The 144179-nt window shown below is 39.1% G+C and overlaps 6 protein-coding genes across 6 annotated transcripts; 2 read left to right on the forward strand and 4 right to left on the reverse strand.

The window, feature by feature from the left end:
* The first annotated feature begins 200 nt into the window (after positions 1-200).
* On the forward strand, positions 201-12666 carry LOC139725085 (hairy/enhancer-of-split related with YRPW motif protein 1-like). Its single transcript, XM_071636174.1, has 5 exons — positions 201-286; positions 1389-1437; positions 5577-5660; positions 10740-10812; positions 11987-12666. The coding sequence occupies exons 1-5, from the start codon at positions 201-203 to the stop codon at positions 12664-12666; spliced, it is 972 nt and encodes a 323-aa protein (XP_071492275.1).
* A 16417-nt stretch (positions 12667-29083) lies between these two features.
* LOC139725117 (small ribosomal subunit protein bS1m-like) lies at positions 29084-30872 on the reverse strand. The gene is made up of 2 exons (XM_071636203.1): positions 30418-30872; positions 29084-29616 (listed from the first exon to the last, which is right to left on the reverse strand). Exons 1-2 carry the CDS (start codon positions 30870-30872, stop codon positions 29481-29483), a joined length of 591 nt encoding a protein of 196 aa, XP_071492304.1. The 3' UTR covers positions 29084-29480.
* Positions 30873-31026: 154 nt separating this feature from the next.
* Positions 31027-36402, forward strand: LOC139725086 (5'-deoxynucleotidase HDDC2-like). The gene is made up of 6 exons (XM_071636175.1): positions 31027-31146; positions 32854-32978; positions 33545-33647; positions 35186-35254; positions 35810-35948; positions 36305-36402. Exons 1-6 carry the CDS (start codon positions 31090-31092, stop codon positions 36400-36402), a joined length of 591 nt encoding a protein of 196 aa, XP_071492276.1. The 5' UTR covers positions 31027-31089.
* A 3605-nt stretch (positions 36403-40007) lies between these two features.
* On the reverse strand, positions 40008-93190 carry LOC139725096 (dolichyl-diphosphooligosaccharide--protein glycosyltransferase subunit 2-like). The gene is made up of 17 exons (XM_071636184.1): positions 93172-93190; positions 68036-68133; positions 64604-64797; positions 63244-63339; positions 61195-61303; positions 60531-60594; positions 59067-59187; positions 56940-57026; positions 56264-56371; positions 54582-54775; positions 53195-53404; positions 48264-48375; positions 44747-44944; positions 43586-43768; positions 42360-42435; positions 41673-41813; positions 40008-40856 (listed from the first exon to the last, which is right to left on the reverse strand). The coding sequence occupies exons 2-16, from the start codon at positions 68043-68045 to the stop codon at positions 41677-41679; spliced, it is 1899 nt and encodes a 632-aa protein (XP_071492285.1). The 5' UTR covers positions 68046-68133; positions 93172-93190; the 3' UTR covers positions 40008-40856; positions 41673-41676.
* Positions 78132-79463, reverse strand: LOC139725118 (uncharacterized protein F54H12.2-like). The gene has a single exon (XM_071636204.1). It carries the CDS (start codon positions 79461-79463, stop codon positions 78132-78134), a length of 1332 nt encoding a protein of 443 aa, XP_071492305.1.
* LOC139725119 (uncharacterized) lies at positions 84915-89113 on the reverse strand. The gene is made up of 4 exons (XM_071636206.1): positions 88898-89113; positions 88526-88789; positions 88267-88404; positions 84915-87494 (listed from the first exon to the last, which is right to left on the reverse strand). Exons 1-4 carry the CDS (start codon positions 89111-89113, stop codon positions 84915-84917), a joined length of 3198 nt encoding a protein of 1065 aa, XP_071492307.1.
* Positions 93191-144179: the final 50989 nt, after the last annotated feature.

Consider the following 144179-nt stretch of genomic DNA (forward strand, 5'->3'; position numbering starts at 1 on the left):
CCTTTGCGCTTCAATAGCACAAAAACCTTCTCTGGAGGAGGAAATTTCTTCAAGCTGTTCGGGGATAAAACGTGTGATCCAGCTCATGTTCTAACTCGGTGACACTCCGGACTTTGCTACCAGGTTTTTCTTCATACCGAAACAATTCCAGAGATCGAGACAATTTCTCACTTGAAATTTTTCGTCTAAACGACTGTCGCATGAAGCTATCGGTTGGTGCCTGGAATATGAAGAGGACGATGAGTGAGTCAGAAAGTGAAGAATTATTTGAGGACACCATGAAGGGGTAAGTAAGACAAAAAAGTGGTGGTTTCCAAACCAGTTACTTAAGTATAAAAACATGTTTTATCCACAACCTCAAACTACTTTGCACAATCAATTCACTGGTAGCTGATACCTGTCGGCACTGGTTAGGTCTTCTACGATTTGACGTTGAACTTTTCTCTGAAAATTATGAATACGTAATAAAGAATGGTAATACATTTTCCTTTCTCCTCCTTTCAAATGCAAAATAATAATAAAAAAAAAACATGAAATTGAATTTCAAAAGCCAAGAAAACTAGACGTCAAAAACTGGGATCTTAACACAATGATGGTAGACTTGCTTTGGAAGCCATTTATCGCTCTGAGAAAAAAAAAATAAACCGTGTTATGCGCGAGATATTGATTCTAAGTGCCTGATTGAAAGCAAAATGCCCACAAGGATTCCAAGTACATTCTGTTGTAAATATAACAAGTCCACATATTATACATGGGCCCTATTATCTATATACACAAATAAACTTGGGCTGTTTTTGTTTTCTTTATTGTGAATATTGCGTGATAGTTGTTGTTTTTTTTTTACAGAGCAATACAGTTTTAGGTGAAGCCCACTGAAACACGAATACTCAAGTAGAGACAACCAAGTTCTGTGGATTTAGTCTTTGCACACTTTTCAACACTCGTATTTGGACGGATTGTAAAGATGCCATTGTTATAAGACATAGTGAGAAGGAAGCTGACGTTACTAAAATAAAGAGTTATAAAATACCACAATGTCAAACGTAACTTGATCGTTCAATGTATGTCTATGATTGTTTCTGCACAATACACCTACTGTATTTCTTCTGGGTATACCTCAACGTAAATTCACAGGAATCTATACGTTGACATCAGCAGCCCTGCTCTTCCATTACCTCACATTGCTTGTAATATTTGTTAGCTGTAAAGATGTTTTTATCTCTTTCTTCTTTTCTTTCTTTCTCTCTTTCTTTCCTTCGTTCTTTTCGTGCTCATTGCTCTATGTCTAATGTGTGTCCCATCAATATTCTTTCAATAAAGTATAGTTATCATTGCTTGAGTTTAATAATAATTGTTACAATGTCTTTTTTTTTTGTGTGTGTTTAAAGATCACCGAGCCAGTCATGTCCTGTAAGCGCACGAAAGAAGAGACGAGGGGTGAGTGTAATTGCATTTGAATTATTCCTTCGTTTTTCTCTATAAAGCTCTCTTTCTGTTCCATGTTTATACTGACTATCCTTCATAATGATGTTTGCTATTGTGTCGGAGGTTTATCACATCTGAAACGATTTTATCATCCATTCATCTTTGCTCTTATTTCATTCTAAGTTGTCCGCTGTTTGTCTTATTTCTCCTTTCCATATAGGCAGGATAATGATGAATTGTAATTTCATTTGTGACTTGATTTTGTAACAATATTATGACAAAGAGAAATAGAATACAATTTTCTAATGTATGCCTGCATCAAGAGAGAGAACAACCCTTTTTAGAACAATCCCACTTAAGCTATGAAAAATGTACAAACTGACAGTGTAATGAATGCCGACAGGTAAGCCCATATTGTATAATAAATCTGTCCACATCATATTATATTTTGGTACGCGGACTGCGATGTTTTAAGCTGATTTACGTCCTGACAGTAACTCGAATGCATTTTACGGCCTCATTATCTGTGAGCATTATACACTCGAATGACAGTATTGATTTCAAGCTATCAGACAGGCTGCGACCCAGAGAATCTTCGGATTTCTTATTCTTGAATATATCATTTCATTTCATTTCATTTCATTTCATTTCATTGCATTGCATTTCTTTATTTGTTCAACAAATGTATAAAAACATGGTATGGAAAATCAACCCTTATTAATTATGCTCCAATTCTTATATGCTCCAAGAGTTCGGTATCATAAAGACTTGCAAGTGATTCTTAGCTAAGATCAGTACCTATATAGAAGGCGCCAGAGTTAAGAATTATTATAATATCAGCCTTAAAGGGGCTGATATGAAATCTGAAAGCGCAATTATGCCCAACTCGTGACTAATGATCTCCTTATTATATTATTAAAAGGAGATTTAAGAATGATCTTACATCATTTTAATAACGGCGTATATTATAATACATATTCTCCGTTTGAGTATACTAGAACTATTCCCTTATAGAACTACGCTTATGATAACGGATTGTCAGAAAGAAATAGGGTAAACCATCTCATCGAAGGCAGTATGTGCTCCAGACAGAATTCAGCCGCCATGATCACACTATGACGTCATATGACTCACATATTATCTGCAACACGAGGCATTCTTCTATAGTTGAATCCCTCTTAAAATCATTTCCTCTCCTTCTTCTCCTCATTCAAAATTCACTTGCACTTTGACGCCACTGCCTCTCATCCTCTGCCATCCAAACATTCAAATTCAAATCAAAATTACAATTACAATTCAACTCTATTTTCACTTTTTTTGCAACAGAAAATAATCTCCTAATTTGCGACATCTCTATCACAGTATTATATCCCCTCTATATTCTGCAAATCTTTCGATGCATATACCGTATAAAAACATATTAGTAACGCATATATTCTATATATATATATATATATATATATACAAATATGCACACATGACAGTATGCATGAAATATATATAGGCCTATACAGGGTTCGCCATTAGCGGTGGCCAGGGCTATTAAGAATTGATGTCCGGCCACCTAATTAAAAAAAGAAGTTACCTTTTAGTTCCCCGATCGGAGAACTGAAGTTCAAAATGGATTGTTATGTTTCCTTTATTACGGGTCCCTATATTTGACATTTCAAGATTTGAGTTGCCCGAAAGGGGCACCAGAGAAAACGATTAGTGTCGAGCCGTTTATACATTTACTGTTTTTTTTTTTGTCCTTTTTCTGCATTTTGTCATGTTGGATGCTGGACGGTGAATCTTATAAGTTTATACCTCATCCCTCATACCCTCACATCAAAGTCGCACAAATCACTGCCCGGGATTTCTGCTCCTCTCTACAAATATCTCGCCATCCAAATACCCTCTAGACTCAGGATAAGGCAAGTCATTTCCCAGTACCAGATAAAGCTTCGGTTACTTCTCGGTTTTCACGATGTTCGTCATGACGATCGAATCTCTGCAGAAGAGGCGGCGGGCATTTGCTCGAATTAGCAGATCCCAAATACCGTCAACTGGCGGTCCTAAATCAATGACAGTAATTAGATCCCCTGACAATGTTGTCATCATACACGCTTAGCGCGTCCATTTTGGGAGGCTTTTTAAAGAGGTGTTAGGGGTTCCCTTATACGCCATGATTATTCCTCCAGTAAATTAGCTTAGTAGGGCGGAGAAGAAGCCGCTAGCGAGGCGGAACGGTTGTTCCCACCCCACCACTCCGTGAGTGATACGTATCGTGCAGAAGACTTGGTAGAACGCCTAAAAGTTTATAGCTGACCCAAAATGAATGGTGGCGTCATCACTGTGCAAATGTGTTTATCTCGGCATGGATAGTGTGCAAATATGCACAAGATAGCAGTAATCAATTATAAACAGCAAATGGGCAGGTGTATAGGGACGTAATAAAGAGTTTTTTTGTTGTGTTTTTGTTGGCATCAAGCATTATGTTTTGTTTACTAAAATCGATAAATTTTGTCTCTCTGTCTGTCTGTTTGTCTCTTTCCTTTGTCATTTTGGTTTCCTCTCCCGACTGTATGGAAATATAAGATGATATATTTGTTAAAAAAAAAAAGTTGGTTGGCATACAGTCCTTGTTTACACAGTTATCCAAGGGGACTTAGGCCTTGTAACAAGACTTAAGAGGCATAGACTAAAATACAATGATAATTATGACAACAAGAATACAAAAATGACAATACATTCCCTTTCAAAGTACAATCTTGTTGAGTTTTGTTGCTAAACCTAGCTCTCTTTTCACTCGATGGACTTCACAGAAGAAGATCTTCTTCCCTTAGTTTTCATGCATCCTTTTGTCTTTCTTTGAAATTACTCTGCTACACACATTGCCAGTCAAAGAAAGATTAGTTTATAAACTTACAATAATTGCACACAAATGTCGCCATCAGTAAGCTCGTCATTATGTGCAGCAGCCCCTCCACGAATATTTATCTTCCAGACCACTTCGATCTAGCACCAAACAATTATCGCACCATACGATGTAATAACTAAATACTTTTATGATCACCGATCTTTTGATATTCGATACCTCATCGTTGGAATCAGCTCCCTAATGGTATCAGAGAATGTTCATCACTAAATCAGTTCAAGTCTTTATTAAAGTCTCATTTGTTTGTAAAGTAATTTCAATTATTATGTAAACTAATGATTTTTTTTAGGTTGATATATAATTTTCCTTATTGTTGTTTTTGTGTGTTCATATACATGAGTCTGTTTTTACTCGTTTCTAAAAAGTGCTTGGAGACTAAAATATAATTCACCATCTACAAAAATTGTTTTTTATTATTATCATCATTATTATTATTGTTATTATTGATTTCTTTTTTATCTCTGCTCAATATGTTATAGGAATGATTTTCAACGAACACATATATGAAGGCACGAATTGGCAATTCAAAAATATGCCCAAGTTAAAATAATGAATGTGAACTGGGCAAGAATCCCAGCTCGGTGCAGCTGCGCAAAGAGTTATTGGGAGGGGGGAAAATGCTTGCGTTTGTTTTCAACCTAAAATAGTGAAATTCTTACTATAGTATTAGTCATGCAACTGTGGTTTGCCTCCATGCACGATATGGTGTGGTTCCCGCATTTATGGGTAGCCTATTTTGATGTTTGCCCAGGGGTTGGCATCTATGGGCTGCCACTTGAAGCTGGCGAATAGATTGATCATGAATTATATTCCCTATCGCAAATCAATCTTCAAAGCTGATATTTCCAAAGCGTGGAAGCTGACATGTTTGCCTAGGGCTGGGCACATAACCACTTCGTTCTTCCCTTCGTTAAACAAGCGATGTACACTGTCCTTTTAAAGAGGAGAGAAAAAAATGTTTAATTATCTTCTCAGTAATATAAATTCAAAAATTGCAATTTCTTGTGTCTCTGTAGTACTCGGGTTGTCATTGGATAATATTGAAAATGTTCAATTGTCATGGGTATAATTTTGCTTTCCTTTCTATTCTAATAAACATTGAAACATGCTTTTTTTCCTATTCTAAAACACAAACAACATGTGAAATTGAAATCCTCCTATTATGCAACCTTGTATTTTGCCTGTTTTCACACCCTCTAATCAATCACTATGATATCTGTTGACGTCTCTCTAGATTATCGAAAAAAGAAGAAGGGACCGAATCAACAATTCCCTGACTGAACTCCGACGACTCGTTCCCGCAGCTTTCGAAAAGCAGGTGAGTTGCAGACCATCGTCTTACAAACCATTGTACCATGATGGATCACGTGGGTTTTACGAAAGCAATAATTGCTGAAAGGATGCGCCTGAAGAGCTTCAGAGGCCGAAACATTTTCCAGTTGCCTATTTTATTTTTCAATGTCGTTACAAAATACGATAATCCTTATATGATGGTGAAGTTCTATACATTATATGTTGCACGAATTATCAATAAAATTATAATAGTTCCTGTAACTTTCAAGAGTTAATCTGACCATTAAGTTTCCAAAAGAAGGAGCAAAAGTGCCTTTTTCCTCTTTCTGTACGGCATTCATGTCAATGTGTTTGGTCAGCAAATACTGTCATACGTCAACTCCATGACAGACTATTTTCTCTGTATCATTCTGCTTTCTTTCTTTCTCTGGTTCAGCATTCGATCTCGAAGTACATTATGATGAGTGAGCTACACGTGTTTGTGTATGCCAAGATAAATGTAGTATGCAAACAGTCTTTCAATAAATAGGCCACTGCGCCGGGTCATATCTTCAGTTATGACATCAGAGAGGTTTTATAGACTGCGGTGGGCTGACGAATTTCAAGAGCACTGTTATCTCAAGAGAACTTCTACCATCACTGGGAAGTGCGGGATTAAGTGGAAAAACCATACTACGTGACTTGATAAATTTATTATCTGGAAACATGTTTGAGTCTTCTGTATTGGAATGAGTGTTCACAACTGGATGTGTAGTGTGGTGGAAAAAAAAAAGGAGGAAATAAGATGCGTTCGCTGGTGTTCGCAAGAGCGCGTACCCAATTGGGCGTTGGTGGCATCAGCGAATGGCAGGTGGCGATATGCCAGGTTGTTGTTTGTTCGCGTCCTCAGATACGGCGTGACCTCCATCTAACTAAAGCCTGGCTAGCGATCTGTGACAATGACAGTCAAACACGGTCATTCAGCTCCGAAAAAAGAAAGGAAAAAGAAAAAAGAAAAGAAAATGAGCATTCGGGCAGGGACGAAATCCCAGTCGAAAGCAGTGCGATTCATTCGAGACCCACGGTGAATCTCGCAATCAAAATCTAGGCCAGAGATCGAGTGAGCCCGGGTACGCAAACCATGAAGTGTAATGTAGGATGATGATTCTGTTCCGTACGTCAAAATGGAAATAATTACACTCGTATAGATTTAAAGTGAATTCGTAAACAAGCATGATATAAAGTAAATTGAATCGCAACTCACAATTAGATGTACCTGAACGTTATGATTATTAAATTATCATAACGTTATGACGTTCAGAAGTTGTCAAATAATTACGTTTAAAAGCTTTGTGCTCAGTTTGGCGTCTTGATGCTGAATAATGCAAAAAATGGCTACCTGTTTGTAAGTCCTAGAAGCTTTTTGATGGGGAAAAATAAAGATCACCGTATAGGCGTCTTGATAAAGAGTATATAGTCTAATAATTCATGTTTGCGATAAAGCTCGTTGATCCCAAACACAGTACATGTCCTATCTTAAAAGCCGCATAAACTTCACCATTATATCAGTGTGGCAGACAAGCCAGTGAGTACTGCAGCAATGGTATAGACGCTTTGTCCGTGAACATTTCGTAGCCAGCGTTTAACCATAAAATTATTTGCAAATCGAAGTTTATACTCCGCCAATCAGTCATCTGACAAAAACCTGAAATTAACGGAGGGGCGAAATCAGAGTTTGTAGATCTTGATTTTGACCGACGGCGTCCTGCCTTTCGCATCGGGCGCGTGCCCGCCAACAATGCCTGTTTGTCATCGCCAAATGATTCCAGTTGAATCCGCGACTTCTTTACCCCTTTCAGACGACCATAATTCTAGTTTCATTGGCCAAAATAATTCCCCTCCCTCGATGCTCACCTCTCAGACAAACTCTGCCCGGAAGCAAATCACCATCATATCATGCGAGTAAAATCAAAACAACAAAGACCGTTATTTTTTTTTCTCTCCGCCTTTCCATCTCTTTTCTTTCAGAAATAGCAAATTTATTCAAACCCAGCGGTTTACTACGTGCATTCATTTTATGCGCCCAGTGACAAAAACGCATTCTGTATGCAGTCCGATATGTATGATGTGTGGCATACACATCATAGGCAATAATAGTAGGCAAATTTGTGGTTTCAAACTCTGGTTGAACCTTCCCTCCTCGAAAGCCCGTAAGGTCCAAGTTTGGTCGTACAAAGGAGGTGCAAGCAAGCTAACGAAAACAGAACGGGTCGAAGGGAAACACTCTCTACAATCCGATACACAAAGGGGCACGCGAAAGGCACGAGCTAAAGAATGGAGGAGGCATGAAAAGGAACTCTTTTTTTTCTCCTGTCACAAACCGCTTTTCAGATTTTAGTCTTCGGTTCTTTCGTTCTATTCTTCTGTTTTCTTTGGCGGAGTGTGCAGGTGTTGGGGATTTCTAAGGCAGAGAAAGAGAAAAGAACCAAACAGAGGAGGGAAAAAAAGTGGGAAGAAATAATTCCCCCCTTGTCTGGTCCTCACAAAAGGGACGAAGGGTTAATTCCATTGCGGCATCAAAATTATATGGCAGACATTTTCACCATCTAAGCGATAAGCATTTACGTGCGTACTTCACTCTCCTAGCCCTATAGCCATCGTGTTCTTTGTTAAACGGATTTCTTCGTCAGATTTCTCTGTTTCCTGTATCTTGCTTGAAAATCAGGTATTTCCCACCTTATTTCATACCTGTCACACTATACTCGTTACAACATCGAACCCTCTTCCACAACAAACATTCCCTTAAGTTAGTAGAAGCAATAAAATATTAACCAATTATCGCTTGGAAGCATGTAATGTCAAAAGACCATACTAGAGTCGTAATGCAATAGTGAATTCCAGAAGGGGTGTACTCTCACAAAGAAGGGGGATGGTGTGGAGGAGGAAAGGGGCATTGGGTACGTTGAGTCTTGACCCTCTTCCAGTAAGCGTTGGCAATGTACTCCTTGAAACGTGTGATGAAAACTTTGCAATATTTCGAATAAATTCATTCTCCAACTGTCAAAATTAAGAGTTTAAAATCACTGACAGCACGTACTCTCATCTACAATTTTTCAGCACTTTTATGATACAATGTATTGTTGTTTTTTGCCAAACAACACGGCTATATGATAATTATTATGTAGAAAGTTATTAAAGGCATTGTACAGTATTGATGGAGAGGAGAATTGGGCTTTTAACTTTTTGCGAGATACCAAGAAAACACTTCTGAAATAGTACAGAGCACACCATTTTAAGAGGAATTCAAAGTTTATTTGATTAAAATTGGGTTTGAAATGACTGAAACATCCAAAAACAAAGTAAAACAAAGCGATCGTAATAAAAAAGGGATCCCACACTTTATTAGAATCGCTCTGTTTTGGATATCTCAGCCATTTCAAAACCAATTTTCATCACATAAACGTTGAATTCCTCATGGAATTACATGCTCTTTCATATTTCATAAGAGATTCCTCATTATCTCACCAAAAATGTTAGAAACCTGACATTAGGTCTCAAACAAAACTATCTTGCATAATTATATATCACATAGACGATACTCCAACTTCAAATTAAATAGATGCAGGAAATTAGTTTGGCAGTGCAGATTATTGATTTCTTATTTCCGCGAAGAAAAGATACAATGTTCTTTAGTCAGGTGTTAGCGGTGAGCACGGCGGAAAGGGAGAACTTCAGGTACACTTGTATATAACAATTGCCTAAATTGTGAGCAATAATTTGAGTCATCTGTGTATTAGTATCATTCAGTGACAATATCTGCGCAGTGCCGTTTCACCTGACTCCCGGTGATACAAAAATAAAGGAAGTGAAAAGCTGGAGGTATGTCCCTTCACCCCCTCGCTTCCTCATGCTTTTAATTGAGGGCACGCGCTGGTTCTGTGTACCCAATATTTGCAACCTCGATATTTGGCGCGTGTACGGCGAGCGTGGTCTTTGTCTCGAACTACACACCGTGTCAAATAAAAGAAGAGGCGGGATGGGGGGGGGGGGGGGGGGAGGGGGTAAATGATAGGGTCATTGCGTTGATAGGGACCGTTATCTTGCCAACCTGTTGATAATGTTCTGAAACCTTTTTAATATGAATAAGGCGTGCTGCATTGTAATGTATGCTTTATGCACAGTGAGTTGCTGAAGCGCGCGGCCACTGGAGGAATGTGTACAGATCACTGGGAACATGAATAATAGACAACGAGCCACCAGAGTTAAGATTATGATTGAAATTGAAGCGGAGACACTGAGTTCTCAATCGTGTATCAACAAAGTGATATTCATTTTTTATTTCTATTTCCATTTATTTGATTTCCAACAAAAATACAATTGCATATTTAAACATTTGAAGGCAAACAAGTAGGTAGACAAATACGTTGGAGCGCGAAGACTAGAGTATACAAGATTTAATCGACGCGTTTTACGCTCCCTTTGCTGTGGTTGGTTTTTTACCTCGTCACAAATGTTTGATTTCATTTTACTATGCATGAAACAGTGATTAACAAGATCATATTTTGAGAACATGATTTAAGCTAACCCCTAATTAGCTGAATTAGCTGAAGAGTGATTACATATCTTAAAGCCCGTTGAGGACGAGTCCCGAGTATACTCGGGCAGGTGTCTATGGGAAATGCCTGTTGTAGCCAAATCAGTCCGTCCTCAACGGGTTAAATTGAGATCAACTGAAACCAGTCGTTGTCAAACACGTGTCTGTGTTGACGTTACTTTGCTGCGTTAAAGAGAGAGAAAGAGAGGCTAAGAAGGAGAGAGAAATGGGAAAGTATTAGTTGTTCAGAATCAACAGCAAATACTCGAAGTTCTCAAGTGAAATGACTGCAAATTCATACGCAAGTATAGAAAATGATACACAGTGACACACGGCGCTGTTGTCTCCATTGTTGAATAATAATTGATCGGATGTTAGGTCACATTATAATCATTTTCCCCGTACATTGTGTCACAAACTTCTGATTTTGTACCTGGTGGCTGCCCATAGGTTACTACTCCTTTGTTTTTAGGGAGGAATCGTTAACTATTTCTTCTAATCATTTCTCTAATTTTCTTCGTTCTGTGGCAGGGCTCAGCAAAGCTCGAGAAGGCTGAGATATTACAGATGACGGTCGATCACCTCAAATATCTCCATGCAAAAGGTGAGCAATGTTTCTGTTTCAAAATGATACCTAATTTCCACTTTCATCTATTGTTTACGCGATTGCAATCTCCCCCTACATTCAATATGAACGACGTCGCATGCAAGGGGATTTATTCTAAACTTTTAATATTGACGAAATATTCATAATATTGACGAAATAGTCAAATGCCCTAATAACAAATATCCTGCGTTACTTTCCGAGTTGTGCAGGGAAAAACCAATCGTATTTGCGCAATTCAGATCATAGTGTTGGACTACAAAATACAATCTCATGCACTCATTTTCACTACTCCAATGCCCGACTTTTCAAACACACTGTCTCACAAACCGAACGCACTGCATGTACCTGTCATTTTTTTAAACCATTTTAAAGCCTTAAACAAGCAACTACGACTTATTATTACTTTTAATGTACCTTATGTTGATATTTTGCATGATTTATTGTGATTATATCAAGACAATAGTCAACGCCTAATCAGAATAATGATTAAAATGGTACACCACGAAACTGATGCTGTTTTATAATACCGTTCTTCACTCCCTTATTGTTTGCAAGTAGGAATGAAAATAAGAAAGAGAGGAAAATAACAACAACACTGTGCCATCTCTTAAGTATCTTGCTACCCCCTGAGGACAGTGACCCCTCTCTATTTTTCTTCTCAAAACGCAAAAAAAAACCTTTTTGTTAAGCCAGATTACAAACCCTAGAATCAGGACATAAAAATGAATGCGGTAAGACGTTTAACTGTAAGTATCCCAGTGAGTAATCCGGCAAGATCCTAGTGAAAAGACCCCGACAGCTCATTTGTCTCGACTTTTGTTGACAAGCGAATTGATGGCTCACTCAGTGCTATACTTATTTGACGTTAAGAGCCACAATTAGGGGTACTGAAGATTAGTGACTACTGGTCAAGAATGCTTTGTCGACTTTTGTGAGTAGGGGAGTATTTTTTCGTTACTTGTGTAAATGTGAAAGTAATATGGGTGCCATCTTTAATCTTCATACGTAATTTCACAAAAGCTAATGATCCCTCTTGCTTAGTGCGGACTTCTTGATTCTGAACAAGAAGGGGTTGAATAAAGATAAACGTGCAGCTACTGGAACCAATCTCTTAATTGGAATCAATGAATTAACGAAAACTCCTAATCTATTTGACTCATTCCTACAATAGGTATCGACGGCTCGTTCCACCCCTACGGAGAGGCACACGCGTATGCCATGGATTACCGAGTCCTCGGGTTCCGGGAGTGCGCCTCGGAGGTTGCTCGCTACCTGGTCACCGTGGAAGGTATGGACATCCAGGATCCACTGAGACTGCGACTAATGTCTCATCTTCAGTGCTACGTAGCTCAACGTGAGTTCCAAACAAGGCAGCACTACACTGTGTCTGGACACCACTCTCAATTTCCTGCCCATACACACTCACAGACGCCCGCCCTCCCGCCTCCTCCGCACAGCGGCCAGCACAACTCTGGGCCTACCTCCGATCACCATCCACCTAGCCTCCCACCGGCCGTCACGTCGGTGAGCGAGAACTCGCGCCAGATGCTGCCGATGATCACCAGCACGAGTCAGGCGGACACGCAGCTACAAACCTCTTGTCACGGCAGACTACCAGGTCCCGCCCCTCCGACGGGCGTGGCCACATCAGCCCCCATAGGAAACACCCCTGGACAGCTAACGACGCCCTCTCTGCCAGCCATTCACTCACAGTATCCAGTCCCTTACAACACGTTGCCTGTCCTTTCTCCCAACGGATACACCGGAAGTCCAACCAGCACGTCCCACAATGCTCACACTGCCATTGTGACGAAACCATACCGTCCTTGGGGAACTGAAATGGCTTACTAAAAACCGACCCAAACCGGGCCTTGCTGCAACCACTCCAGCTAGCCAAGATTCCCAGTATTCATACGTGCTTCCCCCACTTTACTTGGAAAGGAACATCCATAGTGTCTCCAGCCCAGAAGAATCTCCAGCAATAATGGAAGTTCTGTTAGTCTTACCCCATCAGGCAAATGAGAAGCCCTCTTCAGAATAATATTATGACTCGTCAATTTTGCGGTTCAACTTTAATGACGTCCACGATACATGTGTAGTCATGATCAGGAAACTATCAGGACACTATTTCCCATCGACACTCACTGTGTACTGGACCAATTCGTACGCTTCATCGTCTTTGATAATTAAGATGATTGTACGTCTAGTTGGCGTTGTTAGAATATCAAAATTCATTTTTTTTTTCATTAATGTTACTCGATGAAAATTTTGTTTGCAGTTATCATGTTCAACATTCATTGTCCTTCTGATTCAAAGGGTGTTTGGAATTCAGGAGGAATTATGTTTGATGATACTGATCTGAAATTGTATGCATCATTGTTGAAGCACGTCCATGTTTCAGAGATGTTGAGCACTGCCGTCTACGCAACTGACTTTGGATGAGGAATTTGATATGACTGAAATGTCTATACGACCTCTGCAAAGTCAGGACATGTTGTTTTTTGCTTTGTACATTCCATTGAAGATTAACTACATTTTCCGTTTAAACGTTATGTGTGCCAAAAACCCAACATTCCTTGTCTTAGTTTCAATGACATTGTATTTCATGTTTTAATTCTTTGCAAAGCTGCCAAGCCCTCCATGGTTCAGAATGGGTTTGAGTTATAGAGATGCAATATGTGACTTACTTTTCACAATAAAAATTCAATCACTCAGTCAAAAAAAAAACTAAACACGAAAATATTTGCATTTAAACCGAAGTAAATGTACTGATTTATTAATCATTCCATATCAGATTGTCGTGTTTCCTGATTTGTTTGGATGATTTTTTTTTTTGAATTTACAGCGTATTTTTGTTGTTAATATTTGATTAGTTTACATCATGATTTTCGATGGTCTTGAGCGTCACATTGGAATGACGTATGATATAAGATGAATAGGATTGTAATTCCATTTTCTCCGAATGAGATGAGTATTTATCTTATAAAAAGAGCTGCATTGAATTAGCATGGATAGCATTTACAAAAATAAAGTTTATCCCTAAATCCGGGTCAAGACAACATTCCAAACCTGTTCAGCTCAACTTGCAATAGTATTTTGATATGATTGGGTTAATTCAACTTGTAATATCATTGGACAACCGTCCCTATGCATACCCTATCCACATTGGAACAAAACCTTGAATGGCCATTGCAATTATTAATCTAACTGTAATGACGAATACAAGTGTATTTTATATTTATACGCTATTATACGCTATTACCTCACTATTTATTTTCGATTTAACTTATTTGTATATATTTACCTTTTGTGTCTGCCTTCTCAAAATTTATGTTCAGAAGCAAAATATTTTTCTCACACTGAAGAATGGCGAATGGTTTTGAACTTAAGGAATAAGCAATAATTGGAGAGACAGACACTTCCCAATTGTTTATTTTTGTACAAAAAATGAAGCCAGCTTTGTTTTCTTTTTTTTTTCTTTCGTTTGAGTTGTGTTCAAGCCATTGCATCGCTCTTATGCGCATGTATTATTTATTAATGTTGAATGAATGATTTGATTATGAAATAAAATGAGTGTAAATTATTATAGAAGTCAGACTGTCTTTTATTACTATAATAATACGGGTTTTTTTAAACAAAGAAGCAATAGATGGGAGCAGTATATTATTATTGCAGTGATAGAGTAACTTGTCACAAAAATGTGATACCACCGAGGGAAGGGGAATGATGTTGATAAGGGTTGTGGTGATGGTGGCTATTATGATGAGTACTTATGTTGATGAGAGTTGATTACAATTCAGAAAATCCTGAGAAGGTGGATTTAATGTGATGAGTGCTATCATGAGAATTATACTGATAAAGGTGATGATAATGATGATGATGATAATAATATTAATAATGATAATGATGATGATGATAATGATAATAATAATAATAATAATAATAATAATAATAATAATAATAATAATAATGATAATAATAATAGGAAGAAGTAGAAGAAGAAAAGAAGGTCTTCTTTATCCAGAGTATATAGCCTCTTCAGTGTTGCCACTTCTCTACCAGTGGTCCATGCCATTACAATTATAATGGCAATGACGATGTAGCCATAAAAGGTGATAATAGTGTCGTAATAATGGCAGTAATACGACAAAGGTGTGGAGGACGCTGGTAATGCTAACAAAAGTGAAGTGATCAGAATTTACAAAGAAATTATCACTATACATGCTAAGAAGACGTGGATGAAGACAGAAGTGGTAGAATTATATTGACGCTGCTGCGGATGATTTTTTTCTGAAGGAAAGAAAAAAAGGGGGAGAATGGGCAGAGGAGGAGCAAAAAGAGAATTAAAAACAGAAACTGAAGCGTATTAATAGGAAATAATCTCATGCGTCGATTTAGAAGATGCTCATTTAGGATGGGTATAAATATCCCTTTTCAATGACGTTTGACTAGTTTTATTCAACAAAAATCAGCTTTTTCCTGTCCTCCCCCCCCCCCTCCAGTCCCATAATGCATTTTACTACAAAGTGAATTCAGGTTTGTTTGTTACTTTGTGTGTGTGTGTGGGGGGGGGGGGGGGCTAGGGGCTTTGGATTAACAAGCAAGAAGATATTTTCGTTCTCAACTGAGACTCAGCGCATCTTGTAATCTCTCAGTACCTCTGAGAGTACATTGATCACCTCTTGACTCCTGATCAAATGAGAAGATTGACACTGCAGCACGATTGTTCAAGTGGGGGCGTCATTCTCCGTTATGATCTGGCACACTAATATATACCCAATTGTATAAATTATATATGTAAATATATGTGTATATATATATATATATATATATATATATATATATATACATATACATATATATGAGAGGGAGAGAGAGGGAGAGAATGAAAAAAGAAAGACAAGCAGACTGAAAGAGAGGAGAGAAAGATCCTACATGTGTACAACAGAAGATTGGACAAGTGCTGCTTCATTAGATTGTATGCCAAAAACAGCAACAAAAACAAACAAACAAACAACAAAGAAGCCTAAGCATGAAATTCAAATAAAGAATATCAAAACAAAAATAGGGTAAAGAAAAGTTTATTTGATTGAATTTGGTTTTGAAATGGCCGAGATATATGACAACAACGGCATTAACGGTGCTAATAAAAGCTGGGACCAACCTTTTATTATGATTACCTTTCCTCCCTTTGTTTTCGGGTATCCCAGCCATTTCAAAACTGATTTCAGTCAAACAATTTTCAGTCAATCAAAGTGGTTTCCAATCATCTCGCAAAAAGTTCGAACACCGCATCTGAACCAAAATTATACCATCCCTTTAAACGCATCTGTTACACAAATTCTGACACATAACTTATATGTTTGTGATAGATATGGACCATGTAAATCTATAACTCATTAACAACTGCAAGCAATATTCAGGCATTCACAGTTTTTATCTAAATGTATCAGTACTGGAAACTTTTAGCAGGCAATTTTAATCATGTGGGAGGATGTTGTACTAATTAATAATTTTATATCATCCCTGCCCTGAATTTAAAGAGAGAAAGAGAGAGAAAAAAAAATGCTGATCAAAATGTAAATGATCTGGAGGTCTATAAGAGAAAACAGAAGACATTTCTGACGATCCTGACAGGCGGTTGTCTTCTACCTTGCACATGCGAATATCAGCTAGGTAAAATTAGAGGAAATATTCTGGAAGCAAGTTGTACATTTCAAGTTTCAAGTTTATTTAACAAATTCATTAAACATTTGACATTTTACAAAAGGATACAGCATTAAGAATAATGAATGGTTTGGGACCCCAAAAGAAGCAGAGCTTGTAAATGTGAACAAGAACTAAAAGGAGAAGAAGAAGAAAAGATAAAACGATATATTTTTCAGACAACATGAAAGAGACAGATACTCAACAGGAACAGAGACCCCCCCCCCCCCCCCACCACCAGAGAGAGAGAGAGAGAGAGAGAGAGAGAGAGAGAGAGAGTAAATATGAGCGGAAAGATAATTGAGGGAGGGGTAAATAGAGAGAGATTACTGTTTCAGAGATCTGGCTATCAATCCAAAAAAAAAAAAAAAGAGACTTAATCTGTATTAGCATATACAACTTAAAACAGAAAATAGCATACTTCGAGCAAAATCGCTAAAAATTTCTGGCTTAAATCATAAGCATGAAGCACAATTATGCCACACCCAGCGTTAAAAAGTAGACTTCTGATGGAGAAGAGGACCACTTTTCAACGGCGGCGACGGTGGCGAAGGCTGTATGCAGGTGCATTGACCTTGCCCCATTAGCCACTGCAGTCTCCTATATAGCCAGGCGAGTTCGCTCTGTCGCCCCTCTCCCCGCCATTCATGTCTGAATGCAATGCATTGTATACAGAGAAGGCATAAAATACTCGTTATTCTCTCGAAAATCCACTCATTATGAGAGAGAAAATCGTATATGAACTTGAGAGAAAAAAAATCGATATTTGCATGATTTCACACAAGCTGATTCCAGTGATCCTCGAATAATAGATGCCAGAATTTGACAGTCATTCCCACGCATCATCTTGTGTCTCCTCAGTCTGTTCTCACTCCTGGATTCCCTTTTTATTTATTTCCCTTTTATTACTTTATTTCCACACGGATGTTTCAGGTTGTGCCCTTCCTCTATCTGTTTTAAAGAGAAAAATACCGCGAGTTTATTCAAATTATTTTGAATCATTTTGACAACATCACCCTTATGATCATTATTATTTTCATTATCATTTTCACACATTATTATTATTAATATCATTATCATCATCATCATTATTGTTATGATGACTGTTGTTTTGATCATTATTACTATTATTTTCTATATCAGATGTTTGTTGTTTCTTTCTCATTTTTTTTTTTTTTTTTTTTTTTTTTTTTTGGCGTAGCAAATTCTTGAAGGACAGCTAGCCAAGACTGACACCAGCTGTATTGCTAACACAGAACAGTTTCATTATTAATATCATTGCAACTCCGTCGTCTTATACTGGCAAATGAATTCAAATATGAATCAAGTCAAACTTCAGGACTTTTTTTGTTTAATCTTATATTCTTTTCTTATAGCTAGAAGGTGACTTCTTCACTGTTTACAACAGATCATGGGAAAATTCAAATAATGTTCACTCTTTTGATCCTTACGTAGCTTTTTTCCCATGACTGATTTGATAATAAGCTTTATTTCAGAGAAATTGGACAGATGGCGAGAGAGCATGCCAGATGAGGCCAGTGTATGTGGCTCAGATCATGCTAGTCATTACAATGAATTCGGGAAGTCAAATCTGCTCTCATTATTTCTCTCTTCATGCATAGAACCATCAGTATTTCAATCAGTATCTTCTGACATCTTCACCTGTCGTGCTCCCATTCCCTGACATCTATGCAAATGACCACCAGCCGTCTGTTTTTCTTCCGTCTAATTCGTTCCCATTCTCACGACCGATGCATCACCATCGTGTGTGCCGTCTCATTGTCATCCATCATTACCCATATATTATCACCTTTAACCCTCATCAACCATTTCAAATCTTTATGAAATTTAGACACTAAAGAGAACCAACAAAATCTATTCTCTCTCCTCCACCTCATCTTTCCCTACCTCTCTCCCTCTCTCATTCTTAGCTCACAACACCAAACCCCGAACCGCATCTCACATCTGGTTCCCACGATACCAATCAGATTTTTTCAAATAAGAGGATTGGACAAAACGGAGTCTAGCATCACCATCCCGTCTCTTCTCCATCTCTCCCCCTCCATCCCTCTCCCTCTCTCTCTCTCTCAACCACCACACCATCGCCTTTTTGACTCTTCGGTTCGGTCGAGACGGGACCGATGTTGAAGGCATGTCAGCCGCGCCTTGCCCGAGTGGAATGAGACAAAAGGCGCGCTACGTTCCCACGCTCCATCCACGCGTCCGCCGCATCTATTCATCGCTCTTCGCAGCGGCTTGCAACCCCGTGAGAAACATCCTCCAAAGCCATTGTTCATCTCCTCGGGATGACTCGGGCAAAAAATCGAAGCTTCTATGTACCTAAACCCCCAAAAGTGATGGAGAATAAGAAAATAATTCCAGCTCCTCTCTCTCCCGTCTTACACTTAATGCTCTGCGTAATTGTTTTACGCCGCTCGTTCCCACCAATAGATCGCAGGCAAGCAGTCAACCGCAATGTAGCACAATGCAAATATGCATGAATTAAGAACCAGTGATGGGAAAATTCAATCAATGGTAGTAGAGAAAGGAGGTTTCCGATTGTTGAAATTTGTTTTAATGAAAGGGTAATATGCCTGTTTGCCCCCATCATTTCTGGTAAGTCCTTGATTGCATATCAGAACAGACCCGCATGTTTATAGACATTTCATCTCAAGAATAATAATACTATTTACCCGTTCGCCACTCCATCCCTTCACCTCCTACCCCCCCCCCCCTCTCTCTCTCTCTCCTCTCCTCTCCCTTGCACCTTGTAGGACAAAGTCACACAGCGATGATTCCCCGTTCAAGGTCTGTCGTTTTGTTTTACCGTTTTGAAGACAGATGTTTCACGTCTGTGAAGAAAGAACAAACAACACTTTTCATTGGCAATTTCAAATGATAACATTTTTTCAAGTTTGATTTAAGACCGTTCGTGCCCGGAACAAAGGATTATATATCTTGTTTCGTCTCATCCAGTTGATTGTTTCTTTTAAAAAAATATTCATAATTTTTTTCATTTTCTGTTAGGGTTTTCTCAAATCTGCACTTTTCCAATCATTTATTTGCTTATCTGCCGACTTGTGAAGAATATGACGACTATATTCTTTTAATCAATAAGACAGTCGAGAATTATACAGTTAACCCCCCCCCCCCGAAATACAGTGTATATATTATGTATATACAGTACATAACAATACATATCCACTTCATTAAACAAAAAAAAAAGTATAGTGGTAAACTGATGCAGTATGGCGTAGATAATGTAGCTCTCTGCATCAATCAAGATAAGAATGTGAACAGGAAAAACTAACATAATCAAATGAATATGACACGTGTAAATACACTTTATCTACATAGTTATTCTCCAATCTAAGTTGTAAATTATTAATGAAGAATTTTATCGCAAAATGAGCTAAATCCATTCTTAAAAAGTTGACATATTTGTGATTAAAGCTGTTAAAATCAAAGAAAATAATAAGAAGATACAGAATATATTTTCAATCATACCTTCAAGAATATTCCTTGTTCTCTTACAACTGAGGTACTTTTACAAAATGCCCCTTTTTTATTGTGCATGGGTGATTAAAATGGTTACAGCTCGTTATTCCGAAGGTTCGTTAATCCGAAAATGTAATGAGGTTTGTTATTCCGAAGGTTCATTAATCCGAAAATTAAATAAGGTTCGTTATTCCGAAGGTTCCTTAATCCGAAAATGAAACAGCTCGTTGTTTCCGAAGGTTCGTTACGGACGCTATATCACTTTGGATCATAGAACCTTCGGAATAACGAACCCTATTTCATTTTCGGATAAACGAGCCTTCGGAATAGCGAACCCTATTTCATTTTCGGATTAACGAACCTTTGGAATAACGAACCTTCGGAATAACGCCACAAAATGTTCGGATTAACGAACCTCTAGGTATAGGGAATTTGTGTGTTTCGTATTAACGAACCTTCGAAATAACGAACCTTCGGATTGACGAACCTTCGGAATAACGAACAGCACCCGACTGGAATCACCAACTAGGAAAACAAGACTTGTATAATAACGATGCAGTTGACATTGTGGCAGATAGGATTACAAAGAATGACACAATTAGAGGAGTTTCATTTTGTAAACATAAGGCAAAAGGAATTGAAAATATCGCAAAATGTAGATGACACCTCCATATCTTTAATAATTGTGCTCTCAAATGTATAACATTAATGTTATGAAAGAGCTGGACCAGTTTGGCAAAGTTGCTGGTCCAGTGATAAACAAAAGTGAAGCAAGTTTCACTGGCAGCTTGAGCTGCCGAAACAGCCATGGACTTTTTGTAAATACAGGCTGAAGTAATAGACTAATAACTAGTCTATAACTAATTATTTTATGCAATTATTGCATAAAATATGTTGGATGTTATACTGGTAAAGATTTTAATGATGCAGTAAAATTAAACTGAGAACAATGAGGAAACAAAGATTGAGATTCAGAGGTTGGTAGACAACACTGGAGAAGGAGGAATCCAACCCTCATGAAATTATTGTTACCAAATTACTACTAATTTCGTAAAGAGACAGTATGGTTGATAGAAATTAATAAGAACAAACAGGAAAGGATATAGTCTGATTTTATTTGAATACTAAAAATTAGAATAAAACTGATGATAGCGATATATTATATCAAACGTGTGGTTGAATCAAATAAAATAATCTGATACGCAGTTTATTCAAGCTATCACTTTAATATCAATATTGGGCAAAAGCAAAAACTCACCAATTTATAATTTTGCCAAAGAAGTAACTTTATTGCCTTCTTGTTGAAAGATATACTTAAACCGTAAGGCAAGTTGTATTGAAATATAATGCTTTAAACTGAAATGTGAATTGAGAGGACGCACTTCCAATTTAAAAAAAAAAATAAATGAATAATAATAATAGTAATAAGATTCGTGAAGGCAAAATAAAATAGATCAAAATAATTTGATTTTAAGATGTTGAATAATCTCATACCGGTTTCAAGAAAAAGTGTAACACGAATGGATTTCTCTTTTTCCCTTTTTCAATAAAAAGTTTAGGATAATTTAGTTGATATAGATAGAGATAAATCATTCGAACCATCAAGTTTGAGCAAAATAACAGTACGAATGATATTGCAAATTTATCTTTGTGGACTGTATACAAATTGCTGCATTTGAGGTATGAAACAGGAGAGGGTAAAAGGAACAAAGTATTTATCGTACATTCTATGTTATGTCTTTTCGCGCGAAACTAATATCCGGGCTCTTGAGAAATTCGCGAATGTTCCATGGACGTGAAAATGTTTGATTTTATAGCAGTCCTCGGTCCCGATCGAGGGAGCTTGCTTACAAGCAATCATTGCTTCGTAAGCGGCAAGGTGACACAAATCACTTCAATTCAATTCAATTCACTTTACTTTAATTCAATTCAGTTCAATTCAAAGGAAGTCGATAAAGCCCCCGCACGAAAAAGAATTTGTTTAGACCTTCTTAATTAACTTACAAAATGATTTCAACAGTGCTTACAGTTCCGACGAACTTTTAAGTCAGCACTTTTTCTTACAAACGTCCCAGAATATTAAATTACTTTGAAAGAAAGGAAAACAATTATTATAGAGCTCGTGCAAGATAGCTGCCAATATTTTTGATATAATCCGCTACCACCGTGCACAAATCAAAATTACTGTCATTATTGCTGAAAAAAAAAAAGAAAAAAAAAAGAGTGGGGGTTTCACCCACTCATGAAGACGGGGACCTTACCAGCCTATGTTAGCCGTATCACTTGATTTTCAAGAGCGGTGAATGTGAAAAGTAAGGAGTCCCCAAGTGAATTATTGTATTGATATAAGGGGTCGGGCTCCGGTGATGTCCGCGCTGCATCTTTTGTGCCTCCGTTTTGTGTCCCTGGACTATTTATGTTTCGCCGTTGTGGCGCTTCCAGAAATCTTTGTTCGCCAAGTGCTTCGGCAGAATACACACACGTGCTGCAAGCGCGTTGCTTGTCCACCTGTGTACATTGTTAATTCTGACCCATAGAGTGGGGGGGGGGGGGGGGGCAGTGCTGTTTCCTTGTATAGAAAGGGTGAAGGGATGGGAAATGGAGATCGGTCTGGTCGTTTGAATACACCAATATATCAAGTGCATCGTGATTACGCCGAAGGATTTTAAATGCGTAATGTGTGCATTTCAGTCCCCTCCGTCGGAGACGGCGGGGTTTTTGAGACTACTGATTAACGGTATCTCGTGTTTACCAACGATGGCGCAGTTAAATCGAACCCTGGTATAAAATATGAAAATATGTGATAATGGCAAATATATTAGTTAAGTCGTTAAATATTGACTTCGTAGACGCCAATTCGAGCAGCGACTTCTGTGAAGGGTTTCATAGCATATCTGAAGAAGCGCACGTGTTCAACTGGACGAGCGTCGGGGTGTGCAAACGCGATTGTTTTGAGGCTATAAAGTACTGATGGCGGAGAAAATCAATTTTGAAAGTTACAGAAACAGAACAAAAATATTAAAAAATCAACGAAAGTAACATTAAAGAAAAAAGGGAAAAAAGAGGTGCAGCATATTAATGAAATGAAATCATCGCCTGCTGATTTGCACATGCATGATTTACATGATTTACACATTATACCGCCGTCCATAATAGCTGCTGCTCTCTCTCTCTCTCTCTCTCTCTTTAATGCGAATTACGACATCTTGTGTATACACATACACACACAATGACATTGCATTATACATAATAATGTGTGTGTATTAAATAGGCACATAATCATATACAAATAGCTACATATATTATATACATATATCATGTCTCGACACTAACTTTTTTGTTTGGTGGCCCGATGGGGCCACCAAAATCCTAAATTTCAAATTTTTGGTGGCCCGAGAGAAAAATTTGGTGTCCCCCCCCAAAAAAAAAAACAATAAAGACATTAAAAGTCCTTTTTTTTAATGAGTCAAATATTTAAGATTTATGATAGTAAGAATTAGAAGTTGGACATATCTACTCATAAATAAACTTCAACAAACTTGCAACATTCACTCTCAGGCATTCATTTAGTCCTTTTCATCCATCCTTTGAACAAATTTAACTGCTAATTTCCGGCGCAAAATGTTACGAATTTATTGACATACTTTTCAAAAAATTTTGGTGGCCCGAGGCGGGCCACCAAATTTGCCCTTTTTTGAAATTTGGTGGCCCGACTTTCATTTTTGGTGGCCCCGGGCCACCGGGCCACCGTTAGTGTCGAGCCCTGCATATATATATATATATATATATATATATATATATATATAGTGTATACTCGGTGTTTTATCTACAAATACTGAATATGTTTGAATCTTTCTGACAAATGCACGTCTTATTTTATCTCATAAACTTTGTACCATGACATAATTATTGCGATTTACAAATGAGTAGGCGTCGTTTTGGTCTCTATAACCTCGCCCAAATGAAGTAGTGTCTGAGGGTAACCACTATTTGGGCACCCGTCCCGCTTCATCATGAGGCTATTCATCAGGCAGAAAGATACTGTAGTAAATGGCAGAACTCTGGATACGTGCCATAGAATGTAAAAACGTATTGCCGGGAAATATAAAAATCTCGAAAAATTGCATCAACGGGGAATACGTCTCGCCGGGAGATGGAAAAATGTTAAGTTTTGCCGGGAAATGTAAAAACGCTGCCGGGAAATGTAAAAATCATGTATTTCCACGGTATTACGGATACATGTAGATGATGAATATTCATGACGAAGCGGGACGGGTGCCCAAATAGTGCTTACCGTGTCTGAGCAACATGCACTGGTTGGGCAAGAAGGCCTCGAGTCTCAGTGATTACGTTTGCATATTCCTCCCCTGGCAACTAGCGGTATGCACCTAGAATCACGACATTCTTTATGAATTTTACTTTGTGTGTTTGTTTTTTTAAATGTTGAAATGCCAAATAAAATATATGAAGAGTTTGTTCGCAAAAGCCGATAAGCAAAAATTTTCTTATTATTCTCTTTATTTTTCTTGACCTTTAATCGCAAATATCTCTACTTTTCAAATATGGACTTATCGGTTTTTGCGAACAAACTCTTCATATAATAATAATAATAATAATAATAATAATAATAATAATAATAATAATAATAATAATAATAAATAATGATAATAATAATAACAAATCAATTTACTTTTACGTGTATGTTAAAAAAAATATATTATTATGCAATGTGATAGATTTGTTTGTTTTTGCAATATTAGTAGAATAATTTCTTGTTTAATACATTAAATGCAAAACAATGAATGTTTTCCCAAAACTGACGGACCACTCAATATGGTCACCTGGGGGTGTTTCATCAACGTTGATCAGCGCTGACAATTTCAGCAAAATCCTTGGTTTTGATTGGATGAGATGCTCTGGTCACTGACTGTTACTATGATGATTGTCAGCGCTGACTAACGTTGATGAAACACCCCCTCGTCTATATGCAAGATCATCCTTTGTTTGAACAGGGAGGTGGCACCTCCCTGGTTTGAACATGGCTGGATGATTCCATGCATTATTACGTCAGGCAAGATGCCTTATGTCACTAAGTCTCCCCCCCCCCCCCCCCCCCCCAAAAAAAAAAAAAAAAAAAAATAGAAAAAAAAAGAAAAAAAAAGGTGAAATTCCTCGCCAACTTAGAAAAAAAAAGACAAAAAAGAAAAGTCATTTGTACCCCAAGTATTGAGCCAGCTCCGAATTGGCTTATGGAAGTCAATCAATGTGGCATAACAGGTACTGTACTGGTAAACTCGCACGTATTGCTGAACGTAGATGGCGCAATTCATACTGAACAACTGTGCACCTCCACATCTTTACACGTTTAATTACACATCGGAAAAGCTGGGTAAACTGTCCTACCCGTCGTGTATTAGTAAACTAAAACGTTCTCTTACTACACCAGATACACGGTAACACCCTCAATAATTAAAACTTTATATTCCGTCCTCTACCCTTTCTTCTTCAGCATTCTCTCATCTGCTCTTTCTTTTTTTGTTCACTTCGTCGTTTTGCTCTCATATCTATTTATTTATTTATTTATTTATTTATTTATTTATTTATTTACTTATTTATTCATTCATTCGATAATTCATTCATTCATTTATTCATTCATCCATTTTTTATTCAATAGAACTTTGTTCATTTTTTTAGTTACTATTCTTTTTTTCGGGAGAGGCGGCATCATCTTTCCTTTCTTGTATTTCAATCCATTTTTGTTTTCTAGTCTTCTTCTTCACCAGCATTATTTCAGATCACTGTAATAAATAAATAAATAAATAAATAAATAAATAAATAAATAAATAAATAAATAAATAAATAAATAAATAAATAAATAAATAAATAAATAAATAAATAAATAAATAAATATATATATAAGTAAATAATTTAATAAGTAAATAAATGTGTTGCTTGAAGGTTTGCATGGTGAAGTAAATGAGGGAGAAAGATTTGCGGTGACACCATGTGTATGTAGTCCTTAACCGGATCGTTGTTTGGCAGAAGAGCCTAGAAAGAGGAGAATTGAAGAGGGAAGCGACATATGGCCGGGGTTGTAAGGAGGGCAAAAAGTGAAGAGTGGGGGACAGTAATGGGCTAGAAGTTGAAGTTGCACTAGTGGAGACGGTAGAGAAAGGAACAGAAAGAGTGGTAAGGAAGAATAGAGTGAGAATCAGGTAAGATGTTCGGACATCGTTAGAAGGGGAAAGATGACACAGATTGGAAGGATAGAGGAAGAGGGGCAGTTGAATGTTGGAGAATCATGGAGGTAGGAGAGAGAAGTGAAGATTCATGAATTCAATTCTCCTCTTTCTAGGCTCTTCTGCCAAACAACGACCCTGTTAAGGACTACATACATATGGTGTCACGGCAAATCTTTCTCCCTCAAGTACATAAATAAATAAATAAATTAATTAATTAATTAATAACAGCATTTTTAAAACTTGGTAGAGTAACTCTACCAAGTTTTAGAAGGTCGTCATCGAATCATCAAAAATCATAAAATGAATTACTGAACGCATTACGTAGGAAAGAATATTTTTTGAAGGACTATTTTGGCATCATCAAAATTATCACATATCTTCATTATCTACTTTCCTTTTCTGCAGATTAAATCTCAAATATGTCCGGTTAATAAAACTAAATGCAGTTCACTTTTTTTTTCTTGCAATTTCAACTGTCCATTATTATACTGTATACATGTATTTTACATCCAAAATCATATCAATATCTTTCCACTAAAAGTCTGACTCTTTAAATACGGTGTATTTGTGATCATTTCTCGAACCATATGCACTTGTATTTCCAGTAACCTTGAAAACTTCTATAGCTGGCAATACACAAAACGTACACTACACATAATGCACAAATAAATGTTAAATACACACCCACATTCACCTGCACACCCTATCCTAAACTCGCAGTTACCATCACTGCACACCAAGAATGCAGTTTCTCATTTACTTTGAGTTTGTCTCGCTACAGTTTGTCGCCTTTTCTTTATCCTTGTTTATTTTTCTTCGCCAATGCATTGCAATTTGTGCAGGGATACCATCAATAAATCAGTAGCATAGACTCTTGTGTTTAAAAGAAACCTGTAATTGATGAAAATCTTAATAGTTCTTATGTTTGTTTTTGTTTTTGTTTTTGTTTTGTTTTGTTTTGTTTTGTTTTGTTTTTTTTTTTGGGGGGGGGGGTTTGTTGTTGTCATGTTTTGTTTTTAAAAGGGAAAACTTTTGTGCATTCACATAACTCTTGCTGATTACACCTCTGCCAACACTGAAGAACAGTAAAATAAAAAGAAAAGTCAAACCAACAGAAAGAGTTTTGCATTACTTTTCAAACGTGAGTGGCAACACCCAGCTGGCATGACTTGCCACGACTACATTTATTACATGTAAGAGGATTAACATGTATGCTCATATGTAATACATGTAATAAGCAAGCCAAATAAAGGGTAGTGAACAATGGGCACTGCGTATGAGCGCAATTTGGTAATGAAATGGCTCCACAAAGATCACGGGACCAGTTTCGACCAATCACTGGCTTCAAAACTCATAAGCCGAAATCTGTGTTGGCCATTCTCTCTTTACATATGTGACCGTGCATCACAAAATGAACACAAAGTTTTTTGCATGAGGACCTCAAAAGGGTGAAACAGGTCAACCAAGTCAATCTTGAGTTTTTCATATTTTCTGAAAGAGCTATTCCTCGTCTAAGTTATTCATAACTTTGAGGTCATAAAAAGAACAGGAAAGTGTGTTTTCAATAGTTTTTCTACAACCCATTTTTTTTTTGTAGAGTAGTGCAATTAGGTCGTCTTCTGAAGTCCCTTTTCTTTGCTTTAAAATTCTTTACACACCCTTCAGTTTCAACTCTAATAACTTTTGAATAGAGCTACCACTTTACAAGTTGTCATTTATTATGGACAGAATGTGCTAATTGAGCATGCTCAATTTCAGCTTAAAGTGATAATCCCTTCATTGTTGTTGCTACAGTGGTTTACATCCTGATTTTTGTTCCATTCATTGCACAGCCAGCACGGTTTCTATTAAGCGCTTGAATAGACCCTTTACTTCAGAGCCTCTTTTCTCAGTTCACACCTTTCCAGAGTGTGTGCTTTTTCCCCAATATTTAGAGGGTTAAGAGAGTCCATTCGAATTGAGTTATACATCATTTTAAAGCTTAGAATCTGCTTTCAATAACTGCTTTTAACTAAAAATCCATGTCTGGCTACTTTTTGTTGGTTTTGTGATGCAGGGTCACATACAGCACTGGGTTAAAGGATTTTTATGGGATTTTTTTTGTTGTTGTTAGTTTGGGGCTTGTTTGCTTTTTTTTTTATAATAAAAAGCTTTGACAATAAGAGACAGCAGCCACAAACAGCCATCAAGAACATAATCGGGTCTCTGTCATTGCAGTTGCATACCAGTACACCATAAAGTACCATTCTAATTCATAAAATGAAGGGTAAGTACAATGTACCCATTCCAATCAGGTATCATTTGTTATAATCATGTGAGCTCTAATACAAGGTTATTGCTTAACTCCTAAAGTGCCATGGTGTAAACCCCCTGTGTGTCACATTATTTTGAGACTGCAACATGGTAATGCTTTGGGGAAACATGTTTTTCAAATCTATGGAACTTTACTAGATTTCTGTTATCCTGGGCATGTAATGAGCAAAGTTGCAGAAAAAAGAGGCAGGACTTTTCACACAAAACAGTAACAGAAACATAGAATTTACTTGTTAATCCAGTAGGGAACACCACTTGATAGTCAATCACAACATTATTAAAAATGCAAGCTACATGAGACAAGAATGGAATCGTGACAACCGCTTTCATTTTACTGTGGCATTCGGCGATTTACTGTATCAATCGGTTTGGGAGGGTTTGTTGCGTTTGAGCAGAATATGCAAACTTGGCACACCATCTACTGAGTCAGGCGTGCGAACATGGCATGTAAAGAGTTAAATGATGAAGATCTAGATAATATTACACTTGTATGTCAACAAGTTGTGAAGGGTAGTTGCTATACCTACTTATAGACAAAGACAACCTTTTAACGGAGAATTCCAAGGATTTGCTAGTCTTTTAGAACTATGCTGGGGCTCAAGTAGGTATTTGCATACAAATATTTTGATATACAGTGTACATGGCAATACTGAGTGGTTGTTGTGTTGTTTTACTTGGAGAGAAAGGACACCTGCACTTCCAGCCTGAAACTCTCCCTGGTCCAGGTCTAACATCATTTCACCGCATGATAGCTCAGTCTCAGTCTTGTCCGGTATCATGCAATCACAGTACAAGATTCTCTTGTTCCCCTTCTTTCATTTCTACTTGGTTAGCCCCAAGAACCGAGCGTCCACCTCTAGATGGGTCAAGTCCCATGTTGCACCAATGAAGCAGTCATTTCTCGGATCATTTCTGCTTGGCCAGCCCAAGGAGCTCTGCGTCCGCCTCCAGAAGGGTCAGGTCCCGCGTTGCACCCACGAAGTGATCAGTCAGTTCCAGGTCCTTTAAGCGAAGGCGAACCTTGGCCCCACGGTGGTACTTCCTGTAAATACATCAGAAAAGATCTTTATAGTGACTTGCACCTTTCCATATTTATACAGGGGAACATCTGTTTGTGTGTATACGATGTAGTTTTGGTCAAGACCTAACTTTAGGTTTATAATATATATATATATTTTTTTATGAGATGAGAAATCTCTCAAGAAATATGAAAGAGCATGTTCGAAGAGGGATTCAGCATTCATTTGAAGAAAATTGTTTTCAAAATAGCAGAGATATCCATTTTAACAGAACATTCAAACAGACTAATAAATAATAAAAGGAGGGACCTTATTTTTTACTATTAAATCTAGGATCATGTTTGTTTGTTTGTTTTTTTTAATGTCTCAGCAATTCCAAAACCGATTCTCATCTAATAAACTTTGAATTCCTCTTAACTTGGCATGCTCTGTACTACAATTTGTATGTCATAATTGGTTTCTTGGTATCTCGCAAAAAATTAAGCCCAATTGTCATCTCACCGATACTGTCTACAATCCCTTTAATATACTGGTGTGTGCCACAAACGATGCCCACTGCACTAGACTTTACACCTTTCACAGAACCTGTCCACAATACAAAACTGTACATCTGAGATCTATGCATGGCCTACTGTGTATACTGCTGTAGGACCTATACAGTATTTAACAAATATCTGGGTCCCTCCCTTAATCTGTGACGTGTTGCCCAAAATCAACACGATGCACACTGTAGAGGAGTGTACAAGTACTGTAGCAATGTGCCCTACGTACAAGACAGACCACATCGTAAATACATACACAATTTTATTTCATAATCCACTCACTCAGCATTTTCCTGGGGTCTTGTGCACACACAGTGGAATTTTCCTCCAAAGTCTATATACAAATCATCCTCGACAATGTGAAAAATTTCCCCCAGGACGATCTGATTCTGTATTGCACCGATGTGTACGTGAGAAGAGTTGCGGAACAACTCCGCGAACGGAATCTCGTCTTCCACCGGATCGCTGTCCGGCTTGTCTGCCGAATCTTTCCCGGTGTCAACTTGCGCGTGCCGGGCGAAGGCTTTGGCGAATCCACTCAGCCGCGGTCCTGTCACCGACGAAGATTCCGGAGTTTCATCTGAAGGTGAACTTACAACTGCCTCATTATCGTTGTCTTGAGTTTTCGTATCATCACTCAGCTGACATTTTGGTGAAAGCAAAGCCACGGAAGACCGACAAAACAACAATCTCCTACAGACTTGACGAGACACCATAGGCACGATGGAGACGGCCATCTTTCTTCACCATTATGTACGTGAGTACAGTTCACACACACCGACGCAACGGCCCACCCACGTGCGATACATCCATCGCGACGACCGTCGTGTGTGTGTACAATGTACATTGTAGTGTTAGTTGTGTTGTAACCTACGGATTGATATTACGTCGTACGGGATAAACAGCATGAGACCACTGGATTGAAAATCCGCAATCGTGTTTCAAGTCATCAACATGGCTCACAGGGTAGCAGAAACGCTGAAGTTTCTTCAGAATGTCGATGAATTAAAGGTTAGAGTCGATCAGTTATGTTAGAAAGTCATGATATCCGGACTATGCAGGTGCTGGTGCTCGTCGTTATTTAAAGTTCACAGTCCCACACCTTCATTTTCATGTGAGGTACACTGAATTAGTTTCAAGCTGTAGTGTAGAAAAAGCTTGGCTCGACCAGACGCCGTGCACTAGCACAGCCTGTCGCGTATGTCGCGACTAACACTTGTGTACAGCGACAGGGCTGTGTATAGTTATAGAAAGCTAGTCTAAGTTTACTAACAGAATACGTAAATTTACACGCTAATATTGTCCACGCCTTGGGCTACTTGGCCTATTCATGCTAATTGATTGTACGGCTACACTAATCAGTCACCTTTTTTGTATGCTGACACAAAATTGAACTTATCGTAACATACCGCAGATCTATAGAGGTCTACAGTCTACTTACAGAACTGCGACTGGCAGCCACTTACTTGCTCTGTATCTGTAGATGATACCGATTTACAGTGGTTTAACGTTAGACATATTACTTTATATGCTTGGGACCAGTTGGGTTAGAACGGTTGTGATGGTTCGTCTATAATTATACTATTAACATCTGATTAATAGACCTTAATTTGATGTGATGATTAGGATTAAGGGTTAGAGTTATGTGTGTAGTCGTAGACAGAATTTGTGCTTGGCTCAGCGTGCAGATATTTCAAAGGAACAATTGTCCGAGGAGAAAATGTCGTGGAACCATCGGCCATCTTTATTCATGATCTTTGGGCAAGGAATAACAGGAACACTGTTCAATAGGAACAATAGGAACACACAAATGCGGCATTCGACATTGGTCAACATCCCTTAAAAGAACAAATGCAATGGGTCATGCAAAAATATCATTCTACTCCGATGTCCAAAGAAACAATTATTTTGATTGTAAATCAATAAAATGGATGTATAATTGAATTGCTAGATATAAAGAAGAAGAAGAAAAAATCATAAAACAAAAACAAAACAAAAAAAGAAATGGCTTGGAAGACTTGCTGAACTTGTTTCTATCGGGGGGGGGGGGGGGGGGTATGTTGCACCACACAAAGGAAGTGTCACCACTGTGGGTGCGTCCCCCCCCCCCCCCCCACTTTTTTTTTTTTTTTTTTACCCTGGAGGTGCATAAGTGGCACTAGAAAGAAATAGAGACCTTGAAGTGTGAGCGCAGTAAGGTTATTATTATTATTATTATTTTTTTTTTTTTTTTGCTTGTCAGCTGAAGAAACCTGGAAGTGGAATGGAAGGAGAAAGATGAGCTGAGGACCTCTTTTTTTTTTCCTTGTGATCTTGTATTGGGAATATGGGAATATGGCAAGGGATGCCATAAACTAAGATAGAAAATATATATTGTCCTGGGCTGGCAGGCAGGCATGCAATGGTGATTTCTAACAGGGACAATGTGAAGATCAAGGACTGAAGAACCAATGTTAGCTAAAATGTAATAGAATTTGTTTGTTTTCACCCCCCCCCCCCCCCAATCCTGCACCATAAATGTAGGCCCATCTGTTGACGCATTTAGTATATACATTGTAATTTGTACTGGGGTATTTGTTACAGAAGTAAAGAAATTCTGAAGCAGTTGTTTGATACAAGTGTATTCATGATTGATTACTGCAGTGATTGTTTGGTTTAATATGGGCATATTCACAGTGTAGAATTTGTTTTGTTTGTTTATTTGTTTCCGTAATTCAGAATCAGCCTCGTCGAGGGTGGCTACTGAGAGGACTGTCCAATGTGGAGAGTGTCTCAGATCACATGTACCAGATGGCTGTCATGGCGATGCTTGTCTCTGACAAGATGAATCTTGACAGAAACAGGTGAAACGACAATAACAACAGCAGCAAGAAATGTGTGCAAATTTACCCCTCACTGTGTAATAAGACATTAAATTGTCAAGTCTCAGAAAGCTCTGTTTCTGTGGTTTAGCGAGCAGTAAATCATGCATGCTAGAAATGCATGATCTGTATTTATAAGGTACACAGGGCCTACAAAGATTCTCTCCCATTATCATGTTACCGCTCTTTTGTTTCAACTAAACATTTGATATTGTTTGTTTCCATATTGCTGAATTTGTTGAAGCCTAGTAAATACTAACTTCATACCTGATCCTTAAATTGGCAACACATTTGAAAAGACTGAAGTTCAAGCTCCTCACAAATTGGCGAATCCTTGAAAGTTTCTAAATGGTTATGTGCAGGATATAAAGAATTTAATCAGTTCCATTAAATTGTGACAGAATATTATGATATGCATTGAAATTCAAGAGTTGCCAATTTAATAAGAACACAATGATAAAATTTACTGCAAAACATCCCAGAAAGTGATGATTTATTAAAAGTTGACAGATGTTTTTGTTTTTTGTTTTTGTTTTTCCTTTGGTCAGGTGCATCCAAATTGCCTTGGTCCATGACATGGCAGAATGCATTGTGGGAGATATCACACCAGCAGATGGTATCAGCAAGGAAGATAAACACAGAAGGGAAAAGGTGAGGGCTTTTTTTTTTTCATGCATACAGCTGTACTCTGTTTGTAAGGCTTGGCATTGAGATAATTGGGTGTGTTCTTCAAGTACCGGTACAGTCAACCACACCCAAGTCAAATCCAATGGGACTGCTACCAGAGATTATTATAGGCAAGAATGTTCTGCAACTTGCACGATAGAATTAACACGTTTATATACTGAGGTCAGCCTGGGTGAGGTTGACTGTGCTGTTTTACCACACTGGCAAAACTATAAATGCTGGAATTCTAAAGAGAACTTTAGATTTGTGTCTGAAGGTGTCACTCTCACTCCAGTGTTGCTTGGTAACCATGAGTTGAGGTCATTTTACCTGTCTCTACACCACCCCTCCCCAAATTGTGACCGTGCACCTCAAAACGAACATAAAGTCGCACACACTGATTTTGCGTGTGGACTGAACATAAGTGAAATGGGTCAACCTAGCCGAACTTGAATTTTTCATATTTTCTGAAAGAGCGGGTCTTCTTTTACATTATGCTAAAATTTGGTATCATAAAACGGGCAGGAAAGTGTGTTTTTTTAGCAGTTTATCTCGAACAGTTTTGGTAGAATAGTGTGATTAGGTGTGTCTTTAGAATCCCTTTTTCATTCCTGAAAAACCTTGTCCACACTCTTCACTTTCAACTCTAATAACTTTTGAAAGGATAGTGCTACTGCTTTGAAAGTTGGCATTAATTATGGACAGAATGTGTTAATGAGGCATGCTTAATTTCAGTTTAATCTGATAATCTCTTCATTGTTGTTACTCTGGTGGTTTACTTCCTGTTTTTTGTCCCATTCATCGCACAGCCAGCATGGTTTGGTAAAGATTAAGCGCTTGAATAGACACTGTACTTCAGAGCCTCTTTTCTCAGTTTACACTTTTCCTGAGTTTGTGCTTTCTTTCCAATATTTAGATAGGTTAAGAGATTCCATTTGATTTGAGTTATACATCATTTTAAAGCTGAAAGTCTGCTCTTTCAGAATATGGTCTTAACTGAAAAGTCATTTCTGGCGACTTTTTGTTAGTTTTGAGGTGCAGGGTCACAATTGTAGAATTTGTATCCTGTTCAGTGTTGGAAAGATGAAAGGCAGGGAACCTTTTTTTTTTTCTTTCCAAATAGATGAATGTAAGAGGCTCGGATGTTGTTTTGGTGTCGTTTTTTTTTTTTTTTCCCCACCCCAGCAAGCATCATAGTCTGTTGTATGAACCCCCTATGAATTCAAACCCCAACTACAGAAGCATTGGGCAGTAAGGAAATCTCTTTTGTGGTTGTTGTAGTTGTAATATATTATGTCCCCTCCTCAAGTATTATATAAATTTTATGATATATATATCATGTATTCCTGTTCTGAAATTAGCATTTATAAGCACGGACATTGTACTGTTTGTTCTTATTTTGTTTTTGTTTTTCTTTCAATTTTGTATTTGTGCTGTTCTTCACATAGAGATGTTCATATGACAGGTTTGATAAGCAAAACATTGCTCTTGTCTTTATGATGATTGTGTGTTTTTCTTCTAAGGAGGTAATGGAAAAACTTGCCAGGCTAGCCGGCCCAGATGTGGGACAAGATTTCTATGAGCTGTGGAAGGTAATGGCATCTAAGCTGCCAGGTGTCTATGACATTAGATTACAGTGTGCATGGCTTTGTTCAAATGCTATTTTAAGTCTCAAATCCTAGCATTTAATAGCTGACTGATGATTATTTTGAAGGCATTCACCCAGGAATAACATTATATTTACACTTTTAGAGCAGGAGAGGTGTTGACAATCACATCATCAGCTCACTCATTTGCTTACACATATCCAGTGTTCAAGATAATTTGATAGCCTCCATACTTTTAATATGTGTGTGTGCATTTTTCTTCATTTCTGTTATTTCTTGGTTTTGCGTTGTTATTGTTGCTGTTGTTGTTATTGTTTTGTGTGGCTGCATGTATACCTTCCTTTTTGGTCAATTTTTCTGGCATGTACTGCCAAATAGTGTCTGTGCCATAAATGTGCTATGTTATTATAGTTCATTTGTTTGCATTCGAAAATCATGTACTAGAGTTCAAGATAGCTGGAATTGTAGCTGTGTGTGAGTTGCACCCTTCTGCTTCTCAAATCGACAATTTATGTTCTGTGTAAAACCCTCTGTTCAAAGGAATATGAGGAGCAGTCGACTTCAGAGGCTCGATTCGTCAAGGACTTGGATCGCTTTGAGATGATCCTTCAAGCATTCCAGTATGAGAAAAGGGAGGGGAAACCAGGACTTCTACAGGAATTCTTTGATTCAACACAAGGTAAAATTCCCTCAGTTGGTCTACCTTGCTAAACACCTACTTATGATTAATAGGGGAAAGAAAGAACATTACTGATGAGTATATAGCATGAAAGTTAATAACAGAAATAGTCGTTGAGACTTGATGGGCTCATTGAAAATGTTTCCAGATAATGAAAACAAAATTAGGTCCATGAATACACATCTGTTGGCTACAGTAAAGCAATATTTGAAGGGTGAAGGTGGTTGTAAATTGCCTGAGATTTCTCGAGTAACATATGAGTATCTAAGAAACTCTCTTTAAACTTTGCAAAAATAGTTGATTTAGTGTGCTTTTTCTGCCTTGTTTTATTAGTGGTCTTTGTTTTCTATTTACAGGCAAGTTCCAACATCCCACCGTAATTGAATGGGTGAGAGAACTGTACAAAGAGAGGGATACAGCCAAGAATTCATCCAGTGAACAGACCTCAAGTTGACAGATAGCCTACAAGTATCTGTCACAATAATGAACACTTATAATAGCTTCTCTTCTATGCTATTGATATTTCAAGACCAAAACTTGGATTTGTGTATAGCATAAACCTGGTGCTTTTATTTATTTGTTTAGAATCCCTTTCTGTGTGCTCACTGGTCATTTGATCTTTTGAGTCTACCTCCAGGCATTGCTTTACTGCACCATATCATTAAATCCCAACATTGTACACGAAGCTTTTTATAGTTGTAAAAAAATAATGAGTGCATCCATGTTTTAGAAGAGAGTGGTACATGCTTGTGTTTTCAGTGCAATGTCAATTTACAGTTGTAATGTGATTTCACATATAAGTAGTCATATGTAATGGCAGTTGCACTTCACTTTTAGGTTGGATAAAATGGATATTGTAAAATGAGCTGGTTAACAATGAGAGATTTAATCAAAATCGGACCTAAAATAAAGTTATGGAGTCTGAAAGTTTCCCATGTTTCCATAAATCAGTGAAATTAGGCAATATACTCAAATTGGCAAAGGCGCATGTACAAGCTGTGATGAAAGTGCTTATTTGATGCAAAATCAACTAGAGAAGCACTCTGAGAGCGCAGACCTCCGCCAAGCAGCTAATTTCCACCAATAATTCTGTTCTTCCAGAGATCAGTGATTTTCACCCATACGTATCGCATGCTACATAATCATCCAAATTCCCAAATATCGAGGGCTTTTGTTACGTCATCAACCTTCAGCTGCGCGGCGTGCCTCGCAGTAGTGGAGCGCACACTTTACTGCGCGTATGAAAACCTCAAAAATACGCAGCTTGAACTCCCAAGGTACAGACTGTAGGGTCAAGTTCATTGACCCTACCTGCCAAAATATCGAAAATCCTTCATAATATCCATAAGTTTCTGGATTACTGCTAAAATTAAATCATCTGTTCCTTGTGTCAATCTCAACCTTTCCTGCAAGTTTCATCCTAATCCGTTTACAAGTTTTTGAGTTATTTTGCACACGGACAAACAAACAAATGGTAACGAAAACATTACCTCCCCCTTGGCGGAGGTACAACTGTAATAAAAAGAAAATGTATCTTATTGCTTCAGAATCCTTGTCATGTGATAACCTAGCGACACTGATTTTGTAGGGGCCGACGAAGTTGTAGGGACTTTGCTATCATCAACCACAAACATGTAGTTGTATTGTTTGTGTGTACAAACATATGATAGAGTTGCTTTGGATGACATCTTCACCTCTTCCAGCTTGCGTCTATACAGTAACATGGGGAAATTTGAAGTTCCATTGCTTTCTACTTAATGTTTGAATTTGACGCGATGTCTATAGTTTAGTTTATATGACTTCATGGCATGCACTAAAGCCATGAATGAGGAATAGACCAAAGCTTTATACCTGTTAACACTCTAAAATAATTGAGTGATCTAGACTGTAAAACAAGGAATGATTGTGTACATCGTAAATTCATGAAATCCGTGAGAGCCAAGATTCGTGAAATTAGAATACACTGTACGTGTACACACAAAAGTTCTTGTCTACACTACACCTGCCCATGCCAAATGGTGAAAATTTCCTGCTGCTAGTAATGCCGTCTGCTCCAAATCACGGAAAAGAAAATGTCATGCCACGAAAAGATCCTGTTTTACAGTACATTGTATAACCTGGTACATAATGTTTGTGTATGTGCAGGTTTGAATTTCTTATACGTGTACAGGACTTCTGTCGTATAGACACAATAAACTCTTGTAACAAAGTAATTTTCTATGCCCCATATTTCAACTCTATTTTTTTTTTTAAACCATCATGCTGTTCAGTGTGACATACAATTGTAAGTGTAACATCACAAGAGATTCTATTTCACTGGATCATAATGAGTTATACATATATTTGAATGAGAGAGAGAGAGAGAGGACTGAACTTGGGGATCATTCACTTATGTATGGTTCTGCAATTGTATGTTCATATAAGGATAGTACATCGTATAGTATTTGTTCAGATGTGGATTCAGATTTCAACTTTGGGTGAAATAATTAGAAACCATGTGTACGAAATATCTACATTTTTATTTGGACCACCTTGTCCTACTTTGTGTCTGGATATCAGCCATTTCAAAACTGATTTTCATCAAATAAACTTTCATTTCCTCTCAGAATTGTATGTTCTTTTATATTTCATATATTATTTAAAGCAGTTTCTAATCATCTTGCAAAAGCTTAAAATCTAAATCCCATCTCAACCAAAACTTTACGATCCCTTTCAGTTGTTTGTCAGACAACATAACTGTCGTCTAATGTATAATGCTTTTAGAACCAAAATTCAACCTATGAAAATAATACCATTGCAAACATACGTTATCCTGCATCAAAAACCCACGTGAGTTGCAAGATACATATATAGACTCTGGAAATAAAGTGATTTTCAGCAGTAAAACTATGGGTCGATATAAAAATACTGCATCACAAAAGCAACTGCTCAAAAACTTGTGGGTTCTTAGTAGCTACGGCAGATTCTGAAAGAGCAGGCTTTTAGGTGATCTTAACTCATAATGGACTCGCCTAACCTATCTCAATATTGAAAAGAAAACCCACACTCTGGAAAGTGTGTTCGGGTACTCAGAAAAGAGGCTCTGAAATTTAGGGTCTATTCAAATACTTAATCTTGTCAAGCCATCCTAGCTCTGCAGTGAATGAGACAAAGAACAGGATGTAAAACACTGCAATGTAGGTGCAACAATAAAAGGATTATCAGATTAAGCTGCAACTAAGCATACTCTACCAGTGTATTCTACCCATGACTACTGTATTACACATACATGTACCAACTTTCAAAGCATTAGCATCATTCTCTCAATGGTTACTAGAGTAGAAAGTGAAGAATTCATAAAGGATTTTTATCAAAGAATGAAAACGTCTTTAAAAGACATACATACAATTCTTTGGAAAAAAAAAAGTTCCAGAAAGACTGCATAAACACAATTTCCCATTCATGTTATGATCCCTATCTTTACAATAAGAAGAGGAAGTGCTCCTTAAAAAAAACCAAAAATTCAATATCTTGTAGTATGGTGCATTTCACCTATCTTGTGTTCTTAACACATACACGCGCACACACTTGTACACCCACTCATATTAAAAGCTTCAGTAAGTGATTAAAATACAATGAACAAGGGAGATCATTGTGTAAAATTTAGGATTTTATTGCTGGCAAACAGCAGACAATCATCAAAAACATACATCAGACAAAGGGGAGGAGAAATCTCTGAGACAACGGTATGTCGTCGTCGACAACCAAAACATTTAACTGCCCACTACCTAGCCATCACTAAAAGTTTAGGTAGTCTCACTTTAATTTTTCCCCCTGTATTTTGCTTCATTTATATATATATATATATTTTTTTCTTTTAACCTTTCTCATCTATTGGAAGAGAACTGTGCATATTATGTGTAATACACTGTATGTCTCACTTGTACAATTTATATTAAAAAGCAGAGTTGACATCACATTTTGACAAAATGCGGGCCCACAGAGGAATTTAATTCTGGAGGCTCATACAGCACAAATATCACTGTAGCCTATTCAAAATAATTCAGATGAATTCATTTGTAAGTTCACTTTAAAACTCTTGTCACGGTTTTAATAGGGATTTTTGCAGATGGGGTCTGGCATGACACACTAGTTTGCAGGCACCCATGTAGTTTAATATTACGAATAACACCCAGTATGCAAAAAGGGCAATCGTTCACATGATGTTGTCAGTTTACAAATCCTATGTATCCTTACACAGAACCTCTGGACACAATTTTGAACAGCACTTCCACAAAGTAAAACACAACAGTCCCAGCCATTGAAATACACTGTATAGAGAATTTGCATATTGCTGGAAAAAAAAGAGAGACATACCCCAGCATTCATATCACAGGAGCTGAAATCCACCTCAAAGCTGGATTGTTTTACATTGAAAAATCTTACAGATGGGGAAGAGAAAGAAGAAATACTGAAAAGACGAAAGAAAAAACAAATAAAATCAGGTATTTTTCATAAGCTGAGAAGAAGAAAAAGAATATGTGCACCAGTGCATTCTTATCTACATTTTTCTATCACACCATGATACTACATAAAGAAAGAACTTATAAAAAAGTATTTTACTAGCCTACGGAAATTTGACATTCATAACTGAAGTCTATGTCATTTTTTGTTTTTATGCAAAGCAGTAACATGTTACATACTTATCCCGCTCCCCCACTCAAAACTAATATATCTTGCAGTTTTTACATTCATAATTGTCCATCCTCGAAATGTACATACCATGTATTTTGAAAGCTATTTCCTGAAGAACATCACAAATTGATTTCAAATTTTATTTGTCCTATCTCAAGAATGAAATAAATGCTAACACCTAATTCCTGTTGTTATCCAAACTATTTACTGCCAATGAACATCTAACGCCAGCACCTGGAGAAAAAGAAAAACAATATGGAGAGAGAGAGAAAAAAAAAAGAAACAAATATTAAGATTTAACTATGATATATTATGGCAATAATGAGTACGTTTACGAGAAATAAAAAACCAGGAGAATAAAAAGAACTTCCTCTAACAACTGAATTGTAAGGAACAAGAAAGTGGCAAACTGTGTGAAATGCATTGAAATTAAAAAAGAAGTATATCAATGGCCCTAAAAGAAAAAATATTTTATGAAAAATAACAACAAAACACCTCCACTAAATTTGAATGACTCCATTACTTTGGCAGCTACTACGTCAGGAATCAAAGAATTGAAAATTCAACATTAACTAACATTTTATTTCATCAACAGAAGTCTTCTTTGAAAAATTCCAACTGTAGCATTTGTGAAATGTATTCGTTATATCAAAATTTTGTTCCAGCCAAACAACTGATGTACTGTATAAACCATACTTTTGGGAGCTGAATTTTTACTTCGTTGTGAATAGAGTTTCGTTCAATTCAATATTTCTGTCATTGAAGTCTGAAACATGATGCTCACTATGCCATTTGCATATTCATATTGACTGTTCAAGAATAGTTTCCCTCCGAAATAGCCAATTTAAAAAAAAATGTGCATAACTTCCTTATTTTTCATCCAATTTCAATGAAAGTCATAGCCTTGAACTCGTAATATTTTACTCTTTCTTATCAGAAGAACTTATATTTGGACTGGATTTCCACTTTAATACTGTAATAGACATTAGCCCAATAAACCCGGAATATCTAATGTGGTAGTACTGTTACGATCTAATGGTGTTTACTTACAAGGCTACTTCTTTTGTGTGGCGATGCCGCTTAGCAACCTGTTTCCAAAGAAGAAAGTGACGGCTCCTAGGAGGGCCAGGTATTGCAGGGTGCTGAACATGTTCAGGGTGGTCCAGTAGCAGTAGTAGAGTGCAAAGATACCTGCAGAGACACCCAAAATAATCGCTCATTCATTCTCTTGAGGTTGGAGTTATTGCAAAACCCGCATTATGGTACAATCAGTATCACATTTTCAGAACATATCAGATTGAATAAACCGGCCCTATTATGTATTCAGATTTTATGCATGCGTTGTTAAAAAAAAAAGAGCCCTAACAACCACAAAGCTGTGCCAGAGTCTTGCCCTACCTAGCAACAACAGAGCAAATCCCTGACTAACAGAACTTAACCCTAACTTACCTGGGCTATTTAGCGAGTTACAAGTGACAAGTTGTCATAGATGTCACAAGCTACTGAAATCCTTGCATCTGATTGGCCGAGAGCAAATTTGTCATAGAATTGTGGCAGTTGTCACTGATGACAAGTTTTATGAAATGGGCCCCAGATGTCACAGCATTCTACTCTAGTGGTAATGTCCCAAAACTCTGCTCAACTACCACCACAATACTGTACATGGGTTGGACAATTTGGTCACAAGAGTATCATGAAAGGACCATCCTGAAGGGACCATTTCTAGAGATCTCATACCTCCTAGACCGAGGTGAAAGCCCAAGGCACTTGGTGAGAGGGAGAAGTTCTTCATGTTGGCTCCAAGCTTGGCCCACTGAGGAAGAAAACAGCAGAAATATTAAACAGACAAATGTTTTCTACAGTCTGATTGTGTTACAGATATTAATGCTAATGACATTCAGATGTTGAAGAGCATTCAAAAAACCACTGGTCCTTGCTACAGCGACAGTAAATGACCTGGACTGAAGAAGCTGTGATAAGTCTGACCAGATAGAGTTACATCAACAATTAGCATCATGAGAAAGAACAAAACAAAACAAAACAAAAACTAAACACATAAATTCAGATTGTAAAAGTAAAATGTAAATACAACTGACTGTCACTTGGTACTTTATCAGAGATCAACAAAATAAGATCAGGGTTATGGGGAAAAGAAACCTCACTTTTATATCCAAGGAGAGCTGGCACAAAAACGGGTAACCCTATTGCTCCTTACTCCTGCCCCGCTGGCCCTGGCTAAACTAGAGACCCACTGAACTGCTGTTAGTGCCAAATGAACGGTTACAACTGCTGCACTGAATGTGCAGTATTCATCCATTCTACAGATACTAATAAGGCTGATATTACTGCAATTATACCCCTTAAAATGTTGAAATCCCTATGACCTGAATGTTTTCACATCACATTTTACTATTTTGACTCACATAAAATACAGTGTAGGTCGAAAGTGACCTGTGTGTACGGTCTTTTCATCACACACAGCGATCTCTATAACAGTCCCACATACACAGATTTGTGTAAGTTCTCCACAAAAGAAGCCTATGGCAAAACTGTACACAATACACTGCAGTCTGACTGCAAATAAACATGGACGGGGCCACCACAACTTATTGGACTTTGAAAATGCTTTCCTGATTGAATGAAGGTGAGGAAGATTTCTTTCACACTAGATTTTAATAGTTTCCTTACACTGTCAGCCAATCACAAATGAGTTTATAGAGTGGTAGTACCACAGCTTTTGGAGTAATCTGTCAATCAAAATAGGGCCAACTGAATCGTCCGCAGTAATGCTGTTGCAGGCTTTGGGCTGATTAAATTTTGACAGAGATAGGGTACAGAAAATCTGCACACAATGCTGGATCAGCATTAGATTTACAGAGTAGATCAAAGATTGTTGGATGGAACTTCCTCCGTCAGCTTCCCAAGGATTTTAAATAGTGATAAAGCCAGGTTAAGAAACTCACCAGAATGACGAGGAGTAGGAGGGGTGCGAGGACCAGGGCTGTGAAGGTGTTGGAGACCAGGGAAGGGGGGCGTTTCTCAGCCTGGCGGAACATGTGGTTGATCTCGGGCTTCTTGGTGTACTGGCTGCCGGCGGGCGTGGCTTGCTTGGCCTCCGACTCTGGGAACTTCAGCGCGACTTCAGCCTAGCAAGAAACAGACAAATGCTACAGTTAAAATTTTCTGACACCACGGAATGGGAACGATAAACATACAGTAGGCTCCCATTATAACGAACGAGGTTAGAACAAAATTTCTATACAACGAAGTGAGACTTGAGGTCCTAAAATTATTTAGAGAATATCCATATCTCTCCATACACTATGCACTCCTGTTAAAACATTTAACAAAGTACTTGGGAGGAAAAATATTTTTTCTTTAAATCAAAAGTCTGCTCCAGCTGCTGAACTGTAAAGTATACAAAAACATATTGATGATAATCTTAGAAGCTGAATTTTTACTTTGTTTTAGCAAGAATTTCATTGAAACTATGTTTCTTTTCATGGGAATTCAATAACTTTATAATGAAAGAAAACTGCTGGTCCCAAGAACTTTGTTATAATGGTAACTGTCATAAATCACGATTTGCTGGCAGAGGTAATAAGGCTATTACAGGGGAACCTGTAAAAAGAAGTAATTTCACTCCTTTCCTTTCTTTATCTCTGTGTTGTTCCTTATTTTGTTTGATGTTGCCTCCCTATTCATGCTTTTCCTTCAATGGTTGCCCCCTTGGTCCTTCAGGATCATTAGTGACCCTCCTTTGCCTTTTGTCTCTCCACCCTGCTACTCTAATCCCCTGCCCTTTACCTGTTGGGCTCCTTGCCTATGACCTCCTACCCTCTCCTTTTGTTTTCTTTGTTCTGTGTCCCTAGCCTGTCCCTGACTATTCTTGTTGTGTGAAGTCCTTTAATATTACTTAAAGTGATTGCTGTCCCTGCCTGTTTGTCATTTTGCCTCAGACGAAGATTCTGCCAGGATCAAAAGCTCAGGCCCCCTTTGACTCCATCAATAATTTTACCTCACAATCTTTGGGCATCTGTGTAGCACTACTATCATATCACATACGTAGCTATTATAGACATTAAAAAATGGTACACAAACAGGGTGACTTCACGCAAACTGACCACATTCCAGAAGTAGGGGTTCTGAATGACCGCATCACCGATGACCAGGTCAATGGAGTAGCGTCCAGATTGGTCCTTGAAGTATTCCTTGCCACTCTCGGCCACGTCCAGCAGGAACTTGTAGCTCTTGTCCGAGTCCACTTCGGCTGTGAATAGCACCTCCTGCTTCGTCTTCATGTTCATCACTCGGACGAAAGCCTGCAAGAGTTGTTGAAGTAATAAATGTAGGCTTGGCTACCGAGATGGCTTAATACTATAGTGTTTCCATGAGAGCAGGTAGAACAAATGTCAAATCAACACATAGACAGCTGCTAAAACTAGTGCAAATGTATTAAAGCTGAAGTAACAAGAGCTTCATGTAGTAGGAGTAATATTAACTGCTCTTTCACTTTGCATACATGTCCTATAACTTTCATGGCATATAGGTTGTATAAGACAATAACAGTAATCTGTTGATGAACTATATGGTACTCATTTCTTCTTCTTCTTCTTCTTCTTTTTTAAACATGGCTATTACTCTTACAGAGAATAATCTGTGTTTATGAACATAGGTGAAGAGCAGTCAATTTTAATGAAAACCATACCATGCAAGAATCATCAATTTGAAATGTACATCAGTAAAAAGTCTTGATTTTGGCAGAGATGACACTGCTGTATTCAGTGCCGTATGAGGAAATGGAGTGCTCTTCAATATTGATAAGAACATTAATAACATTCCTGTTGTTGTTGTTGCTGTTGTTGTTGATGTTGTTGTTGTTGTTGTTGTTGTTGTTGTTGTTGACCTTTAGTCTATTACTAGTTTTGTTTAGGTCAGCTGTTCCTCGAGAGCCTTGGACACACTCAATGGGAGAGGAGATAGTCCAGGATTTGGCTCATCGAGGTTCGATCTCCAACACCATGGAAGAGACACACCCACGCATTGAGTCAGGGTGGCCTCATGGTTACGTTGGTTGAGGATGGAGACTAAAATACAATCGCAACGCTCTATGCACTAGACTTCCCTATCATTGACTTTCAACTCTCCATTCCATATGTGACCCTCTATCGCAAGCCTAACAAAAAATTGCAAGCCCAGATTTTATGTCAGGACTCAAAATACAAAATGTAGATGAAATAGGTCCACTTAAGTCAATCTTGAGTTTTTCATACTTTCTCATTGTGCAATTCTTGTACATTTTCTGAATGTTTGGATCATAAAACAGATGGGCATTGTGTTTGTAGCACTTTTGGAGAACACTTTCTTTTTAATAGAATAGTGTGATTAGGTAAGTTTTAGAGGCACCTTTTTGTTTTCTAGAAACACCTCAGATACATTGTACTCTTCACTTTGAACTCATATAATCTTTAAACAGGTGATGCTACTGCTTTGGAAGTTGCCATTAGTCATGGATAGAGTGTGTTGATAGAACATGCTCAATTTCAGCCTAATCTGATAATCCCTTCATTGTTGTTGAGTTTTACATCCTGTTTTTTGTCCCATTCATTACTTAAAGGACAAGTTCACCTTCATAAACATAAGGATTGAGAGAATGAAGCAATATTAGTAGAACATATCATTGAAAGTTTGAGGAAAATCAGACAATCCGTTCAAAAGTTATGAATTTTTGAAGTTTTTGTGCAGTACCCGCTGGATGAGAAGACTACTGCAGTGTATGAATAACTTAGATGTCACATGCGTACAACAATATAAGGAAAATATAAAGAGAATTTCACAAAATTCCATCTTTTGAAAAAAGTACACATTCCCCTGACTCCTTACCGACAAATGTTATGGGTAATATTATTCCCCCTGCCTTTAGAAAGAGGCAAGTCCAGTGCTCTTTTATCATGCGAAAAAAGTGAAAATATGTTGAATTTTCTTTTACATTTTCTTTATACTGTTGTACGCATATGACTCACAAGCTGTAGTAGTCTCCTCATCCAGCGGTTCCAACACAAAAATTTAAAAAATTCATAACTTTTGCATCGATTGTCCAATTTTCCTCAAACTTTCACTGATGTGTTCTACTAATATTGTTGCATTTTCTCAATCCTTATGTTTATGAAGGTGAACTTGTCCTTCAAACTACGGCTTGGTAAGATCATACACTTGAATAGACCCTACTCATCTTAGCCTCTTCTCAGTACACACTTTTAAAGAGTGAGCACTTTCTTTCCAATAGTAAGATAGTAAGGTTTACAGGAGAGTCCATTTGTAAGGACTTGTACATCATTTAAAGTTTAAAGTCTGCTCTCTGAGAATTTACCCTTAACTAAAAACCCATGTCTGGTGATTTTTTGTTGGCTTTGTAGAGCTGGGCAACATATAATTACCTTCCATTTTACATAGAGGAAACGGACTTTATACCTTTATACATTTAATGAAGGAACTGATAGTTGCAATTCTCCACACTGACAGATCTCGGTTAACCCTATACTTACCTGGGCTATTTAGCGAGCTTGAATTCCTGGGGGGGGGGGGGGGGGGGGGCCATTATGGCCCCCCTTCAGATCTCCGCCGTTGATCACGCGATCGCCGCAAAATTTTGTGTTCACATAAAGCCGGATGTAATCTACAAGACTGTTAAGTTAAATTTTCAAAAAATTTGCATTTTCTATTTTAAATTAATTAATTATTCAAATATATGCAAAAAACCTCATATTCGTCTGTAATTGGCTTATAAAAGCTTATGGAATGCTGATTTTTGGTGTAAATATTCCTAGTGACATTCCGAACATTTGTGCGTAAAAAAAAAAAAATCAGTATCAAAATTAATTTCTTATGTTTTTTATTGTTTTATCAATTTTTAATGTATTTCTTTGTTTTTTCCAACTTTTGTTTTTGTTGTTTTTTTCAGCAGAATTTGTCATACACATATTTTGAAGCATAATTATACTAAAACAAATTGATTTCAGCCATTAAAATAAAAAATATGAATCTTTATATGAATTAATTGAAAAAACACAATTTGTATTGACTTTGTACACAAAATCATGTTTTTGAGCAATTTTGGGGTTGACGAAAATTTTTTGAAGGGGCGTGGCTTCGGAACGGTATGCCCGGGCGCGACAAATTTGGTCTCAAAAGTTGCGCGAGACTTGAAAGTAAAAAGTCAGCGAGTGGCGCGGTCAAAAAATTTTGCGCGCCGGAATGGTCACGGAATTCGTCGAGGGGGGGGGGGGGCATAATGCCCCCCCCCCCCCCCCCCCCCCAGGTAAGTTAGGGTTAAGTGATTGTTTTCTATACCACTAAAAGAATTATAAATTATGGAAGACAACAGTGAAAACATCAAAAGACTACAATCAATGACACAGCTCCTTGCTGCACAGTATATCCCAATGGAAGTCAAATACCAAAATCCCTGGGATGACGCCTACTCTACAGCCATGTGGTTGATCAGCTTACAATTTTAACCTGCCCCCTTCAATGCACTCAGCTCTCACAGTAGCAATAAAATACATAATGTCAAAGTTTATATTACTGAAGGAATCCCCCCCCCCCCCTAAGAGGTCAAAGATTACTTGTTAATTCCCTCACCTGGTGAGCCTCGATGGCCTGGCCAGACTTGTCCTTCAGGCCAAACTTGAGGACCAGGTTCTGGTGGTGGTCAGCCTCCAGACCCTTGTCCACTTTCTTTGGGTACTGAACCCTGAACATGGAGAAAATGGCATTTAGATGTTGGCATGGATGAATCAAATTCCCTGAAAAGTTACAGGGAACCACCACAATACAAATTCTGTGCACCTTGCATTTCTTTGGCTAGTGTGTGGATAACTACGCAAAAAAAAAAAAAAAATGAAACTACTGACACGTGTTCTATGTGTAAGCAAGTACGTAATCATCAGAACATGCAGCAGAATCTCTTGATCCTACACATACAGTGCCGACCGCGGGAAACGTCACGAAAACCCCTAGGGCAAATGCGGGAAGCCCTTTCGTCCGGGCGTACTAGGTAATACGCGGGCGTTTGGACGCGTACAGACGAGGGAAGTTGCCCGCACTTTCACGCTCGTCTAAACACCCGCATTTGCCCGAGCGCTCCAGCGCGGAATTAATGATATGAAAATCAAACTCTCCCGTCAACCATCGGCTACATGAAGGAAATTAGCTGAAATCGAGTAGATGCACACTTCGTATGGCAACACTCAGGATGAGAAAATAGACACAGTCAAAGAAGAAAGACAGAGACAGGAAACTTGTAGGAAATTTATAGGCCAAGTCGTGATTACCGTCAATGATCAAATCACTGTCGTGTTTCTGAAGACGTCATTTGGAAATTTTGTGTGGTCAGAAGTAAATACTAACATTATTCACAGGTTGATTAATCTGGCTCTAATACAGTGAGCTGCAGATGGATAAAAGAGGCCCTCTTACCTTTCTATGAATTAAGAGAATTTTGTTGGACTCACTCTAATGGTTCAAAAAGTTGTAGTTTGTTAAAGTTATTTTGCTGTATCCTATTTCATTTTAGTTTAGTTCATGTTATTTTGGTGGGCTTAGGTAGGACTTACACTAAGGGAATTATCAAATTATGCACTACATTATATACTAGGGGGCAACTTCAGTTTTAGTAAAATGTCACAAAACTTTTTTAGTGATTAATATAAGCCACAACATATAAATAATAGCGATTGAGCACTGGTGCAGTACCATAATCATAAGAAAATTTTCTTTTCAATTTATGATTGAATTATAATTTGTTATATTTATCACTGAACCACAACTGCATCTTTTCACTTAACAAATTAAAGGTTTCAAGCATCCTTTGTGTTCATCCTTGATATTAAACATTGTGTTCAATTATGGGGCTGCACACTGTGCTCTTGCACTGTAAATTGGCACTTTATGATTCAGATTTAAATTCAGTGTCAATCTGGACAGTTTGTTATTATTTTCTTGTGCATACATGTGCACATAATATTTATGTACAATACTTGTAAGTAATTCACACATATTATCAATTATTGGCATATTTAGGAAGGAGAAAACAGAGAAATCTGTCTTGCATGATATCAACAAAAGAAATACAAGAAAATTTGAGTATTGTTGACTGGATTTATAGAATTGTACTTGTGTAGGGCTATTCTAGCGTAATTCCGTTACCGTGTGCCTTACATGTCATTTACCTGCAGAGTGTGAAATTCTCAACTTGAAAGTAGACAAATTTTGATGGATGTGGTACTTGCAAGTTACGAGATCTTGACTGACATAGTTACAACTTCAAATCACAGTCGTTAGCATGAAAATTTTATGTTTTTTGACAATAAAAACTCATTTGGCACCTATACACTTGTAGCAGTTCAAGGTCAAAGGCTAGAGAGTACTTATTTAGTGGTTATATTATAGCTAAAGGCATAAACAATCTTTATCAAGACATTTCAGAATACATGAGTACCAAGAATGTGTATTTTTTCCTGTGTATTTCAGAAGGCGTAATTCCGTTACTATTTGTGTAATTCCGTTACCACTGATTTTACAGGGAAAAAGCCTGCTGCTGGGAAAATGTGATGAAATATTTGAAAAGCAATACAACTACATTGAAGTTGACACAATCAAAGATGAAATCAGACAACAACCTACAGTGTATGTGTTGTAGATTTCAGAGAAACAACTCCCAAAGTCAGAGTTGAAGTTGTGACTCAATTTTCTGGTAATTCCGTTACCATCGCACATAGACCTCCTTTGTAACCAACCAAGTGAGAACATTTAACAAGTTTGTATTTGGGGTGACAGTGTGAGTGCCTCTGCATCTTTTAAATGTATCAAGAGAAGGCAAAGTAATCAATCCAGTATACAGCATGAAAGAATATGAGCCAAAATTCTCTGATTTGTAATTCCGTTACCGCGGAATTGCCCAAAAGCAATCATGTGACATTAATCATTTTGGCATCTTCCGGAGCCGAATGTTATTGCTATTTATTTGCGAAAGTACATAGCAATATAAATTATAAGCAAGCATCCGACATTTATTTAAACATCGTACGGAGTTGAATATTATTATCATTCATTTCCGAAAGTCGAAGGGAGCTGATTGTTATTGTTATATTTCGAACGTAAAACCGAATATCAGACATTTATTTTATCATCGTATATACGGAGTTATTTTGGTTATTCATTTCCGAACGTCACAACAAACATGCGTTATTTATTTTAGCATCTTCCGGAGCTGAATGTTATTGCTATTTACTCTTGAACATAAAAGCAAACATCAGACATTTATGTTATCATATACACGGAGTTGAATATCATTGTGTTCATTTCCGAACCATCGAACGCAGCTGAATGTATACTGTTATTCATTTCGAAATTTAAAAGCGAACATCCGACAGTTATTTTAGCATCGTATGGAGCAGAACATTACTGCTATTCACTTCCGAACGCAAAATCGTATATACGGAGTTGAATATTTTTGTTATTAATTTCCGAACGTCACAGCAAACATTCGACATTTATTTTAGCATCTTCCGGAGCTGAATGTTATTGCCATTTACTCTTGAACATAAAGGCAAACATCAGACATTTATGTTATCATCGTATACACGGAGTTGAATATTATTGTGTTCATTTCCGAACCATCGAACGCAGGTGAATGTTACTGTTATTCATGTCGAAATTTAAAAGCGAACATCCGACAGTTATTTTAGCATCGTATGGAGCAGAATATTACTGCTATTCACTTCCGAACGTAAAAGCAATCATCTGACATCTATTTTGTCATCTTCCGGAGCCGAATGCTATTGCTATTTACTTTCGAAAGTACAGGCAATCATCCGTCATTCATTTTATTATCGTAAGAAGTTGAATATTTTTGTTATTTATTTCCGAACGTCAAAGGGATCATTCGACATTTACTTTAGCATCTTCGGGAGCTGAATGTTATTGCTATTTACTTCCGAACGTAAAAGCAAACATCAGATATACATTGTATATTTTATAAACGTATATACGGAGTTGAATGTCATTGTTATTCATTTCCGAACATCAAAGCAATCATTGAACATTAATTTTACCACCGAACGCACCTGAATGTTACTGTTATTCATTTCGAAATCTAAAAGCAAACATCCAACAGTTATTTTAGCATCGTATGGAGCAGAATATTACTGCTATTCACTTCCGAACGTAAAAGCAATCATCTGACATTTATGTTAGCATTTTCCGAAGCCGAATGTTATTGCTATTTATTTTCGAAAGTAAAAGCAAATATCCGTCTTTTATTTTATCATCGTACGGAGTTGAATATTTTTGTTATTCATTTCCGAACGTCAAAGGGATCATTCGACATATAGCCTACTCAAGCATCTTCCGGAGCTGAATGTTATTGCTATTTACTTTCGAACGTAAGAGCAAACATCCGGCATTTATCTTATCGTCTTACGGAGTTGAATATTATCATTCACTTCCGAACGCCAAAGCAAACATTCGGTATTTATTCCAGTATCATACGGAGTCAAATGTCACCGTGATTCATTTCTAAAATCAAAAGTAAACATGCGACATTCATTTTTGCGTCTTACGGAGCCGACTGTTACCGCTGTTCATTTTCAAAAGTAAAGGCAAACATCCGACTTTTTTTGTAGCCCGATTGGGCCACCGAATTTTCAGCAATGAAATTTTGGTGGCGCAGGTCGTTAAAAGTCGTGAATAGCGAGATGATCGTAACCGATGTCGATATGTTCTAATAATTATTGATACTTGAGTGATGAACGCATGTGCACAACTTCCGCAGGTGTACTTCTTTAGAAAGTAGCGAACAATCAAGGCAGTGGACATCAGAGTGTGATTAAATCGAAAAGAAACCCCTGAAATCGGAATTTGATGAAAATGGGCAAAGTCGGAACTCCATGAAATGTATTTTGATTGAGCGGTCAAAATAAAGCTTAACGGGAATGTGCCCTTGAATACCCTCGTCCACCCTCGTCCACCCTCGTCCAACCCGCGTCAATCGAGACGCAAATTCCCGAGGATGGATTATCCGTGCGGGCGGATGGACTCGTCCACTGAACGCGTATACCCGCGGGTACCCGCGGGGATACGCGTCAGTGGCCTCGTCCAGATCTCGGAAAAGCGTGACGTTTCCCGCGGTCGGCACTGTAGATTGTCCAAGGAAACAAAAAAGGGGGCTGTCAGACCAGTGCCAGTGTCATGCATTGTTGAAATTGAAGTTGAAGTTTATTAACTCAACGACCCTCATGGGGTATGGGAGTACAATACCAATTGCAAATAATTATCATGTACAAAATAAAATCAATTCAAATAAAATTTAACATATTATCATGTATAACACAAACATATACAAGATATCAGCATATCAAATACAATTTGCATAAAAATATGATATTAATAATTCTATATACAAATGTAAATCTATCTCTAAAACATTATGAACGATGCAGGCACTGTCTGACGCAAATAATCATACAAAGGATACATAGAATATACTGTAAAGCAATTTTTATGTGACTCACTTCTGTGTCTTGGCGGTGATGGACTGGTCCTTGTCCACCACGCTGATCTCCACGCTCTCCACGGTGACCTGGGTCGTGACCTTCACTGTGACCTCACCATCTGCCAGGCCAATCAGGCGCGAGTCTGCCTGGGTGGGCGTGGCATCGAGGGTGACCTGGTAGAAGTCGGGGGAGAGCTTCGACTCCAGGAGGTTCACTTGGAACACAGACCTGAGAAACAAGGTCACATGACAAGTATTTTGAATTAGAAATACATTCAATTTTCTGTAAATTCAGAACCTGATTTGCGATGCTGCATTCACTCATAATAGATAATTGTCATAAGTATGGTGGTGCACAGCTTTACACAATTAATAGGGCCTGATTGAATACAGCCTCTTTGAATATTAAAGCATCTTTCAGTAAATGTAAAATCCTACTTGTGTGCACAAATAAAGACTATTCCTTATTTGTTTGATAACACACACCGATCACTAATAGGAGTGGTCCAAGTTATATATTAAGGCCCGATTGTAATACAAGTACAAAACTGCATTTTAGGGAGAACCAATGCAAATAGCTGGTGACCATTTCATTCTCTATCCAAAATTGCTTCACTGTAGTTGCAGCTTGATAGAGCAAGTGTGCAATCGTGTTTTTTGGCCATTGCCAAAATAAGCATAAGCAGTCAACCAATCGAGTATCTATAATTTTTGGAAGTGTTGTATACAATGTAACATAATGTTGACTTTCAAACTGATGTCATCGCACTGTCAAGCACGATTACAGTCTTTTAAACCAAACCATAAATTTAGTATGCTGTCTGAGGGGCCACAGTTCCTGCTGGTACTGCAGTGTATTATGTCACATCATGCTGGTAGCACGTCATTAATAGTGGGAGACCTGTTTCAAACCTGTTCAAGTGTGACAACTACGTATATTAGCACAATGCCTGAAAATGTATTTGGGAGGTATACAGGTGTAAGCGTATCTATAATTGCTCACCATTTTTGCTCATTAAAGTCTTTATGTGCCAGATTTGGAGTGTTGGAGCGCTGCTGTGAAGAATGCATATGTCATAAGTTATTTTCATAAAAACTTATACATTTTGTAGCAGCAAGGTCATTCACTACGTAGGTGCACCTAAAGTATCTACAGATGTCCAAACAAAGGGAATGAACTCTTGGCATTGTGACATATGTCATGTTACGCACATTTTTCACATGCTAATTTCTGACACACTTTTGGTACCCTTTTGGAGCACATCGGGAAGTGGTCCACTTTTGGCTCAGTTCAGTTCGGTATGGTACATTTTAGGAGTATTCCTGCGCTCCTCTAGCGCAGGTATGGTATGATTTGTTTCGCATTAAGAGATCGCTCGAATGCACCCTAGATTTGACAAACTTACGGGTCACTGGTGGCTGAAAGCGGCAGGTTGCTAGCGGCAATGTCCCCCTCACTCTTTGATTCCACTGCCGTGGCGACCACCGTCAGCTTGCCCAGGGAGGAGGAGAAGAGGTTGGAGACGCGGACACGGACGTTGGGCTCCGAGGAAGTGACAGCCATCGGCCCGGCCAGAGAGAACACTACTGGGATTTGATACTGGTTTGATTGAAGGGGATTCCAAAGAAGACAAGCATGAGGATTAATATGCGAGATAAGAAGCATGTGTCATGGTAGCAGCCTTACTAGCCTATTAACCCTAAAAAGACTGGGCTATTTTGGTAGCTCGAAAGACTGGGGGGGGGGGGGGGGGGGGGGGGGGGGCCTAAAGGGCCCCCCCTTAAGATCTCGGCCGTGGATCGCGCGATCGCCGCGGAAATTTGCACAATGGTAGTGTGCGATGTAATCTACAAGATCGTATATTTAAATTTTCCAAAATGGTCTTCTTTTATTTTATTTTGATTATTTAAGCTAATTTATGCGAGAAATCAGACTTTTTGATCTAAATCAATAAATAAAGCTCCAAAAGTGCTCATTTTTGGTCTAAATATTCTTTGTGGCATTCTTAGCAAATGTACTTGAAAAAAAATTCGGTATCAAAATTGATTTCTTATTTATTTTATTGTTTTATGAATTTCTTATGTATTTCTTTGTTTTTTTGACCTTTTGTTTTTGTTGTTTTTTCCAGCAAAATTTGTGGCAGACCCTTTTTGAAGCATAATTCTACTAAAACAAATTAATTTTAGCCATTGAGAGTAAAAATAAGCATATTTATATAAACAATGTGAAAAAACTCAGTTTGTATTGACTTTGTACACAAAATCACATTTTTGAGCCATTTTTGGTCTCGCGAGCATGTACAAAAAGTTATGTAACTTCAGAACCGCACCCCCGGGCATCACAAATTTGGTGTCAAAATGTGCGGGAAACTCGAAAGAAAAAAGTCATAGAGCATCGCGGTGAGAGCATTGGGTGTTGCAGAGTAATCGCGCGAAATGTCGAGGGGGGGGCCTTTTAGGCCCCCCCCCAGTCTTTTTAGGGTTAAACTAAATAAAACCTCACTCAAAATTTTTATTCTATCCAGCTTTTTCCGTCAGATGCAGGAAATTGATAAGCAGTCAGTTCTTTCTGTACAAAGATTTGGTTAAGTCGTTAGGAAACTATTGCTGCCGTATATTTGATTTACTCATTCCATCATCATCAATCTGTGGGTAATATTCACACCCAGTTCCCTCTGATGGTATGTAAACCAACCCAAAATACCCAATGTTGTAATAAACATACAATTACTATTTTTAGTATCAATGCAATTAAACAAAACAACACAAAGAGGAAGCAAGTAGGAATATCATTAAAAAAATGAGTTTTAGTAGCATTATTTAAAGTCAAAACAATAGACAGCTAGTAATGCACTCCCGTTTTAAGGAACATGGTTATAATAAAATTTTGTTTAAAAGGAAGTAAAAAATTTCAGACCGCAACTTTATCAGCTCTGTGTATTTTATTGTCTATCTGCTAGGTGCTAATGAAAATACTGGTCCCAAGGACTTTTTTATATAACGGGAGTTCACTGTACAATGATAAGATAACATAACATAATAGAGGATAAAATGAAAGAAACAAAGAAATAACCAAACATAGCATTACCTTATTATCTGACATGGCTTTTGTGCCAGATAAGACGTAGTATGCATTACGTACACTCTGCGTCGACTGTCTGCTGACAATATAGTTTCCTAACATGATGGCTTGCTCCTGTAAATGAGGAAGGCAAAAAATGAAACAATTGATTTAACCAGTTGCAGTCACAATACATATAACACAGCAAAAAGGTAAATGTCATACACATGAAGCCTGAAATGGGACCTTTACGCAAAATGAAGGCCTACATGTATCTACTACTTTGAAAGGCCCTTTCACCAAGGAGTTATAGAATTTGCAATTCTGGTGACACGACAAAAAGGCTAATTGAATATACTTTTGACCAACTGGAAACACAACCTGTTACCACAATCTACAGAAGAAGCCCCTTGGTATTCATATTCCATTTAACTATGAAAATAAAAGGTAAGGAATTGAGACATTTGTCATTTTTTCTTTCCCCTCTCAGAAATACTGCATCAAAATGCCATGGAAATCTTAATGCATTTCTTTGCCAGTTGGTAGTGTCAAATTAATTTTCTTTTGCTCATTTTTTTTTTTTCTCATGCCCCAGAAGAGGTACACAGAAAATAAAAAAACCAAACCAGGCTCACACGAAACACAAATTTTCCCTATATTCTTCCTCATCGTCTACTAGTTTAACACTTCATTTAATACTCACCTTGGTAATAACAGGAGGTTTATTAACCACTCCAGAAAGTTTATAAGCTCCTTCCACAAAAAGAGATGTTTGTTGTAAGGAATCAAACTGTAGGAGATGCAATGAAATGCACAAAAATTAAAAAGTGGTATTCAAAAGATTGTTTTATACTCAAGAAATAAATCCAACACCAAGCTATTGAGTCACAATGCATTACTTTCCCACTTCTCGCTGAAGAAAACAGCCACACGCAATTCTCGGCATCGCCAATACGCAGAAAACTTCTGCGTACGCTGAAGAACCCTGTCACAGATGCACTGTGGGATTCCTCAGTGCCATTGTCGCTTCCGGTTGTCATGCGAGCGTCCCAGTTCCCATACAATTCAATAGAATTATTTGTCTGCTTTTACGCTGTTACTCCTCTTTTCTTGGCTATAATTCAGTGTTAAAGGGGCTGTACAGTACTGGTTGAGGTGGGGATTCATGTTTTTTACATTCCTAAGTGAGATAATGAGAAACCTCTTATGAAATATGAAAGAGCATGTAATTTCAAGAAGAATTCAACGTTTATTTGATGAAAATTGGTTTTCAAATGGCTGAGATATCCCAAAAAGTGATAATAATAAAAGACTACAGGTCACAACTTTATTAAGATCTCTTTGTTTTACCTTGTTTTTGGATATCTCAGCCACTTCAAAACCGATTTTCATCAAATAAACTTTTGATACCCCTTAGAATTGCATGCTCTTTGACATCTCATAGAGTGGTTTCTGAATATCTTGCAAAATTTTAAAAGCTAAATCCTCACCTCGACCAGAACTGTACACACCCTTTAAAAGAGTTGAAAGCTTCTAAATTTTACTGATTTGCAGTTACTAGGGTCATAGTTCACAACTGCAAGGCTTCAATGTGCTGGTCACATGATGGAAAGTAAAGATATCTTCAACAAAAAATACCCCCGGATAAAGACCGAACATGACCCGAGTGCATATGCAGCCAAAACCGGGCAAGTTTGTCCCGTAAGCTATCCCATAATGCATCTAAAATGCTGCTCTGCGTACGGCACCTAGGTATTGGCGATACCGAGAATTACAAGGTATTGACTGAGAAAAGAGGCTTTGAAAGTTCAAGGTCTAGGCAAGTACTTAATCCTCATCAAGCCATGCTTTGTGCAATGAATGCAATGTAGAATTCCATAGTAATCCCAATTAAGGGATTATCAGATTAAACTGAAAATTGTCACACTGTAAAAGTATGTTCTATTCATGACTACTTCAAACTCTCAAAGCAGCAGGAGCATGCTTTTACAATTTCTCTGTCTTTTTATGATTCCAGACTTTTCAATTATGTAGAAAAAAAGAAGTCCTTTTCAGAAAATATCAACACCAAAAAAAAAAAAAAAAGGTCTACAACATTGACAAACTTGAGCAGGATTCGAACGTACAACCTCCTGATCACCGGACAGGCGTCATATCCACTATACCACTGAGCTTTCACCCAACAGCAAGTGTTGGTTCTAATCCTCATAGCATGCAGCGGGTACTGCGTAATTATTCAAATTCATGAAACTCTTCCATCAAGATGTTTTCATTGCAACTGATTGACAAACTGCCCTACATCGACGTAAATAAGCACTGAATTGATCAGTGTTTTACAAGTAGCCATGATTAAAAATCATGGGCGTACATACTTGAGCAGGATTCGAACCTACGACCACCTGATCACCGGACAGGTGGCATCTCCACTAGACCGCTGCGCTATCGCCTGACAGCAAGTGTTGCTTCTAATCCTTATAGCATGCAGCGGGTACTGCGTAATTATTCAAATTCATGAAATTCTTGATCAGTGTTTCAGTAGAGGCCTTGATATTTTTTTTTGTTTTTTAAATCATGGCAATTAGTACTACTTTAATAAACACAGATCAATTCAGTGCTATTTACGTTGATGTAGGGCAATTTGTCAATCAGTTGCATTGAAAACATCTCGACAGAAGAATTTCATGAATTTGAACATTGACAAATTTCAACCATTTTGAGACCTGTAAAATCAGGCTTGTGCAACTTTTTGCTTGGTTTGTGATGCACGGTCACATATCAAAACACAGTGGAGCCTTTTCTGAACAAAAAGGCACAACAGCATACGACTTACCTGCAAATATTTCTCCCCCACTTCGTCAGCCTGAGCGACGATATCTTCGATGAGGTCATGGAACTTGTCAAGGTTAGTTTCATTGGAGAGCATGGAGGCAACGTGCAGGGCCAGGCTGGAGCTAAGGAACAGGAAAGAAAGAAAAGAAGGGGTCATCCAACAAGACCAAGAACCATGAGAAATACAGCCCACGAGTTCGACACTAGTCAAATAAAGCCCATGAGACTGACACTAGGTAAAAAACAGCGCACAAGTTTGACAGACACAGTCGGTATCGTGGGCCTTGTTTGCTTTAGTGTCCGACTCATAGGCTGTATGACTTGTCGGCCGTATAACTTGTAGGCTGTATGACTCGTGGGTGTTGGTCTCATGGCATGCACCTGAAAAGAAGGTGGCAAAGGATAGTTTTTGTCTCCTCTTTCTTACCCCCCCCCCCCCCCACCTTCAACCAACCCACTCTCAGGCAGTCTACCATACACATATGCTTGTTTTTAGAATTACCCCCTTCAGGAATGAAAATGGGACAGGATTGTGGCCCCTTTCCTTCTGCTCCTTTTCATTCATCTATTCATGTGACACAATACAGAGTCATGTTCCAAGCTGTGGAAATCTTTACCCAGGGTAGCCTCTTCAGTATTGCCGCTGCTCTACCAGATGTCCCTGCCATTACTTTTACTGTAAAAGTGGATATTTTCGTGCGACTAATTTTTCGCGTGTTCTTAATTCCGCGGAATCAAGACACCCCACACAGGAATATTTGGCAAGCAAAAAATTTCAACACCGCGAGAATTTCCACTTTTACAGTACCCTAGCATTGCTAGGAACCCATTTACACACCTGAACATTGTAAGTGAAAACATCTTGTCCGAGGATGCAAGCACTGGGTGAGAATTGAACTCGGGTCCTCCGATCTGGTGTCGAGAGTCTTATCCACTATACCACAGTACCCCTGCACTAGTTACAGCAAATGGTCACATTATGGCTGCTTTTCCATTCCTTTTTAATATCACGGATGGACACTGAGCTTAGATGCTAAAACAGCTTCAATAGCAGTTATCTGTAAGTATAGAATTGCTAACTAGCACCTGAATACTGCACGTAGTTTGCATTTTCTCAACTGTTTCCATCTTGTTTCAAGCAACAAACCCGTTCTCTCTATAATTCCTCCATTACGATACTGACAATCCCACATGCATTTCCATATACTGTATACGCAGAATATTTCGCGAGGTATTTATTTTCACAAATTTCGCGAGTCGGGTGAAATTCGCGAAAATAAAGACACACAAAAATATTGACTCTCATCCCGATATAAATGTGATGTACACGTTTACACTTCTTTGTTCACGTCAGGACTCCAAATCGTCGCGAATTCCTGATTCGCAAAAATTTAGGCTCGCGAAATATATGGCGTATACAGTATTGGTTTCTAATTAAAGTAATGTTATAAATTGTATGTGTTACCTCAAAACACTGTCATCTTTTTTCAGTCCAGCATCCAAGGCCTTCACGACATCGGCTGAATTGACTATGGCGTAGAGGTAGAGAGAAATGGGAAAATGAGAAATATTTCACAAAACGGGAAATGCACTAAAGACAATTCATCAGTGGTTAATATCCCAGTCACAAGCCACCACAATGAATGTGATATATAATTAAAGGGATTTTAAAGAAGTAAAACTAGCGATTAACCACCATGGGGATGATACGTATACCAGGCACTTAGGTTTAATACGGCAAGTAATATTTTGGCACATCATTCATTTTGCAACTGTCAGCCCACTTTCTGAAACAAAATCTCAGAGAATAAAATTACCATAATGCACATGATGTACATAAAGACAATGATCACTTTTTTCAAAAAGCAGCAAAAGGTTGTTCAACTGCTATAACACCAAGTCATTGTTTCATGATAACACTGTTCCTTGTGTCAAAGCACTTGACTAAAAAAAAATTGTCAGCAGAACATACAGTATTCGACTGCACCAATACTGCACCACTAACCTCACGCAATGGGAACCAAAGAAGTTGAACTCGTCTCTTAGAAGATATGCATTGTTGGCGGGGAAAGAGCATGAGGGAGGGGAGGGGAGGGAAAGGGAAGTGTGGGGAGAAATGATGAACTTACTCGTGAGACCAAGGGCCGCCAGAGCAGAGACAGCATAGAAGACTGTCGCTACATCTGAGCTGTCTGTGATGGCGCTGTTGAGGACCTGCTGGGCATTTGTCAACGACACCTTTAAAAGACACATGAAAGGACACATATGAGATGTGTAATATAAACAATCTATATTCTTTTGATCTTTTTTTTTCCTCATTTCTGATGTTACACACACACACAAAAAAAAATGCATCATTAATACAGATGCTGCCGCAACGTCTCTGAGACATCTTTTTAGTCATGGAGATGACACCGAATAAGTCTCTGCAAGGTCGCAGAGACATCTATTAAGAAATGCAGACAAAACTACTCTCCACGACTTGGCTGCGACTATATACAGGATACATGACAGAGACATCTCTTATTAAAGCTGGAGAATGGGAAGTGTTTCTGAGCATGGCTTCATCTCCGAAAGGTCATTAATGGGTCGATGGGGGTTGTGGAGACGTCTTTGAGACCTTGTAGACAAGATAAGTCTCCAAAATTTGGCAGCGACTATGGACTTGGGAGACATAGATGAGATACAATATAGTGTATCTCCTTGACCAGCTGGAGACTGGAAAAAGTCTCCAAAAAGAAAGCATGTTCCACAATGTATTCTCTCGCAATTCTCGTACACCAGTCTGGTCTCCAGGAGACATCGTGGAGATGTCTCCACAAAACAACTCACGACAAGCAAAACTTGATTTATGGATGCCACTGCATGAGCTGCTGTTGTGCATACAATTTTTGCACGAGAAATTCTTGTTGCAACTAATGCGGCAAAAACCAATGGGAAACACATGTACAGGACAGACTTTTGAGACCACTGTGATTGAAGAAGTTGTGTGGTGCTGTTATTTGTACCGTAAGCCCGCTTGCTCAGATAACTAGTATGGGTGCCAAAGTGATATTTTTCGATAGTCGAGGGTGCTGAATTTGAATGTGGATGGGGATGATGCAACTCTGGCATCCGGAAGGGTTTTTCAATATCAAAAATGGTCCCCAAAATAGCCTCCACAATCTGAAATTCTTATACATTTCTACATAAATGGTAAAGAATTGGACACACAGACAAGTTATACTGTCTTTGGAGGGTACTGAATAAGAATTCAGATGATGAAACTTTGGAACTCTTGAGAATTCTGAGATATTCAAGATGGCCATCCAAAATTCAAATTCCTGTACATTTCTTTTCAGATGATGCAAAGTTGAAAAGACTTGATGGTTTTAAGCTATTTGTGAGGGTGTTGAATCTGATTATGGATATGGCAACTTTTGTGTCCCTTAGGGTTTTGAGATATCCAAAATGCCTGCCAATAACAGATATGAAAATAATTGATACTATAGGCTTACTTTATTTTGAGGGTGCTGTATCAGTATCCGACTCAGATTGATGCTAGTTTTGTATCAATAAGCATTATGTCATGTATTATCTATTTGAAGATTTCTACCAAAAATTGAAATTCAAATTGAAGTACTTCATTATAAATGGTGAATAAACCAATACAAAAATGATGGTGTTACCTTCTTTAAGGGTACTGATTCTGAATATGGTTGATGCAACTCTTGAATCCGTAAGAGTTTTTCGAGATATTCAAGTTTATTAATGTCCATTTTGGCTGTCATCTTGAATACATCAAAAACCTCAATGATGCCAGAGCAGCATCAACCAGATTTGAATTTGGCACCCTCGAAATAGGTAAAACCATTCAAAACTTCAAGCAGACAGTAAAACAAGGTTCAGCCTCTAGCACCCTGACTACAAGCCAAGTAAAACGTATAAGCACAAAATACTTCGATGGCATGCATCCTAACATGTCATCATGCAGAAAATGTATGTACTTTTGTGTGTTAGTACAATGTAGCTACATACAAAAGCACCTGGATAATTCACACAAAATGCAATCCCAGTTATTGAAGCTTTCTATGTTTTTATTGGCTTTTATGTTTTATTTCATTACCACCCGGTATTTTTTTTTCTGTCTGTTTCCCTGGCTGCAATGCAAAGAATTGATAATTTGGTTGAAAACTCACCTTGCAATTGCCAAGCGCCTTGGCTGCTGTGGTGGCATGGAAGACTGACTGAACGCTGCCAGCATCTAGCTCTCCCTTCAGATAGTTACATGCCTCCTAACAACAAAATATCACAAGACATTGAATCATTGGCAGCAAAAACAAGATGTGTCACAAATCCAAGACCCACATATCCCATTTCTACATAGTGGTTTCCTGGCAATCTTTTTATCACAGTCTTTGAAAATTTACCTTGTGTTTCGTAAAGTAGAATTAGAGAAAATTATCTCTTTTGAACTCTTATGGTTAATCTATACATACATCACATTTTTGTTGAGGTTTCCAAATGTCCTTAGCCTCTTGATTTCCATCTGTATTTGATTCTACAAAGGCAACACATACATCAAGAAGTTATAGATCCCCTTTTTTCTCATATTGGCAATGTTTCTGCACATCCATCAGTTTTGTTTTTTTACCTGATTTTGTGAATTTTACCACATCAATCTAATAATAATTTCATATTGATTCATTCAATGAAATTCAGAGGTGTCAATGATGATTATTTCTGCACCCAAATTCTCACACACTTGATGGGGGTAACTCTGCAGGAACTATTACACTGGATGTATCAGGTACAGGCGTACAAGTGTATGATACAAAGTGCCCTCAACAGGTTCAGAAGGGGGGATTTTCAAGATTGAACTGTTGACCACTTGGTTTGTTTTTGTTTTGCAAGGCATTATAAAAGAATTGTATTCCATCTGCTCAATACACCATGGGAAGGGGGTAATGTGATCCCCAAGGTAAGCTTGTGATACAAAATGGATACTCTCTGATTAGCAAAATACACATAGCTGTCATCCCTGTATACTGGTATTAAAGTTTCATGTAAGCATCCTCATCAAAGTCACGTTAAAGGGGAAATCCAGTCCAATAGTCTGATAAAAAGGAGCAATTTAATTGACAGAAATTGGATGAAAAATAAGGAAGTTATGACTTTTGAAGTTTTGCTAATTTCTACAAAAACAGTTCTTATAGAGTGGATATGAATATGTAAATGAGTGAGCTAACCATGCGGAAACCTCACAATTTTCCTTTGATCAGATATCAGGAATATGAAATAGCATTTTACAGCAGGCAAAAATACAATGTACTTCCAAAGTTGGGGAGATTTATTATCTTAAATCCTCTACGGGCTATATGTATTTTCTGCCCATAAGTTTGTGTACAACATTTGTGCACAATTTACTCATTGGCACAAAAAGGTAAAATCCAGATATGAAAACAAAAATGACATTTCTACAAAGCCTCCATGCAGAAACATCTTGACACTTGGCAGCTTTGACGAATCTCAACCATAGAGGGCAGCAAAACAACACACCTGAGCCTGGGGCACGGGAGCACTAAGCAGCTTGAGGCCAAGGATGGCGTAGTGGGCGCTGCTCAGGTCAGCATAGGGCCGGGCCTGCTCGAAGATGGTCCTGAACCGCGCCTGACTCTCCGGGGAGAGGGTGGACAGGGGTGTCAGGGCCTGACCCACCACAGTGAAAACCAGCACCAGCAGCAGCACTAAGCCTGCAACAAACAGGTTTAAACAAGAAAACACTTTACAGTTAGCGATGGTTCATTCAAATGACCCCCAAACTTAAAACCTTCAACAACAACAAAATGTAAGGCTAGATAATCACCCGCTTTAAATGCATAATTTACAATTTGAAAATGAAACATAAACCCAGCATTAGTGCTTTTAAAAATAGTTCTAAAATGTGACTTATGGATAGAAACTACAGCAAAAAATTTGAATTTATACAAACAGATGTAGATGTATTTATAATCAATGTTATTTGTATTGTTAAAATTAATGCACAAAATGTGGATAATAAATAATAAAGATGTTCTCAGACTATACCATCTACAATTACGGTTTATTGAGCAAAATATTGATATCTCCTTATATCTTAGGCTTTAATGCAAAATATTTATATGGTAGGATATTTTGTGATACAACAGACCTACACATATGCATCAAATGCGATATCTTGAACATTTTTCAAATCACTGCTCCCAAAGGCAAACAGGACCTTTAAAAATGTAACCATACAGTGTACTTGCTTTGACATAGAAATAAAAGCCACCCACCCCAAACTGTTTTATAGAAAATGTTCTTTTGCTGTAAGGTACAGATACAGTAGTTACCATTTACGCACAATCTATGACAATGCTCATTACAGCTCATTGTTCCATTGTGTTTCTCTACAATTAATGATCCTTATCTGTTGCTCATGTGCAGGATATAAATCCAAACCGGCTTTATAGGGGTGATGACTACATGTATACTGTCAATAACTTATAGCATTATACAAAATGGTAGCAAGAGAATACTGTCCAAGGGGTGTTGGACAGTACCAAAGAAGAAAAAATTGAAGATTAAGCAGCAGTTGGAGCAGAAGTATTTGTAGCAGAAGTACATTTTGTAACATACAAGAATAGTACAAGTAGTACTGGTAATAACAATGGCAGTGATTTTATAATAAAGACAATGATTATATCATACATAGTAAACTGATGTGTTATTAACCATAAAAATACTGGGCTATTTTGATGCAAGACTGGATGGGGTGGGGTTCATTCAGCTCCCCCAAGATCTTGGCCGTTGATGGCGTGATCGCGAGGAAAACTGGCATTTTTTTCCATATATATGCTAATTTTTGCATATAATAAATTAAAGATTGGCTGTAAATCTGTAAAGGTCCTAAACTACTGTCTAGGTACTCTTTTTAGGATTCTTATTGAAGGTACAGAAAAAAAAGCAGTATCAATTTTTTTAAATGTATTTCATTGACATTTTAAAAACTTCTTATGTATTTCATTTTTTATACTTTTTTTCTATTTTTTTTGTGATGGAAATCATAGGCGACACTATTACGATTATAAACATGAAATTAATTGATTTCAATCAGTACAAGTAGAAATAATGATGCATTCATGAATTTTGGCTAGAAACAGAATTTGCTTTGGATTTGTACATGAAATCATGTTTTAGAGCAATTTCGGGTCTGACATGCACTTACAAAATATTGCAGAACTACAATGTACGTAGCCACGTGTCGCGAATTTGGTCTCTAAAATTGTGCAAGACTTAAAAAGAGTCATGAAACGTCGCGGTGCAATATCTTTTTGTTACAGATTGAGATTTATCATGAAGCACGTCGAGAGGGGTCGCATAAAGCGCCCCCACAGTTTGGGGTAAAGCTTATATTTATGCCAATGCTGAGCTGCTGTTGCTCAGTGGATAAGAAAACGGATTCTCAATCTCAAGATGCTCAGTTTAAAACCCAAAGTACACAAGTTGCGGCAGCAGCAGCAATGCCCTAATCATCACTGCCTCAGAGATGCCAAGTTCAAAAAACTTTTATGAGTGAGATTTTTATGACTCGGCGTCTCGGCGCTCGCGCGCATGCGCACGCGAACGAGGAGGGTGTCCCTCTCCCATGGTAGGGAGCTTTTTTAAATTATTAGCTCTTAATGAAGCGATCTGATGCATACTTAAGTGACTATCTTTTACTAATTTTGAAAGGCAAAAGGGAAATATACCTTCAATTGCAATTATCACTTTAATCCTTTGAGCTATGCTCCTTATTTTTGACCCAAATTGCAGACTTCACCAGATGCGTGAGAAAAATGGGTGACATGCGTGAGATCGTGAGACAGACCCTAAATGCTTGAGTCTCACGCAGAATGCGTGAGACTTGGTAGCTCTGCTGCCTGCTGCTTATCCTCCAAAACTAAAAGCAAATTAACACAAAGACTTGAAAGGTTTCTTAAGCAGTTCAAACGGATGCTGCTGCTACAAATAAATTCACAATTGCTGTCTTGCTTTGTTTGTTTGCCATTTTCTCTACACCCCAAAATGCTTTTGCAGGTTAAAAAGCGATATCAAACACGTTTGAAAACGTACATATTTATAATTATATGGCACAACACACTCAACAAAGCTGCAAAGCAAATTCATTTCAGAAACAAATCAACAGTCAACACGATTCCATCAGTAAAAGTTGACTTTATATTTCTATAATATATGCCTTATTCCAATTCTTCCAACAATGCAATAGTACTGGAAGAATGCACTCGATCTCGACTACTCAGTCAACCATGGAATATCCTGATACACAATTTCCAAAACATCTGATTTTTCAACCAGTTGATGGAAGTGCAACGATTACAATGTCAATGGAATGCGCCAATGGGGAATTGGATGTAAAATGATGAAACACACAAAACACATAACACAAAATAACTTTCAAATCAAACAATTCATTAATTTTACTACTTGTACATGAATGCTGTTTTCAGATCATTTCCCCTTTTATTCTTCACTCCTTCCTTCGTTTCCCCTGTTTACTAAACGAAGTTTGTAATTGAGAAATCCCAACATTAATACACGTATATGGGACTTAGGTAGACATCGTACGACTGTACAGTAACTGGCCAGCAAAGGGTGGGAATGAACACAACCGCCTACGTGTACATCTTGCGCTCAGGGGTTGCCGTGAATTCAACACGTGGCAACACTTCCGTGGCTAGCGTCCCCTCGCACAGGACTGGCCTAGGTAGCGGACAGCCCAGTGCAGCCCTCATAGTTGATGCTAATGACACATCGAAAAGCAGCAGTTTTTTAACCTTTCTGCAGGGTATGACGCTCCATACAACGGGACAACATTATCACAAGTATTAGGCATTATTATCATTCACACTCATATGCTCATACACACACTCATCTTTGACAAAATGATGACAAATTTCTTCACTTTACCTCTCGCCATTTCGCCGTTCAGACAAGTACCAAGGTGAAGAGGTGCATTATGGGTTTCTCACCGCTAGCTAGCTGCTGCTGCTCCACAACCTGAAAACCTGTGCAAACGTCAAAGTGATAACAATTACATGTACGGTGTTATTGGCTCCGCTGACAGCTGCAGCAGCTGTTGTTGAGGCATAATCATGATTCAAAAATTATAGACCTTATTCTTTAATTGTCTAATCATCAATTAAATTTGTTTGTTCTTTCCATTTTCTTTATGAATATCACTTTCACAGGAAAACTATGTCAGAATTCACTATTATAAGGGATAATAATAACAGGTCAAATAAAAATGATACGGAAACCAATAATGATGATACAGGTTGATCTTAAGATTTCGAGTAATTAATGATTGTAGATTCATTTTGAAAATTAAACACTGTATTACAAAGCACTACTATGTCATTTTTCATTATTCCTCTCTTTTTGATCTCCTTTTGATCTTGCGTACTCAAGTTCATGTTTGGTAGGAAGGCTGGTCATAATGCAGTCACTGTCGAGCGCTGATCGTGGCCAAGGATCAAAAGAAGGCCTATTTAACCCTATAAAGCCCAAGAGGGGGGGGGGGGGGGCGCACAGACTGTGCCCCAACCATAATCTTCGTTTGCCACCCGCGACTCTTACACCCTTTACCCGATTTCAACCAATTGGTGACTTTTCCTAAAATATTATTGCAAACATTACAGAATTCCAAGAATCTTTCTTGAATGTATTGCATGCTTTAAAATTGGATAGACATAATGTTTGATTATGGGTGATTTTAACATCGATCTTATTGATATTGGAAAAGATTCAGAAAACTTTCTAACTGTCATGCATTGTATTGGATTGTCTCAAGTGATCCTTTTTCCAACTAGATTAACCCGAAATTCTGCTTCCTTGATTGATCATTTGTATACAAATATGGACATGTTTAATATACATGCAGGTGTTATCGAGGCTGATGTTTCAGACCATCTTCCAATTTTTACTGTCTTTGAAAAGTATGTTTTATTTTAAAAGTATCGTCCCAACTTTTGGGAAAGTTGTACGATCGTATAAACATTATGATGTCGATTTATATTGTTTAGACTTAGCAAATGCAAGGTGGGATTATGTGTATAAGTGTAAAGACTAGAATGATGCATATTCTGTATTTTATGGTATATTTCGGGAAATATGTGATAAACATGCTCCATTAAGAAAGAACAATAGTACTAGTCATTCAAAATGTTACCCTAAAAATCCATGGGTAACAAAGGCGATTTTAAAATCAATTAAAAAGAAATACAAATTGTATAAAAAGTATAGGTCATCAAATTTTGATCTAAAATATGAAAGGGAGTACAAGGTATATCGAAATATTTTAACTACTGTTTTGAAAAATGCCAAACGGGCTTATTATAGGAGTATGTTTAATGATAATAAGCAAGATTTGGGTAAAACACGGAAAATAGTCAATAAGTTGTTAAATCCTGGTAAAGAACATACTGCAAATTAGAAATTGAAGAGTTGGTGGTTAATAAAGATGATGAAGTTAAATCTTTTTTTTTCTGCAAAAGAAATAGCAGAAGAGCTTAATGACTATTTTGTTACTGTAGGAGCAAAGTTGGCCACTAAGATTCCTGAAACACAAATTAATCTAAAAGAATTCTTGGGAGGAAAGAATAATAAATCGTTATTTTGGAGGCCAGTTAACAGAGAAAGAAGTGTTCGATATCTTATTCGCATTAGATTCTAAGAAATCACATGGATATGATAATTTACCAGTAAGATTATTAAAGGATGCAGCAAGTTTTGTTTGTAAGTCATTGCTTTACATTTGAAGACCTGAATATTATAAGAACGACCCAAGTCCAATTTTTGGCCAAATTCAGTTTGACATGGAAATTGTAGCTTATGCATAGACTCATCTTGTGTATAAATGATAAATCCTAGTTACCCCCGGAAGTGCCTGAAATGAATGAGTTAAATCTTATATTAATGTAAGATTGAAGGACTTGGGTCATTCTTACATTCATATCATAGCGCCCTCTCTCATCCTTCTCTCATCTCTATAGCAGAATATCATGAATATGAATCAAAGAACGACCCAAGTCCACCACACAAAATGGCCTCTCCACAATTAATGTAAATGTTAATTGTCATAATAATATAATTTGTATATACAATGCTGCCTTCCCATCACAGTTAAATAGAATATTATTGGACAATAAAAAAGATATGAAGTTTTTTTTTCAGTTTACTCGAAATGGTCTTCCATGGACTTGGGTCGTTCTTATATTCATATACTCATTTTTAATTTGTCCTTAGAAACTGGAATTTATTCTCAAGTAACGCCAATACATAAAAAAGGACCAAAATCGGACCCTGGAAATTACCGACCTATCTCCGTTCTGCCAATAATTGGAAAGGTTTTAGAGAATTATTGTAAATGATAGACTGGTTGATTTTTTTGAGTCCAATGATATTTTTTATAAACACCAGTATGGCTTTCGTAAAAGATACAGTACGGAATTGTCTTTAATTGATCTTGTAAATACACTAATGACATCACTTGATGAAGGAAAAGTAACAATTGGTATCTTTATAGATTTTAAAAAGGCTTTTGATACGATAAATCATGATATTCTTCCATGTAAACTGGCTCATTATGGTATTCGTGGAATTCCACTTCAATGGTTTGCTGATTATCTGTCCAACAGATCTCAGCTGCTATCTTATAGAATGGTCTCGACACCGAAGACTATAACTTGTGGTGTCCCGCAAGGGTCAGTTTTGGGGCCTACACTCTTTTTGATATTTATAAATGGTTTGCCACGCTCTTGCTCTTTCTTTAAATTCAGATTGTTTGCCGACGATTCAAATATTTTTCATACTTATGCTGCTCGCCAAAAAGAAATAGATGTGAATGAAGTAAATGAAAACCTGCACAAAGTTCAAACATGGTGTAATGCCAATAAAATTACAATCAATTTAAATAAAACAAATTATATGGTAATAAGAAGAAAACGCCAGTTAGTTGCGATGAGGGGTGCAATAAAACTTTCTGACACAGACATTGATGAAGTGAGTGTTGCATCCTTTATCGGAACTCAGATTGATTGTCATCTAACTTGGAAACCTCACATTCAATTGGTAAATTATAAATGTGTTCGAAGGAAAGTAGGTGTACTGTATAAATTAAGACAGTACGTTCCGCAGCGCATTCTTGTGCTTTTGTATAAATCTTTTATACAACCACACATATATGGTATTGAGGTATGGGGCAGTACTTATAAATCTCATTTAAATTGTATACATATTTCTCAAAAAATGAGAGCTGTAACATTTTCGACTTTACGAACACATTCAGAACCATTGTTCCAACGATTCAAACTTCTAGATGTTGTTTGGTTACATAAGTTCTCAGTTTTAACATTTATGTACGATCTCTGCAATGGAACTATCCCGCACCCTCTGTATGACTATTGCCAAATTGTGCATCATGCTTACAGGACAAGAACAAGTGAAAAAAGAATGTTGTACTTACCAAAATTTAGAACCACACAGGGACAATTTTCGATTTCTTACTTAGGACCAAAACTTTGGAACACATTGCCACGAGAAATGCGTGAACAAAGCAAAAGATCTACATTTCGTAAATGCCTTGCAGATTTCCTTCTCTAATAGATATTATATACTGTATCAAGTATAATTAGTTTTCTATGTTAGAAAATATATGATGTACATTGTATCTAAATATTAACAGCCATTTCAACCAACCATGTAATAATTTTTCGTTTGTGTTTAGCATTTTGAAGATCAAGGTGACCAATCTCGACTAGCACGTGTGCTAACTTTTGGTTTCCTTGTTAACAACAACTTTGTAGAATTACGCTACATGTATCACATTTAAATCTCAAATGTCTTCATTTAATCATGTTATTGTAAAGGAGTAATAGATAAGTATTTTTTTCATATATGTATGTAAATACAACTGTATAATGCATGACGCAAATCTCTCGTTTGAAGAGGCTACACCCCAGTAAATAATGCCAGTGCATATCTTGGCAATCAATGACTTAAAGTCAAAGATATAAAACACCTGTTTCTTGACCCTGGCCTAATCTAAGCATCAGTCATCGCCACAGCGCCACAGGAGGGGGGGGGGGGGGGGGGCACCGCGAGAGGAGGAGATTGTTTTGGTTTTGGCATGGGCCATGTAGCTCCATGATGCGTGTGTGTGTGTACGTGTGTGTGTGTGAGTGTAGACATTCAGCGTATGCAGACAGAGTATGCCTGTACTGTAGTGACCGGAACTATTGTCATTCCATTTTCCTCTCCCCTTCTCCCTCCCCCATCTCTCCCCCCTCTCCCTCCCTCTCTCCTTCTCGCTCTCCCTCTCCCTCTCTCTCTCTCTCTCTCTCTCCCTCTCTCTCTCTTTCTCAATGATCCAGTCAGCAGGCTGATTGTAACCAGGGAGGTAGTCTCACCTCCCCGTTGTAACTCACTGCCAAATAGCACATTGTCAGCACCGGTGTGGTAGGAAGTAATGTCCGTCAGGAAAAAGACTCCGGGGGACCTTATTTCCGGGGTCGAATTTAGGAAATAGTATCCTAGGACCAAATATCCGTTTCGCAAGGACCTAATCGCCGCCGAGGGGATCGAATCGCCGGGTTTGTACGAAGAAGCCTATTCGGGGGGCCAAATCGCCGCTGGGGGGGGGGGGGGGGTGTCGAATGGGCGGATTTATACGCAAATTCGGGGGGGGGGGGGGGGGACCAAATCGCCGCCGAGAAAGGACTTGATCGGTGGGTTTAGAAGAACAAGCCTACTATTATACTGTAGTATTCGCTAACGTCAAAGTGCAAGGGACTTAAATTGGCAGGTCAGAAGGATGATTTGCCGCTGAGGTGTTGTTATTTGATTTGTTTAATGGATTCAAGAAATAATAATATAACTGTTCCATAATAGTCCCTTCATGGTGGGGTTATTGATAAATGTGATTCCTAGCAGTAGGCTACTTTAGAGTTAATGATGGGAATTGGGCTCTTTTGGCATAGGGTTAGGTACGCTTAATAACAACACCCCCCCCCCCCCAAACTAGTATGATTCTCAGTGCAAGACCAATTATTGGCATAAAAAAAGGGAAATCATCACCTTTTCTCCAAACATGCAATCTATCAGCTGTTTCTCGACAGAAATGACAAATCCAATAACACTAATAACATCCTGCAGTAACAAGAAGGTAATACCAGGGGCCGCAGAAACGAAGTTGATGCTATTCAATCCTTTGTCGAAATTATCTCACAATATAGGTCTGTTATCATATTGTCTTATATTCTATATACAATGTTATATTTACCTCATTCTCTGTTGCCTGAGAAATTGAAATGTACATACTATGTTTTTGTCGAAAGACGAAATAAACTTTGAATGAATTAAATCCATTTTATTGACATACAAATTATGGGCAAAATATGCAAAGAAGGAGCTGCCATGTAGGGACCTACTTCTAAGGGCAGTATAAATATCATATTGTCCATGAATGTTTTCACTATTTTTATAATTTTTTTTTTGCACTTCATCGTATAGGGAACAAACTGATTATCAGGTGTAGAAGTCAACGAAGTAGGAAATTTGTTTCCCTTCTCTGCATGCTCCTGATCATATATACGGTATGATATCTTTTACCGCATAATCTGGACGAATCAGATCATGAACAAAGGATTATTCAATTCAATTTGATTCAATTCATTTATTTTCATTCTTCTTTTTCTAACAAACATAAAACAGAATAAATCAGGAATTACATCATGAACATAAACATTCGCCTCTGCAAGAGATACAGTTTAACATAAGAATGCATACTGGCAAAAATGCAAAGTCATGTTTTAGTAAAGAAAACAAATTGAGAGGTCCACTAACAAGCTTGTATACTGTTAACCACTCAAAGAATCTTATGAATTACTTATTTACAAATACTTATCACAAATATAATTTACGACAGAACAGAAAAAAACAGGAGAAACACACGACGTCTTGACAGAATAGATGGAAAGAACGGAAGGAAAAAAAGAAAAAAGAGAATGCCTATACACGCTGAACAAGGGAAATGGAACAGGAAATTGGGGTGCTTCAGAGCTCACAGCTCACAGCTTTGGAAGTATCATTATAGCTAAATCATTGCGAAATAATGAATTTAGTGACTGACTGATTGATGGTGTATTGAACCCTGAGGTTGATGAGACCTAGCTAATAAAGAAAAAAAGATATCAGAGAGGATTTAAAAGAAAGAATTTCAACTTGCACTTAAAATAATACAAAGATGAATATATTTTTTTGCTTCACAGCTTAATGAATTCCAAAATCTGGGACCGGTGTAAATGAAATGTATTCTGAGCCAATAAAGTTCTCAGGAGGGGTAAATGAAACTCATAGATTGCCTAGTGGGATATTTATGAAAAAACTCGTTCCGTGGGAACATTGAATTGAAAATATTGGGAAGTGCATTTGTGTTGTAATTAAACACAAAACTTGCCAAGATGAAAAAATAAAGGCACAAATCTTTGATTTTCAAAATCTTATATTTAGTGAAAAATGGATCTGAATAAGAACGTGGCGGGATTCCACAAATAATACGAAGTGCTCGTTTTTTTTCTTTTGTAACAGTAGTTTATCTAGTATATAGTTTGATGGGCACATTTTATACCCCATGCTAGGAGTCCGTAATCAAGATAAGGTAAAATTAGAGAAAATACAACCGCAACAAACAGGGTAATTTGATATGAAACTTGAGTCTATCAATGATATCAATATTAGTCGAAATTATGCGGCCTCCAGGAAAGTTTATCGTCCATCGTGATACGTGCAGAGTCATCAGAAATAACCTATGCGTAAAGCTTCTGGAATTGCTAAAAAGCATATTACTCGGTTTTCTGGAGATTAAGTGATAATTCAGTAGCTCTTATCCACTGAAACACTTTTTCTTCAATTCGGAATTAACGATTCGAACGAGAGTATCTGGATTTTGGCGAGAGAGAATAAGGAAGTCCAATCGCCCACAAATGCTTGAGTGAGCACGAACAATGGGTGCGTGACGTCATCGCATTTGCATAACAATAGGTCGCATTAGCATAACAATAGGTCGCATTAGCATAGGAGGTTAGGGCGCCCTCTTCGGTAGCTAGGCAACGGGTAAACAAACAAATCGCGTGTTGATCGGTCGTCATAGCAACAAGCAAACACGTCTCTCGATGAAAAGAAGTATTAAAGGAGTTCTTTTGTGCAAAAGTTATTTCTGGACGCGAGAACAATGCACGCGCTGTCGCGATTGTTCGAATGTTTGCTTGACAACCAAACATAGATGGCGTGACTACGTCGATCATCATTGGTCGATGCATTTTGCGGGAACTGATACGATTTGTCAAGACGGTACACGTGATCTACGCCTTAGCAACGGGAGAAGCGATGTAGCGGGTATAAAACGGCGCGCCGTTCAAATCCTCAGTCATACCTCTCACTCTGCTCTTACAACAACGCGTACCAAGCATATCAGCGACGTCTGCAGCTCTCTGTTCCTACTGTATAACGTAAAATGAATCCAGGTATCTACAGCAATGCGTCTATGGCCATGGAACTCGCCGAGGCTACTCTCGCGGACGAACAGCGAGAAAAGGGGTGGCAGGTGGGCTACAGTGAGAGGGAGGAAAGAGCCTACTTTTTTAATGCGGCTCTGGGCGCGACTCAGTGGGAAAGTCCGGCCGACGGTGTGAGTAGCGAGACTGACGGCCCTCGAGCCGGCCCCTTGATGGAGCAGAGGCCTTTGACTCCCACACCTCCAGCCGGTCTGATACCTCCCCCGACTCCCAAGCCAGCAAGGTACACGAAGGACGTGTTCAGATTTCCAGAGTCAGCAGGTCCCACCAAGAGAAGGATGAACTCGGTAAGTCAGATTTATCAGCTTATTTGTAGGCGAAGTTGTTTAAGGGTAACTCTTCATATCGATATTATTGCATTTGACTCATTGCTAGCTATATTAGCATCTTGAGTAACCCCTGCGTTGTGTTTGATCTCACCATGCGCAGGTCTCCGAGGGTGTTGAGGATCAATCAACAGCACGGAAGAAACTGAAGCTGAACATCGAGCCAGCTCAGGCCCAGGATGTGGAGAGTGACATCACGTTCCCCCCAAACGTGCATCCTGTGAATATAGGGGGTAAGAGATTTGCAGTCGTCAAAACTTTCAACAAGGCTGTGTACGTGAACCTCCGCGAGTACTACACGGACCCCCTCACAGGCTCTCGAGCTTTGGCTGGAAGGAGGGGCATCAATCTTACTCTCGAGAACTGGGAAAAACTCTATAGTAGAATGAAAGAAATCGATCGTGCTGTGGTCGAAATGAAGAGGAAGGCCGAAGGAACGGATTGCTGAACATGGCCAGTCAAGCAATTTGTCAGATACGTTTAAGTAGTATTAATTAGATATTACTCTTGTGGACGGTAAACCTAGATATTGTATTTCTATTTCTTTGTTTGTTTATTTTTTCTATCGTAGATGACATCAAGGAGTTCTGCAACCTCATGGAAAGTTTCGTAATTATACAACTTTTCGCGATAATCAGCGCATTGGGATTACCTAGCCCTTTGGACTGCGAAGGTTGCCAACAGAATTACCCTACTTCGTACCACGCATGCGTAAACTTCAAGATGCCGTACCATTGGGACCGGGATAGAATCGCAAAACATATGGTTAGAGGCGCTCATAAAGTGAGCAAGGCCATCGATAATGGCAGACTTTTCAAAAAGTGGACATTATTCTTGAAACATGCCCGTCCTGACTTAGCGGCTCTCGATGCTTTCCCAGCTGACGCTGTACATTGGGACAGAATGGTCCGAAACAGACTGTTTGAATATAGCGTGAATACCGATCAGTTCCTGGATGGCTATCAGCTGCTATACGACAAGTGCAACAGTTTTGACTTCATTTCGTTACAAGAGGTTATCAATATACACAACCCTAGCGAGAAACAGAAATGGGACAGTAATTTTGAGCAAGAGTACGGGAAGACTTATGGTTTTCTGGTTTCGGTAGACCATGATTTAGCGGATGAAGAAAATGAGGATCATCCGGACGAGGAAGAAGGAGAGTCAGGGCATTGATACATTGAAATATTCATCGCTGTATGACGTAACTTTTAAGCGAAATATTGATCGTGTCAACGTGTGTATTTAATCAATAAAGCGTGCCGTGAAGAACTTGAAACATATCTTTGATTACTGTCTTGTATTTCGTATTTCGCATTTCGTATTTCCAAGTTTTGCGTATTTGACCGCTGAGTGACCGAGTGTGTGAATGTGTGTGCGTATGCGTCTATATATATATATATATATATATATATATATATATCTGGTATATATATATATATATATATATATAATACATAAATATATATATATACATCTGAGATACCACTTACTCTTAATCTACGTATAAACAAGACGCGTGAAATGAAAAGACAACAACACGAGGTTCGTTCTATGTACATATCACTCTTTTTTTATTATTTTCCAATCACAGCAAACACAGCAATGATTTAACACTATGTTGGGATCATGAACCGACTTGTTCACTCGATAGTAATGGTCGATAAAGTCTCTGACGTAATGGTCGTTGTGATGGGTGTCCGAACTGAAATGAGAAACTATGTTTCCGAGAGTGCTTCCTCGAGAGCGATGGATGAGGTAATAAATGACGTATTGTCCGCACACTGTTGACAATTCTCCCTGGATACGGTGACGGTTATAGGTTTCCGCGCCAATGGTATTCCTCCTCAAAAATGTCTCGATGTTCTCCGTCTGCACGTTGTTGCCGTAGGAATCGAAATATTCTCCATTTCCCCTCCCGTCGAAGTAGACAGCCACCCAATGGCTTCCAGGTAGCGAGGCAGGGTCCAAATTTACCACGTAAGCCGATGGTCTTGGTACGGGATCAGTGGGTAAGAGATCGGCCGGGTAGACCCCTTCAAATATCCTTCGGGTCCCCCTGTCATGACGTAATACTCGGCGAATTTCCACGCTGTCCATCCTCGTTTACACCGTGTAGTCAAAGAGGACGTTCCTGGCTCGATCAATTTCCAGAATGTTGTCAAACTCGGCATAAACTACGATGTTCATGCCCTCGGTCAGTTGGTTGTCAAAGTGCATTTCCAGCCTCAGGTTCCCCTGCCTCTTCAGGCTGAAGTGTTGGCCGGATGACAGATCGGGAGAGAGGTCGAATGCGTAGAGTGCGTAACCTCTGTCGTAGTCCTCCCGACTGATGTGGTTGCCTGTGTCCTTGAACATTTTATCAGTTCCGGAGAACAGCGTCTGGTAGGCTCTGATAGAGTTTAGCCCCGGTGTGTCTCCGTAGGAAGGGGTGATGGGTTTGGACGGCACTTGCACACCGTCCACGTACAAGGACAGGTAGTTCACTCCAAAGTGTTTGAAGTTGAAGGGATTGTGGCTGTAGCTGCCGTTGAATGCCTTGTTGTTGACGCAGCCTATGATGATGCGTTGCGGTATCTGTCCCAGAAAGAGGTGGTCCTGCTGCAGAGTCATTTCGCCTCTTGGCACGGAAAGCACTTTACACGTCACACGACGCACGGGGTACTTTGCCGTGCCTTTCTCCAGAGCCTTGGCGTGTCCCAGCATGACGGATGGAGCTACCCTGACCTTTCTGACAAAGAGGGAGCAGTCCTGGATGACGATTTTGTAGGCCGCATTTTCCGTGGCGGACATCAGGCAGAAATCGGGTTTGGTCCTGATGAGTTTGACGCGCATATCAACCCCATTCAGGAGGTGTTTGGGTTGAAAGAAGAGATCGTTGTGTAGAGGACCGATCAGTTCCACGCTTTTTGACTTCTTGATGAAGGCGTGTCGCTTTTTCAGGCCAAGGTTGATTGAGTCAGTTGCCAGGGGATCGTTTTGATCCATTTGCCCAGAAGTGTCTTTGTAGAAGAGTGCGGTGGTCAGCTGGGTCTGTTTGGCTTCTGGTCCGTACTGTAGCAGAGACTCAATCATGGCGCGATAGGGATAGGTCGGGGTAGATGGCGTGATGACGCGGTCATTAAGACTCACATCCACTTGAGAGAAGAGCGAATGCAAGAACAAATTGACCGGTCCTACCTGATCGGTATCGACCAGATTGTCGCCATTGGGCTTTGTCACCTTGGCCTTCACGTAGAGTTGACTCTGCGACAGGTCCAGATATTCGCTTCCAGATCCCGCTACGTGGAATTCGATGGGTCCTCCGTCCGAAAACTGAGCCACGGGGTGATATTCCACCCATTGGCCCTGCTCTATGCTGGTTTGTGTGGGAGGGATGGTGAACAAATCCAACTCGGACTTGACACATTCGCACGAATCCTGATGTACGAATGCCATGGTTGCTGTATCTATACGTCCTTACTCGTCAAAGATGTCGGGAGATCTTGTCTGAACGTGGGTTCTGGCTCGACTGATGGTTCCGGGATGACGTTGTCTCCTTTTATTACGATGACTCGTGGTAGGCTGGCGCTTCTTGCCCGCTCTGCGTCTGGCTTTCCTTTTCCTGGGCATTCGAGATGCAAGCCGTTTGGTCACTGCATCCGCCGCGAACTCCACGCCAGCACCCAGAGCTTCTCTGGCCAATTTCTTTCCTCCGCTGGACAGAGCTTTTTTCACGATAGCTTTCCCACCTCTCTTGAATAGAGGTTTAAGCAGGGGTAGAGCAGCACGCAGACCTCTGGCCAGTAAACCTCCGATGCCATAGCCTTGCTGTATTATACCGCCCGAATACACCGGTAATCCGTGACCGACTTGATGCGTGTAGTAATCTGCGTACATGCTCGGAGATACGATACCCACCATCTTGATGGCACTATTTTGACGTCCGTTTTCTCTCAATTCAAGAAAGATGGAGACTTCTTCCGAAAGTGTAGTTTCACGACGACCTTTCCACGTTGAAATGGAATTTTTCTTCCGGTGGAGTCCCTTATATCGATTTCGATCGTCTGGAATAGCTTCCTGGCAACCGGTACGTAGTGGGGGCGTTCGTACATGATATTGATGTCTTTCCCGTGTCTGTCTCGAACCGCAACGGTGCGTAGCAACGGGGCCCGGGCATCCCCCACAATCTGATGTTCCACGATATCGCTGTATACGTAGAGATTGTGGATGAGATCCAAATCTACGGGGTAACTGGCCTTACAGGAATGATGTATTCCCTGGTCATCTTCGAATCCTAGCATAGCTGCTAATGTACCCGAGAACTTGACGGCGACTCCAGCGTCTAACATCGTGACGTAAACCTTCTGAGAAACGCTGTTGTAGCCCAACTCAATTCGTCCACGAAACCTCTCCGGTACTAGCGTGAGCATGAAATGTTTCGCATTCTCGTAATAGCCATCTTCCAGGGGGTAATCAATCCAGGTTTCGCCATCATTCGTGCTGTACATAATGCGGGAGTGTGGGTCCGAACGGACGTAATTGTACCAGCGATGCGGATAATGTATCTCCACCAGTCCGGCTTCCCATTCTCCCTCTAATATCACGGTACTGGGAAGTTTGACCTTGAATGCAGAGAGGGTGTTTTCGGGATATTCTCGCAACGAACTATTGCTAGGCAACGTCACGTAAAAGGACGAGGCAGATGATGAAGCCATGGTGACTCTTGTCCTTGTGAGCCAAAGTTGACGGAGGCTTTTGTTTTATTACAGTTTCACGATGTCAGTGACGTAACTGTTGAATTTGTCGGGATATCCCTGCCACTTCACCAGGTATTCCGTGATACCTCTTCTTTTCCGTCTGCCGATGATGCGTTCGATCTTGTACACATCATCGCGGGGTGGGGTGACCTTTTGAAGCTCTTGGGCGTAAAAGGTGCCATCCACGCGTTCTCCCCCATAGTCTTCCAATCTGTACACGGGAGGGGAACGATCCACAATGCCGATGACTTTGAAAATTTCTTCGGTCCATTTTGGTAAGTAGCCTTTTCTGAATGGTTGGGTTGTCATGGCGATCCTTACTCGATCACCCTGCTTGAAAGGATGATTTTTCCGCTTCCGTCTCCTCCGATTGTACAGGTCTCCGTACAGCGTCAACCACACATCTTTTTCGTTGGTATCACCGACTTCCACGGGTGCTCTCCCTATGCTCGAATGCGTCCTCCGATTATAAGCGGAGACCAAGCGATCGATAACATCGATGTATTTGCGGGTGTTCTTGCTGGTAAAGTATTTCCACATCCTTTCCTTCAGAGTCCTGTTGAATCTTTCCACCACGCTGGCCTTTGTCTCGTTATGAGTGGTAAAGAAAGTGATTTCGCTGTCTTTAAGCAACTGCTGGAAGGCTCTATTGGTGAATTCTGTACCCTTATCCGACTGCAGCTTGTGAGGCTTCCGCCCTTCGGCTAGTATTCTTTGAAAGGCCTTCACCAAGGTTTGACCTTTCTTGTCCTTCAAGGGTATGACCCACGCATACTTTGAAAATATGTCTATGCAGGTCAACAGGTGTTTGAAACCTTTGTTCCAATTGGCCAGGCTCTGAAGATCTACCAAATCCACCTGCCATTGATGGTCAATGCCGTAGACCACAACTCTATTCCGTCTGAATCTTCGCCTCAGGCCTTTGTGTAGTGTGTATGTTGGCTGCTGACTCAACCAATCCCTGACTCGGTCCCTCCTCACGTCGTTTCTTTCGCTTTTGGCAGCGCGGTAGACACCCTCCACACCACCAAAGCCTGCGGGATGATGCGGATCGTAGTATATCCTCTCCAGCAACTCTTCCATCTGGTGTGTCGTTGACGCGTATGTTGATATTTCCCTTGCAACAGGCCAGAGCGCATCTCACGCGTTTCAGTTCCAATCCGATGGATGGAGTCCAACACCCCATGTTTGTCCGTGAAGTCTTTGTTACGGAATGACATCGTATTAAGGGGGACGCTTCCATTAATAGGGAAACCAGACTGGTGAGGTTTCGGGCTTGGCTCTGCGTTTCTTTTCCGACGATGGTAAATGAGATGCCCTTGCGTACATGTCACGGGATTCGTCCAAACTGATCCTACCACGCGATGCTATCGAATGTTCCCTGCCTTCTCTCTGCATGAAACGCCATCGATCTTCGTTCCCAATCAGTTCCTGCGGTGGCCGCAGAGTGGCCAGAGCGTGAGCAAACTTCTGCCAGCCGTGGGGGTTGAACGATTTTCTCTTGCGCAACATATCATTAATCAGATCGATGATGTGCGTGCCTTCGATTCTCTGACCACCAACGATCAATTCTCCAGCCTCGTTGAATCGGAGAACCCGCGACGGTGCCTCTTCTACCAATGTGACCAGCTGTTCCGCCTTCTTTTTGAACGTTTTCGGCACGCTCTCAGCCACCTTCTGGACCCAGGATGTAGCGCTGGATTGTGCTCCGGCTGCATCCGTTCCACCTGCGGCTAATCCCGTAGTTTCCGTGGCTGATGGGTAGGGCGTGGTTTCCACTTTAACGGCCATGGGTTGGTTCAGCTTTTGATGCATGTTCACATAACTCAACAAAGCTTGCTGATACAACTTTACTCTCTCATCAACCGGAATATCACGTCGGCGCAAAATGCCTTGCATTTGTTCGTCCAGTCCATCCAGACCTTGATAGGTGGGTGCCAGGCTGTGTTGATGGGATGCGTGAAGCTGTTGGGCCACGTCATGAGGAACAAGCACCATTTTCCGAGCATGCTGCATGTTTGCGAATTATTTCTTGGTCCTTCTCTGTCTACGACGAGCTATACCCTTCTTGATGCCCCCTATGACGAGCTCGCCCAAAATGCTGAGCACGGGTACAGCTAGCGCGCTGATAAAACCTCCTTTCTGATTGACTAGTTTCTTTTTCTTCTCTGTCAGCGAAACGGTTCTGCTTCCGAGAGTTCGAAGAGTGTTTTTGTGACACCGCAAGTTCCGCTTCTGCTGAGAGGTTAGCGGGACGTTACCGTGCAAAATGTTCAGCGCGCATTCGCAAAGACATTCCACGAGGTCCTTATTTGCACCCTTCAGAACGCCGTTCCTCTGTGTGCGACTTCCCTTTGCCAGGACGTGGAGATAGGGAGCGTTTGCCTCTAGTCGCTGGGACATGACGAATGACGCTGTCGATGCTACTCCGACGATATTTATTGCTAAACTGATACGTGGAAGCTATGATACAATGTTTTATATCGATCCAGTCAACTCGAAACGAGTCACTTCATGACGTAGGCGATGTTCTGTTCCCCCGGGAATATATTACTCCTCAGCCGCAGACGTTCGTCCGTGTCTGGCTTTAGGTCGATGACAAGATAGCCGTAGGGTTTAGAAGTGGCATCCTTGTATGCTTCTTGAAGAAATTTCCCATTTTGTGGATAGATCTGTTTGGCGAGATGAGTTATTTGCGAACCATCTCTGGGATTCTTGAACAAGATCATGTAGTGCGCGTTGAGACTGATGGTCCGACTCTCTTTGCCCTGGTGAAACAAATTTTGACTGATCAGAATGACCGACAGGTTTCTGTGATGACTCCCTTTGGTAAAGAGATGAGAAACCCTTTCGTCCTTGTTGGCTTGAGACATGAGATCGTCGAGAATGATTAGATTGGAGTTCCGACGATCGAATAAGTTTTCCATATCGTTAGGAATGCCTTCGTGCAGCTGTACATATGGCATATCCCTCGCCATATCGCCATACCCCATTTGGTATTCGCCATAACACCACACAATCGTCTGAAAAGGTTTGTCCACCAGTTGTTCATGATGTTTGATGAGTTTAGTAACAAACTGCGTCTTTCCACACCCCGTTGGTCCAGCAATAACAGCCGTGAATGGATGTTTTAACCTCGTGTCCATCACGTCGACTGAATGGCTTTTAGTTTTAACAGTCTCTTATATGACCTCGTAGCTATCCCGTGAAACACCCCCTCACCCTTCTCCCGACATACATTACGCACGCACGCACACACACACACACACGCACGCACGCATTAACGATACATGTATGTATAATGTTCTTTTAGTTGGTAGCTCACACGCACACACACACACACAGACACACACACGCGCGCACGCATTAACAAGTCACTGTATACTTTTCTTTCAGTTGGTAGCACACACGTAGGCACACACGCAAACGCGCGCACGCATTAACAAGTCATGCCTGTATACTTTTCTTTCAGTTGGTAGCACACACGCAGGCACACACACGCAATCATGACACACCCACACACGTTTACACACTTAAATACACACACACAGAGCGATGTACGCACCTTCGCACCGACAGACCGACACAGGCATATACGTTCTGGAGGCTTCGAGTTCAAAAAGAATGAACGAACGACGAGAAAAAGCATACGATTCAAATTTCTTTTATTAGATATCTCATTGAACGTGGCACATTTCTGTACAATTTATAATTCACATATTACAGAAAGGTGTTTTACATACATGCAATTATTCTAACAATGTTGTAACGGCTGGATAAGTGCATTGAATGTCGGCATCATAACGCGAATTGTCAGTGGAGTTGATGGAACGGCAACACAAGGGACCCGCAAATTGCCTAGTGAAATGGCAAGACTATTGACAGGTTGGCAAGGGACAAGAAGATATGGCAAGAACGAAATCGGCATAGAGCCAGCAAAAAGGCAAAGAGATAACAGCGATAAAAACATTACACAGCGTTGCACGGGGTACGCCTCATTCAAAATGTGCGCATCGATAAAATAACAAATCGCAATTCATGCCGTGAAAATATTGCTATAAATAATAGTTCAAAAACCATCGTGAATGGCGCTTAAGAAGAATAGAGGCAAGAGGGTAAAGAGGGATAGTTGAAGATTAAGCTTTCGGATTCAGTATCCGTAAGGAACAGTATTGTAGTCGTCTATTCTGACCCGTTTGTCGTAGACAACGCGATGGATTTTGCTCTCCGTTCGCGTCACGACACCCGCGTCCTTCGTGCGCGCGATTCTGTGGGGGTTGGTGACTGTAGTGAGGCCGCGCTCACCCCGAATCATCTCTTTAAAACTGTCAAAGTTGACAAGTTGCGCATTGCGATGATTCAAGGTGATTCCTCGCACCTTACAAGCCCCCACAACTTCGGCTTTCTCTTTGCTGGAAAAAACTTTGTAGGTGTAGTTTTTGGGGCCTAAAGCAATGAGTTCGGTAATATAACTTCCAACCCCAAAATCTTTCTCCAGCTCGTCCGTCATGTCACCCAGGAAATTTCCCGTGGGAACATCATCTACATCGTCGTTTTTGAGGTAGATGATGGAGTCCGTGTCAGTGTACAGAACGTTCTTCTGCAGCTTTTCCAAATAAGTGTACAATTTGAGTCGTGCGTGGCAAGTAGTGAATGCTGCCAGCACGACGTTTGTATTTGGGAGCACTTCTAAAAAGTCGTCCTCGGGGACATATTGTATTTGCGCGAGGTTTTCGTGCGGAAAGTCAACGGTCTTGACCTCTACAGTCGGGTTAGTGAGGATGGAGAAAAATCTCTCCGGACTTTCGCAGTATTCGGTTTTTGTCAAGTTGTTTCGCTGCCCCAGTTTGCCCCAGAAAGAGTTGAGGCAGATTTTGGAGACGGCGCGCAACCCACCGTTCTTTTCAATTTTGCTTTCGTCTAGCAATACCCCCTCTTTCTTTTCGTAGGAATCGATGTAATTTTTCCTTGCCTCTAAAATGTCGGCATTTAACAGATCAGTTTCCGAAAGACATTCTGAGGGCCATCCGCTCGACTCTTGTTTGACCTTTAGAAAGAGGTCGATGTATTCGCTGAACAGCCCTCCCTTTTTTGTTTCGGGGTTGTATTTTGTTTTGCGAGGGTAGTGCCAGACTTCGTAGATGTCTACGATTTTGTAGCCAAGTTCGACGGCTTTTTTTAGTTCCTCACTAACCCAGGTAGAGAGCAGGGCCCTTTCTTCATCGGAATGGTCACAGGGTGTTGTTTGTTTGTCATTGGCGCACGTTCGACAGAGAGGAAAGAGAAGTTTGCCCTCCTCACTTCTGTAGGGGAGGACAGGATGAAAGAGTTGGCGTGGAGGACACACCATACATTTTACAAGTCCGAAGTAATTGCCAATATCGTCAAAGTTGTCCGTGATCACGGTGGGATGTCCTAGCGGAAATTCGGCATACTTGCAAACCCAAGGGTATAGACTACAAACATCGACATACTTTATGCGTTCATCATTCTGTACCCTATGGTACAATTTTAGCGCATTTGTTCTCCCCCCATAAAATGCTTCGCGCGGTTGGAGGGGTTCCTGGAACTGGAGAGCGTCAACAAAATTTGCCACCGCCAAATCTTCCTTCATCATTTTCCTGAATTGGCACTCCCACATGGTTACCACCGTGTACCCTTGCTTTCGTATGACGTTCAGCCGGTACATGGTGCGGTCATATACATCTTGGACCGTTTCATCGGATCCCGGCAGAACGACATCCCGTCGAGGGTAGCAGCGTGGACAACCGTGCCACAGATCCCCCAAAAATTCGTAAATGGTGTTCGTTGTTCTGTCGTAACCATCGACGCGAAACCTGCCAATGCGATGCTCTCCCCCGTTCCTAGCATGATTAATGCGTACGTCGTTTTGGTGGCTAATCCACTCCAACCATTTCAACGCCAGAAGAGAATGCCGATCCTTCCATCTATACCCGTGAGTAGGTATGAGACCTATGGAATTTGGTTTCAGAAATTTGGTCCTAAACACGGTGTTACAAGCCGAAGCAATGGTAATGTTTTTGAAGGGGTCGATATTGCCCGTTACTTTCATGAAAAGCGTACGAAAAGCCATACAGCCCTCCATGAGAATTTGGACGTCGGAACGACAGTATGCCAGAATTTCGTCTTCAAAATCAAAATGATCGTTCCTGTGCACTGAGTACCAGGCTTCGAATTCTAACCGCTTATTTTCAGACATCCCATCTGGATCGTAATAAGATTTGTCCGGAAGTGCTCCCTTGTAGTCTTGGTTCTCGGTCTTGTTGAAAAAATGAGGGAAAAACCCTTTCTTTAACTCTTTGAGACCAAAGGTAGAGGGAAAAGAAGAAAGAGGCATGGCGAGAAAGCTCAGAGAATCAATGACTTTTACATCATTGACTTTAAGGCTGAGAATCTTAGCACCATTCATGATGACTTCGGGTACAATGCCTTGTCTGTGACAGTATTCCTGAAGAAACTGGGTATCGTATGAGCGGGCGTTGTGAGCGATGGCAGTTACTCCCTCGTGATCCTCCTCCGTGCCAAATAACCATTCGCAAAATTTGTCCAGCGTGTCGTCCCCTTTGAAAATGTGTTCCCTAATGCCACAGGTAGTGCAAACGTTGCCCCCCTTATCCGCAAAACAGTCTTGACACACTTTCAGTGCAATGCACAAATTTGGAATGTGTTTAAAGACAGGCCCGTGGTCATTTTGCGCCACTTTGTCATCCTGTCTGCATTCGAAATAAAAAAAAGACTTATTCTTTTGGTTCAGGTTGGGATCGGGAAGAGTTCTCATAAAACACTGATGCCCTTCTTTGATCACCCGTGTTTTGCATCGCTCGCAATATCCCATCCTACAATCGTGTTTTTCTGATTTTTCTCTCCTTCTGTCGATTAAAACGTTGCACTTCTTGCACCTGTGCAACAGTTGACAGATGGATCGCTACGGCGATTTGGTAGCCTTTGTCATGGAGATACATCTGGAATTGTTCTATTTCCGGTAAACCGCATTTTTTGGTTTTGTCCACTCCAGCCGCTTCGTACAATTCCGTGGCTTTTAGAGTTTGTGTTTTAAATCGAGCTGGTTCCGTAATATGGCGAAATGTTTGCGGGTCCTCACTTTTATTGGCATGGGCCATAGCCACGGCTAAAGCCCTCCCGCAACAGAGATTATCTTTGTTCGAAATTTGAATGAATCTCTTTTTCTTTGCGATGAAGCGGTCCAAAGGGATCGTGTTTTCGCTAGATTTGCCTCCCTCCGGCATCTGAATGTGGACAATCTTTAGATTAAATCCCCCCAAAAGCCGAAAATCTCCGTTGGACTGTATAATTTGCTCAATGATGGACAGGATTCGTTCCACCACCAGCTGATCTTTTCTCGTCAGAGGTATACCCGCATCCTGCTTCAAATTGGGAGAGGATATGACAAAGCCTACCTCATCGCCATTATCAAAGTTTGCCGTTACACGCGTTATGATGCTTTCAAACAATGCACTTACCACATCGTGTACAGCGTAGCGTGCCAAAAGGGTCTCTAAAGGGCGTATCCTCAATCTGTAATCCACGATGCGCCCTCTGAAACGCGGCGCCTCCCTTTCTTCCCTCTGCTGAATGGAGTAGAACTCTCTAATCCGTTCCTGAAAAAAAAATGAATAACCGACATGAAGATATATCTCGCCATATAATACATACATACACATACATACATACAGATGTCATTAGGTAATCTAAATACGTATATCTGATGCCCACACTTACCGAAAGATTTTCTGGCGCATTGACATCCCTCTGCGAGACATCCCGATCCGATATCTGGCTGTCGGAAGGTTGGTCGGGATTCTCGGCACTGGTTGACTCCATCGGCTCGGAAAATAAATCCCTTTGCGTGTCCACGATAGAGTCAAGTTGAGAGGGAGCGTTGAGCGAGTTGTCTGTCGGTGAATGAGAGGATGGTGGGAAGGACTCTTGCGTGCCGTATATATCCTGGCTGTCCAGAGTCTGAGATTGTTCCCACGGTGTCATCTATGTCAATACAATGATAAAAGAAAAAAAAATAGGACAACAGTGAGGCTGTCACAACGCACTATCCTATATGAAGCGAATAAATATGTATTGTGAGCAGACACTTACCACCACGTTATCACCTTGGCCAGCTTGGGGAATATCGGGATCGGAGTCTTCACTCTCCAGCTCGTCCCAGTTGAGGAGTCTCCTGCGCTGCTCCACCACTTGCTGCCTCTGTTCCCTCCTCCTTTGCGCATGCCACCTCCGTCTAGCGCTCGCCATATATGTAGTGTAGAGGGCCTGATGTTCGCGCTCGTCTTGGCTAGTCCATTCAGGAGTCATGTTTCCGGACATACTAGACACGACAAGGCAAACGGAGAAAAATCTGCTTACAATTTTTGTCACGATTATAAAAATCAATAGCACTCACGATCATGCGCTAAGATGCCGAGAACGTAAATTATGAATGTCTTTGAGACCATATGTTTTTCATGCTTACAACAGTACACGTATACAAACGCTTGACGTAGAAATATTGACCTAAAAAGTCACGTTATCTTACCATTATACTCCCTACCTCAATCACAATCTGCATACGCCTTAAGCGTACATACTTGGCTTTATCTATTTTAACTGTCAATCTCGTTTGATACGGACAACACGTTCTCGTCTCACCTGTTCAACGATGTAATCCAACGAATAATGTGTAAAATCGATACACTTTTCTGAGTGCCAACGTTCACTGCAAGTCAGAACTTGTCCCGATGATGTCTGCTCTTCCAGAGTTGCTTCGTCGTCAGGCTGCGGAGCTCGAATGATGAGGCCGTTGTCAAGACGGCGATATTTATACAACTTTTATGTTTATGTGCCCGTTACCTATGGTTACAACAAATACCACTTGATGACGGTTGCTACGGATGATGATTATAATTCCTATTGATCGTCATCCTGTACTACCCACATGCACCACTGGCACTGACCCTTGTGGAAACCCCTTACCGAAAGCTGTCTTTGTTCGCCCCTATAATCCCTTTGCACAGACACACGCTTTAAGATTTGGAGTAAAGTAGGGGTCAGTACCATTTTTGGTCCAGGAGTTATAATGTCTCAAACTTGAAAACTCACTATATAAAAATGACCACTTTAGCTGTGACCAAGACCTTGTTGGTCATAAAAAAGTCTGCGCGCACCAAGACTACTACACGCACCACCGGTACTGACCCTTGTGGAAACCCCTGACCGAACGCTGTCTTTGTTCGCCCCTATTCACGCGCTCTGGGTCCGAGGATTCTAACAATAGAAACGATTTGCGATATCGATTACTTTCTCCTTGGCCTTTTTACGCACGGAGCTCTTGCCTTCATACACTGTAGCGGTCTATTATCGATTACTTTCTCCTTGGCCTTTTTACGCACGGAGCTCTTGCCTTCATACACTGCAGCGGTCTACTATCGATTACTTTCTCCTTGGCCTTTTTACACATGGAACTCTTGCTTTCATACACTGTAGCACTCTACTAGACAGTGATGGTGCAGACAGTTTCACGCTGACCGTGCCTCGAAGGCGTCTCATTGCCATGGAAACGTACATTCTGCAACGTGGAAACTACCTCTAACTTATACCCGCATCTCTTGTCTACGGATTTCGTGTCCTTTAATCTGCATCTCTTGTCTCCGGATATCTCCGACCAGAGTTACAACACATAGTTGTATACATAATCATCATGAACAACGACCTTCTGGAGCCGGTAAAGGTCATCGCCCTAATATAAGCTGTGCTTAGTCAATTATGCTGCAAACAGTTTCTTGCTGATCGTACCACGAAGGCGTCTCATTGCCATGGACACATACATTCTGCACCGTGGAAACTGCCTTTCCCCATACCTACATGTCTTGTCTACGGATATCTCGTGTCAGAGCTGGTTTTCCCCTTATCTCATAGCTGTATAATCGTCATGAACAACGGGTTGACGAAACGGACAAACGTAGGTAAGTCCCATTATACCCGATTTGCTCCATATCCGAGTCAAGAACGCGAGCATTATTTTGCCGTGGCAACCGAGAAATCATTCAAACAGGCGCCATTTTCCTCTCTTGTCTCTTCTACAATAAAAAACCGCCATTTATTCCAGCCATTATTTAAAAAAACCGTCATTTTTCGAATATTCTACCATTTTCCCGCCAAAAACCAACCGCTATGTTGTTTGTTTACCCGTTGCTTAGTTACCAGAGACGTCCATGACCTTTCTGCGTGACCTCCTATGCAAATTATCCCATTGTTATGCTAATAACGTTACGTCATCGCACCCATTGTTCGTGCTCACTCAAGCATTTGTGGGCGATTGGACTTCCTTATTCTCTGGCGAGAAAAGAAAATATTTGAGTCATCAGCAAAAGGTTAATGAGAGTATGTCACATGATCTGCAAAAGCCATTCATGTAAATAACAAAAAGTAAAGGTCCTCTAACAAGCTACCCTGTGGGACGCCACAATGAATCCTATAATAGACGAGTTGTTCTCGTTCAGAGATATGTATTGTTTTCGATTTTGTAGGTAATTCCTGAATCACTCCAAGGCCTTCCCCCGTATGCAATAATAAGACAATATTTTGTGAAGTAAAATGTCATGATTAATTGCATCGAAGGCCTTGGAGAAGTTCAGGAAGATACCAATAAGATGAGAATGATTATAGATAGTATGCGCGGTGTGTGGTCAATAAACTTCAAATGGACATGAACGGTGCTGTGTTTCTGACGAAACCCAAATTGAGAATTGGTTAAGAACATTCATTGTTCTTGTAAATATTATGAACCTAAGACCCTAAGAATATGAACTTAACTAGGGAGGTGTCTCACCTCCCTGACCTAACTATTATAGTGTTGATGAAGAATTCAATAAGTGAATACATGTATGTACAACTTGCATCTTTTCCACTTCTGCCCTTGATAATAATAATAACAAGTTCTTATATAGCGCATTTCAGACTTGAAAAGAATTTCAATGCGCTTTACAAACAAACAAACAAATTATACCATAATACAAAATGTAGCGACAAAAATTACAATTTACCAAGCACAATATATTACCTTACAATCATTATTTTTAAATATACGTACATTGAAGGTCAGAGCTGCCAGTACTACTGAAACATGACTTCAAGTTTAACAATCATAGGCTATTTCGTAAAGATAGGTTTTGAGTTTTTGTTTGAAATTGTCTATTGGCATCTGACTTCTAAGTGGGTCTGGCAGAGAATTCCATAGAGTAGGTGCAGCAAAAGAAAAAACCCTGTCCCCATAAGACTTCGTTCGAATGGTAGGTACAACAAGCAAGTTTCGAGCAGAGGATCGGAGACATCTAGTAGGCTTATATGGGGTTATGAGTTCTGTAATGTAGTGCGGGGCTGTTCCGTATAGTGCCTTGAAAGTAATGAGGAAGATCTTGTATTGAATACGATATCTTATAGGAAGCCAGTGCAGATCTTGAAGGATTATGTGTTCACGTTTCTTGGCAAGTGTAACAAGGCGGGGAGCGGAAGGTTGATAAATATTAGCACAAGAGGAAACGGCTGAAGGTTTATTCACCCCAACGCTTTATGGTACCATACCCAAGAAATAGCTCGAGCAAATCTTCGCTGACAAATAAAACGAAATTTAAGGTCCATAAAACGGGAATTTCACAGGCAGATATTGTACTCAAAAGCAATATGTGACTGTGCACCTCAAAACGAACATAAAGTCGCACACACTGATTTTGCATGAGGACTGAAAATAAGTGAAATGTCTCAAACCTAGCCGAACTTGACTTTTTCATATTTTCTGAAAGAGCGGGTCTTCTTTTACATTACGCTAAAATTTGGTATCATAAAACGGGCAGGAAAATGTATTTTTTTAGCAGTTTATCTCGAACATTTTTGGTAGAATAGTGTGATTAGGTGTGTTTTTAGAATCTCTTTTTCATTTCTCAAAAACCTTGTCCATACTCTTCACTTTCAACTCTAATAACTTTTGAAAGGATAGCGCTACTGCTTTGAAAGTTGGCATTAATTGTGGACAGAATGTGTTAATGAGGCATGTTTTATTTCAGTTTGATCTGATAATTTCTTCATTGTTGTTACTCTGGTGGTGTACTTCCTGTTTTTTGTCCCATTCATCACACAGCCAGCACGGTTTGGTACAGATTAAGCGCTTGAATAGACACTGTACTTCAGAGCCTCTTTTCTCAGTTTACACTTTTCCTGAGTTTGTGCTTTCTTTCCAATAGGAGAGTCCGTCTGATTGGAGTTATACATCATTTTAAAGCTTAAAGTGAAAACTAAGTTTCGGTAAGTGCTTGAGAACCCGTCTAGGACCATTTCATTTTTGCTTGCAATATATCGAAAGAGTCCACTAAGAAACTTACCTGGCTGACGCGGTTTGCCGGAATGATGAGTCGGTTTGGAGTATTTTGAGAAAAAATAATAATAGTAGGAAAACCGACTTTAATTCCAGAAGGCTCCAGACTAACTCGGTCTCGGGAAAAATTCGACCCTACTTCAGACAATTTACACGCAGTAAGACTACATTTAGTGATCGCCACATACTGGCCACTGCATAATACCAAATGAGGCCTAACTGAATGGACAGGAAAGTGCGTGCTAACGTAATCATGTACAAAACAAAACAAAAATGACAGCGCGCGGTCCTGAGTTGCTGAGACGCGCGGTCTTTGGAGTTTTTGTTGTTGTTTATCAAGCGCCTTTGGTTGAAAGTTGAAAGTTTATTTACTCACAACCCAAACTCTGGGTATCGGAGTCCAATGAAAAACATATAGCACATTATAATATCAATAAATAATAATTGCAAATAACTCTGAAAAGTGTACAAAACAACTATAACAAACAAAATAAGAATGAAATGCGATTGATGAAAAGAAAAAAAAATGTACAGAAATATACAATATATACACGATATATAGTAAAAAAAAAACAAAGAAAGGGAAATATGACGAGAGAGAGAGAGAGGAGAGAGAAAGAAGGGATATATGGAGGTGAAGAGGGAGAGTGAGAAGGACACAAGACTGGTGAATTAACAAAGGATATACGAGTGACTTTTGGTTCAGGAAAAAAAGAAAAAAACAGAAAAAAAGAAAACACACAAAGACATATGGAAATGAATTCATACGCTAAGTGAACAAGAAGGAAGGAAATATGGACGAGAAGAAGAAGAAGTAGAGAGGGGAAGAAAAAAGGAGGAGAGAATGAAAAGACAAATAAGTTACAAATCAATTGTAAAGAAGGCACAGCCTGTAAAAAAGGCATGTAGTATTTGCAAAAAGGATAAAAAATACTAATAATCTAAACATGTGTCATTATATAATTACAAAACTTGGATAAATTGGAAAGGACTGTTTTCTTTTGACAATTAAATAATTGATCCATCTTCATAGTGTTGGGGTATTTCCAGTAATATTTTTTTAAGTATTTCTTTCGTTGTTCATTCGCTCCCATAGGACAACACTGTACAATCAAAGGGACAACCATTACAACTCATCCCGCCGTCAAAGCGAAGCCGAGTAATCCCCGAGTCCGAGTTTAGCCTGACCCCGTTCGGGTAAGTTCTGAGACTCAACCTTTTTGGTTAATATTTCGCATTTTCGTCGTTACCCATCGAATATCTTGTAATAACATCGTTATCCTGCACATTTCCTAAGCATACGTTCACATTAATTTGGGAGCGAAATTTGACAACTTTTGCAGGCGTACCAGAACTTTGTTTGGGCTTTAAAGTCTGCTCTTTCAGAATATGGTCTTAACTACAAATTCATGTCTGGCGACTTTTTGTTTGTTTTGAGGTGCAGAGTCACGTATGTAAATGCCTTCATTAAGTCTTTATCAAATTACCATTCAAAAGTATTACGGATTGTGGGAAAGACACAAAGAAACTGTATAAAGCTGTTATTGCTTTAACTTTTACCAAAATACCTCACTCATGGTGATCAGACTGAGCTTGAAAATTGTTTTAATCAGAATTTTGTTGGTAGAATCCTGGCAATTCAACAGTCTTTCCAAACTTCCATCGTACAGTAAGATGACATTGTGTGTGAGGCCAAGTAAGAATTGAGTGAGTTACAGTATGTCACTATAGATGGTATAGAACATTAACTTATTAATTAAGAACTCACCAAACAAATCACGTGAACTAAATACAATCCCAACAGACAGTGGCGTATCGGTGTGGGGGGCAAGGGGGGGGGGGGGCACTTGCCCCGGGCGCCACTTCTTCGGGGCGCCAAAAAACGAAAAAGAAGAAAAAAAAAGGAAGAAGAAGAAGAAGAAGAAGAAGAAAAAAAAAAACACCCTCGACCCGACCGGGGGGGGGGGGGGGGGGGACGGGGCAGTAAACCAAATCAAATAAGATAAAAACAAAAGACGATGATGACGCGGACAAAATGACAATGTATATTGTGTTCACACATGTCATTTTATATTTAACAGGCAAAATGTTTCACGTAGCAGCGGCTGCAATTTCTTTTATTCTGAAGAGATCGCCGATTGGATCAAAGGAGGGCGCCAACGGTTTCGAACATGGGGGGGAGGGGCAAAAAAACAAAACAAAATAAGAACAAAACGTAATGATGACGCAGAAATATACAAATTTCGGCTCACTCGCTCGTACTAATTCAGAGGATTTTTTCAAGTCCTCTGTTGGTATAAATCGTTATCTATAAGGCCGTCACTATTATTATTTTGACTAGAATTGTAAGATTTAATAAGCAAAAATGACAAGAATTCCATGTTTTGTAAGCTGGAAAACAAACATTTTCGGCTCGCTCGCCTAATATTTGTCATAAAAAATATAAGAACAAAACGTGATGATGACGCGGAAATAGGGCCTATGCAAATTTCAGCTCACTCGCGCGTACTAAGATGGAGTATTTTTTCAAGTCCTCAGTTTGTTGGTATAAATCGTTATCTATAAGGCCGTCACTATATCTTGATTAGAATAAGCCAGTTCGTAATTACCTCATTTACACATTGGTACAAATTACCTTTCTTTTTTCTCAGCTGGTTAGGCACTTCACTCGTTTTCAAAGGGGGCATAATGCATAAGCGTGTCCGACGTAACAATTTATGGAATTCATGTTTTGTATTTGAATGCAATAACAGCCTATTTCCTTATAGCGATGATTGCGAAATAACAGTCTTGTTGTCAGGTGGATGTGCTGGCAAACCTCATTTTTATAAGGATCACATGAATAATTATAGCATCACGGATGCTTATCTCAATGAATTTACAAACCAAAATGCCTGTTGGTAAAAATGACCTTTTTCTGCTCATGCGCAGAGTGTAATTACGAACTGGTCTACTGTAAGATTAAGCTAAAATGACAAGAATTCCATGTTTTATAAGCTGAAATACAAACATTTTCGGCTCGCTCGTTGCGCTCAATCGCCAAAATTTATTACATTTAAATCACCCTCAAAAGACGTCAAAAGCATATGATATGAAAAAGCAAAAAGTCTCTATCGGGATGGGGTTTAGGTTGAACACTTTTTCAGAAATTAGGGGCGCAGATTTTCGCGCTTGCCCAGGGCGCCGTTTTCCCTAGATACGCCACTGGCAACTGATTTGGTTAAGAATTTTAGCACAGTTTTGGTATTATACCCGTTATTATAAGAATCACAAACATGCAAGCCTGAGATAAGGTGTATTCTCACAGGATTGTAAAAGAGTTGCTATTTATCAAAATTTAAGAAATAACAATAGGTTTGGAGTTTCTCTGAGACTACCGTCTAATCTCACTTTTATTCTTTTTGAGTAAACTGCTTGAAAGTTGTTGTTTCCAATCAGAATTGACAACTATCTGCAAGATTGGTTTTCTTTTATTCATTTAGATCTGCAATTTAGCCTGGTCGAATTATGTGGAAACACTGTTAGTCAATTTAACATACATTATTGTGCTCAGAGAATTGGATTATGGGAATATCACTGTTGTTATCATGCTTGATATGAGCTCAGCTCGTGGCACAGTAAATCACGCTATGCAGACTCAAAGGTTGAAATATTTGGGTATCGAGGAAACCGTTCTTGATTAGTCCCATTTCTCTGAACAATCCCAGTGGTACGTCAGAATCACATTTGTTATTTCACCCCTGGTCATAAAGCTACTGCACAAGTTTGGCAATGTTTGATGTGATACCAAAGCCAGGAAAGGGTATTGTTGGAAGCCCGCTATCCTTTTTACTTGTGCGCAATAAATCAGTGAAGTGTATTTCGCTAACATTGTAGTAGTTATCATTGTTATGCAGATGATATAAAACTCTTTGTGTCTTAAAACCTATACTACGTTTACCGTGTCATCTGCCAATGCAAAACTGTCTTGAAGAATGTTTCCCAGACCTGAAAATCTAGTTTGCATCCAATGACTTTAAGCTGACTAATGGTAAAGCTTAATTTTTCTTATTTACTATTAGATTCAAATGACATGCTAAGTAAGAACGACTATCACGAGAGCGCCTTATGTTCACATTGCTAGCAATTTTACATCATTCCATCAAAAACAGTCCGTTATAGGTGTTATAGGGGTCCAGGAAATGTCTTTTCCAAATCATATTATTCAAGTTCAGCGGAGTATTAGATATCATGCAGTTGCATAATTTAAGTTTCATAAAAAAGATATTCTCTAAATCCGCAAAATGAATGCCTTTTCTTTTTTTTTTCTTTTTGTATTTTCTCATTTGGATTTTTTTTTCGAATTTGCTGCTATGTAATCTCCACAGGGAGATGTTATAAAACTTCAACAATACCAAAATTATCCTCCCGCCTGTCACAAAAAAAGTTTGATTACAGTATCGAGTCATATCACCAATCTTCCGTTCTTTACGTTGAAAAAAAAAATCATTTTTAAGATTCTGTTATTAGTACATCATTCAGTTCACTATCTTTCCCCGCATACTTGCAAGTCTCTGTACGATTCCCAAATACACATTGAAGCGGAGACGAAGCCTATACGTTCTTCATGTGAGATGCACTGTCCATTCTAATACCAAGAAATTAACATAGATGGGGATCGCTCTCTCTCTCTCTCGATCATAGGATCATGCAAACTGTAACATCCACTGCGCCAACTTCCATCTACAGGAACATTCAAATTTAAAGGGGATGGCTAGTAACCGATCAGTGGGAATCAGTGGGAATGCTGAGGGATGATTGTTCCAATCCTTGTAGGATTCATTTAAGAGTACATTATATATCTACTGTTGTGTGAAAATTATTTGCTTCAGAACGGTCTCAGATTCAAGTAATGTGCAGATTAATGCCCCGTCACTGACCAGGGACGCTTACCTGGAAGCATTAAACTGCACATTACTTGAATATGAGACCATTCTGAAGCAAATAATTTTCACACAAGAATAGATATATAATGTACTCTTAAATGAATCCCACAAGGATTGGAACAATCATCCCTCAGCATTCTCACTGATTCCCACTGATCAGTTACTAGCCATCCCCTAGGGACGTATTACGTGTTGAGGATTACATATAACTGCAATCCATGATATATACACGTATATTCAAAAAAAAAAATCTTGTCAGGGATTATGTTTCCTTTTTTTTGTCATTTACTTCCCTGTTGTCATGTTTTGTACATGTAGGCCTCGGTAATGTGTGTATATTTTTCTTTCTTCCTTCCTTTTCAAAGCGCCTTTGGCACCAAAATTGAATATGTGCGCCATACAGAATACACGTAGTGACTGCAGGTGTATTATCATTATTTTTTCCAAAATGAATTTCACGAAAGTCGTACCCATGGTGCCATTCAGAATGCAGACGTAGAACTTGTGAAACGTACGTTGCATGGTAATGGGGATGGGGTTTGAAACCCCCCCCCCCCAACCACCACCACCACCACCACCACCACAGTGTAAGCACCACTAAATAAAACAGAAACATACTGAAGTGATACAACGTGTACATACCAGAATAGGACGATTTTCTTGCCCCAGCAAAAATAGGAATGTGTGGGACTGAGTGTTATGTAGAACGCAGCGACTTAGTCACCACGTAAGTCTGGAATCAAACACTAATATTCGGATATGAAGTGTTATTTTGTTATCCAAATCACATCAGAACTTCCACTCAACTATTAATAGATACGGTTATGGTACCAAACAGACACCACTTGAAATGTAGATTTAAAATGATTAAATTTCGACCCAGTGCCCTGTACTGTCGTAGTACACATCGGCCACTGGCGCTATCGCTGCTGGCAGAGTTACTGTGTGTGGGAGTAGGGACACTATTTCCGTCAGTGTTGAAAAGACCTAGGACCATATCGCCGGTTGAAATCAGGATATCACATCATAAGACATTAAATCCTGAAACTTGACACGGAGATTTGGTCCCCCGGAGTGTTTCTCCAAGGGGGACATAATCGCCTACTACACCGGCAAACTGGCAATGCTCTCCTTCTTATTCCTGTATTTTCGTTATTTACGGGTCGATTTTTTTCGTTCGAAATGTAAAATGGATGACCATAGAATTTCTCAGTAGAATATAAAATTGAAAACTTTCGAAAGGATAGAGAAAATTTGAATGGTCTGCCACAGGCAGATATCCTTATCATGCTCTTACGTAATACGACAGCTGCTTTCTCAACGATCCAGCGACACCTCCCCGTTGTAACTCACTGCCAAATAGCACATTGTCAGCACCGGCAAACTGGCAATGCTCTCCTTCTTATTCCTGTATTTTCGTTATTTACGGGTCAATTTTTTTTCGTTCGAAATGTAAAATGGATGACCATAGAATTTCTCAATAGAATATAAAATTGAAAACTTTAGAAAGGATAGAGAAAATTGAGTTCACTTTGAATGGTCTGCCACAGGCAGATATCCTTATCATGCTCTTACGTAATACGACAGCTGCTTTCTCAACGATCCAGTCAGCAGGCTGATTTTGTAACCAGGTAGTCTCACCTCCCCGTTGTAACTCACTGCCAAATAGCACCGGCAAACTGGCAATGCTCTCCTTCTTATTCCGGTATTTTCGTTATTTACGGGTCAATTTTTTTCGTTCGAAATGTATAATGGATGACCATAGAATTTCTCAATAGAATATAAAATTGAAAACTTTCGAAAGGATAGAGAAAATTGAGTTCACTTTGAATGGTCTGCCACAGGCAGATATCCTTATCATGCTCTTACGTAATACGACAGCTGCTTTCTCAACGATCCAGTCAGCAGGCTGATTGTAACCAGGGAGTAGTCTCACCTCCCCGTTGTAACTCACTCCCAAATAGCACCGGCAAACTGGCAATGCTATCCTTCTTATTCCTGTATTTTCGTTATTTACGGGGTCAATTTTTTTCGTTCGAAATGTAAAATGGATGACCATAGAATTTCTCAATAGAATATAAAATTGAAAACTTTATAAAGGATAGAGAAAATTGAGTTCACTTTGAATGGTCTGCCACAGGCTGATATCCTTATCATGCTCTTACGTAATACGACAGCTGCTGGAGTCATCAAACCCTGGCTTGGCCTCCAGGTTTCTCACGCCTGAGCAGAAAGTTTATTTGCAATGGACAAGTACTTCGAATCCCAACTCCCAAACGACAAATATACGCACCCCACTTTGGGTAACCTCAGTTGAGGACTCGCCTCAAACGAGGGATTGACGGCATGGATTGAAAATGTACATGTTCAAATGTTGTTGCTAATAAAACTTCAAACTTCAAACTTCAAACTTCAAACATTTTGATGTATAATTTAGCTGCTGTGGCCGATATTGCTGGTTGTCATGGCAACTGTAAACTGACAACCACGATTGTCAGATTTTGCATGATTATCTGTTCCAATTTCAGTTAACAATAATGAATGAAATGAAGGTTTTCTTGGCTGTAATTTGCTGAAGGACAAAAAGGTGAAGTATGGTTGTGCATTACCCTGAAATGGTGTTCTTATTATTTCCTTTATTTTTATATGACACAGGCATCACAATAGATAATCAGATAATAGAAATAATCGAAAATACAGCATTTTCCAAAGTAATTATGGTTGTGAATTACCCTGAAATGGTGTTCTTATTATTTCCTTTATCTTTATATGGCACAGGCATAAAAAAATACAGAAATACTCTCCTACAGAAAACCATCCTTTCAAAGGACATAATTTATACCCATGAAGAAATTTGCACTGGGGAAAATTTCTTGGTAAAAGCATCAGATGAGGACGCAATAAAAGTTATGTTCCTTGATTTTGAATCTTACCCAGGACAAATCTGAAGAGGACATTCGCTTTTTAATCAAGGCAGTCGTAGCCAGTGTATTCAAAAATGGCGAATAAAAACACACTTGATTACATAATGTCTGTCTTCCTCGTCCTTCAATGAAATGCGCAGGGGATGAATGGACATGGACATGAATTGATTCAATATTATATAAGGAAATGTGATCGTATTTTTCATTTGATATGTGTTCAAGAAATGATAATACTTTTGTAAATATACCAAACTATTATTTGTATTAGTAAGAAAAGAGACTCCCAAAATAGAGGAGGGCGTGCTATCTATATACATGATTTCATATTATTGTTATGATTATAAAATTTTATTTGTCAAGCTAAGGATATAGAGTTGCAAACTGTTTGTATTTCAATATGGGAAATATCTCATTAAAATGTAGTCAATTCTTATAACCCATGTAAAGGGTTGAGCCAGGAAATACTGGATTTACTCGTGGCCAACATAAAAGACCCTTCCAAGCTTTTGATAGTGGGAGATTTTAATTCATGTACAACCGAATTTGGGATAGTTGTATATAAAATAGACAAAAATGGAAAGTTAATCGAAGATTTTGTCTTACAACATGATTTGGTCATTTCAAATGACGGGTCAGGTCCAAAACTAGACCCTCATTCAGGAAAAACTTCATGTTTAGATTTATCCATCATTTCCTCATCGTTAGGAGGCTACGACAACTGGAAGGTTCTTCCAGACAGATTTGGTAGCGATCATTTCCCTGTACTCATTGAGTTACATAATTATGGGAGATAATCATATACATAATTTGATCAAAATGTCACATGGAATATGAAAAATATCAATTGGAATATGTTTAAGATGGAGTGTGAAAACTATAATAATATCTGCGAAGATGATATGAGCGTTATATATTTTTATGAATCTTTTCTGTAGGAATAATCTTAGAATTGTACTAGTCTTGTAATAGGACAGTAGGAGTGAAACAAAATAGAAAGTTTTGGCGAAAGCCAGTCCCGTGGTGGACAAAGGAGTGCCCTCGCATTATAAAAGAGAGAAACAGATTGAAGAATAAACTTCTGAAATTTTGGTCTCAGGTTTATTATGAAAAGAAAAAACCAGAAGCTCAACGAGTGAATCGACAGGCAAAGAATGATTATTGGCAACATTTTTATTCAAAGATGAATCATTTAACGTTTATATCTTTTATGTGGAAATTTATTAGAAATGTCTACGGAATCCAAAATAATACCCAAAATACCCCAAGTGGAAGGAAAGGAAATTATTACCGATAATGATAAAGCTAATGAATTCGGAAGATTTTTCTCATCAATCGCTAAAGTGAAAGAGGATTGTCAGGAAAATCAAGAGATAGAAGAAGAGTTTATGAAATCCTACTTTGGGGGTGAGAAAATAATATGTTATTATATCCTTTGGTAATAAATGATCCTTTTCAGATGAAAGAACTTGAAAAAGTTTTACATGTCATAAAAGAATCATCTCCTGGTGAAGATGGAATAGGCTATGATGTCTATAAAAACTTACCTCCATCTTTGAAAGAATCATTACTCAAATTATTCAACTTAATATGGGAACAGGTTTGGTGTTATCCCAAATCCTTGCTAACATTCGATTTTGGTTCCCCTTCTGAAATTGTAAAGACCCGGGCCACATGAAGTGTCTTCTTACCGTCCAATCGCTCTCACATACTGTTTTATGAAGATATTGGAATCGTTAGTAAAAAATAGACTACAGGAGTTTATGGAAAAACATAAACTCTTGGCAAATTCTCAACATGGTGTCAGAAAAAGTACAGGGAATCTTGACAATATAGTTCATTTGGAAAGTGACATTCTAAAAAAAATCTTGAAACAGGTGTAAAATCCATCGTAGTATTTATTGACCTAGAAAGAGCTTATGATACCCTATGGACTATTGGTCTCATTGTGAAATTAGGATTATAAGGCTCGGTTTACGAGGAAACATTTTACACTTCATCAGAAACTCTTTAGACCATCGATCATTTCAAGTGAAATTAGGACATGTCAAATCCGATCCTTCACTGCAAAAAGTCCGGTGTTAAATATGAAACACCGAGCTGGTGTTAAATTTCCGGTGCTCCTTCATGGTGTTAGATTAACACCTCCGGGTGTCATTTCAAAGTATAGAATTATTATTATTATTTTTTTTAATACTAGTAGTTTCTCAGGGACTGAATTTCTTGTTAATTCTGAACAATTAAGACGATGAAGAATTTTCCGATAAAGTACTTGATTTTTGAAAAAAAAAAGTAAACATATTTACACCACAGTAACACCAGTTGGTATGGTCTCCTATTGAAGCTGGACGGATGTTATACCATTGAAATTAACACCACCAATATCAAATCAACACCATGCGGTGTCATTAATGAATTAACTCTAGCGCAGTGTCAAAAATATCACCAGCCACAGTGTCAAATTAACACCACGAAGTGCCAGGTGAACCCTTTTTAACACCGTCACAATACATTTTCTACACCTGTGGGTGTGGTACTTTATTGAAGCTTGATCGGTGTTAGATTTTAAATCTATGGTGCTAAAGGTAACACCGATGTTTTACAGTGTTATTACTCTAAAAGTGGACTTCCTCAAGGAAGTATATTAAGTCCGATGTTATTCAATTTAATGTTATGTAATATACCCCTATCGATTTCAAATAATATTCAGAATCTCTTATATGCCGCTGACTGTGTCATTTGGACGTCAGGAAATGACCTCCGAGAAATGAACCTCGAAATCCAGTCTTATTTGAATGTTCTGAATACGTGGTTTTCTTAATGGGGGTTAAAATCTCTTATCAGAAAACAACATCTGTTTTATTCTCAATTGGCGGGATATATAGAAATTAATTAAAATATAGAATTAATCAAAATCATAACAAAGAAAGAGAATCAAGAGTTTCTGAGACAAAGTAGCTTAGAATTGATTTATACCAAATGGAATAATATTATTATCTACATAATTATTTTATACAGATGGATCTAAAACGTCAGATAATGGTAAAGTAGCTGCTTCCTTTTATGTTCCAGATTACAGATACACGGAATAAAAAAAAATGCAAGGCTTTGTAACTGAAATCTATAGAGCGGAACGGGCAGCCATAATTTTAGCCTTGTATTGGTTGGGTAACCTACCACCTTTGATTACTGGAGCTGTTATTTGTAGTAATTCTATGGAATTTATATCGATCTATTGAATCACAGAAACACGAACATAGAGATAATGATTTTATGTACAATTTTATGTTTTATAGGAATCCAAGTTAGTCAGGAATGGATCCCAGGTCACTGTGATATAATGGGGAATGAGATAGCTGATAAAGTGGCTAAAAACGCTGTAAAAAAGGAGTTTATAGAAATAAAGAACAAGCTGAACAAGAAAGAATATCAAAATTATGTTAAAGATAATTTTTATGGAAAATTGCAAATGGGACGGGATAAGCCAAACTCCTCTCTCAAGAGAATCCAGAAAAGTGTGAAAAATACTTATCGATGTGTGCTAAGCAAGCCAAAAGGGGTGCACGTCACGAGACCGACACCCACATGTCATACAGCCCACAAGTCATACAGCTCACAAGTCATACAACCCACGAGTCATACGCCTCACAAGTCATACAGCCCACTAGTTATACAGCCCACAAGTTCGACACTGAGTAATAAAGCCCACGAGTTTGACGTCAAGTAAAATAAGCCCACGAGTTATACAGCTCATGAGTTCGACACTACACACAAAAGGCTCACGAGACCGACACTATGCAAACAAAGCCCACGAGACCGACACTAGGCAAAATAGGCTCACGAGACCGACACTAGGCAAAGAAGGCCCACGAGACCAACAGGATGAACAGCGCCATCTACATGCCAGACATCGCCGCTTTGCGCCTTGTGGACGTTGGGTGAAACATAGGGACCGCGGAGCGGGGCGTCGGGAATAGGGCTGCAGCCCCCCCCCCCCCCCCCCCCCCCATCATTTGGGCAAAAAAGGGGAAAAACTAGAGCAATCCATGTAAGTATAATTATGTTTAAAATCGCAAGGTAGCTACTCTAAAAATGAAAAATCTCCCTACTGTGGGAGGGACGATACCTCCTTCAAACACCCTCGCCTCCCACCCCCCCCCCCCCTCATTTATAGCTGGTCTCCTTACTGGGCCAAAAGGCAACGAAGTTCTAGCGAATGTATAGATCAGTGGGAAAGAAAAGCATAATTAATTTTGGATTCAAGATCCAAGATTCAACTTTTTGTTTCACTTCCATCAAATAAACTAAGAAATTATATACATTGCATATGTACAGGATATTTGTAATACTTGCAGAATGTAATTTGACAAGAACATGAGAAGTAGATGAAAAATAATGCAATTACATCTTTGTTAATATATACATAAAGCGTATAATACAAGTCAATTAAGGATGAGGATGGAAGTGGAGGGTCCCACTAAGAAGCAGAGCTTGTACGATATGGGACCCTCAGAAAATACACAAGACAGCAATATAAAACAAAATAAAACGAACCGATGTCAACTGACATCAAGATAATTGGGAAGGGAAAAAGAAAGAAAAGGAAAAAAAAGAGAGAAGAAAAGAGAAAAAAGGGGAAAAAAGGGGAAAAACTACAGCACGTGCCATCGTGGACGCAAGCAATCTATATTCCATAATGTAACATAAGTGATGAAATACAAGCTGGATTGAATATAATGCAAAACATTTTTTATACGTAATTATGTTGGTAGGAATGCAGGAGAAAAAGAGAATAGACACATTGTTATATTCAGACACAGACAGGAACATAATTATAAGGAGGACTTATGTAAAAAAGAATGATGACTTGACTGAGATGACAAAGGGAAACTAACTCGGTTGAATGTTGTAAGATTTCAATAAAAATGATTTTAATTCATTCTTAAAGGAGTTCAGAGATTGAGCTGTTGTAATATTGTTGTGAAGTGAATTCCAATACTTTGGCCCATCGTAGATGAATGTGTTTTGAGCCAACAAAGTTCTCAGAAATGGCAAATGGAAGTCATTTGATCGCCTTGTTGGATATTTTGTGAACGGATTGATTTCTTTGAAACATTGTTTCGAATATATTTGGAAGATTATTTTTGTTGTAATTATACATGAATTGTCCTAAATTAAACAAATACAAATCATTAATTTTCAATATTTTATGCTCATTGAATAGTGGGTTAGTATGGGACAGAAATGCAGTATGACATATGATACGGAGTGATTTCTTTTTCAATAAAAGTAATTTATCTAAAAATGTTTTATATGTATTTCCCCACGCGAGAATACCGTAAGTTAAATATGGCAATATTAAAGATGAATATAGTACAAGCAGGGACGACAAAGGAAAACAAAACTTAAGCTTATTAATTATACCAATATTACGTGAAATAATTTTACATATGAAGAGTTTGTTTGTGAAAACCGATAAGTCCATATTTGCCAAATGGAGATATTTGCGATTAAAGGTCAAGAAAAATAAAGAGAATAATAAGAAATTTTTTGCTTCTTTTGACCATAACTGCAAAAATATACCTTCATATGTAGAGACCAATATATCATTTAGAAGGTATTATTTTGTACTTTATGGCCGTACTTCAAAATCTTCAAAAATGGACTTATCGGTTTTTGCAAACAAACTCTTCATATACTGTCATTATGAAATTTCCATGAAAGCTTATTGTCAACTGTTATTCCAAGAAATTTTACATGGGAAACATTTTCGAGTGGAGTACCATCTAAAACAATGTCAACAGGTAATGCCTCAGTAGAATTACTAAAGAGCATATATTTTGTTTTTTGAAGATTAAGAGATAACTTATTTGCTTTTATCCACTGGGCAACATTTTCTAATTCTGAATTTATTGTATTAACAAGGGTAAGAAGATTATTTTGTGAAAAAATAGATTTGAGTCATCTGCAAAGAGAATGAAAGAAAGAACATCTGATGATCTACAAAAATCATTTATGTAAACATTAAACAACAGTGGACCTGATAAACTTCCCTGTGGCACCCCACATTTAATATCTAACATTTGTGAATTACAACCATAGAGAGACATATTGTTTCCTGTTCATAAGGTAGCTCCTGAACCACTTCAAGGCCTTCCCAAGATCTTCCCCAGGCATAAACAGTATGGAGGAATTGGCAACCTTAAAACAGAAATTGCACACTACTTGGAGGGCTGAAAAGGAATAATTATATTTTTGGGGAAAACAGTTTACCTTTTCAGGGCTGCCAATATTGGAAACGAGTTGAGAGTGAGACTCTCATAGGCCAATGCTATAATTTGGGAGTCAAAATGAGTGAGATCAATAGAAATGCATGCAAATGAAATAAACTTTTAGAGTGAGAAAGGACCAAAATGAGTGAATCTCACTCTCAATCAGTGAGAGTTGGCAGCCCTGCCTTTTCCTGCGATATATGTAGGCAATGTTATTGTAATATGGGAAAAATTGGAAAAAATAGAGTATGTAAGTTTGCTTAAAATCGCAAGCTGGCAACCCTAAAAATGAAAAATCTCCCTACTGCGGAAGGGGATATTCCCCCTTCTACACCTCCCCCCCCCCCCCCTCCACGGAAATAAAAAGCTAGATCCCCCCCCCCCCCCCCGGTATGGTATAGGATGTTTTGCTACCTGACCAACATAATATGCACCAAATTTAATGATAACTCAAACGTTTTCGAGATCACCATTCCAAATAATCAAGCTTATTATTTATGGAAAATAATATCTCTAAAGACAAAAATATATGAGGACTTTGTTCGCAAAAACCGATAAGTCCACATTTGCCGAATGGATATATTTGCGATTAAAGGTCAAGAAAAATAAAGAGAATAATAAGAAAATTTTTGCGTCTTTTGACAATAACTTCAAAAATTTACCTTAATATATAGTGACCAATATGTCATTTAAAAGGTATTATTTTGTACTCTATGAGAGAGACCGTACTTTAAAATCTTAAAAAATGGACTTATCGGTTTTTGCAAACAAACTCTTCATATATATATATATATATATACTTGATACGGTTATCGACATTTAACATTTCTTTGAATAACTTTTACTGTGTTTTTAAAAAAAGAAATGACTTTAGTAAAAGTTTTCAACTAACCATGATGGTTACCTGCCTAATCGTTTCGCCATCTGTAAGGGGATGTCATGTGCTCATGGGGTAACACATGTTTGTTTGTTTGTTTGTTTTTTAATTGGGTAAATTTTCAATCTACCTATCTTCAAGTTGTTTTTTTTTCAGTTTGCGATATACAATACGGGTAAAGTGACTGGGTGCTTTGGTGACTGCACTCTGAGTAAACATTACTCTGAAGCATAATATTTCAATACTATTCTGAAAGCTAGCCACAGTCAACAAGGAGGGCTTATGACCTTTCGATTTCCAACCAGCAATATAATGATTGCAGGCAGCGTACACTGTTGGGAAGCAGGCAAATCATCGCTTGGCGTTCGCATTATTTTATTTTTGTTAGAACCGTTTCGGTATTTTATACTTTCAGTTTCAAGTAGGGCATACATGCCTATATCTGTTTAGTCATATGACCCAAAGTCTGTTGAACTTTTTTTTCTTTTGTGCCGTGCATGTGATCAACTGAACTTTGTAATTGATGTTTTGCGGCCAGGCTGGGTACCATGACTGGATAATTATTGTATTTATGATTTTATCTATACTATAATGTCATGGCTGGCATGGCAGAGTGATACAAAACCAAAATTTGAGAGAATAAGGTTGAATGTAGGTAGATTTCGTAGATTTCAATTTTCGTTTTATAATGCCACGCCTCATTTAATTCCTTGCAGTTAAAAACACCAAACATTGTAGTTTAAATAGCTTAGACGTACAAACGGAAATTGCGCATCCCCATTTTTGTGACATTTGGGGAAAAAAATGAGGGACTGGTTGTCTACAAATTCATTGCGAGTGTTGGACGAATCATTTCTTCTTTTTTTTTTCTACAAGAGGTGGGGCGCGGGTGTGAGTTTATTTCTATGTGAATGATTGTTTTATTTTCATGATGATACCAGTATAAAACAGACTATACGTGAACACAGAAACTGCGTGTGTGTGGGTGTGTGTGTGTGTGTGGGGGGGGGGGGGGGTGTCATGATAATCTATAATTATGTGCGTAGCAACGTAGTCTTTACTTTCTTTTAATGGGTGTGCATCATGAGTGTTACATTCTCATTGCAAAAAGAACACGTTTTATTGTGTTGCAATAAGGATTGATATCTAAATCTCGAAATTTCTACAGTTATATGTATATAACTATTATTATGCAAAATAAATGACACGTGTATCTTTTTTTTTGCGTAATTTGGGTAGCGACCGAAATCGCACAAACCAGTTGGATTCCCCCTTTTTCCTTTTTTTTTGTCTTTTACAATCGACGCAAAAACTTGGACTTTTATCAATTGCAAAGGGAAAGTAATTCGAAGTATACAGGTCAGACAGGACACCACTTCAAGACAGGAAAACAAGTGAACTTTGAAAACCCTAAACACATAAACAAAAACACAACAACACCGTCTCCCGTTTACCTTTGAGAGCAGAGATTCTAAAAATCTAATAACTATTGCGAAGGTCAGTTGTATCACAAAACATCCTACCATAAAATGTGCAATAGAACCTTGGATATAAGTAGATATCACTATTTTCTCAATAAACCGTAACTGTAGACGGTTAAAAAGTTTGGAAACATTTTTATTATAACCATTGTACACATTTTGTGTATTTAACAATATCTACATTGATTATACTAACAAAAATATTTTACATTGGTTGTTTCTATTCCTACATGTAGCTCCCATTCTAGGCGTGAAGATCAACCTTATATTCGCAATAGGTATCCTTCATATTATCGTAAAGTAAAACTTACTTTACATATGAAGGATGAAAAATGATTAGTTTTGAAAAGTTGTCATTAGCAAAATTGTTCTTAGTTAACTAAATGAACAAAAATCTATACATTCATCTCATGCTCTAAAAGTAAACAAAAAACAAACAAAAACGGGCCTCTTAAAATCATGAAATTTATCTTTTTTTTTGCAAGTGTAATTTCGATAAGTATTACCAAATACTCTCAAACAATGTGAAACGTGACATTCAGTGTGCTATAGTCACTCTCTAAAAAAAATCGAGTGAAAATATTCACTCTTAAAAGAGTGAATACAAAAAAGAGTGAATAAAGAGTGAAATTGGAGTGAATTTTTAGTGAAAATGTTCATTTTCACTTAGTTTGGAGTGACCTCAGGGATCACTCGAAGATTTTGGACTGATCCCTGAAATTCGATTTTGACCCAAATTATTGGAATTCCTTGAATCATTGCACAAAAACGGCCCATCCATAATATACTTTTAGGAGGCCGAGACTAGCTGAAGTCCATATTTATTGCAATCGTATGATTCTGCAGTACTGAACTAGAGCTTAATGTCTTACTTATGACACGCTTACTTACCTTGTCTCTCCTTCGATGAATTTATTGTAATATATCTATATTATGTTTGAATTCACCGAAGGGGATATGATTGCCCCAATAGCGTCTTCTACGATTAGGGCTATAGGGCTCGAATTTCTTTATGCTATTCCTGCACATGTCCCTGCATTTCGTTGTTCTTTTTTCAGGTGTTTCATCATTATCTTTTCATTTTTTCTTCCTCAACTTCTAAATGTTTCTCTCGACATGCTTCTACCGAAGATCGCTGTCTCTGTTGTGCGCTGTTTGTTATGTTGTCTTTCTGTTAGTTGGTCTTGTTCATTCTGTTGTGTCCCTTACTGTCTATGGAATGACAGTGGAACGATATGGAACGACATAAAATAATTCCACAAAATTCCATTTCATTTGGATTATTTTTCCCCATTTTTATTTTAAAGTAATGTTAAGGATAGAATCTTTTATTATATATAATCTCTTATTAAGCAGGGAAGTCAAGTGTCTCGTTGCTATAAATATAATGCTAAAAAATAGCAAAATCGTAGAATCCTCTTTAAACATTCAACATAATGTTCCATTGCGTAGCACCAAAACTTAAAATCCTCATTAAGTTCTAAACGGATTGTCCAATTTTCTCAAACCTCAACGATAATAATGTTCTACCAATATTGTGAGATTAACAAGTATTTTGTTTGGGTAAAGTTTTCCTCTAACTCATATTCACAAATTCCTACGGAGATCTACGTCTATCGATTCTCTGGTGAGCTCTTTCCTTCTAACATTTTAAACAACATGTTACAATAGACACCAGACGGTGATTAGAATTTAAAAGCAACACTTGTTGGGAATAGGTTCCTGTGGGGTATAATATGTTTTGTGTTTGGTCCTTACACTTGAAGGGTTTGTTTGCAAAAACCGATAAGTCCATTTTTGAAGATTTTGAGGTACAATTTCTGTCATAATGTACAAAATAATACCTTTTAAATGATATACTGGTCACTACATATAAAGGTATATTTGTGAAGTTATGGTCAAAAGAAGCAAACATTTTCTTATTTTTCTCTTTATTTTTCTTGACCTTTAATCGCAAATATCTCCATTTGGCAAATATGGACTTATCGGTTTTTGCAAACAAACTCTTGACTTTCAGAATTTCTGTGGGAAATAGATGGAGACAAACGGAGGGAAAGAAAGAGAAAGTGAGAAAAAATTCAAGCACCCTGCTGTCACCTTACATGCTGTTCGACAAACTCATCAGCTGCATCGCGTGAGTATATTTCATTTGTTGATGTTTACATACCCTTTGTGTGGACATTTGATAGCGAAAGGAATCACGTTACTTCCTTTCTGTGTTATCACAATTGATGTTGGTATACTGTTGATCGACTGTATAAAAAAAAAAAACACTCATTATTTCCCAAGCATTGTTTCCTGTTGAACCTTGTTATTTTAGCAGGATGTGGCTTACATTGTATAATCTATACTCAAACAATACCAGAGGCCTTGTTGTACAAGGCAGACAGTTATTTTTTGTTTACACCCAAAGAGTGATGATTATGATGACCTGTGCACCAGGCAAACCAGGCGCTAACACTGTGAGATTTCTAGGGAACCATCTAGGCCGTACAGGGTGAGTGCCGGAGAACGTAGTTTATACGATATTTCGCCTTAATAATTTGGCTTTACATTTTAATTGTGACCGTGCATCACATAACAAACATACGTCCTGAAAGAGTTGTTCTTCTTCTACACTGTTCTTTAGTTTTGGTTCATAAAGTGAATGGGGAAAGTGTGTTCTCAGCAGTCTTTTCTACTTTTTTTTTCGTACCAATAGGTTGTGTGATCAGGTATGTCTTTGTAGATCGCGTAGCCCCTATTCATTTCTTGAAAATCCACTGCACTCTTCACTTTCAACTCTAATAACTAAAAAAAAAAAGATAGCGCTACTGCTTTGAAATTTGGCATTAATCATGAACAAAACGTGGTGATAGAGGATGCTAACTTTTATATTCATTTGATAATGCCTTCTTCGTTGTTGTTATTAATTCTCTCAATCATTGTGCATCTAGCACGGTTGGTTTAAAGATTAAGCGCTTGAAATAGACCCTGTACAATAACTTAAGAGCCTCTTTTCGCAGTTCACACTTTTCCAGAGTGTGTGCATTCTTTCCAGTATTTAGAATGGTTAGGAGAGTCCATTTGAATGAAGTTATACATCATTTTAAAGAGAGATGGAGATTTTTTGTTCGTTTAGTGATACAGGGTCACAATTGTTAACACAACACATGTTTGTCGCAAATCAGAGGGTTCAAGAATACACGGAAGTGTATCGACCCCAAAAAGTATTATCAACGCTAAATGTAATGTGGACCATAATGTAAAACACCTTAACCCTGTATGTAATAACAACCCCAAATGTAACACATGTAATAATAATAATAATAATAATAATTGCATTTATATGGCGCTTCATACTGACGTTTCTAAGCGCACCTTGCTACTCATACAAATAGACTAGAAAACACAATAACATTAACAAAATTAACGTTAACAGTAACAAAAGAAGAAGAAAGAAATCACTAAAATTATCGCTAAAATAATGTAATAATCGAGTCAACCCTAGATGTAATACATATTTTAACCCTGAATGTAATAACCGAAGAAAACCTTAAATGAAATACATTCCAATCCTAAATGCAATATCGACTCTAAATGTAATAATTTTTAACCCTAGATGTAACATCGACTCTAAATGTAATGATTTTTAACTCTTAATGTAATATCCAACCGAAATGTAATGCAGCTTAACCCTAAACGTAATACATTTAAACACTAACAGTAATAACACTTAATGGTAATGACGCAACAGTTTTAGAAGAAAAGATAACTGTAAATTGCACTAAATAAGGTAATGGGGTGGATTAAGAAAAATCGGCTCGTCCTTAACACTGACAAAACTTCTGTCATGATTATCGGCTCCCGTGCTAATCTCGGGAAAATTGAAAATTTCAGTATTTCATTAGATGGTAGTCGGATTAAAAGAGATCAGTTCACTAAGTGTTTAGGTGTTTTAATTGATGAAGAACTGAAATGGTCTAAACAAATCGAAAATGTATGCAAACGTACCCAAAAAAGTGTCTGCATGATAAAGAGAGCGAAGGCCTTTTTACCCCAACAATCCCTAAAATTACTTTATAATAGTCTAGTTTTACCACAATTTGATTACTGTTCTGTTGTTCGGTCAAACAGATTTCAATCCCATACAACTAAGCTAGAAAAAATTCAAAAGAGGGCAGGAAGAATAATTATGGACAAAACATATGACACATCGTTGGCTGATTTATTCAAAAGTCTTAAATGGAATGCACGAGACAAACGTTTTGATTTCAGCCGCGTTATGATGATATATAAATGCGTCCATAACTTAGCACCTTCGTACCTTCAGGTGCACTTAGTTAAGCATAGTGGTGTACATGAACATCATACAAGGCTAATAGACAGTGGAAATCTACGTGTGCCAAGATTTCGCTCTGATTGTCACAAGTGCAGCCCAATCGTATCCTCTGAAACAGGCTAGATCATTCAATTAGATCAGCTTCTTCCATATATTCATTTAAGAGATTGTTTAAGCAAAGTTGCTATTCGTAAGTAACACACGAAATTCATTCTGGGTTTTATCATTCCTGTATAATAGCGTTTTAATTGTTATTTCGGCATTCTGGTGAACTCTTGCTGTGGCATGTACTTTTTATGTTACTTTGCAATGTATAGTATGCTGGTATGTATCTACACTGTATATGTCATCTTCTGTATATACGTTTTGCTATTTAATGTACATATGTTCATCAATATTATTCAGGGCTCCGTGGAAGACCACTATTTATTGGTGAATGGACTACCCTGACAAAAGATTATAAATGAATGAATGAATAAATAAATAAATAAATAAATAAATAAATAAATAAATAAATAACGACCCTTAACGTAATACAACTTAACCCTAAATGTAATAACAACCCTAAATGTTATATGTTCAATAATGCTAAATGTAATAACCGGAGACAACCTTAATGTGTTACTGAGGAGTCAAAAAGATGAACATTTATGGTTAGCATATGCATTACATTTATAGGGTTGTCTCCGGTCATTACAGTTCATTCGATTAGGCCTATTCACTTAGCATTGGAATGTATACTTTTAGGGTTTTTTTTTGTACTATATTTTGGGTCGTAATTACATTTCGCGTTAAAATGTATTACAATTAGGGTTAAGGTGTATTACATTCAGGGTCGTTATTACAATTACCGTTAAAATTTATTGCACTTAGAGTCGGTATTACAGTTAGGGTGGATATTACATTTAGGATTAAAAACTATTACATTTAGGGTCGATATTACATTCAGGGTTGACATGTATACATTTTATTGTTGTCTGCGATTATTACACTTAGGATAAAAATGTATTACATTTAGGGTTGACTCAATTGTGACATTTAGCGTGAAAATGTATTACATTCAGGGTTAAGGTATATTACATTTAGCGTTGATATTACATTTAGGGGTGATACAGCAAGTAACAGGTAAGTAACACGCGTCTAGCAGCTTAGACGCCAGTACGGAACTCCTAGCCAGCAGAAAAAAATATCCTGTGTGCTGGAAAATTCCTCCTCCATGTAGTTTACCCGAAAAAAGGTGTCACAGGGCCTTTAGGCTACATGATTTTTCGGCGGCCACGTTTGAGGTCACCGTGGACAGACCGGGATGGATGTGAGACATCGCGGGAATGGGGAGGGGGGGGGGGGGGGGAGGGGGAGGGGGGTAGATGGGCAAATGTAAACTCATCAGTCATGGTACAGATGAGAAAGGTACTTAGTTTGCCTAAACCGTAGTGAAACAAAACGTGGCAGCAAATAGTAGCCCGTATGACAGAACTTCAAGACTGTCCGTGTAGTTGGAACTTTGCAGAGACCAGCGAAGAACGACGTCTGAAAGCTTCGTGTTTACTGAAGCACACATTACAACGGACAACGAGTCTTTATTCTCTCTTTTCCCGCTTATATTATTTATAGTAATTATACACTAATTTGAAATGATTTATGTTTGCATACAATTTGTTGAAATCAATAGAACATAAAGATTAAAAAACAAAGACTACAATACGTATTGGAATAGTCTCGCATATCACCGCATCGGGTGCCCTCTTTAATAGCCATTTTTTCTACCTTGTGTATTTCAGGTGTGGAATGCTAGTAGGCGTTCATACTAGAATGAAATTTAAACTGAATCTCTACACTTGACTTCATTTCACTGCCTTCTCATTAACCCCGCCATTTTATAATTTTGTTTGGTATGCTATAATTGTCATTATCATTGTCATATTTTGTGTATGCATGTTTTTGTGAATGGAAACACATGAAATGGAATAAATACCTTCTTTATTCAACTACCGCATTAAATGAAATAAATAAATACCTTCTTATTCAACCACTTTTTTTGCTCTATTTTCATAGGCAGTGATAGGTACCAAACCATCGTCCTCTGAACGTTACTACTTCCATGTCACCATGAATGGCAGAAGGGTCATTCTACGTCTTATCTTCATAGTGGTTGTGCTATCAGTGCTCCTGACAACATTCATAGTCATATTATTGGGATCCAACGCATGCACGCCAGATCGCACCAATAATGCGTCTCAACCAGATTGCACAAAAAATGATCTTATGACTTCATCGTGTGCGCTCCGACCGGACAACACACTGGATATTGGAGAGCTTGTCGAAGATATTGACATACAACTGACGAGAAAATTTGTATTTGAAGTCAAACTTACGGAAAGTTTTGAACATGTTACAAATAACTCTAAATCTGATCAAACAACTGTGACTAGATGGGTTTGGGCGATCGGTGATAGGGGTGAAACGTATCTCACATTCCCTTATGATGAAAATATACTCTCGTTTTCCACTTTGTCGTATGGTGAGCAGAAGAAGGATATCTTTTTGAACACTGGGAGTGATATCACGGACTGTTGTCTATCACAAGTGCTGCATGGTATAATTGACAAAGTAAGGGAAGGGATTAATAACAAGACGGGATTGCACTCGTTCCCACCAGCCGAGAAGGACATTATCTGTGTAGAGAAGCTTCACGAAAAAGAATGGCTTCCCATTCTAGCGTACATTCCTGGTTTTAGTTTTTTAGTAATACAGTTGGGTTCCTATTATGACTGCTTCCAAAAAGGAATATACTCTTGTATTTGTTGGACAACCATTAGCATTACCTTATCTGTTGAAATTGCTTTGGTTGTTGCAGTTGTTGTGGTATACAAATATGGCCAACAATGCCTCTCAAGTACCCCTTGTAATACGACTGGAGAATCCGATCAATGCGAAGCGTGTTGTGGACGGCAGGATTCGCTTCCTGTTGATGATGGTGGAGAATCTTCGGCCGATGAATATGTTGACATCCTCGACATTCCCCTTGTCCCTTTAATTCTTTGGATTGATGGCGAGAAGAAGCGAGAAAAATGTATTCTTTTCCTTCTACTTGCTGTGCCAGAGATTTCTTACATCATTGCCCTTATATGTCATGTCTGCTTAGGCGAGTTCATAAGAAGGTTGAAATCGATTTGTGAAGACCTCAAAATCAGAATCATCACACTTGATCTTGTATTCGGAAATATTGCTTACGTGATCGGACTCGTGGCGTTGTATCACGTGCATGAATTCCGTCGGATTGTATCGTATATCATTGGTTTTGTGGCTTTTTTGTTCTGCGTGGTCAGATTTTTTTCTTTTCTCATGTTGATCATCGAAGTCATTGCCCTCACATTGACCGGAATAGCCATTTACATTCAGGTCGTGCCTGCATTTTGGATCAACATCGTTGTTGGTATTGCCCACGTCATTGGCGCTGTATATGCCTTCTTTGATCGCTATCAGTTCGTCTTCAAAAACATCTACAAGGTCGGCAGCCGAATCGACAAAGAAGGGCACTGGTGGAAGGTTTTCAAGAATTCATGTCCAAGCGACGCGGAGGAGCAAAGACCTGAACACCGGAAATGTGAGATTTCCTGCAGACTTCTCAGAAAAATAGTTCAAAATGAACTCCCTTTTGCACAACACGCAGAGACGAGCATACGGAGATTATTGTCGTTTCTGGCGATCATCATTCTCTTGGGTGCCCTTACGTATTTCATCGAAAAGGAAACAAATACTTTGTTTATCGGGCAATACGTCCTAACTGTGGTCCCGTTGACGCTTTTGGAGTTGAGGAATCTCCCTAGAAACCCTTGTTCCACTAAGAACAAAGAGGACCTCCACTCTCAAGGCTTACAGCGCGCCCTCAAGGAAAACTTACGCAAATATGCACAAACAGGTACGTTCATGACACTGCATTGGCATTTTCGACATTTTCATAGATAATGTAATGAAGATTTTAAATAATTTTTAGCTATATAGGTGTTGCAAAATAAAATGTTAACCGTAGAATACTGGTTTTAGTTAAAGTTTAACTGTTCATGTATGTAGTTATGAATTCCATGGTAAATTTATCACAGCATGATAATAATGTTAAATGTCAGATAAGACACTTCAAAGTTTGCATTAAAAAATTTATAAGATGAAATAGAGTATGGTAAAGTAATGCGCCATAAGAAAAAGAAAAAAAAAACCTAAATGTCGAATACAAAGATAGTGATCTCAAATGTCTAGAGTCTTCAACAATGCTAATGAGAACCGCATATACAATCATCTTATGACAAACATTATTGTATTGATAAGCATTTCCTTGCATGGACACATCACCGTACTTAAAACACCAGACTAGGATGACAAGAAATGGGGAATTTATTGAACGTTTGCATAAATGCACAACGACAAAGATATACAAATAGCATAGATATGATGATAAGAATACTACCACTACTTCCAGTACTACCCTGACGACGTTGCATGATAATCATAACAACGACTATGATGATGATAACACGAATAATACAATGATATCAACACTAACAGTAATTGCAATACCACTAATACAACCGTCGCCACTTTATATTACTACTACTACTACTACCAATGATAATAATAGTAGTGAAAAATATAGATAATAAATATTATCGACTGAGAAATGGGTAATTGAAAAATGAGGCATGTTAGCGATTGTTTCTAACATTGTTAGAAACAATCGCTGTGCAAGTTTGGAATTCCGACCCAAAAGGGAAGTCGGCACGAAGACGGTTATACTGTTAAAGATTCAAACTGCGAAAACCACGCAATATGAATACGGCTAAAGGCCGTGTCAAACCTTTCCGGGCAAGCCTTGCGTGCGACTTGCAAAGAACAAATTTGACTACCCGGAGGTCCCCGTAGATGATCCGCATATGACAGTACTTGGCACGTATCTCAACCGTAGTCGCCCGGAGGTGCGCACGCATATTTTTAATTTTTTTTTTTTTTTTTTTCTTTACCCGCAACCGTGTTTAGGCCCTGTCACACATTTCCGGGCAGGCTACTCGGGGTTTGTTACGTGTAGGGATTTTCTAACATACCGGACATTCCTGAGAGCGGAAAAGGATTTGAGCGAGTCATTGCATGTGTCTTACTTGCTGGACGCGTTGTACTTAAATTATACTTGCGAGTATACTGTGTGACCTTTGTACAAGTCGCATGGGGCTGACAACTCAGTGAAGGAATTCCTCTGATGGAATGGCTAAAATCCCACAGAATCTAATAATTGTCTTGGCTGCATACGGGACTGCGAAGTACCTGCGTGGGAGTTGCCTGGGAAGTGCAGCCGCTAAGGGCCTCCTCTTGACGTTCTGCGTGGACCTCTCCCTGCATTCCAGCGACTCACCAGGAAAAAGTTTTGGTCATGCTCAAAACTTGGCTGCGGTTAAATCGGACGTGCGTGAGCACCTCCGGGCAACTACAGGCGAGATACGTGCTAGCTATGCATTTCTGTCAGTTAAATGTTACACAATTTGTCATAGCATTCATAATTGATTTGTGACTGATGTATGATTGGTGAGATTGAACAGATGTTCTGGTTAATTTTGAATAGAAACTTATTGAATTTGACTAGATTCATGAATCACAACACTGACTACATATCTAGTCAAATAACTGATCAGTATATTCTAAACATCATTTACTAGAAACCGGTCAAACTAATTAGATTTTCTAGTCATAAACATTAACTAGATTTCTACTCAAAATCTGTGACTAGTTTTTTCTAGTAAAAATGACTAGAAAAGAGTAAGTGCCCCTGGGATCCTATAATCTAGTCAAATACGACGAGATTCTAGTCATATCTGACTAGGTATTTTTTAGAGAGTACTGTCACGTGCGGACCAACTGCGGAGAGCTCCGGGGAGTAAATTTGTTTCCCGCAAGTCAAGCCGCAAAACTTCCCCAGATACGGTATGGCAAGGCATGAATGAAAATTGCAAACATTTCTGTTCGCCCGCTGAAAATCTACGTGCTGGAAACTATACCTCCTCGCCACAAGCCCACGTAGCTTGCCCGGTCGAACGGTGTGACACGGCCTTAAGAATGTTAACAAGCAAAGAGTGATTTTAACATTTTCGCAAATGGGAGCTTTACTCTTATTTTCTTTGTAAAACTATGACATTCTTTGCGGCCTTTCGTTTACAATGCCCACGCTATGAGGATTGCGATTAATTGTAACCTACATCGCTCACAGTATAGGTTTTCTCCTCACAATTTCATCAGATTTCCATTCGAATTAACGAGAAGGCATTCAAATTCAACCGATTTTCGTCAATGCTCTGCTCTCACAGTTCATGTTAATTCTTTCATTATTCAAATTCGTTTCATGTCACCCTTGTTAGATTCTATTTCATTCAATTTAAACGAAAATTCATTGAATTTAATTACGCAACGTGGCATTCAATTTAGCGCCATGTGGATACGTTCAATTTCGTCCCAAGTACAAATTTCAATTTCATTTATAGGTAAACAACTTTGAAATGTAAGCATTGAAATTGAGTCAACACATAACAGGGCTCTGGTGTATATGATTTATACAACACTATATGAAGCATCACATCAAATTCCCATTTTCACTGTTGATTATTTCGAAATATTTAAACAGTGAATTTCAAGCATATTTTACGTATTTCTCTCTTTGGTAATCTTTCTTCCAGTTTACCTTTATTCATTATTAGTCCAGTCAAAATACGACAAAAAGTGGGTTAACCCACAACTAATTGCAACAGAAACGATTCCACTTGCATTTGACCCGGATGAGCTATTAAAATAACATATTAAAAGTTCCCTAAAATTCGAGTGGTGGATCAGTGCCTAATTTGCATAAATTCAAAATGGCCGCCATACAACCTATCTATAATGCCTATATCTCGGGATGTCCCACAGAAAGTAAATTCCGGCGTCTAAACCTATGTTTTTTAGGTCAAGGAATACAAATATGTTATCTTTAGCAACTTCCAAGCATCCCTTTATATAGTTTTTGCATATATTTGCATATAATAACATACAAAATGGCCGCCATATTGCCTGTGCAAGCCCGTATCTTCGTATATCAGTAATGTAGTACACTCAGGAATAAGTCGCTTTATATCCAGACATAAAACCCGCAGAAAATATATTCTGGTGTCTAAACCTTTGTTTTGTTTTGTTTTTAGGTCAATTAATTCAATTATCATATAAGCAGTAACTTTCAAGCTTCCCATTATACATTTTCTGCATATATTTGCATTTAATTAAATGCAAAATGACCGCTACAATGCCTCTACAGGCTTATATCTCTATCTGTAAAAGGTACCCAGTGTTGGTGTCTGTTGTCTTAATTTTACTGCTGAGAATCACTGATGTCGAATACGTTCCACTCAGGAATAATTACCTATATTTCACTAAAGAATTGCATATTTGTACATAATTACATCTATTCAAATTAAGAGTAGCTTATATCCATAAGCTACTCTACGAAAGTTTCATGAGTTTGGACATTAGATGACGATCTTGTCATATCAGGGTACCATGTCACTCACTCACTTTCTGAATAAAAGACCCAGGGGTCCAGCCCTCATCCGAGTATCTCAAGTTCCCCTCCCTTGCATGTTTACAGACTATTACTTGGGAGAAAGGAAATTGGAAGACTTTGGGAACCTATAGGGCCATGTCTGGAAGCCTTTAGGGACCTCCAGGGCCCAGGAAGGCATGATGTCCATATATGCATGACACTATAGCGATAAATGCACCTACAGTTCTGTACTAATACCCCTTTCAGGTAATCGCGGTTCAATTATCCGCATCCAAATAATGCGGATGAAGTTATCAAAATCGCGTTCATATATCCCATGAAGTGGGCACTACTTTTACGAGCGCCCGTTCATATAACGTGCGAAAGACGGGAGTATTTGTCATGGTTACTGCGCACGCCTCTATAATGACGTAATGTTTCCGGTGATATATACTCACGTGTATGCACAGCTCTTGCTCAAGCTCAGCAATCAGCGGTTGTGCGGGAAATCGAGTGACCTTTGACCGAACTGTGGAATGTTAGTGCGCTTAAGTCGTAAAACGCGTTCATGTATTCTCGATCAACTCCTCATGCTGCAATAATGCGCATAATAGCAGCATCAAAATAATGCGCACTTTTCTACTCCTCTCCCGTTCATGTAATCGAAATTTTACGACTTATTGCTCCTATTATCCGCATCCACGATTACCTGAAAGGGGTATAAGTTTGTTGTAAATTTGACCATGTGTTTTCAAAAGGAGGATCAAAAATCAAAAGTGGCCTCCAATAATTTGGTCCCAGCCCAAAGGCGACCGCACCTAGATCAGATTTGAGGTGCCTTTGGGCATCTTGTGGCCGGGGGATGGTTCCCATTTTACCAATATTCTACCAGCCAAGTTTGATAACAAATTGAACAGTTTTTTTTTTTTAAGATGAAAGAGTGAAAATTTGTCCCTATTTGGCACTAGCCCCAAGGGAGTCACCCCTGCATCTGCCATAAATAATCTTGAAAGTATGCTAATACACTCACTGATGTATTTACTCAATGCTCTTCTGGTTTGATAAAAGCAGCAACTCGAAAAAGAGAGGGGGACATTAGTGCCCACACGTAAAAAAAAAAGCAGAAAAAAAACTATGTACCATATATAAAATGACGAAGTAGGCTGGTAATGCATTTCAGTCCAACAGTGCTATTTATTCAGAGCAAATTTTCGACGAATACATTTGTCTTCCTGAAGATCGACAATGGCAATTCTGAAGAAAAACAAATGTATTCGTCGAAAATTTGGTCTGACTAAATAGCACTGTTGGACTGAAATGCATTACCACCTTATACTTCGTCATCTTTTCTGTACAGGCACCAACACGCGGACTACAAGTATATATATAATATATATAATGTATATAATTATATTATAATGTGTAATATTTCGAAAATTGAAATTGAAATTGAAATTGAAAATTGAAATTGAAAAGAAGATAAAACTGCGAAACTTAAAATTATGCAGTCTCCAAGATATTCATCTTTGTACTTTTTACCTGATAGCTCTGTTTAACTGGTTCTACTTTTGTGTGTATGTGTGTGTGTGTGTGTGTGTGTGTGTGTGTGTGATATTTTTTTTAAAATGATAGATTCCTTAATTTGGGGGTTCTGGGACCTTTTGGACATGGTGTCTATTTGAACAACTTGATAGTCTGTCATCCTTGGGATGCTACTTGCCTAGTTTGTTGAAAATCTGTCATTACATGGGGTCTTAAAAGAGAATCTGAAAATGGTTTTTGAAAATGCATGCATTACTGTCGACGGACGCCAGAAGATAAATGATGACTATTTGCAATATTAGCTTGAACCTTTTTTACTGTCTTGAACGTTTGGCTAAGATGAATTTAAAATCTAATGAATCAAAGTCATTGGATTTCAAGAAAACTTTCTTCCGTTTCAAGTACATCATTTTCATTTTCTGGCTAGCGGTAATACAGATACTTAAGGTATGTAATGTGATCTCTGAAAATATAGATCAATGATAAAAGTGTAAAACATGTAAACTCGCTTACACTGAAGGTGTTCTATGCGTTTACCACAAACTCTGGACTAGGATAGTGTGAAATTGCAGTTGATTAATTCAAATTAAATAGGATCCCGACTTCATTTCATACTGACGAAAGAAGAGTACAAACGGAGTAAGTCTCACGTTTGTTGTAAACTGTGTTGATGTCTTTCAAGAATGCTATTTATTTCTAGTCACCAATTAGAACAGCATCATCTGACTCCTCACATATTTTAGAAATACAACATTACAAGTGTCTGATCTATAATGGCCCGCATCTGTCACTGATATGGGTTGTGTGCAGTCAAATCTGTTTGCCCTGCAATTATACACTACCAGTTGCTAACAGCCTGTCTTGCAGTTGCATCAGACTTCCTTCAGGAGTTCTTTTAATAAAGGGGCAGATACAACACGAAAAATGGTGAAAGTAACACTTATCAGAATTTATAAGCGTATTATGAGCTTGAAGCCAATGAGACGGATGCTGTTTGTATATTGATCGACTAATGAATCCAGAGTACTAGGAATAGTAAATTTAATGTTAAGGCATTTCCTTTTCCTTTTCTTTTTTTTTTTTGTATCCGGCTGTTTTCTGTAAGTCATTGGGTGAAACCGCGCAAAAATATGACAAAATCCACTTCCATACAAATTATCACGGTCATATGTTGCCCATTGATAAACGTGCCTTTGCCAAAAGTTTTGCAACAAAAGATACAAGTATCGACTAAACATGGATGCAAATCATCGCAGGTAAGGAAAAAGATGTTTAAAAAATCTGCTGAATGATTTAAGACCAATTTTTTGTGTACCGTAAGCACACTTTGAAAGCTAAATGAGATGATATGACGAGAACATCCTCTAAACAACTGTCTAAACTCATGAAACTTTTGTAGAGTAGCTTATGGATAATCATGATCTTGATGACTTTCCCCCTCCTCCCCTTTGGCCAAAAAAAGAAAGAAAGAAAGAAAGAAAGAAAGAAAAGTATTGCAACATAGACACAAGTATAAGCAGTAAACATGAGGGCAAATTACACGATTATAATACATTGAATATCATGAAATCATAAACATCTTTTTAACGATTCCTGCTACATAATTTGAAACTTGTTGTTGTGTACCTATTGAGCACACTTTGGAAGCCAAGTTGAGATTACAGTTAAATAAAGATATGTTCTATTCGATGATACTCACAGTTGTTTTCTGCTCTGAGGCTTTATCTCAAGAAAATGTGAGTTTAATGAATACAATACTTTTAATCAATGCAAGAATATAAAACTGGGTATAAAAAAGGCTGTGAATGGAATTCTAACAATTTTGCCCTTGAAATCTTGGATGTAGAAATACAATTAACGTTCTGTAGCTCGTATTCGTATATCTGAAATTATATTCACGATAAGAATTATGGCGGCCAATTTGCATTTAATTAAATGCAAATATATGCAGAAAATATATAATGGGAAGTTTGAAAGTTACTGCTTATATCATAGTTGTATTCCCTGACCTAAAAAAACAAAGGTTTAAACACCAGAATCTATTTTCTACAGGTTTTACGTCCAGATGTATAGCGACTTATTCCTGGGTGTACTACATTAATGATATACGAAGATACGGGCTTGCACAGGCAATATGGCGGCCATTTTGTATGTATTTATATGCAAATATATGCAAAAACTATATACAGGGATGCTTGAAAGTTGCTAAAGATAACATATTTGTATTCCTTGACCTAAAAACATAGGTTTAGACACCGGAATTTACTTTCTGTGGGTTATATATCCCGAGATATAGGCATAAATAGGTTGTATGGCGGCCATTTTGAATTTATGCAAATTAGATACTGATCCACCGCTCGAATTTTAGGGAACTTTTAATATGTTATTTTAATAGCTCTTTCGGGTCAAATGCAAGTGGAATCGTTTCTGTTGCAATTAGTTGTGGGTAATTTCATATTTTGACTGGACTATATATATCAATGTAACACCTACGGAATGGTCATATCTTTCAGCTTTTTACACGTCCAGATACATTATGTACTTAATATAATCTATACTGCCTTACTTTGGCAAAAGGAAGCAAGTGACATTTTTTTGGATATTGAGTTTTTTTTTATTGATTTGGCATATTTGAGGCATGCTCTATTTAACTGAAAAATGAAAAATACAATTTTGACCCATTTATGAGATATTCGGGTGGCAAAAGGAAACATGTGCACAAAATTTCATGAAAAATATTGGCAAAAGGAAGCTAGTTACAACCTCATAATATGATTGACACTTGCTTCCCTTCGCCAAATCATTTATATTTGCACACAATCTGAAAAACTTCGGCAAAAGGAAGCAAGTGACATCCTTATGATATGATTGTCACTTGCCTCCTTTAGCCAGTTTTTATGTTTGCTACAAATCTATAATCCTTTGGCGAAAGGAAGCAAGTTACATGATAATGAGCTTCTATGGAAATATCGAAATTCTTCGAATTGTCATAAATGCATCGTCATAATTATGACTTGAACGAATATCGACATTGTTTATCATTACAAATTTATTTCCACGAGGAAGGGCTTCCCCAAAAACATATTTTCTGCATTTGTAGTAGGCCTACTCAATGTCACTTGAATCCTTTTGCCGAAGTAGAGAAGTATAATATTTTGGACCCCAGCCCTTACAATGCCTTATTGGTCGATCTTTTTATGGATCTGAACCTTAATACGTTGTTTGATCAAGAGATAGACCTGATTTTTTTTAAAGAGTATATCGACAATTAGACATTATAATCTTGCTTGTTGTCAAACGTTTCAGCTACTACGGTGTTGCCTAAATTCATGATATTTATGTAATATTTTCCCCGAACAGCCGCCCAGTCGTGCATATGTGATTGTATTGTATGCATGCATGTTATTGTTGCGTGTAAAAGTTGTTGTTTCTGATGAAGATTTGTTGAGGAATGAGAGAGTTTGGTATAAGCCAAATGTCCCATTTTAAAGTAAATCAAGTTTGCATCGTTTGGTCAAACAGATGAGTTGCTACAAAGAACATACGTGGAAACGAAAAACACTGCCCAAAAGCTGTAAATGTTTGCCTTTTCGCGAATTTGAAATTATTCTTAACATTCATTGCGACGGTGCTCATGCGAATTTGAATGCATTCTCGTGCAATTTTTATTTCAGCGAGCTTTTTTCACATTCATGTGAGAAAACCATGAAAAGGAATGCTGATAAAATCAAATTGAATGACCTAGTAAGCCTTTTGAACGTTGATCTTGATGATCATTTAAATTCGCTCGAGCTTTACACTAATTAAATGATCGTGTTGTTAAATCGAATGCAAATCTGATGAAAATGGGCGGGAAACCCTATACTATAGCTTTATGACAAACAAATGCAAATAGACATGTCTTGTTATGGTTAATCTTAGTTTGATTGACCGTTTGTCTCAGAGCAGTATACATACAGCGTAGCAAAAAGCATTTCCAGTAAGATGGGGGGGGGGGCACAAAGAATCACGACGATTCATGTCCGTGCAAGGATCAATGACTTGGTATGGCGAATAATGTATTTTTCTTTCACCGAATAGTGTTCATTTTGTCAGTATCTAGAATTTTTTTTTCTCCAGAAAGAATCTTTCTTGGGGTTAACAAGAGGGTACCCCAGAAATATACATAGGCAACGGAGTCGGGAGTTTATCCCTATATACCTCCTCTCCAAACCTCTAGCTCCCTCTCCCTCTCCCCCTCACTCACTCTCTCTCTTTCTCTCTTTCACACACACACACACACACACACACAAACACACACACACACAAACACACACACACAAATATGGGGCAATCAAAATGTGTCCTTTCTTATGCCACAATTAGCAAAGTTTGATGAGAAAGTGTCTGAGCGATCAAAACTCAACAGTATCCACTTCCTCTGGCCAGCTCCCTTCGCGGGACGGTGTACCGGTGATCACAATTGAGTTTCTCTTTCAATTTTGTGCCAACACACTGTAAAAACTGTTTCGCCGCAGATACCCCCAGTAAGAATGCCCCTGTTCCAGTGTTGAGTTGAGTTGAGACAGAGTTAATCTAAAAATTGTAGAAGTAAGGTGATGCTTGACGAAAACATGGGTTGTACTTTTCAAGTCATATAATGGGGGATGCATTTGTACAGATATACTTTTTGATGGCGCCATGTTTGAACGTTGTTTGAAAAAAATATAATGTGGATTTGCATATTCACTGCACATAACGTTATACAAGAAAGACAATTTGTCCTTATGAATGGTGATTCTACTCAAGAAATCGCTTAAGTTTGAAAGAGTCAAGAAATCGCTAAAGTTGAGATTCTAAAATTTGTTAAACTTTACAAAGTGTGCAATCAAATAATATTCATGAAGTAAACATTTGTCGTTGCATTTGGCTTGCAGGATGATTGCCTTCTAGGGGACACATTCCTAGCGGAAGCGGTGGGCCCTTTGTGATATTATTTACAGGTGGCTATTCGAGTTGAAGGTAATGGATAGGAATATATTATAGGATGGGAAGGTATGGCTTTGCTGGTGAATAAAGGTACTCACTACACTGAGAATTTTGTTGGGGTTGTTGGACTCAGTGATTTGTGATGCGCGGCAACATTTTTGTATGTTTGTATTAAAGGAGAATACCCGACATCGCAGCAAAGACGTCGGTCAAGTGCCTCCAATAATCGGACTCAAGATCATGGCAACAGTGACAGTGGAGAGCCTGATGCGACCAGGGAGAGTGCGACACCGCAGGAGAGTACAGCCTTGGAAACTCCGCTACGGGAGCACGACGTGGCCGGGGTGAATGCAGAGGCGTATCTAGAGGGGCAAGGGGGGAACGTGCCCCGGGCGCCACTCCTTGGGGGCGCAAAAAAAAAAAGGAAGAAGAAGAAGAAGAAGAAGAACAAGAAGAAGAAGAAGAAATTATAAAAAAAAACTCGACCGGAAAAAGGGGGGGGGGGGTGGAGGGAGGATGGTGGGGGGGGGGGGCAGAAAACCAAATCAAACGAGATAAAAACAAAACATGATGATGACGCGGACAAAATGACAATATTTATTGTGTTCACACAAGAATTTCATGTTCTGTAAACTGAAATACAAAAATTTTCGGCTCACTCGCTGCGCTCGCTCGCCAAAATTTATATAAAAAAGAAGGTAAGAACAAAACGTGGTGATAACGTGGACAAAATGGCAATGTCTATTGTGTTCATTCATGTCATTCTATATTTAGCAGGCAAAATGTTTCACGGAGCAGCGGCTGCAATTTCATTCGTTCTGAAGCGATTGCCGATTGGATCAAAAGAGGACGCCAACGGTTTCGAACATACGAATACAAATAAAAAAGATAAAAAAAGATAAGAACAAAACGAAATGATGACGCGGAAATATACAAATTTCGGCTCACTCGCTCGTACTAATTTAGAGTATTTTTTCAAGTCCTCAGTTTGTTGGTATAAATCGTTATCTATAAGGTCGTCACTATAGCTTGGTTATTGTAAGATTTGACATGTTTGATAAGCAAAAAATGACAAGAATTCCAAGTTTTGTAAGCTGAAATACAAATTTTTTTCGGCTCGCTCGCTGCGCTCACTCGCCAAAATTTATCCAAAAAAAATAGAGATAATAACAAAACGTGATGATGACGCGGAAATAAACAAATTTCGACTCACTCGCTCGTACTAATTTAGAGTATTTTTTCAAGTCCTCAGTTTGTTGGTATAAATCGTTATCTATAAGCTCGTCACTATAGCTTGATTAGAATTGTAAGATTTGATAAGCAAAAAATGACCAGAATTCCATGTTTTGTAAGCTGAAATGCAAAAATTTTCGGCTCGCTCGCTGCGCTCGCTCGCCACAATTCATTAAAATTCATTACATTTAAGTCACCCTCAAAAGACCCCTTTTAAGTGCTTGAAAAAGCATATCATGTGGACTTTGTTTAAAGCGTGTTATATCGGGACCATGTGGAAGAACAGACATATTTTGAAAATATGACTGAACAGGCAATCCCCCGTTTCTTCTGTACGTATATGCCATGTATATGCAACTTGTAATGTGTGTATTTTTATATGAAGACGGAAATAAAAACAAACAAACAAACAAATAAATAAAGTCCCTACCGGGATGGGGTTACGGTTTAACACTTTTTCAGAAATTAGGGGCGCAATTTTCGCGCTTGCCCCGGGCGCCGTTTTCCCTAGATACGCCACTGGGCGAATGTGACAATTAGGGGGAGTATAGCAGGGAAGAACGCAGCCGTGCAGCATGCGACCGGAGAGAGTGCGGACGGGAAGATTGCGAGCGGGGAGAGTGCGACCAAAGAGAGTGCAGCCGGGCCGCGTGCGACTGAATGGAGTGCGACCGGGGATAGTGCGCCCGGAGCCGGAGGGAGTACGGCCGGGGAGAGTGCGGTCAGAGAGACCGTGGACGGGCAGAGTGCAACCAGAGAGAGTACGCCCGGGCCGAGTGCGACCGGGGAGAGAGAGACCAGAGGGAGTACGGCTGGGGAGAGTGCGACCGGAGGGAATGCGGCCGGTGAGAGTGCGACCCCAGCGAGTGCGGCTGGGCCGAGTGCGACCGAATGGAGTGCGGCCGGGGATAGTGCGCCCGGAGGGAGTACGGCCCGACAGAGTGCGACTGGAGGGAGTGTGGCCGAGGAGAGTGCGGCCAGAGAGAGCGCGGACGGGCAGAGTGCGGCCGAAGAGAGTACGGCCTGGCCGAGTGCGACCGGAAGGAGTACGGCCGGGGAGAGTGCGACCGGAGGGAGTGCGAACGGGGAGAGTGCGACCGGAGGGAGTGCGGCCGGTGAGAGTGCGGCCGGGGATAGTGCGCCCGGAGGGAGTGCGGCCGAGCAGAGTGCGACTGGAGGGAGTGCGGCCGATGAGAGTGCGGCCAGAGAGAGCGCAGACGGGCAGAGTGCGACCGAAGAGAGTACGGCCGGGGAGAGTGTGACCGGAGAGAGTGCGAACGGGGAGAGTGCGACCGGAGGGAATGCGGCCGGTGAGAGTGCGGCCGGGGAGAGTGCGACCCCAGCGAGTGCGGCTGGGCCGAGTGCGACCGAATGGAGTGTGGCCGGGGATAGTGCGCCCGGAGGGAGTACGGCCCGACAGAGTGCGACTGGAGGGAGTGTGGCCGAGGAGAGTGCGGCCAGAGAGAGCGCGGACGGGCAGAGTGCGGCCGAAGAGAGTACGGCCTGGCCGAGTGCGACCGGAAGGAGTACGGCCGGGGAGAGTGCGACCGGAGGGAGTGCGAACGGGGAGAGTGCGACCGGAGGGAGTGCGGCCGGTGAGAGTGCGGCCGGGGATAGTGCGCCCGGAGGGAGTACGGCCGAGCAGAGTGCGACTGGAGGGAGTGCGGCCGATGAGAGTGCGGCCAGAGAGAGCGCAGACGGGCAGAGTGCGACCGAAGAGAGTACGGCCGGGGAGAGTGTGACCGGAGAGAGTGCGAACGGGGAGAGTGCGACCGGAGGGAATGCGGCCGGTGAGAGTGCGGCCGGGGAGAGTGCGACCCCAGCGAGTGCGGCTGGGCCGAGTGCGACCGAATGGAGTGTGGCCGGGGATAGTGCGCCCGGAGGGAGTACGGCCCGACAGAGTGCGACTGGAGGGAGTGTGGCCGAGGAGAGTGCGGCCAGAGAGAGCGCGGACGGGCAGAGTGCAACCGAAGAGAGTACGGCCGGGGAGAGTGTGACCGGAGAGAGTGCGAACGGGGAGAGTGAGACCAGAGGGAGTGCGCCCGGGGAGAGTACGACTGGAGGAACTGTGGCTGGGGAGAGGGCGGATGAAGAGAGTGAAGCCGAGAAGAATGCGACAAGGGAGAATGAGACTGGAAAAAAGACTGCCGGACAGAGTGCGGTAGGAGAGAATGCGATTGGGGAGAACGCGACCGGAGAGAGTGCTGCCCAGAAGACTCCGGCAGTGGAGAGTGCGGCCGAGGGAGTGGCGGGGAAGGTGACCGGAGGGAGTGCGGTGTAAAACTCATCATCACATGCAGTAGAAAATTAACAGACCAAAAGTAGAATTTTTTTTTTTTTTTAAATCACTTTAGTGTCCCAGAACGTATCTGGGCACTTACCCCCTGGGCAACTACCCTCCTGATAACTACCACCCGGATAATTACTCCCCAGGTCTATTCCCCCTTAGGGCAACTACCCCCCAAGTCTATTCCCCCTTAGGGCAACTACCCCCCGGACAACTACCCGCCTAGGGCAATCACCCTCCAGGGCCATTACCCCCTAGGACAACTACCACCCGGTCATCTACCCTCCTAGGGCAACTACCCCCAAGGGCAATTACCCTTAGGACATCTACCCCCCGGATAACTACCCCCTGGGTAACTACCCCCTGGATGACAACCCCCTGGATAACTACCCCCCCCCCCCCAGATAACTACCACCCGGATAACTACCCCCCGGAAACTACCCCCTGGGTAACTACCCCCGGATAACTATCCCCAGGATAACTACCACCCGGATAACTACCCCCCGGATAACTACCCCCCCCCCCATTACCATACTCCGACCCCCCCCCCCGCCCCCTCCTGATACTTACCTACTGGACAGACTAGCAGTGCCCAGGGCAATCCACATGAATCACTGATTAAGCATTCATGTGCCTGGGAGCGCGAGACCTACACCTATACCCGTCTTAACAGGCCACAAAACGCAGGGTAGCCTCGGGGTAGCCTCGGGTGAAGATTCTTCCCCTGGGAAGACTGTGCCTGTTAAGACGCAATACAGTGGACAGGCTCGGGGTAGCCGCGGGGTAGCCTCGGGCGAAGTCTTAAAAAACGCAGGGTAGTCTCAAGGTAGCCTCGCAGAACTAGACTCTACTGATGTTCGATAGGGGAGGTGGTCTCTTTCCACCTCCCTGGTTCGATCTACTATTGTTAGTTTACATGTGGATTGGTCATGATCTTATCGTTGTATTTCGGAAGTGCACTCGCGATGCTCGAGTCACTGGCATCACTGAGAAGTCGATCGGGCGCGCCCGAGGAGAAGGTCTGATAACGGGGCTCTAGTCAACAGGTGGTTCAGGCATGTCCATTGTTCAGGGCCATTAATCAGGGTATTAAAGTACCATTCAGTGACCGGTCGACAACTGGTGACGGAAAATCGAATATTGCGTGGAAATCCCGTCGCCCGTCGCCTATTCCAACGGAAAAATGAGTAAAATATCAATATCCTATTTTCAACTAAAAATGGGACACGGGATAATGGATTTGCTCTGAAATTCTGTTTTCCGTGTTTCATTATGATGAAATGTCGAAAAATGACTCAAAATCTTATTTTCTTAACATTTCAAAAATAGGAAACGGAAAATAGGATATCGGTTCGATATTCGTTTTTCCATTTTCCATTTGCAACGAGCGACGGGATATTGAAGACCGCCCCCAACGGCCATTTTTTTGCGACACATAAATCAGTGGTAGCGGTTCGGTATTATTCAGCGTCTAGAAGAAGAAGACTACTAGTATACCTTGGCTACGCTCATGCTACACACCTCATCAAACTATCCAGCAGGCACTGGGGTGTATATCTCTCTAGCGACGTGCTCTGCTGCGAAACGACAAGTTTTTAGAGACTTCCGACCGTATTGTGTGATATTTCCATGTACTGAAGACCTTTTTCTTCTCCGACTGAAACTGAGATGAACTAAGAAATAATTTCAGATGCAATCCTCGAGTTCCAGCAACTTCACCAATCATAATGTCGGTGAAAACCGTGAGAAAGGAGTTGCGTTTCCCTTTTCAATGTGCTTGGACCAGGATTGTGATTTTGTTTTTGCTGTTACTCTTCATATGACTGCTCTTGGTTGCTATATGCCACACAGAATATTGGGGGGGGGGGGGGGGGCGAGCACCATTCACCACAGTGATATTTTCAGTTCGTATGTACAATTGAATGGAATTTAGGATTGTTTTATTGTTATTTCGTGTCAGATAACCACATGTAGAATGCTTTGTATTCATTTATTACTATATTTCATAGTGCATATTCGGTCATTACTACGGCAAAGGCAACTGAACGTGTTAACTTTAATAGCAGACTCATTATTATCATTACTATTATTGTAAAGTAGTTGGAGTGGCACACATACACTCTGTAATGTTCCCTTTTCCCCCTGCCCTCCCCCCCCCTTTTCTCTCCCCCCCCCTCTCTCTCTCTCTCTCTATCCCTTATTCTATCCATCATAGCAGCTAAGTATAGGGTCTCTATACCGTCAAGCCTCGGGTTATTTTGAAAACCCTTCTGTTTAAGTTCCCTATGCTGTTTGTACTTGTTTTGTTTTGTACTAAAAACTATGTGTCGATATACTGTTTGTCATAAATGACTTGTACATAATCATAATCTGATGTAACGGAATTAAGCAGAAATAAATCAAATCAAATCAAATTCTCTTTATACATACACATGATTGATTGATTGATATTCAGTTTTGTTTCCGATCCAACCTTTTTGTCTCTTAGGTTTCAGATTTTATGTGTAGGACATACATATAACTGATCCAGTATATCACTGTTTTTGTTTTTGTTTTTGGTTAGGTTTTTTTATCATTCTCACAAAAACACAATAGTATTTATTAATTTCGGTGCATACATATTGTAAATTGCACAATGGTGTATGTATTACCACATAAGGATTTTCATAGAGAAAGCGTTGGGTCATGGAGTCTCAGGTTAACGATGAAGCTTAAGTTTAGTTTTGAAATCATTTTTATTTTCTATTTTTGTGTGTGTATATAAGATGGTTTCGGGTATATTGGTGATACCTGGTATCGTGCATTTGCGGTCTGACAGCGATTTTTTTTTTTTTTTTAGGGGGGGGGGGAGCAGAGGTTTCGGGTCATCTGATAGGATTTGGGTGCTAAGAATGTATTATTAGTTAGCAGTGCAGTTATATTTATTTTTGTTTTTGTGTTTTTTTTCGAGAGATGTACTCTGATAACACTTTTTTTTGTGTGTGTGTGTACTGGACTGACTTTTTTTATGGAGGGAGGGACGAATACCATTCCCCACAATGATATTTCTAGAATAATTCACCTGGTGCACATGCTCAATTTGAAATTATTTGTATTATACTATTTACTATTATCATTTTCATGTGTGTGTCTTCAAGTACTTCCTGACGTGCTTCCTTCAGTTGGTTGGAGAGGCCTTGAGGGTCATAGTGATTTGATTGCTTTTTTCCCAACTTATAGGGAAGCTCATCATCAGGGAAAACCTGACATCTGGTATCCTTACAGTATTTTGTTTGCTTTGTTTGTTTATTTGTTATCACTTGTATTGTCTTGCAATCGTCGAATAAATGATAATAATAATAATTTCTTTACATGTTCACCTGTTTTTTTTCTTCTTATCATATGCAAACATATAAGATTAGATTCACAAATGAATACACTAAATATACACCAAATGAAATCATCTTTGGTTATGATTCACCTCTTTTCTCACCATTAATTTTCTTTAGGTGCCCCTTCTTTTCTTGCTTTTTCATCTGATCATTTGATTTCAATTTCATGTGATGGTGCATGTCCTGAGAAGTGACCACCAAGTGGACCATGAGACTACATTCTATTTTGTTTTATGGACTGTCCACTATAAGGGGCCTACCACCTGACTGGTCATGACAGAAAACTCAATGTAACATACCGTAAATATATAGGTACCTTTTATAGAACAATTAATTGATTCAATCAAAGATACATGTCCAACAATGAATTCGAGATAACTCACAAGCGCTCATACATAATCAAACAAAGACAGTTTTTCCTCTTTATTATTTTTTATTTCATTTATTCGTTTTCCACTCATGGAAAGAAATTGCCCTTTCAGCCAAAGTTATGGCTGATTTTCAAAGGGATTTTTGCCTTAAAAAACAACATGTACATTCAACATTGTTTCACTGAAAACAGAATAACTTGCTTACAAATGTATACATACATACGAAAAATAATACAATGATAATATTAATAAATGCAAAAAACCAACACCCTATACCATATTGGGAGAACGGGGCCTAGTAGGCCTATACTGTATATACGAAAAAAAGAAACTCTCAATCGTACACTTAACAAAGAGAAGCATAAAAAGAAGGGGCAGCTAAAGAAACATGCGGTGAGAAAAAAAGGTGAATCATAACCCACAGAGGATTTCACTTGGTGCATACTTTGTGTAGAATATGATTATAAATTTGTTAATCTAATCTTAGATGTTTGCATCATAAGAAAAAAAAAACTTAGAACAAAGTATGTATAGCGCAATTGTCTGGTCATAAATAATGATACACAAACTCAAAACAGAGTCTGCATAATTAAGTAGAATTGCTGAATAAGTTTTCAAATGAGAAGGGCCTACATTGAATAATTTACCAGTTCTAACCCCCCCCCCCCCCCCCACTCCCCCCACTCCCACGAAAAGCTATGATTGGTACTATTCTCCCTGTTGTCCTGGTACAGTGGCAAGGGAAACGCAACTCCTTTCTCAGGGTTTTCACAGACATGATTGGTGAAGTTGTTGCATCTGAAATTATTTTCTTAGTTCATCTCAGTTTCAGTCGGAGAAGAAAAAGGTCTTCAGTATATGGAAATATCACACAATTACGGTCAGAAGTCTCTACAAACTTGTCGTTTCGCAGCAGAGCACGTCGCTACAAAGAGCTACACGCCATGATTGTGCCTGCTGGATAGTTTGATGAGGTGCGTAGCATATCGTAGCCAAGATATAGTCTTCTTCTTCTAGATGCTGAATGATACCGAACAGCTACCACCGATTTATGTGTCGAAATAAAGTGGCCGTTGAGGGCGGTCTTCAATATCCCGTCGCTCGTTGCAAATGGAAAATGGAAAAACGAATATCGAACCGATATCCTGTCTTCCATTTCCTATTTTTTGAAATGTTCAGAAAATAGGATTTTGAGTCATTTTTCGACATTTCATTATAATGAAACACGAAAAACAGAATTTCAGAGCAAATCCATTATCCCGTGTTCCATTTTCAGTTGAAAATAGGATATTGAGATTTTATTCATTTTCCCGTTGGAATAGGCGACGGGCGACGGGATTTCCACGCAATATTCGACTTTTCGTCACCAGTTTTCGACCGGTCACTGAATGGTACTTTAATACCCTGATTGCCATTGTCAGCACACACTCACATACAAATCATTGGTTCCTGTGCAAAGTTCAATTTTTGTACAGAGGGTTAAAATTTGACCAAAATCTGAAACCTTACTTCAAAATCAACTTTAGATTAAATGAAACATATTTGTGCTTTCACATTTAAATCACCTCCAACAAAATTGTACACTATTCAGCTATTACTCCTATCAATGACATTTCATCGGATGAATAGTTTTTGAACTATTAATGATCAGAAGTGGGAAATGTTTTTGTTTGAAACACCTATATATATATATATATATATTATATATAACTAAAAGAGAAAGAGAGAGAGAGAGAGAGAGAGAGAGAGAGAGAGAGGAGAGTTGTGTTTTTTGTGTTTATGATTTAACCAAGCAAACAAATCTTGCAACGATTCGGTTAAACAAATTTAATTAGCCGAAGGAGAAAGAAAAGGGGAAGGTGCATTTACAAGGTTTCTAGTATATTCTAAACTCATCTGTCTTGCAAAATTGCAAGGCAAACATTAAAAAAAATCCTACTTTTATTTTTTCCTATCCTACTCACTAAAGGGAAATATCTTTTACTGTAAATATGCACAAAAAAATGTTTTCCATAATCTACGTTGTGTTTTGTCAATTGCACTTTGTAGGGGACAAAAATGAATGCAGAATCTTGATATTATATTGGTCCACAAAGGTAACTATCCTTTAGGTATTTAGTTCAACTTTTCATGGAAATAATAAGTGCAGATATTTTTTTTTTTCTTAATGCGTGAAGGGAAAAATTGCAGATGTGCAGATTGTCTAATTCTGTATGACAGGACTTCTGTAATGTGCTGACTCCTCCCTATGATGTATCTGATGTTGTGTCTAAGTGGCTATTGACAGCATTTATTGAAATAAAGTTCATGTGCATGAAAAGAAACCAGATCTGTGTGGAATTTTCAAGTGTTCTTCCATACCGCTGCCATTGTATTTGCTTCAATGTTAAACGGTTGTGCCGCGCTTTCTTGGTGTTGCATTCTGGCTGTCTCAGGAAATCTCGGCCAATTCTAGTTCACGTAGTACTAAATGTACATTGTAGTTTAGTTTCATGCATGATATCATGTTTTGATAGTCAATGTTTCTACCTGGTGGTGCAGAAATGTCCAGAGCTCAATGACATCCAAACGGGGTCATCCCACGAACCAACACCCACGAGTCATATCATGAGTGACTATAGACCGACATTGAAAATAGGTCCATGCGTCATACAGCTGTACAGATATCTAGCACACGAGTCATTCAGCTGATGGGTTCGACACTTTATAGTAAACAGTCCATGACTTCGACACTGGGCGAAAACAAAAAAAGGATAACGAGACTGACACAACGCAAAGAATGCTCACGAGACCGACAGGCTGAACAGCGCCATCTTTTATGTCAACTATACAAGCGTGTATCTGTTTATTTGTCTGTTTGCTTTATATACGGGTTAAAATACTTGCACTCAGCCGTAAGTCTGTTTTTTTAGCAAGTCCATTAAATAAAAAACAAATGAAGAGGTACAATCAACGTATAAGATGATACTCTATAATCATTACAATCAAATTAAAAGATGAGAAAACAAAATTAGCAAAATTTTCACCCAACACTCTTTGGCAGAATCAAATACAACAACATTTTTTTTTAATTTATTTATTTCACATACTTAAAAAGGGTAGCCCAAGTCAGCACTTGCTGGTTTTCATCGGGGCCCTTTAAAAACACAACACATAAAACATTCCAGAATTACATTTACTAACAGACATAGAAAAAAAAATTATATACATTCAAAACAATCAAAATCAAACATATAACGCTTATAGAACAATTTCAAAGACATGTAAATACTACAACGTTTCTAAATGAACAAAAATGAATTGGGAAAAACTACAACAATAACATTTATTGCACAATTCAAACAACCGATAAAACTGTGAAAGATCGTGTTAGTCATTGATTAAAAAAAAAAAATCTCGATAATAAAACACACATATCTTAGGCTCCTTTTGAACAATTCTAACTTGGGGGAACATCGTGTCTTTAAGATTCACACATATCATAATCTGCTTTTGAACAAACCTAAGTTGGGGGAACATCGTGTCTCTAATGGCAAATTATTCCAGTGAGATACCGCTGTGCACACAAATGATCTCCTGTAAAATTCGGTATTACATCTCGGGATCTCAAGTTTGCACTGCCCCGAGTTGCGTGTAACGCGTTGGGCTACTGCATCATGCATAACAAACTTATTTGCGAGTAAAAAGGGTGCAAGATGGTGCACACATTTAAATGTCATGCATGCCATTGCTTTTGAATACAATGTTTGTAACGTTGGCCAATTAAGCTGATTGAGCACTTGCGCGGATGAGGTTTCCCATGAACAGCCAGCTATAATGTAAGCGGCTCGCTTGTGTAACCTGTTGATGGTTTCGTAGTTTTGTTGTGACCTGTTGGTCCATACATTGCAACAATACAAGGCATGTGGGAGGATATAACCCCAGTTTAATAGGCTGAGATAGTGAGTGTTGAACGCTCCCTTGAACCTTCTAAGAATACCTAATTTTTGCTTTACTTGCAGGGCGACTCTATCAACATGCTTGTTGAACTGCAAATTATCGTCAATCACAATTCCAAGACATTTATACTGAGAAACACATTCAACTGGGGTTGATCTTATCTGTACATATAATCTGCTGACATTTAAAGTTTGAACTTTTTGCCTAGACCCAATTACCATTACTTTAGTTTTATGAATATTCAGAAGCAGTTTATTTTTTTGGGTCCATATGTAAACCTCCTCAAGAGCATGGTTCAGTTTTGACTGAATTTCATCCACGCTTCTACCTCGCACAGATAAAGTCGCGTCGTCTGCGAAAAGAAACATTTCTCCGTTGTGGATACTCATGGGTAAATCATTAATGAATATGGAGAAAAGTATTGGCGCTAACACTGAACCCTGTGGAACTCCGTGTTGTATTGCTCTAATGGATGATTTTTTTCCCTTTTACAGATACAAATTGACTTCTACCTTTCAAATATGAAGTAAACCATCGTACACTTCTATTTGTGCAACCTACAGACTTCAATTTCAGTAACAATATTTCGTGGTTTACTGCATCAAAAGCTTTTCTCATGTCAATAAATGCAACACCATTTACGTATCCGTGATCTACATTCCGAGACCACTGATCAACCATACAAAGAGAGGCGGTTTCGCACGAATGATTAGGTCGGAAACCGAACTGTCTATCTGACAATACCTTGTTTCCGATCAAATAATCTTGAAAGGATACATTAACAATTTTTTCTAGTATCTTAGACAATATTGATAACACTTGATTTACTTCCGGCTTTGTGTATGGGTTGGACTCGTGCAATTTTCCAATCTTCCAAAAATTCACCCTGGTCCAAAGATAAATTAAGAATATGCGTTAAGCTTTGAATTACATTCGGGGCATTGCAAGCATATTTCAATAATTTTGTAGAAACATCGTCAGGACCAGCGGCTTTTTTAACTGGAATACGGTTGATTTCATTAACAATAAAATCATCTGTCACATCAGGGAGATCAAATGAGATGTCAGGGGGAACATAACCAACAGCCCTTTCATTACAAAACTCATTAATGCCACCGCTATTTTCACGGATATCAAAGTTTGTTGGATTAAACAACATATCAACAGAATTTACAAAGTAATCACTGAATTGCTGAGCTATTTCTTCTGCATCAGACACTTCTTCACCATTTAACTCAAGCTTTATTTGATTTTCATTCTTCGATGATGAAATAAGCTTTAATGTTTTCGCATTCGGAGTACCACCATTTTCCCGTAATAAAGCATTTATGTAATCATTTTTGGCTTCCTTGACTTTTGTGGAAATTTCATTCCTCAGGGATTTATACATGAGCCAGAAATGAGAGTTTTGTGGGCTGCTTGCTTTTTTAGACATCTTGTAGTACCAGTCACGCTTATTCATGGTGTCTATTAAGTCACCAGTCACCCACGGACATAACTTTGACCTAAGGTGCTTTTCCTCTTCAGGGGAGCGTGTTCATTGACAGCTGTCATATACAATTTATACCACCTTTTTATGGCGTGATTCGGATCGGTATCATCTACAATATCTCAAAAAGGCAAGTTTCGTAACATATTAATAAAATTCTCGTGTGAAAATTGTCTGTAACATCTATACTCAATTACATTATCAAACTGATTGGTCTCCACCTTCGCAGTACCAAAAACAGTAAAAGTCAAATAATGGTCACTTATGTGTGTCTGAAAGACCCCAGTCACCTGATGTTCTTCGGGGTTGGATGAGTACATGTGATCGATCAATGACTTACAGTTGGGCGTTACGCGAGTTGGTACATCAATAAGCTGCCGATGTAGGAGATTAGTATTCATGACTGATAGAAGACTGCGAGACTGTGAGTTGTAATTATCGGGAAGAAGATCACAGTTTAGATCACCAACTATTATGATTTCTCCTACAGTGAAGCATGTTTGATAATGTTACAAAAAAAATCATTGGATGAGTTAGGAGGTCGGTAGATTACACATACAAACACTGGATTTATTCGTTTTAATTTAACTTTAATCCAGATGACCTCCAAATCATTTCCACAAATATCTATTTCACAGAAATTTAAGCTTTTTCTTACATAGAGTGCGACTCCTCCCCCATATCTTGATCGATCTTTACGTATTACAGTAAAATTGTCTATAAATAAATCCGTATCTGAAATTGTTGCATCACAATGAGTTTCACTAATAGCTACAATATCAAAAGGATCATTATCTAACAACAGACTCAACTCATCTATTTTAATCGGAAGAGAGTTTATGTTAACATGACATATCTTTAACCCAGAATAACAAACGTTGGGAATTATACCATCAATGAGTTCGTGATAGCTGTTTTTGTTCTCCACAGATTCTCTTTCATTGCGTTGTATCTCTTCTACGTTTTCTTCATTCGCGACATAATTCACTGATTCTGCTGATCTAGCGGTGTTTTCGCGGTCTGCAGGCAGTCCATCCAATCTCGCGGAAAAACTCTGCCCTTCGGAGTCTTCTTCCTGCGATGCCAGTCTTGCCGTCTGCGAAAAGGCGATGCATCGTCGCTGATTGTCGTCCTGATGTGCTGGACAAGGTTTTGCGCGAAAACTTTTATCCCGTGTGCGTTTAGATGTACGCCATCTACGGCGATATGGGTATTGGTATCTATGCAGTCGTTGTCAATGATGTTCCATTAGACCGGGGGCCCAGAGCATTTATTCAGCTGAAAAGGGTCACACTTTTTGATGGTCTCATCATATAAGGATGTGGCCAAGGGTCAATAAAATGAATTGCTGGCAAGTCACATCCTGTACCGTAAGCCTAGGGACCACAAAAAGAGACCCCGAAAAATGGATTTATTCAGCCGAAGGGGGTCACGGACAAAAGTTGGTGGATATTGTTCCTTTGGGTGTACTTATCATGAACACAGCAATGCCAGCTATTTTATCCTGTACGGGGCCCCAGACAGTAGCCCCAAAGGGCCCCACAAATATGGTGTTATTCAGCTGAAAAGGGTCACGGCTAATTTGTTTTGCAATGGAAGTAGTTCCCATCAGAGATATCCAAAACACCAATGCCAGCTATTTTATCCTGTACGGGGCCCCAGACAGTAGCCCCAAAGGGCCCCACCCCCATAGGCCCTACGTACAAACACACACAAACATTGATTTTATTCAGTTGAAAAGAGCCACGGCTAATTTCTTTAAGCAATGGAAGGAGTACCAATCAGAGGTAGCCAAAACACCAAAGCTAGCTATTTCATCCTGCACGGGGCCCCAGACAGTAGCCCCAAAGGGCCCCACCCCCTATAAGTCCTACGTAAACACACACACACACGTTGACTTTATTCAGCTGATAAGAGCAACGGCTAACTTCATTTCCAATGGAAGTAGTACCCATCAGAGATATACAAAACACCAAAGCCAGCTATTTTATCCTGTACGGGGCCCCAGACAGCAGCCCCAAAGTGCCCCCCCCCCCCCCCGCTATAAACATACTCACACAATAGTTTCAGTCAGCTGAAAAGGGTCACGGCTTATTTCTTTTGCAATGGAAGTAGTACCCATCAGAGAAATCCAAAATACCAAAGCCAGTTTATCCTGCACGGGGCCCCACACAGTTGCCCCAAATTGCCCCCTTACCCCCCCCCCCCCCCCCCCCCCCCCCACACACACACATTGATTTTATTCAGCTGAAAAGGGTCACGGCTACTTTCTTTTGCAATCGGAAGTAGTACTCATCAGAGATATCCAAAGCACTATTTAAAGCTAGTTATTTTATCCTGCACGGGGCCCCAGACAGTAGCCCCAAAGTGCCCCCTACACACACACACACACACACACACACACATATTGGTTTCATTCAGCCGAAAAGGGTCATGGCTAATTTCTTTTGCAATGAAGTAGTACCCATCGGATATCCAAAATACCAAAGTCAGATATTTTATCCTGCACGGGGCCCCAGACAATAGCTCCATTTGTGTTTTGCTTTATTCTCTTTATTGTTTGCATCTCTTCTTCTTCTTAAATATTCGCTCCTTCGTCTTCATTTTCGCGACAACGACAACGTCCTCCTCATCATCATCAGTTTTGCTGTTCTGGCAAACATTTTCCAGCGTATCGGCTACGTTCGATTTTAGATAATTGAGTCTGGGAAAGAGTAGGAACAGCGTAGCTAAAGCGGCCAACAGCGTTATCGAAGCAGGAATGAAGCGTCGTAGGAACAGGCCTTGATTTTATACGAAAGTAGAGACCGTAGTGAGAGCGTCGTTAAAGCGGGAAGGTCGTGCTTTGATCAAGAAAGCGGCGCAGCAGCGGGACCATGTCGTCGTTGTCTAGTTTAAGGCCCCGTCACACTACAGCGAATGCCCAACGAATGCCAAGCGGAAGCCCAACGAATTCGAAAATGTGAAGACAGTTTGCATGTCTGACGTTCTTTGAATTCATTAGCTATTCATAGGGATTCGCAGAGATACGCTGGAGATTTTGGACATGTTTAAAAAATAAAATCGGCTCCAGCGTATCTCTGCCAATCCCTACCAATAGCTAATGAATACAAAGAACGCCAAGCATGCTACGAACTATTCTAGTATTACCAATGGATATTAATAATATATATTCAAATTTTCAAATTTATTGGACATACGTTGGGCATTCGTTGGGCATTCGTTGGGCATTCGCTATATAGTGTGACGGGGCCTTAAGACTACTTCCCGTTCTTGTGCCGCTGTTACTATACGGTCAGAAAAACCTGAAATTGTTACGCTCATCCCGCGGTATTTATACTGTCACTGCTCTTTCCCCATTTGAGCTACGATTCAAAATAGGTCAATCTTGATGGGGAGATGGGGAAGAAATTTTGAACCAGTTCAAACTTTCTTCCCGATCTGTAAAATTGCCAGATCGAACCCCATC

The sequence above is a fragment of the Diadema antillarum genome, unplaced genomic scaffold (assembly GCF_040938485.1).
Source record: "Diadema antillarum isolate AM-2024a unplaced genomic scaffold, OU_Dant_1.0 seq00000015_RagTag, whole genome shotgun sequence".
Taxonomy (NCBI): domain Eukaryota; kingdom Metazoa; phylum Echinodermata; class Echinoidea; order Diadematoida; family Diadematidae; genus Diadema; species Diadema antillarum.

Coding starts and splice junctions, on each gene's coding strand:
- LOC139725085 (XM_071636174.1), top strand. CDS start 201: ATGAAGCTATCGGTTGGTGCCTGGAATATGAAGAGGACGATGAGTGAG. Junction 1,438..5,576: donor CACGAAAGAAGAGACGAGGG/GTGAGTGTAATT, acceptor ACGTCTCTCTAG/ATTATCGAAAAAAGAAGAAG. Junction 5,661..10,739: donor CCGCAGCTTTCGAAAAGCAG/GTGAGTTGCAGA, acceptor GTTCTGTGGCAG/GGCTCAGCAAAGCTCGAGAA.
- LOC139725118 (XM_071636204.1), bottom strand. CDS start 79,463: ATGGCATTCGTACATCAGGATTCGTGCGAATGTGTCAAGTCCGAGTTG.
- LOC139725086 (XM_071636175.1), top strand. CDS start 31,090: ATGGCTCACAGGGTAGCAGAAACGCTGAAGTTTCTTCAGAATGTCGAT. Junction 32,979..33,544: donor ATGAATCTTGACAGAAACAG/GTGAAACGACAA, acceptor TCCTTTGGTCAG/GTGCATCCAAATTGCCTTGG. Junction 35,255..35,809: donor ATTTCTATGAGCTGTGGAAG/GTAATGGCATCT, acceptor CTCTGTTCAAAG/GAATATGAGGAGCAGTCGAC.
- LOC139725119 (XM_071636206.1), bottom strand. CDS start 89,113: ATGACTCCTGAATGGACTAGCCAAGACGAGCGCGAACATCAGGCCCTC. Junction 88,405..88,525: donor ATGCGCCAGAAAATCTTTCG/GTAAGTGTGGGC, acceptor TTTTTTTTTCAG/GAACGGATTAGAGAGTTCTA. Junction 87,495..88,266: donor GCTACGCTGTACACGATGTG/GTAAGTGCATTG, acceptor GAATGCAGACAG/GATGACAAAGTGGCGCAAAA.
- LOC139725117 (XM_071636203.1), bottom strand. CDS start 30,872: ATGGCCGTCTCCATCGTGCCTATGGTGTCTCGTCAAGTCTGTAGGAGA. Junction 29,617..30,417: donor AGACCCCAGGAAAATGCTGA/GTGAGTGGATTA, acceptor ATGTATTTACAG/GAAGTACCACCGTGGGGCCA.
- LOC139725096 (XM_071636184.1), bottom strand. Junction 60,595..61,194: donor GGCGGCCCTTGGTCTCACGA/GTAAGTTCATCA, acceptor TCTACGCCATAG/TCAATTCAGCCGATGTCGTG. Junction 42,436..43,585: donor TCCTACTCCTCGTCATTCTG/GTGAGTTTCTTA, acceptor TTTCTTCCTCAG/TGGGCCAAGCTTGGAGCCAA.